The sequence below is a fragment of the Tenrec ecaudatus genome, chromosome 9 (genome assembly GCF_050624435.1).
Source record: "Tenrec ecaudatus isolate mTenEca1 chromosome 9, mTenEca1.hap1, whole genome shotgun sequence".
Taxonomy (NCBI): domain Eukaryota; kingdom Metazoa; phylum Chordata; class Mammalia; order Afrosoricida; family Tenrecidae; genus Tenrec; species Tenrec ecaudatus.
In genome coordinates this window covers 1,209,679-1,331,574 of record NC_134538.1, presented here as the reverse complement: position 1 = coordinate 1,331,574, position 121,896 = coordinate 1,209,679, and the positions used below count along the sequence as shown (strand labels likewise).

At 48.7% G+C, this 121,896-nt stretch overlaps 2 protein-coding genes, 1 non-coding gene and 2 pseudogenes across 5 annotated transcripts; 3 read left to right on the top strand and 2 right to left on the bottom strand.

Moving 5' to 3' along the window:
- Positions 1–3,876: 3,876 nt before the first annotated feature.
- On the top strand, positions 3,877–89,533 carry FANCI (FA complementation group I). 2 transcript variants are annotated; one of them, XM_075557840.1, is made up of 38 exons: positions 3,877–3,961; positions 12,850–12,953; positions 17,615–17,687; positions 19,405–19,535; positions 19,954–20,110; positions 20,192–20,249; positions 21,634–21,675; positions 22,412–22,535; positions 23,027–23,112; positions 26,954–27,080; positions 29,504–29,596; positions 30,801–30,937; positions 35,221–35,401; positions 40,291–40,378; positions 52,033–52,163; positions 52,606–52,676; positions 53,954–54,068; positions 55,657–55,779; positions 57,134–57,202; positions 63,293–63,394; positions 64,264–64,443; positions 64,525–64,646; positions 65,033–65,197; positions 66,345–66,524; positions 77,031–77,197; positions 77,455–77,531; positions 78,150–78,266; positions 80,239–80,290; positions 80,819–80,946; positions 81,049–81,117; positions 81,273–81,366; positions 81,648–81,832; positions 82,991–83,044; positions 83,130–83,189; positions 85,952–86,026; positions 87,787–87,882; positions 88,148–88,255; positions 88,961–89,533. In XM_075557840.1, exons 2-38 carry the CDS (start codon positions 12,870–12,872, stop codon positions 89,033–89,035), a joined length of 3,996 nt encoding a protein of 1,331 aa, XP_075413955.1. In that variant the 5' UTR covers positions 3,877–3,961; positions 12,850–12,869; the 3' UTR covers positions 89,036–89,533. The 2 variants fall into 2 exon arrangements, with proteins under 2 accessions (XP_075413955.1, XP_075413954.1); XM_075557839.1 differs by having other exon boundaries at positions 81,645–81,832.
- Positions 23,657–24,856, top strand: LOC142456947 (developmentally-regulated GTP-binding protein 1 pseudogene; annotated as a pseudogene).
- LOC142456945 (polycomb group RING finger protein 6-like) lies at positions 48,264–51,950 on the bottom strand (annotated as a pseudogene).
- POLG (DNA polymerase gamma, catalytic subunit) lies at positions 88,899–107,763 on the bottom strand. Of its 2 annotated transcripts, none has more exons than XM_075557841.1 (23): positions 107,597–107,763; positions 106,148–106,912; positions 103,510–103,705; positions 101,867–102,031; positions 101,617–101,763; positions 101,389–101,468; positions 100,230–100,412; positions 99,983–100,128; positions 99,720–99,849; positions 98,849–99,085; positions 96,467–96,584; positions 96,288–96,374; positions 95,897–96,004; positions 94,846–95,006; positions 94,119–94,172; positions 93,921–94,038; positions 93,423–93,558; positions 93,087–93,333; positions 91,706–91,828; positions 91,436–91,604; positions 91,076–91,284; positions 89,751–89,911; positions 88,899–89,364 (listed from the first exon to the last, which is right to left on the bottom strand). In XM_075557841.1, the coding sequence occupies exons 2-23, from the start codon at positions 106,750–106,752 to the stop codon at positions 89,306–89,308; spliced, it is 3,639 nt and encodes a 1,212-aa protein (XP_075413956.1). In that variant the 5' UTR covers positions 106,753–106,912; positions 107,597–107,763; the 3' UTR covers positions 88,899–89,305. The 2 variants fall into 2 exon arrangements, with proteins under 2 accessions (XP_075413956.1, XP_075413957.1); XM_075557842.1 differs by having other exon boundaries at positions 99,720–99,846.
- A 234-nt stretch (positions 107,764–107,997) lies between these two features.
- TRNAR-UCG (transfer RNA arginine (anticodon UCG)) lies at positions 107,998–108,070 on the top strand. The gene has a single exon. It is a non-coding gene; the product is annotated as a tRNA-Arg (tRNA).
- The last annotated feature ends 13,826 nt before the right edge of the window (positions 108,071–121,896 follow it).

Here is a 121,896-nt window from a genome sequence, read left to right as displayed (position 1 = left end):
AATGAATGGAAGGAGACCACTGTCAGAGATAGGGCTGGAGCCTGGCCCCTCAGATTGGAAGGCATTCAAAATGTGAGTGGACTGTCCCCATCCCCAGCCAGTCCTGGTGCTTTGGGGCTTGGGTCAAGGGGAGTCCCTCTGGGACATGGGGGTACAGTGAATGGTGTGACCCTTTGCTGGGCATGCCTATACAGTAGGGTATGCTGGGCCCCTGTAGGGTTTCCTGTATGGGCTCCAATAAATTTCTTCCCTTTTGCTTAAAAAAAAATGTGAGTGAAGTGGAATGGGCTGTTTTTGCAACCTAGTCAACCACGGTGACGTGAATGGAGTGAAGCCTGTGGGAGTGGAGCCTTTGGGGTCTTCATGTGCTGGTGGGGCACCACTCCAGTGAGAAGAAACAGCCGCAAACATCAATTCATAATCAGAACTTGGAATGTGTGAAGTATGAAGCTAGGGAAATAGAAGTCATCAAAAAAGGGAATGGACGGCAGAAAGACCTATCCTAGGCATTCGTGAGCTGCAATGGCCTGGTAGTGGCTGCCTTGACTCAGAAAGCTCATCGGCTTCCTCTGCTGAAACGACACAATCAAGAGGAAGGGCATGGCATTCAATGTCAGAAGGACAGTGCGAAATCCATCTCGAAGTACAATGCTGTCTGTGATACAATTATATCTATCCTCCTTCAAGGAAATCCAATCCGTACAACTATTGTTGGAAATCTTGCACCAATCGTGAAAGCCAGTGATGAAGAAATTGAATCCTACCAATGTCTTTGGTCGGAAATTGATGAAACATGCAATCAAGATGCATCAATAATTATTGGTGATTGGAATGCAAAAGTGGGAAACAAAGAGGAAGGAACAGGAGTAGCAAAGGCCAGTGGAAGAAATGATGAAGTCGAAGCACTGACTAGGCTATTGCAAAGTGCAATTCAAGAAGACAAAGTAAAATATTAGAATGAGATGTACAGACCTGGACATCGAAAACCAAAAAGGGAGGACACGCTTAGCATACCTGAAACTGAAAGAACTCACGGGGAAAAAAATCCAAGAATGAAACAGGAGGCATCAACAGAAGATGGGAGGAACACACAGTCACTGAATCAAAAGCAACTAGATGACTCTCCACCATTTCGGGAGGTAGCATCTAAGCAATGGCCAACGGTGCTGAAGGGAGAAGTTCAAGCTGCACTGAAAGCATTGGCCAAAGAAACAAGGCTCCAGGAATTGATGGAACACCCATTGGAATGTTTCACCACGCTACTGAAGCACTGGAAGCACTCTCTCATCTACGCCAGGGAATTTGGAACACAGCTACTTGGGCCAAGGGACTGGAAGTGATTCATATTTGTACCCATTCTGAAGAAAGACGACCCAACAGAAATCTCAAATCATAGGACAATATAATTTGATATCACGCCCTAGTAAAATTTTGCTGAAGATCACCCAATAAGGGTTGCCACGGTACACTGATAGGGAGCTGCCATAGTTTCAGGCAGAATTCAGAAGAGGTTGGGGAACAAGGGATATCATGACTGATGTCATATGGGTCTTGGTCGAAAGCAGAGACCACCAGAAAGATGTCTACTTGAGTTTTATTGACTCTGCCAAGGCACTCAACCGAGTGGATCATAACAAACTATGGATAACCTTGAGAAGAATAGAAATTCCAGAACAATTTGTTGTGCTCATGCAGAACTTCTGCATGGCTCAAGAGGGTGTTATGCCGACAAAACAAGGGGATCGTGCATGGTTTAAAATCAAGAAAGGTGTGCATCAGGACTGTATCCTCTCACCATATTTATCCAATCCGTATGCTGAGCAAATCATCAGAGAAACTGGATTACACGAAGAAGACTGGTATCAGGACTGGAAGAAGGCTTATTAACAGTCTTCAATAGGCAGATGACACAACCTAGCTTGCTGAAAGTGAAGAGAACTTTAAGCATTTCCTGATGCAGATCAAGGATCGCCGTCTTCAGTTTGGACTGTGACTTAAATTAAGAAGACTAAAATCCTCACAACTGGACCCATACATAAAATCATGATAAGTGGAGAAAAAATTGAAATGATCAAGGATCTTATCTTCCTTGAATCACAGTCACTGCTCATGGAAGCAGCAGTCAAGGGGTCAAAAGAGAGGCTGCTTTGGGAAAACCTGCTGCACGAGACCTCTTTAGAGCTTTGAAACTCCCGGGGTCACTCCGAGGACTGAGGTCCTCCTGGAAGAAGCCATGGTGTCGCCTCATCTATGAGAAAGTTGGACGTTGAATAAGGAAGGCCGAAGAGGAATGTAGGCCTTTGAATTCTGGCGCTGGAGAATACTGAATACATATCGAGAATATTGAAGGTACCGTGGACTGCTAGGGACAAAGCTGTCTTGGAAGAAGTATGGCCAGAATTTTGTGCTCATTAGAGGCAAGGAGGGTGAGACTGTCTCACATATTTTTGGACATGTTGTCAGGAGAGACCAGTCCCTGGAGAAGGACATCCTGCTTGGTAAAGTAGAGGGGCAGCACAAAAGAGGAAGGACACGGACGGACATGGTTGCTGCAACAGTGGGATCAGGCATAGGAATGACTGTGAGGCTGAGACTGGCGCAGGCCAGGTGCAGCTCTGTTGTACGCAGGATTGAAACAGGTGGGAATCAATTCAATGGCACCAAAGAACAACACGGGTCAGGGGAGACTGGGATCTAAGTCACTGGGGAGGGGGACCTGGGGAGATGACTTTAAGTAGGTCATTTTTTATCAGTGAAAACAAGGAAGGGGGGAGTGTGGACTGGGGACTCAAAGCCCATCTGTAGGCAACTGGACATCCCCTTACAGAAGGGTCACTGGGAGGAGACGAGCCAGTCAGGGTACAGGGTAGCAATGATGAAACATACAACTTTCCTCTAGTTCCTAAATGCTTCCTCCCCACCACTATCATGATCCCAATTCTACCTTACAAATCTGGCTAGACCAGAGGATGTGCACTGGTACAGATAGGAACTGGAAACACAGGGAATCCAGGACAGATGATCCCTTCAGGACCAGTGGTGAGAGTGGCGATACTGGGAGAGTGGAGGGAAGGTGGGGTAGAAAGGGGAACCGATTACAAGGATCTACATGTGACCTCCTCCCTGGGGGACAGACAACAGAAAAGTGGGTGAAGGGAGACGTCAGACAGTGCAAAATATGACAAAATAATAATTTATAAACTTTGAAGTGTTCATGAGGGAGCAGGGAGCGGGGAGGAGGGGGAAAATGAGGAGCTCATGCCAGGGGCTTAAGAGGAAAGCAAATGTTTTGAGAATGATGAGGGCAATGAATGTACAAATGTGCTTTACACAATTGATGCATGTATGGATTGTGATGAGAGTTGTATGAGCCTCCAATAAAATGATTTTTAAAAAAGAAAACAAGGAAGGTCCGATTTTCAAGTTTTGCCTTGATGTGTTAATTAAAAGCATAACGAGCTTGACTCGTATTTTGGAGTTGATATGATGAAAAGAGTATCCAAAAAGTCTCCGGTGTTTGCTCGGGAGCTTAATTTCATCGTTTGCTTTGCATTATTCTCGGTGAATAAGCCTCTGGATTATTGTCCCACCAGCACAGGTGGAGTAAAACACGCCTCTGCTTTCCCAATAATTCCAATCCCCAAACTGGACTTGGCCCCTGCGGCCCTTTCGCCTTGACTTTCTGCATCAGGGTGAAGCCATGTTGCTTATCCCGCGCCTGCGCACTTTGTGGTCCCTTCAGGGCCCTCCACCAGGTCGCAACTCCCTGCGACTAAATGGGAACGTCCGAAACCTCCCAAGGCTCCCCCCGCCTCACTGGCCTTCGTGGTACAGCCCGCCCGCGGTTGCGCGGGGGCGGAAGTAAGGGCGCGGGGCGGGACCTGTTGCCCCAGGCGACGGAAGTGCCGCGGCGCGCCGGTGAGCGGGCTGTTTGGAAGTTTCCCGAGGCGGTGAGGCGGAGGTGAGGGAGCCCCGGGCCTGGGCGCTGGGCCCCGGGACAGGTCGAGTGTGTGAGAGCGGGCCTGTTCTGGCCCGATGGACGTTCTGGCATGTTCTGCGGGTTGGAAGGGTGGACGTGCCCGCGCCGCGCGCGCCTGGGCTCTCACGGGACCCGCCTTTCCCGGCGGGCCGCTCGCTCAGTTTCCCGCCGCCAGTCTGAGAACTGCCTTTTAACCTCATTTCGCGTGTGTAGCGCGGCCTGGTTTTGAAAGATGAGCGTTATGGTCACTCCCTGCTGCGAGGAAATGTTCGTGTCAGTGCTGTCTGGCTGGCTAGCCTCAGGTTTGGGGTCTTTGGGCGAGTAACCAGCGCCCAGGGACGTCCCCGCAGCCGACGACAAACGGAGCAGACGTCCCTACCGCATTCCCTTCCGCACTGGTCCCCCTTCTGGCTGGCGGCTTTTTTGATCGGCATGCCCCACCCGCACCCCGTGGCCTAGTGGTTACAAATTGGGCTACGATGAGCAAGTTCAGTAGTTCGAGACCTCCGCGGAAGACGGACTGGCTTTCTACTCCCGTAAAGAGTTACAGTCTTGGAAAAGCACAGGGTCAGTTCCACCCTGCCCTTTAGGGTCGCTGTGAGTTGGCATCGACTCGCTGGCAGTGAGAGTGAGTGATGCCCTGTAGGCCACCCCTGCCACTAATATTTACAAGCTTGGAATCTACAGCTGAAAGGACTTGTAGTTCGTGTGTGTGTGTGTGTGTGTGTGTGTGTGTGTGTGTTTCAGTTTTATGTCAGGCTTGACACGTAAAACTTTGATTTTCTTCAACCATCATCATAAATCTGCAAAACTTTCTGTTATTTTTTTTACATTTATTAGGGGCTCATACAACTCATCACAATCCATACATATACATACATCAATTGTATAAAGCACATCCGTACATTTTTTGCCTTAATCATTTTCAAAGCATTTGCTTTCCACTTAAGCCCTTTGCATCAGGTCCTCTTTCCCCCCCCCTCCCCGCTCCCCCTTCCCTCATGAGCCCTTGATAATTTATAGATTGTTATTTTGTCATATCTTGTCCTATCCGGAGTCTCCCTTCCCCCCCTTCTGTGCCATCCATCTCCCAGGGAAGAGGTCACATGTGGATCCTTGTAATCAGTTCCCCCTTTCCAACCCACTCACCCTCCACTCTCCCAGCATCACTCCTCACACCCCTGGTCCTGAAGGTATCGTCCACCCTGGATTCCCTGTGCCTCCAGCCCCCATATGCACCAGTGCACAACCTCTGCCCCATCCAGTCCCACAAGGTAGAATTCGGATCATGGTAGTTGGGGGGAGGAAGCATCCAGGATCTGGGGGAAAGCTGTGTTCTTCATCGGTACTACATCGCACCCTGACTGACCCATCTCCTCTCCTAAACCCCTCTATGAGGGGATCTCCAGTGGCCGACAAATGGGTCCTGGGTCTCCACTCTGCACTTCCCCCTTCATTCACTATGGTGTGTATATATATATATATATGGTGTGTGTATATATATATATATTCTTTTTCTTTTTTTCGCATGATGCCTTATACCTGGTCCCTTTGGCACCTCGTGACCACACAGGCTGGTGTGCTTCTTCCATGTGGGCTTTATTGCTTCTGAGCTAGATGGCCACTTGTTCACCTTCAAGCCTTTAAGACCCCAGACACTATTTCTTTTGATAGGCACCATCAGCTAACTTCTCCACATTTGCTTATACACCGTTTGTCTTCGGCGATCGTATCATGGAGATGCTGCACGACTCTTTTACTTTGTCATTTCTCCTTTTCACTTTAGCTCACTGTCATCTAGTCCATTCTGGTTTATAGCGACCCTATAGGGCAGAGTAGATCTGCCTGCATGGGTTTCTGAGACTAAATCTTTACAGAAGCAGAAAGTGTTGTCTTTCTCCCCCAGAGCTACTGATTGTTTCGAACTGCTCGAAGTCTGCAGCCAAACACATAAGCCACTAAGCCACCAGGGCCTCTATTCTTGAGGTGGTCTCTAAATTCGGGCGGAATAGAGTCAAGGTCATGCTTTAGCTCTCGTGGACAGCAGTGTGTTAACTAAGATTCAGGCTGGAGTCAGAAGGGGATCTGCAACAAGGACTATCCTTGCTGATGTTGGCTGGGGCTTGGCTGAAAGCAGCGACTACCAGAAAAATGCCGGGGTTTATTGACTCTGCCAAGGCTTTCAACTGTGTGGACCATCACACACTGGATAGTCTTGAGACGAATGGGAGTCCCAGAACACTCAGTTGTGCTGCTGTGGAACCTGTACATGGATCAAGAAGCAATTGTTTGAACAGAACAAAGCCATACTGTATGGTTTAAAATCAAGAAAGATGTGCATCAGCGCTGTATCCACTCTATATTCAATTGGTTTGCTGAGCAAATAATCAGAGAAGCTGGGTTATGTGAAGAGGAATGTGTATCAGGATTGGAGGAAGACTTACTGAGATAGTTTATTGTGCCAACCTGGCCAGTAAACGTGGGGTTAATTGAAGGGCAGATCGCTAAATGGCTCAGTGAACCTCGCCTTTCTAGTTCTAGGGTCTCTTGCTTTCTGATGGTCCCACCAGGGTGCAGCTGCCTTAGCCAGTTCCCTGCTCCAGCTGGCAAGGCTCACTTCCTGCAAGACATCCCTGAGGAGAAGCCACATGGACCTACCCCGATGCAGCCCTGGGTGCTGGAGCAGCCGGGTGGAGACCCCTGCCAGCGCCGAGATGCTTATACATTCACTGATTCGGCTTTCCTCCTGCAGTCGGCATCATTGCATCTGTTTTGTGAGATGGAGGAGGACTTTGTGGATTGGTGTTGAACATATGGGCTAATGTTGGACTGTGGGCTTGGGCAGCACTGGGTTGGGATGTTTTCTTGATGTGCACTTAACCTTTATATAAAACTCTCTCCTATACATGAGTTTCTGTGGATTTGTTTCTCTGAAGTACCCAGAGTAACACATTATGGTACCTTGGCAGTGGGGTCCTGGAGAAACAAATCATAGGATGGAGAGTAGATGTTTGTTTGATCTCTCCCTCATGGTACTTTTTCTTTGTCTAGCCAGAGGTCAGGTAAAGCCACACTTTACTCTGTTGTTTTCTGGGGAAAATATAGGAAGTAGGAAAATAGAAAGTTTGTAAGACCACTTAATTTCAGCCATTAAAATAGATCTTTAGATGGGTTTAGGCTATGCCTGCAAAGAAAGCTTTGAAAAGATCTGCCCCACCCAGTGCTTTGGAGTACTCAGGAACCAGTAGTATTTGTCAGAAGCAGGAAAAAATCTGGAACCATGAAGAAAAGTCTCTGGTACTGAATGTTTAAGGGAGTCTGTGAGCAGGCTGAAATACTTGCTAGGTTAGGTGACCACCTGGATCCACTTGTTGAGTGGAAGTGGGAGAAATGCAGCAATAAAGAGACGGGTTGAGTTTGGCCACTGACACCTGTGGACTTGTTTACAGGGGTAAAAAGGGGGGAAGACGAGTGGGTTGACTGGTCTAAAGTTCATGACCTAGCATGAGGTGGCTAGGCTTGTTGAATATTGGTGAGAGGCCATGGTCTAAAGCAGGGGTCCTCAAACTACGGCTTGCGGGCCACATGCGGCCTGCTGAGGCCAGGTGTTTTTGCCCCGTTTTGTTTCTTTACTTTCAAATAAGATGTGCAGTGTGCATAGGAATTTGCTCATAGTTATTTTTTTAACTATAGTCCTACCCTCCAATGGGTCTGAGGTGTGGGAAGCCGCAGCTCTCGCCGCCATTACAAGATGGCGCCGGGCAGTCAGGGCGGTGGCCCAGTTAAGTGGTAAACAACCACTTAGAGCATGCGCACTGCTTAGATGACGTAGTCATAACTCCACCCTGGAGTATGGTAATAAGGGTTCTGGCGAACGCACCAATCAATGCACAGCACGTCCCCATAGAGCGCATATAAGCAGCAGTAGTTTGGGGCTTCGGGGTCTTTTGCCGCATCTGCAAATCGAACCCGCATTAAACGCCTGTGGAAGAATCCTGTTATGGCGCGTCCTTCTTGCTGGCGAGACTGAGCGCGCGACACTGAGGGACAGTGAACTGGCCCCTGTTTAAAAAGTTTGAGGACCCCTGGTCTAAAGGCGAGGCGACCAATGGGCTGAGTGGAGGCAGCCCATATTGAGTTGACCAGAGGCTGAGTGAGGCTGTGGAGGTTGAGTGAGGCAGCCCACATTGAGGACCAGAACCCGACCAGATGGAGATTTTTGAGCCTGTGAACTGGTGCACATTGTTGCTGACTTTATGGATGGTCTGTCCATATTTGACTTTGCTTATGGATGCAGACTTCACAAGGTTCCAACTATTGTCTCTTCAGAGCACTGGGTTGATGTAAGTGGGCAGTATATAAATTGGATAACCCAAATTGGGGGCATAAAGGCATGAAGTGGTTGGCTTACAAACTTTCATAGGTGGGGGAACATATTCACAGGATTATAGGATTAAGGTGTAGGTGGTACTTAATTTCAATGGTGAAGCTAAAGAATTATGTACAGGTACCAGGTTGGCAAGGGGTGGATTGAGGTAGGTAGTTTATTGTGCCCACCTGGCTGATAAACACACATGGGGTTAATTGAAGGGCAGAAGGATAAATGGCTCGGTGAGCCTCGCCTTTCTAGTTCTCAGGTCTCTTGCTTTCTGATGGTTGAACCAGGGTGCAGCTGCCTTAGCCAGTTCTCTGCTTTATCTGGCAAGGCTCACTTCCTGCAAGACACACCTGAAGGTACTAGAGCACCCGTGTGGAGACCCCTGCCAGCGCTGAGATGTTTATACATTCACTGATTCGCCTTTCCCCCTGCAGTCGGCATCATTGCGTCTGTTTTGTGAGATGGAGGAGGACTTTGTAGATTGGTGTTGAACATATGGGTTAATGTTGGACTTGTGGGCTTGGGCAGCACTGGGTTGGGATGTTTTCTTGATGTGCACTTAACCGTTATATAAAACTCTCTCCTATACATGAGTTTCTGTGGATTTGTTTCTCTATTAAGCACCCAGATTAACACACTTAGGAACAGCTTGTGATATGCAGATGACACCTTGCTTGCTGAAAATGAGGAAGACTAGAAGCACTTGCTGATGAAAAGCAATTATAGCCTTCAGTGTGGTTTACAACTCAAGGTGAAGATAAAAACAACCCGTTTAACCTGACAGGATAAACGGAGAGAAGATTGAAGTTGTCAAGGATTTTGTCTTGTTGCATCCACAATCAATGCTCATGAAAGCAACAATCAGAAGATCAAATCTGCTGCAAGAGTTGAAAGCAAAGATGTCACTTTGTGGACAAGGGTGCACTTGACACACAAGACGTGGTATTTTCCATGATCTCGTTTGAATTGAATGTTGGACACTGAAGAAGGCAGATCGAAGAAGAAGGGTTGCCTTTGAGTTGTGCGGGCAAAGGAGATGGAACGGACCACGGACTGCCAGAACAACCAATAAATCCGCCTCGGAAGAAGTGTAGTCAAACGGCTGCTTAGAAGCAAGGATGGCGAGTCTCACATTTTCGCCGTGTTGTCGGGAGAGACCAGTCCCCGGAAAGAGACAGCACGCGTGGTACAGTAACAGGGCAGTGGAAAAGGAAGGCCCTCGATGAGCTGGGTTGACAGTGGCTACAACAGTGGGCTCGCGCACAGCAACCGTTGTGAGGGTGGCACGGGACTGGGCAGTGCTTTGTTCTCCTTGTGCATAGGGTCACTGTGTGTCGGAGCTGACTGACAGCACCTAACAGTAACAGCAGATCTTTATGATTTTACCCTCTTATTTTGTCGTGCTTATTCATTTTCTTGTAGGTTACTCTATTTGTTCATTTCTTCCTACGTTTACAGTAGTGTGTTCTACCTTGGTATCTTTTTTACTTCCTCTCCATTTGAAAGTCCTATGACTACACAACTCCCTCTGTTCACTTTAATTGTCTTTATTACAAATTGATATCTCCGTTTCCCTATTCTCAATCTTGTAGATTGGTTTACTTTGGATAAGCTCGGGATTCTAGAACTGTCCTCTGCATCTGTTTCTCTTGACCTCTGTGCCTTTGTTCTTTGTTGTAGAGGATCTGAATGGCATAACTGCCCAGTTCATGGTCTTTAGGAAAGTCTGCTCTGTACCACTCTAAAGACGTCTTCGGCAGCAGATTTGCCGAGTACAGTCTCTTTCTACTGCTTTTTCCATGAGAGTTTATTGTGGGTCCGAGTAGAATGAGCCTTTGACAATTCAGTCTTTTCTCCATCTATCTTGATGCTGTCTATTGGTCCATTTATGAAGTTTTTGTTTCCTTTACACTGAAGTGTGATCCAGACTCACTGCTGGTAATCTCTGGTTCTCATCAGCAAATGCTTTAAGTCCTCATCCCTTTCAGCCAGCAAGGTTAAGCCATCTGCATATTACAGGTGGTAAGCCTTTCTTCAGTCCTGCTGCTGCATCTTTTTCATATACTTCAGATCTGTTGAGTTTGGTGAAAGGCTACAAGCCTGAATAATACCTTTCCTCGTTTGAACCCAGGTAGTAGCCCCATGTTCTGTTTGAACAGCTACGTCCTGGCCTCTGTACAGGTTCACAGAGCACAATTAAGTTTTCTGGATTTCCATTCTTTGCAATATTATCCATAATTTGTTATTGTCCACAAAGTCAAATACCTTTGCAGAGTGAAAAAAATAAAATTCCACAAATGACCATCTTACTCACGGTTAAGATCCCCCTGACGTCAGCAGTGATTCCACATTCCTTATTCCGCACGCTGGCCTGAATCTAGCATGGATTCCTGCCAGCTTTGCAGCAGCGTCCAGCCACAGCGGATTTTGAATGATCTTCAGCAAAATTTCCCTTCTGTGTGATGTTAATGACATTGCCGATGATTTTCACATTCCATGGGATCACCTTCGTTTGGAATGGGTGCAAATATGGATCTCTTCTAGTTGGCTCATTTCCTAGCCACTGCACAGGAGGAGGAGGAGCCTTTCCACTCCTGTCGAGAGCTCGTCTCAGAAACCCACAGGGGCAGTTCTGTCCTGCAGCGTCGCTCTAAGTCAAAACAGACGCAAACGCAGTAAGTTGGGTTTTTAACCCGCCTAGTTGGTTGGCCAGGTAGCTGTCTTTCAGATGTCGGGCGCAGAGGTGCGTACCTCTGGCGTGGCATCCGTGGTAAACCATTCCCACTGGCATTGCTCTGTGCCAGTGCTTTCAGCGTGACTTGCACCTCTTGTTGCCATCAGCCCTCGATCATGTGTCACTTCTTGAAATGGTTGAATGGGAGGCCGCTCATTTTGGCACATTAACTATTCCTTCCATGTTTTTTCTTGTGCTTCCAGAATCAGTCAGAATTTTGCCCATGGGATTGACAGCTCTCCCACTTTTTAAAAACCTTTCAGCTTGAGAAATGCTGGCCATGCACTTTCCTTTTGGTTTACCAGTCCCAGCTCTTGTGCCTTTCTTTATAACATTTGACTCTCTTCTTCTCAAGCTTCACTTTGAGCCTTTCTGTTTAGCTCTTCGACTTCATCAGTTCCTTCATTCGCTTCAGCTTCTCTATAGTCAAGAGCAAGTCTGAGGGTCTCTTCCTACATCCGTTTTGTTTGTTTTTCTTTCCTGTCTTTTAAATACATTCTGCTCTCGGTGCATGATGCTCTTGGATGTTACTCCTCTGGTCCTTGATAATGTGCAGTGCATCCAATCTGTTGTTGAGGCGGTCTCTGAATTCAGGTGGGATATACCCAGGGTCATATTTTGACTCGTGGATTTGTTTTCATTTCCTTCCCCTTCCCCTAAGACTTGTATGAACAATTCGTGGTCTGTTCCACAGTCAGCCTCTGACCTTGCTTTGGCCAAAGATGCTGAATTTCTCTATCATCTGTTTGCCCAGACACCGTTGATTGAATTCCAGTCGATTTCATCTTGCAAGGTCTATTTAAATAGTCATCATTTTATGTCATTAAAAAAGAATTGCAATCAGGAAGTCTGTAGTATTACAAAGTTATATTGCGTGTCTGCAGCACTGATTGTTTCACTAAGCCCTTATTTTCCAACTACTTATCCTTCCACTTGGTCTCCAACTTTCAGGTTCCAATCAATTTTAGGTTGCAAGAAGTGGTATGACTCTTTAATCTTCATTATTGGCTTTAGTGGTTGGTACATAAAGTTTGGTAATATTAGTGGTTCTTTTCTGTAAGTGATGTTTTGTGCTTTTATCTTATCACAAATAGCTTGATGCTTTGAGATAGCATCTTGAAATGTTCATTTTGATGATGAACGTGACAACATTTCTCTTGAATGTGTCATTCTCGGCGCAGTAAACCACATGACGGGCTGACTCAGAATGGCCAAGATTCATGCTTCGGGTATTGGTCTTTGTGCAATCCACTTCATTTTCATGACTTTCAATTTTCCTAGAGTCATACTTTGCACACTCCCCGTCCTAGTTACTAGTGGATGATTATTTCTGTCTTCTCATTTGGAATCATGCTCCATCAGCCAATGAAGGTAGAAGCTTTACTCTGTCCACATTATTAAGATTGTTTATTAGGAGGAGGCAGCTCAACTCTAGTCATATTTTGAGTGCCTTATAGCCCCAGGTGGGCATCTTCTCCACTTTATCAGACTATGTTCTGCTGCTATCCAGAAGGTTTTCAGTAACTAATTTTTCAGAAGTCTTAGTCTGGAAGCTCTGCTGACACCTGTTCACCTTGAGTGGCCCATCTGGTATTTGAAATACTGGTAGGACGACTTCCAGCATCACAGTAATACATATACAAGATGCCACAGTGTGACAAACTGACAGATGCATGATGGGGTGAACAGCTAGGAGAGGGGATCAAATCAAACTTACTTCTGGGCGTTTCATCCAGCTCTTCACATCTTCCTTTTCAGTTTTCTTGAAATGAGCGACGATGGATGAGAAAATTTTATCCCTAGCAGCAGAAAAATCACCAGACAAACTGCAGGAGTTTCTGCAAAACCTGAAAAAAGATGACGTGAGTATTGGGACAGGCGAGCTCTCTTGCTTACCTGCTTGCCTGGCTGACGCCCCTCCTTGGAAATCCAGAACTGTGGTTCTTGGTCCCATGCCAAACGACTGCATCCGAAATGGGGGCTGAAACCCAGGCATCCGTTTCACAAGTCCTCTGGGTGATTTGAGTGTTGTGTAATCCCAAGTTTCCCCTTGTTCCTGGATGATGGCCCCCCACGACTCACTCCACCCAGTTTATTGCATAAGCCAAACATTTTAGGAGGATTTGTTCTTTTCCTTTATCCCTACCTCCCTTCTCTTCCAAACCAATTGGAAGTCCTATTGATGGCATTTCTCAACTGAACCTTGACTCAACCTTCGTTTCTCCTACTCTCACTTTGGTGACATTGAATCTGTCACTTAATAGGTGTCCCTTTTTCTCTCTAACCCCCTACAACCCGTTCCCTAACAAAAGCTAGGGTGACTTTTAAAACAATGTATCTAACTGCATTGCTCCACAAATTATTAAGTGACATTGTTACTTTTTTTTTTTTTCATTTTCCCCCCCTCCTTTTTAGTGGGCTACCATATGTTACATTTTTTTAAATAAGTCATTTTATTGGGGACTCTTTCTTTTTTCAAGACAAAATTTCATTTATTTGTCATTAGAAATAAATATTTCCACTATATAATTACATATTGTTTTTGTGATTAATCACTATGCTTTAATGTTCAATTTGTCACAATGAAAATACACCCTGCATATCAGATATGTACACGACGATTCATCACAGTAGCAAAATTACAATTATGAAGTAGCAGTGAAAATAATTTTATGGTTGGGGGTCACCACCACATGAGGACCTGTATTAAAGGGTCGTGGCCTTAGGAAGGTTGAGAACCACTGCTTCAAAGAGACCCGGGTCTGTTTCGCCCCCTCATGTTCCTCCTCACCAGCTACCTCAGCAAGCGAGGGTGGGGGTAGAGGAGTACCAACCAGCCTGATCTAGAGGTTAGGATACCTGAGTTCTAATCATTCCAAAGCCACATTTTAACAAAAAATTTTATAGGGGCTCGTACAACTCTTTATCACAATCCATACATACATCTGTTGTGCATCAAGCACATTTGTACATTTGTTGCCATCACCATCCTCAAAACATTTGCTTTCTACTTGAGCCCTTGGTATCAGCTCTTCAGTTTTTTTCCCTACCTCCCCCCTCCTTCATGAACCCTTGATAATTTATAAATTATTATTTTGTCATATCTTAGTGTCCAACGTCTCCCTTCACCCACCTTTTTGTCCATCCCCCAAGGAAGAGGTTATATGTAGATCCTTGCAATTGGTTCTCTCTTTCTATCCCACTTTCCCTCCACCCTCCTGGTATCACCACTCTCAGCACTGGTCCTGAGGGGATCATCTGTCCTGGATTCCCTGTGTTTCTAGTTCCTATCTGTACCAGTGCACATTCTCTGGTCTAGCCAGATTTGTAAAGTAGAATTGGGATCATGATAGTGGGGGTCGGGGAGGAAGCATTTAAGAACTAGAGGAAAGTTGTATATTTCATCATTGCTACACTGCACCCTGACTGGCTCGTCTCCTCCCAGCAACCCTTCTGTAAGGGGATGCTCAGTTGCCTACAGATGGGCTTTGGGTCCCCAACCTGCACTCTCCTTCATTCACAATGAGATGATTTTTTTGTTCTTTGATGCCTGATACCTGATCCCATCAACACCTCTAATCACACAGGCGGATGTGCTTCTTCCATGTGGGCTTTGTTGCTTGTCAGCTAGATGGCCACTTGTTTACCTTCAAACCTTTGACCTTATTGGTCAGACCTTTGACTCTTAACAGCTCTTAAAACAATCCATATGTCAGTTATCAAACACATTTGTACATATGTTGCCATCATCCTTTTCAAAACATTTGTTTTCTACTTGAGCCCTTGGTATCAGCTCCTCATTTTCTCTTCCCGCCCCTACCCTCCCACCCTTTGACACCTTGATAAATTATAAATTATTATTACACCATCTGCTGTCCACCTTCATCTCTGTTACTGTTGTTCATCCTCCTCATGGCGGGGAGGAGCGGGGTGTATGTTATACATCCGTCATTGTGATAGGTTCCCCTTTTCTCCCCGCACCTTCCGCCTACCCTCATGGTATCCCTATTCCCATTATTGTTTTTGAGGGGTTTTTCTGTCCCGGATTCTGTATGTCGAGAACTCTTACCGATACCAATGGACATGCTCCAGTCTAGCCAGATTTGTAAGGTAGAACTGGGGTCATGATTTTGTGTGTGTGTGTGTAGCGTTAAACAAGTAGAGTAATGTATGTTTCGTCAGTGCCATACTGCACCCCAGCTGACTCATCCCTTCTTTGTGACCCTTCATGCGGGGATGTCCAGTTTTCTGCAGATGGGCTTGGGTCTCCACTTCGACTCCCCACCCCCTTGACATTGTTAAATTCTTCACAGTACATGAAAGGTCTTATTATTGATGCTCAGACCGTTTTGTTTACAGACATCTGTTTTTTCCTGTCCCCTTACCTTCTCATCTTTGTTTTAAATTAATTGTTGGCATCTTGGTCTCGTGTAGATGATTTTTAAAGGAGCATTCTTTACTTGGCCCTCTGTACCTGTGAGTTCCACATCCATGTATTCAACAAGCTAGATTGAAAATATTTGCAGGGGGAAATATGGTTCCTAAAAAATAATTGCCGTAAGTAGTCAAAACAGTCCCTCAAAGACTAAGAGGAAGAATAAAATTCTGTTGACATGACATTAGGTATTATAAGTAATGTAAAGATGATTAAAAGAATGCAGTGATTATATACAAAAATTATTGCCATTTTATGCAAGAGATTTGAGCATCTGTGGACCTTGCTATCTTCAGGGGTCCTGGAACCAGTCCCTCTGTGGATACCAAGGGGCAACTGTCCTCATGAGTGATACTTTTTATTTTGTGAGTCATTGTGCTATTTAGCCTGAAAGAGTAAGCTTTACAGGAGTAGAAAGCCTCGTCTGCCTCCCACGGAGTGGTTGGTGGTAAGTTTTAATTGAAAGTTTGAAGAGTTTCTTGAGGCTATAACTTTGGGAAGTTCCCTGATTTCATACCCTCTAAGAAGTCTGTGTATCATATGAACTTGAGGTTGTAGTCTGTGTTTTTTCTTCCTGTCTGTCAGGACCATCTGTTAGGACTTGAACAGAATGGGTGGTGGTGGTAGCCAGGCACCTTCTAGTTCCCCTAGTTTCAGTACATGACACTCATGGTTCGTGTAGACTTTTAGTTGTGTAGTTTTTCTGTGAGTCTTTGCTCTCTGTCTTTCTCTTTCATTCTGAATGAGTAGAGTCTAATAGTTGTACCTTCGATGGCCACTCCCAAACTACTATGTTCCTCTAGTCCTTGCTGCCAACCACATTGGCCTTCCTTTTCAGCCCCTCAAACATGGCACACTTGTTGCCTCCTCTCCTTGCCTTTCATGGGAACTCTGTCTAGAATGTTTTTCTCACTTTTACTAACTAGCTCTCCAAATGTCACTGACCCAGGCCTTCAAAGCAGTCTGTTCTGGTTTGACCCCTAGTGGAGAATTCACTATTCCATCTGAGATATTCTGGATCAGACTCTGTGTCATATATGTGAATACATAAGCATCACCAGGAGATATGTAAGAGTCACTTGAATCACCAGGGCCCCTTCCCCTAAATAGACCAAACCAGATTCTGTGTTTTAGTAAGTTCCCCAGATGTGCATACCTATCTCCAGATGAACTTGTTAAGTTTCTTTTTTTTTTTTTAAGATTTTATTGGGGACTCTTAAAGCTCTTATAACATTCCATACATCAGTTGTATCAAGCATATTTGTACATATGTTACCATAATTATTTTCTAAACATTTACTTTCTATTTGCGCCCATGGTATCAGCTCCTTTGTTCCCTTTTGCGCCATCTTGAGCTCTTGTTGGCCCTACAGCCCTCTCTGTGCCTTAGCAACTCTGTGCAGGGACCTCGTCTCTGGGCTTGGAGTGCAGATATGGGGTCTAGACCCTCACTCTCTTTTTCCGTCTTGGTTTGCTTCCGTGTGGGCGTGGCAGGCCGGCCCCTCTGCCCAACCCATGGGTATAGTGTTGCTCTCTGTAGCACATCCTAGTGAGGGATCAGTTTGGCTCTGATTTGGCCTGGCCCTGTAGCCCACTAAGATTCTGATTCAGTATATTTGGGGTAGAAATGTAATTTCTCAGCACAAAGTTGAACAGAAGCGAACTGATTAGAAGCACTGCACCTACCTCAGGAAGCTCCTCCCAGCTAGTTGACATTTGTCCCCCTCTCCTCAATTAACATCTGTCTCAACCTCTTTCTTGTTTGCTTTGCAAATAGTACTTTTCTGAATTTTTGTTCTATCACCCTTGCCCTTTCTGCCCTGTTTGTAGGCTCTGTTCACTCTGTTAAAAAAAACATAAAGCCCATGTTGAATGAGTGTATACGCTCAAGAAAATAGCACAGTGCCTACTGCTGGTTTAGTACATACTCAATATGGGTTCATCTAAATACATGCTATGCTATTGTATCGGAGTGACACACGAACCTAGCGGATGAATATGCTTCACACTGAGAATTGAGTAGGGTCGTTGGGGAGAGGAGATGGGCCAAGGCCAGAGACTTACAGCTTTTACTTTGTCTGATTGCAGCTCCTTAATCTTCTCCAGAAGCAAACAGTGAAAGGCAAAGCTGCGGGAGCACTCCTAAGAGCCATCTTTAAAGGTAACAGTAACGAATGCTCCCTGGGGTTGCACGGACACTTGCTTACTGTCGGCACATATTGCTACTTTTCTTACTGTTTGAATCCCCAGAGGGAGGGATGCCACAGAATTAGCTAAAGCAGCAATCTCTTGTCTTGTGAACTCAAATAATTTTGCTGATGAATGTGGAAGGGGCTGTCTGAAATTGTGCTGCTGGATTGGGGTGGTAACGGAAACACTTTTCATAAAACCACTTTGGTTTGCTTGTGCTTTAGCTTTAAAAAACGTGGAGAAAGAAGAGCAATGTTTAGTATTTAATTGGTTATATTTCACAACTATCTAGGGAACTGTGGCGTTTAATGAGATGGCCGGTGTTTGGGTCCTGATAGGTTAGCGTTGTTGTTGTTAGGTGCCATCCAGTATATTCCAACTCATAACAGGTTTCATTACCAAGGAGCAAGACACTTCCCGGTCCTGTGCCATCTTCACAATCCTTCTTATGTTTGAACCCATCGTTGCAGCCTCTTGTCCAGGGCCTGCCTCTTTACTTTACCAAGCATGATGTCCTTCTTCAGGGACTGGTCTCTCCTGACAACATGTTCAAACTACATGAGCCAAAAATCCTACCGCCTTCGCCTCTAAGGAGCTAGAGTTGTTAGGTGACCTCCAGTCTGGACAACAGAAGGGAACACTGCCCAGGCCTGTGCCTTCTTCACGGTCATCGTGTTTGAGGCCACTGGAGCCGCCCACCACTGTGTCATTCCAGCTGGTTAAGGGCCTTCCTTTCCCCGGAGCCCCGTGCACAGTCTGAAGCCACCAGCACGGGAGGAAGACGGCCTTTGACTCCTGTAAACAGTCACAGTGTCAGGGGTCACTAAGTCAGCATTGAGTCAACGGAAGCTTATTTGGTTGGTGCTTTACCGACCTTGACCTCTTTTTCTAAAGACTGGTTCCTCATAATATATCCAAAGTACATGAGATGAAATCTCTTTTTTAATTAAACTTTTACTGGGGGCTCTTAACATCTCATCACAATCCATACATTCCTCCAATGAGTCAAGTACATTTGCACATATGCCGCCGCCATCATTTTCAAAGCATTCTCTTCCCACCTGAGCCCCTGATATCAGCTCCCCATTTCGTCCCCTTCCCTCCCCTGCCCACCCTCTGTCTTGAACTCTTGATAAGTTATAGATCTTTCCAGTTCTTACATCATCCTCCGTCCCCTCTCACCCACTTTTCCGTTATTCGTTCCCCTGTGAGGGGGTTCTAGGTTGATCCCTGCAGAGATGAAATCTCAACCATCCTTTTTTGGAAGATGCATTCTACCTGAACAGTATTTTTTGCAGGACAAATGTGTTGGTTCTGGCACTCCCTGCTACTTTCAACATTGTTCACAACACCGCATTCAAAGGCATCCACTATTGCGTAGTCGTCGTATTCATCTTCCAGCGTTTACATGTGTCCGGCATGGGTCAGGCTCGCCTCAGTCCTCAAAGCGACGACGTCTTTGCTCCTCGGTACTTGAAAGCGGTCTTGCGGCAGCGCAGTACGTCTTTTGACTTCTTGACTGCCGCTTCCATGTGCACCGATTATGGATCCAAGTAAAATTGAATCCTTAACAAAAGCTATTTGATGTTCTTTTTTTATGTCGAAGTGGAAAACTGGTCTTTTCCTTAATTGCCCTTTAACCTTGTAAGGTTTCCTTTTTCCCCTTCCTCTCTGTTGAAAACCACCAGGCTCCACCTGCTCGGAGGAAGCTGGAGCTCTTAGGAGACATAAGATATACACATTTTGTATCCAGTTGGTGGAATCGGGGGATTTACAGAAGGAAGTGGCGTCTGAGATCGTAGGACTGCTGATGCTGGAGGTAAGAGAGAAGGTGAAGATTGGGGCAAGCAGATTTCGATAGTTTATACTTCGTGTGAAGGGAAGAAAATTTATATGTGTGAAACCCAGCATAATGCCTATTATGAATACGAGCTCTTATTTAAAAACAAACCTTGATGGGTACACTGTAAACCACTTAGCGAGTTTCTGTTCGAGTCCTGGACTCGTGTATGAGTCTCTAAAGACTGGCATATACGAAGCATTGACGTGTGTGATGATAGAGGATTGCGACCTTTCCCTCCGTGAGGATGATAAACATGTACCAGCCGAATGATTCCGTGAATCCTATAAAGAGCCAGTTTTAAAAGTCAACATCAATCCAGCAAAAGAGCTTATTTCTTGGGAGAAGATATCAGACATCTGGATCTCTGCTTAACACTTTACCCATGACCTTTCAGGCTCACAGTTTTCCAGGACCAATACTGGTTGACTTAACCAATGAATTTATTGATGCCATCAGAGAGGGCAGTCTCAGGAATGGGAAATCTTTGGAATTATTGCCCATTATTCTCACTGCCCTTGGTACCAAAAAAGAAAATCTGACTTATGGAAAAGGTAATTCTCTTAGAGTTTTTGTCTTTTTTTTTCTCTAGTCATGCCATCAAATTCATATCTCAGTTTCTTTTGCTTTCCTAGATGAAGTGAGCGGGGAAGAATGTAAGAAGAAGTTGATTAAAGCTCTCTGTTCTAGCAGGTGAATCATTCTCATTTATGTGTAGAACCTTTCTGAGAACTACAGGTAACTGAATATTGAGCTGCCATTTGTTGCAGGAATGCATGTCTCGGATGATATTTTCTATCTGTTTGTATTGTAAGACCTTTTAATCTATGAGGAGGTGTTTAATAAGAGGGAATTTACGGACATGTACAACCTAACAGTTTCTGTTTAGGTGGTTTGCATCCTTAACAAAGCCGTCTAGCTCTTTAAGTACTGTGGAGTCCCACAATCCTTAACTTCTCAGGGCAGAGAAGCCACCCTGCTATAGCATCTTTTATACATGTAAATAAATAAGTGTATACACTTACTAATCTTTTTTTGTTTTAATTACTGGAGTTTGGTGGTGGATATTCAAGTGAGCTTCTTATCCCTTAACCAGAAATTGTGATCCTGGGAATCTATCCTAAGAAAAAAATGTAAAAGGCTGCATGCATGAACATGTTTAACACAAAAATTTGTAAGCTACTCAAGCACACAGTATAAGTTCTTGTATACAAATTAAAGTAGAGAAACTCCATGAAATTTGTAGCCCTTTGTATATAGAGACATGCATGGCAGATAAAATATGGCTATGACATAATCCATGAAGTAAGAGAACACTGAATTAAAAGTACTGTGGTGATTCTTGAGTTTATTAAAAAGAAGTAGAAAGAAATACCATGAGTTACCTAAGCCAGAGACTTGGGGTTTTTGATATTTCTTCGATCAATAATCCTAGATAAATATCTAGATAAATATGAATATTTATCCATTTATTTGTTTTTATTTGCACAAAAAGGTTTATTCAGTATTCAGTGCACATTGCAGTACACGTAGTATACTTTTAATTTAACACTTCTCTTCAGAAAAGCGACTAAGACTCTGTGTCATTCTTATAATGCGTCGACTGCTGGCTCTGATTTTGCTTGGGTGGTTGTCACGTGCTAGGTACTTAGATTGCGGTCAGGTGTTGCTATTACAGAAACTGTTTGAGTGTACAGCCCGACATATCTAGGTAACTGTAAACCTGTACATAAAATTTGTATCTAATAGTAAGGCTGGCGGGTGGGTGGTTTTGTGCCTTTCTGTAGCGAATAAATATTGCCAGCCTGTCTTTCCAGAAGCGTGACATCAGTATATGTCCTGCGGTGGTAGAGGAAGAACACCTGTTACCTTATACCCTTGCTAGCCTCAGGCATCGCCAGCCTTTCGGATTTGCCGGTCTTATTTTGTTGTTTGAAATGGCAGCTCATTATTTTGGTCCCATTGATGCCAAGTCCATTTCCTGGGTTTTGTTTCTCCTTGATGATTTTACAAAGGAATCTTGAAATAAATGAAAATGAAATAAACGTTCATATTCTTTGTCATTTTCTTTATCCAGATGGGATCAGAAATATGTGATCCAACTCACGTCCATGTTCAAGTAAGATCATCAGCCCTTTTCTCTTTACATGCAGTTCCCCAAACCGCACTCCCTGCCATCAAGTCGGTGAGGACTCAGGCAGACTGAAAGAGCCCTTGCGGGTCTCTGAGAGTGTTCTTCTTAGGAGGGGCTGGTGGCCTCAAACTGCTGAGGGGGCAGCAACCCAACCCGCGCCGCTGTGGTACCAGTGTTCTTCACGCCAGCTTCCTTGTTAGCAACTGAAGCACAGCAAGCTCAGCACCTCTTTCCCACGAGGAAGAGCCTTGCTCCTTGTTTTCTGTGGAGGATGCCTCTCTCCCCTATTTTGGCTTTAAATTTAAAGTATAACTTTGTGATCACTTTATTTAGGTAAGGTTTTTGAGCCTCCGTCAAGGTCCTTGTTAGAAATCGGAAGGGACAGGTGTAATGTGCCAGTAACTCCCTTACTCCTTACTCAACATTCTTATTTCTAACGAAATTTTGACTGTTAGGAATCTCAGATTGCACTTCCGAAAACAGGACCCCTTGCGACTCGGTGTTTAAATCACTCAGCTGCTAACCTAAAGGTGGGCAGTTCAAACCCACCCCCCGCTCTGCGGGCAGACGATCTGGCAGGTTGTTCCCATAAAGATTTACAGGTTTGGCAGCCCTTTGGGACAGTCCTGTCTATCAGCCAGGGTCACTGTGAGTTGGAATTGACTTGATAGCAGCAAGTCTGGGTTAGGTGTTTTGTACCTTCAGCGTCTTTGGTCCACAGGGATGTCCCGCTGACTGCCGAAGAGCTGGAGTTTGTGATGGAAAAGGTGTTGAAGGTCTTCTCCAAATTGAATCTTCAAGAAATACCGCCTCTGGTCTACCAGCTTCTGATTCTCTCCTCAAAGGTACAAATACAAGTGTCTCTTTGTGAGCGTGGACTACAGGTAGGGTCATTGAGCTGATTCAGACTCTCCTGCATCATCTTGTCTCATGTACGGTGAGCTGCTCTAGTAAAAACGCTGTGCTCCTCAGCCAAGGAAACGGGCCCTTGCCCTGTGCCACCACGTGGTCTAGGCACAAGGAAGACAGGCCTCGCAAAGGCGGCACGTAGGCCCCTTGAAGTGTGACCCCAAGATATTTAAAACCCCGTGCTGACATGAATATGTTCTCTACGTTCTGAGCGTGACTCGGGGGGATAGGTGTGTATCTGTTTTAAATTGTACTTGAGAGTCCTTTAAGCTAGAAGTACCAGGGCATTTCAAACAGTTCATGGAGAAAATCCCACTACTTTTCAATTCCATTTTTTCACCAACTTGTTGAAACCCCCTCTCTAAATGTATGTTGGTCCTCCTGCCCTCCTTGGGGAGGTCTTACCTTTATTCCCCCCCCCCCCCAGGGAAGCAAAAAGAGAGCTTTGGAAGGAGTCATAGCGTTCTTCAGTGAGCTGGACAAGCAGCACCGTGAAGAGCAGAGTGGAGATGAGTGAGTAAGACGGCATCGGAGTGAAGGGCGCTTCGGCGATGTTGTCTCAGCATTGCATGCCGTAGTTTCACTGTCTCCCTTTTTACACCTTTCCTCACTGTCACCCAGAGCTTCCCTGATTCTTCCTTACGGGCTGACGTCTGCAGGTGAGAGGGTAGCCTCTTTAATCCGTTCATGTGCTCTTTAACTGTTCTGTACATTGTAAGCACCACGGACGGCTATGGGGCTCTGTTTTTTAATGGCTGCTCTGTGCCAGGAAACTAGTTTGCCTCGGGGAAACCACTCAGACAAGGCCCCTGCTCTCATGAAGTTTTAGCGAGAAGAAAATAGGAAGATAAGTAAGTAAACAGCAAGAAAAGTCTCAGAGGGAAAGTGCCATGCAGCTGGATGATAGGATAGGGTGATAGGGACAGCACAGGACTGAGTGGTCAGGTGAAGCCTCTCTGAGAAGATGCTACTTTAACTGAGACCAAGATGATGAGAAAGAGCCACAGTGCATAGAGAAGAGTGCATAGGAGGGGAGAGAGGAAGCCACTGGCACTTCATGCCCCTGATGCACCACCATAAACAGCCCGTAGCCAAGATCTCATAAATCGAAGCTAAGATGGTTCAAACTCAGAGGAACAGCAAGGCCACAGCACACCGCCTAGGGCTGCTCAAGGCTCACTTGGCTAAGCTTCGCAGAGCGCTCTTCAGAAGGTGGGGCTGGGCGTGGTGTGTGTGCGTGTGCGTGCGTGCGTGCTCGCGCGTGTGCTGGGGTGAGGAGGGAAATGCAAGAGAAGGTTTTTATGTGGCTAAGATGGGTGATGGGAGAATTGGATTTGTGGCTTTTCCGACTGTGGGGATGTCAACACTGCTCAGTAATCTGGCAGGGATAGATTCCGAGGCAACGTCCTCTGAGTTCACTGCCTTGACCATTGTGCCTGGTGTCATCAGATAGAAAGATCCAGCTTCTGAATCTCCCCACTGTCGTTAAGGGTGCCAGGGGTGGCATAGGTAGAAAGCTCCAGAACATTGCAATGGCCCGAACCTGGAACCTGATTCTGGTCGTTCTGAATGTCCCGCAGCCCTTGGGGCAGCCTCAAGGTAATTAAAAAACAAGCTGAAAGGCTGTGGCATTCTTGTGAACAGAAATTCCCCCAGCATTGACTTAAAAAAGGCGGCCACGGGAGGCATGAATCTCACAGCCACTGGCTCTCGGAGTGAGCTGGATGCTGAAACAGTGCCGAACATTCTGGCTAAATGCAAAAGCTCTGATGTTGCTATGACACTGCCAGTGATGCTGCAGTCAGTCGATGACCTTATTGACATGGCGGAAGGAAAAAGTTTACATCCCCTGTCCATCTCTACCGAGGAATTGCATAGAGATTGTCTCTAGGGTGCCTCACTGTGTGCCCATCCTGCTAACCATCACTGAATTCTGACGACTTTCTGGATTAATGGAAACTAATGAGGATGTATGCCAGACCCAATGGTCAGTTACCAGATTGTACATTCCCAGTCGTGCTGCCCAACTCCAGGACCACAGGGAAGGATTTCTGCCTGAAGATTGACAAAAGTCCTATCAAAGAATTTCAGTACTCTCTAGTGTGGGGTCTCTGTGAAACAGAATCCTCAGAAAGTTGGTTAAGATCCCACGTTGGAGGATGAGGATGTCATTCAGATTGTGAAGAAGTGAAACCCTCCCATCGTCCCATTTCCAGGCCAGCGCAGCATCATTGTTCCTTGTGACCGTGTGCCCGGCCCCAGACCCCTGTTGGCTTTGGCAGCCACTGGCCCAGGACTCGGGGGGAGGGGAATGGAAGCTTCCACACTGGACCTCTCGGATCTTATCTTGGTGTCACCTTGTATGTTGACCTGCCTAAAAGGACCTGGTCCACCTGCGAGGAAAGAAAAAAGATGAGAACAGTGTACAGGTAGGACACATCAGAGAAACAAAAAGGTCCGTGTAGCTTGAATGCAGTAGGAGGGAGGGTGGTGAACGAGGACGAAAACCGAAAGACAGGTCAGGCCAGTTCAGCTACAATTCTAAATAAGACTAAAGAGTATGAACTTTGATACCAGTCAGACGGAAAGCAAATCATAGCCTTCATCAGTCTAGGGAAATCTGATTTGGGTTTAAAGACCTCATTGCCTGTTGGATGGCCAGTGGCAAGGTGTGAAAAAGGAAGCTACAGTAAAACTACAGGTAGAGTAGGAGAGGGAGAGCAGTGATAAGCTTATTGTAATCCAAGCTGTCGGTGATGCTGACTTGGATTAGGGTAGCAGTCATAAATGGAGAAAGATGGGTAATTTGGAATAGCTTGGAGGGAGAGACAAGACTGGCTGGTAGTGTGGAATTCGTGTCAGAAGTGTGACTAGGGAAAGTGGGTGAAGGGGGACGTCAGACAGTGTAAAACATGAAAAAATAACTTATAAATTATCAAAGGTTCGTGGGGGGGGTGGGGAGGGAGGGGAAAATGGGCTGATATCATGGGCTCAAGCAGAAAGCAAATGTTTTGAGAATGATGATAGTAACAAATGTACAAATGGGCTCGACACAATGGATGGATGTGTGGATTGTGATAAGAGTTGTAAGAGCCCCCAATAAAATTATTTTAAAAAGAAGAAAAGCTGGGTTTTTTTTTGTTTGTTTTGTTTTTCACAATAAGCCTTTTTTTTGGTCAACATTAAGTCTGAATGTTTAACAGATTCTTGAACTGGTGGCTCATAGCCATCATCTCGTTCCACGTTTGCATCTGTCTCATCTCCAGTAGTTTCTTCAGGACTTCCACCTTCACCGTGAAGCTCTGAGAGTCTTCCCAATTCAAACTTGGGTTTTTTCAGCATCTTTATTTTCCTGACAAATGCATCGTGGAGAGGATAAATAGCCTGGCAAGCCTTTTCTGTGTCTTTCCCAATGCTGTCTGGAATCAGTTTACTGACCCCTTCTTTCAAGTCATTTGTCTGCTCCTCTCGGGTTTGGATTTCCATCATTTTCTTCTGGATTTGGCGGACCTGCTGGTACTGAGCATAAGAGGTCTTCCGAATCTGACACAGAACAGATGAAGCAGACACCCATTGGTAATCTTAATATCAACATGCGCCTCCATCGCAGTCTGCCATGTTTTGACGTGGAGCACACCTTCTCCCACGTAAGATGCATGCCGGGGAAGTTGGTCAGGCTGTGTTTGCCCTGAACTTGGATTTTCTAAAGGCAACCTTGTCATTTTGCAGATCAGCAAGGCTCACTTCAAAAACTCGACCCTGGATGCCATCAGATGCAATTGTGGTTCCTTGAGTCCTGCTGACTAGTGTTTTCCCGATATTATATTGAACATAGCTGCTGCTTTCACATCATATCAATCTTTCTTAGGAAATGGATCGACCACTTTCTTCTTAGCTCCTTTTTTGTACGGCACTTGTTCTTGCCGACTGCAAGGGTGCCGTGCAGAGAGCTAACGGCGCATTTTTTTTCAAACAAACATTGGCAATGTGTTTACTCGTGCCAGGTACTGTTCCAGGCACCTTCAGCCTCACCCCCAGCCCTGCCTCTGTTTTACATATGGAAGAAGAAGTTCCAGGCTGTCGCTATTAGCTCTAGCACCCCTTCCGGCTTCTGGTCTGCACTCACCCCTAGTCACGTGGCTTCAGTAGTTAAGAAGATGGCCCTGTAGTATGAGTTAGGGAAGACGAAGAAAGAGAGTATGTGGGAGGAAGTAGAAATTGTGTCACAGAATGTCGACATTTGCCTGACTTCAGTGAATGTGTGAGTTCAACTTCATTTGGTGCATATGTGCATCTGAGCATCTGCTTTCTCTTGCTGGGACTGTGGTTCATATCTTCTTGTTGACTTGTTTAGGCTCTTGGATCTTGTGACTGTGCCATCAGGTGAACTCCGTCACGTGGAAGGCACCATTATCCTACACATTGTGTTTGCCATCAAATTGGATCGGGACCTAGGCAGAGAACTCCTGAAACACGTAAAGGTAGTAGCATCTTTGTGTGAAATCTGAGCGTGCTATTTGCTACTTAATGACAAGAAAGGGGACTGCTCGGGAGGAACTCAAAATCTTATCTCTGTCACTATCTTATGCGTCCTTGAACATCTATTTCATTTATGGATATTGCCCATTTCTAGTAATGTATCATGGGGTTTTATGAAGCTAAGGCATTCATTGTCAACTAATGAAGTAGATAAAATCATAAGTATTTTGAACTCTTATTTGTTTGTTTTCTCCTTTCTCCCTTTCCTCTTTCCGTCTCCTCTCCCCGCCCTCCGCGCCCCCCCCCCCCCCCGCCCCATTCCCTTGGCCTCCCCAGAACAATGCTTTTGGAGTGAAAACCATTTCTCTTGATCTTTTTCCTTTGTAATGGAGGGCTTATAAAGTACTTGTCTTTATGAGATGGACTGACTTGACTGAGCATAGTGTCTTCCCAGTTTGTCTATGTTGTACGATGTTGGACAGTGCGTCCTTGTTTTCCAGGGATGCACACTCCCATTGTATGTATGTACCAGAATCCACGTCGCCTTTCCTCCACAGACAGGCATTTGTGCTGTTCCCATCTCTTTGCTACTGTTGCTCTGACACTTCGATAAATGGGTGTGCAGGTCTCTGCTCATGTAGAGGTTGCTGGGCCATAGGCGCCTGTTGGCATTTGTTTATAGATGTGCATACTGCCTTCCATAGTGCGGGCACAAATTTCAGCCCCATCCACAGTGTGTGAGGGTTCCCGTCTCTGCACACACGCTCCAGCATTCATGTTCTGTCTCCTTCTTCTGGTGTCGTTTCCAGTAGACCTCAAAGATCTTGTTGGTTTTTGCTTAGTTATATTGAAATTTATGAATCAAAAGGTTCCCCCGTGTTGCGTGTACACGTGAATGATTTTTCGTAAGTGGTCTCTTTCTGCAGCCACCTCCACGATCCAGTTCATACGTTTTCAGCATCCTCATGCCTCGTGCCCTTTACATTTCATCTCTATTTCCATCCCCAAGACCAAACAGCCACCAGTCTAGTTTCTGAAGCAGAATTGTACAACACATGGTCTTTTGCTTATGGCTTATTTTACTTAGCATGATGTTTTTGAGAGATTCAGCTATGTTGTAGTATGTAGTATTTCATCTTTTTTATTGCTGAATAACTTTAAAAAAATTTTTTTTTGCTGAATAACTTCTGTACATCGGTTTTATTTAGTTAGATGCTTAGCATGCAATGGAGTTATTTCCACTTTCTGGCTATTATGAATAACGCTGCCATGAATGTTTACATGCAAGACTTTGTGTGGGTAACTGTTGTCATTTTATTTGGGGAGAGACCTAGGATGGGAATTGCTGGGCCATGTATAAGTTTATTTTTAAAATTCAAAGACAATTCTAAACTTTTCCAAAGTGACCATGTAGTTTTACAATTCCACCAGCAATGTCTGCGTGTTCCGTTTCTCCATAGCCTTGTTCACATTTATTGTCTTCCCTAATTATATCCATCCGTCATGAAAGCCCTGTGGTTGAGTCAATTCTGACTCATGGCGCCCCAATAGAATAGAATAGAACTACCCCTAGGGGTGTAGTAACCCTTATGGAAGAGCTGACAGCCCCATCTCTGCCCTGTGGAGCAGCTGGTGAGCTCCAGCTGCTGACCTTTCAGTGAGCAGCCAAGCTCTGCTGCCAGGGTTCCGTACATCCATCATAAAACTCTGAACCCACTGCCATCGAGTCGATTCTGGCTCAAGCAACCCCACATAGAATTACGAGGCCGTAGATTATTACAGAAGCAGACAACCTTATTTTTCTCCTTTGGAGCAGCAAGTAGGTTTGAACCATCAAGAAACAGTCCAATGCTTACTCAACAGCTTTCGCAGGGCTCCTTATAGCCACTGTAGTAGGGGAGAAGTGGTCTCTCGCTGAGGTTTTACCATATTTCTTTAATGACTAAGGATAATTGAGCTCTCCTCATGTGCTTATTCCTTTGAGTATCTCTTTTTGGTAAAATAGTCTATCGAATTCTTGCCCACTTTTTTATTTCTTTGTTGGTCCGATTATTGAATTGCATTGTAAGAATATTGTGTAGATTCCGTGTACAAATCATTTATTAGGTCTGTAATTAGCATATATATATTTCCAGTCTTTTCCTGGTTTTTCTTTGTTTGCCTGTTTTTGTTTTTCTTTGTCTCTTTTTAAACACAACGATTTTAAAGTTTGATGAGCTCCAGTTTTTTAATTTGTTTCCTCTTGTAGATTGTGCTTTTGGTGTTGTAGCTAAGAAAGCTTTGCCTAACTCATGTTCTGGAAGAGTCTTAACTGTGATTTCTTTTAAAAGTTTTTATTTTTAGCTCTTAGATTTTAGACCTGCTTGTAAGTAAGCTTTATTATACTTTTAATCAGTAAGTAATGGCACTATTTCATCTGCTCCAGACAGGACAGCAGGGCGATCCCAGTAAGAAACTGTGTCCCTTCACCATTGCCCTCCTGCTCTCTGTGTCAAGCATACAAAGATTTGAGGAACAGGTATTTATTAAGATCTTTTCGATCCTTTCTGTAGTTGGTAAAAGAGCGCATGAGCCTGTTGTCGTTACTATTGTGTCTGTAACCATTTCACCCATCCAGCCAGCAGCAAGTTCTGTAGACCCCACACTCTTCCCTGGGGGCTGCGGGAAGACAGCTTCAGGTACTGGATGTACACCTGGATTGCCTTCCCGGTGGTGACCCAGGCAATGTGGTGGAAAGAAGAATGGAATCCCCTCACATACCCCAAGTAGCAAAGATGAGGGTTCAGCTGGATGAGGTTTTGCTAGATAAAAGTATCTGATTTACTGTGATGTCGCTTTTGGGTCAGGTACCGGTTGGGGGACGTTAGGAAAAGCCAGCCTGCCTTTATGGGACCAAGACGGCTAGATTCAAAATGCCCCACAACAATGAGCCATCTCCTCAGTATCAGGCAGAATAACCAAGGCACCACCTTAAACCTCGGAATTTTATGGATGGAGATGGCTTAAAGCCCCTGCAGCTGCAACTCCTACCCCCTTCCTCGTTTGCCCACCTGCAGCTTCTACCCATACCCCCTGTTTGCCCTCCTGACCAGCTTAAAAACTTGTCTCCATCACAGATAAGCGTAACTTCTCAGGGCCCCCACTGGTCTGGGGCCCGTGGAGCTCGCCCAGGAGTTCAGGGATCCGTCTCTCTCTCTCTCCTCTCCTCTCTCTCCCGGGCAGCGTGACTTCACTGACTCCTTGTTGGAGCCTGTGAATGTCGCCCGGAAGCGCAGAATAAACTCCTTTTCCTTCTCTCTGGCCTGGCCTCAGTTTATCTTTGCATCGAAGCTAATAGTAGCTATTTAGAAAATTATCCCTGACCAAGTTGAAACCAATTAACGAGAATAGGTTAGTTACAAGGATAAACACAAAAAAACCCTTGACTCTTTTTTCTTGTATATGAAGGGCTTCAAAAAGTTCATGCAAAAAATGGTATTAGAGGGTAATGGAATTTTTCCACATACTTCTTGAAGCCCCTTCAGCCCTTTTCTCTCGTATGCTAGCGTTATCACAGGTGCGAAGTTCTCACTGCAGTTGTTATTTTTGCAGCACACGCATCTGGTGAAAGAGTTGTCATAAGGTTATGACTGAGGCAATGAGTGAGAGTGAGCAGCTGCAGAGTTAAAATCCATGCACGGGCTATCGCTTTTGCTTCAGTTTCCAACTTCTGTACTTCGTAGGTGCTTGACCTGTTAAAGACTTGCGTTGTGAAGAGCTTTAAGGATATCCAACTTCTCCAAGGTTCAAAATTTCTTCAGAATCTAGTTTGTCAAAAATCCTGTGTTTCGACCATGATCCTAGAAGTGGTAAAAAACAGGTGAGTTGGTGAACCATACCCCTAGAGATAGATAAGGTGTTTTACTGTTAGAAAATATAGTGGGCTTTATGTCCATCATGGATTGAATTATGTCCCCAAATATGTGTTGTAAACCCTAACCTCTCCACGTGCAGCTGTAGTCCCACTTGGGAACACACTGTCGGCGCTACGTTAATGAGACAGAATTCGTGTCGGGGGTCTCTTGAGTCGGTCTCCTTTGAAATAAAAAAAACATTAGGACCAGCAAGCAAATAGTAACGAGGGCCTAGAGAATCCAAGTCACGTGAAGATTGCCCAGGAGTAGAAGCTCAGGAAAGACAAGGACTTTTCCCCACAACTGATGGGGAAGAGAAAGCATTTCCCGAGAGCCAACACTTTGAATGTGGACTCGGGTGTCCTAGACTGGAAAAGATGTATGTGTGAAAGCCAGAAATACCTGTGGTATTTCTCTTATTGCAGCTCTAGCTCACTAAGATGTGGCCCTTCTGAGAAAACATGATTACAAACGTTGGCCTCACATACCAAGACTTACCTCCTTCACAACTGGTGGACAGGCAACCTTTTTTTTTTTAATTTTAAGAAATCATTTTATTTAGAGGCTTTCACAGCTCTTATAACAATTTGTATCCATCAAGTAAATGTATCAAGCACATTTGTACATATGTTGCCATCATCATCTCCAAAACATTTTCTTTCTACTAAGCAAGTTTTTTATGTATGGAAAGATCTTTGAAACTTCGGGACTGGTTTCTCAGTCACCTTAATAACAAGATGAGAAAACTGAAGCAGAGAATGTTGGTCCTCTCATGATATGCCAACTCGTGATTGACCTGGGTAACTGGCATTGTTTAGGTGAGTAAGACACTGATGCCTCACTAGTAGAGTTTAGGCCCAACTATTTGGTCAACAGTTATAGGCACACACTCCTTATATTTGTATTTGGGATAAATCCAATTATAGCCACATGAAAAAGGCTGGTAACCAGCCGTATTTCAGGATACATATTAGCTGTTGTAACACTCTTTCCTCTGTAGTATTTTCCTTGTCTGTGGATTAAACATGAGGAGCCCTGGTAGTGAAATGGGTACATGTTAGGCTGCGGTCCAAAAGGTCAGCAGTTTGAAACCAGCGGCTGCCCTGCAGAAGAAGGTGGGATTTTTTACTCCCGTGAAGGGTACAGTCTCGGAAACCCCCAGGGGCAGATCTGCCCTGTCTGACAGGGTCCCTGTGGGCTCACGTCGACTTGATAGCAGTGAATGAGTGAGTGGGGTACGGGTATGCTGCTGTGTTCTAGTGTAAGCCATCACTGAAGGTGGATCCATTTCAGTCTGCGGATTCGTGATTGAATATGAATTGACATGATCTTGCACATACAGCACATTTGAGGTTAAAAATTGTACTTTGAGTTTCTTACCCAGGAATAGGCCTTAGAGACCCTTGGTCTTCCTGTCTGGCTATTTACTGTTCTGTTTTCTGAAGGCAGTAAGGGGTTATTGAGGTTGCTGGATTACGGAGACCGGGCCAAAATGTGAACTGACTATGTCGCTGCAACAGCGGGCTCAAACGGCAGCAATCTGAAGGATGGATCTGCACCAGGCAGTTTCATTTTGTGGTAAATGGGGTCACTGTGAATTGAAACCAAATCTGCAGCACCTAGCAACAACAGGACAAATGCACAGCAGTGCTAGTGTGGCCCAAACCACAAAGAAGACCATGGTATCATGAGCAGTGCTCTTTGTCTGCATTCAGCTGTGACATGCTTTGAGTTTACCTGCAGGTGTTTGGAGGGATAAAACACTAATGTTCCCCCCAAAATCATATCATTGTGAGTAAGGGGGAGTGCAGATTGGAGACCCAAAGCCCATCTATAGGCAACTGGACATCCCCTTACAGAAGGGTCGCAGGGAGGAGATGAGCCAGTCAGGGTGCGATGTAGCAACGATAAAACATACAACTTTCCTCTAGTTCTTAAATGCTTCCTCCCACCCACTATCATGATCCCAATTCTACCTTACACATCTGGCGTGACCAGAGGATGTACACTGGTACAGATAGGAACTGGAAACACAGGGAATCCAGGACAGGTGATCCCTTCAGGACCAGTGCTGAGTGGCGATACCGGAAAGGTGGAGGGATGGTGGGGTAGAAAGCGGAAACCGATTACAAGGATCTACATATAACCTCCCTGGGGGAGGGACAGCAGAAATAATTTATAAATTACCAAGTGTTCATGAGGGAGGGGAAAGCGGGAACGGAGGGGGAAAAATTAGCTTATACCAAGGGCTGAAGTAGAAAGCAAATGATTTGAGAATGATGAGGGCAACAAATGTGCTTTACACAGTGGATGGATGTATGGATTGTGATAAGAGTTGTAGGATCCCCCAATAAAATGATTTTAAAAAAAACGAAAACACTAGTGTTCCTGAAAAATAGCACTTGTGAATAAATACATCTTCCGAGTTATGATGACTTCGTGTCTGTGCCCTTTCCTGTCGCAGATCAACGTTTCCATTGTATAGCCATTCACATTTTCCCTTCTCCAAGACTAGGACCGTTGCACCCAATTAGAAGAGTTCTTTTCCTTTGTGCCACCGTCCTTGCTAAGATTAACAGACAGCACTTACTTAGATGTCATAATAAATTGTTTTTCTTAAAAAGAAGTTAACAACAATAGTCATTCTCTCTGAATAGTTGGTGGGTAGTAAATTCTGTCTTTTCCATATTAAAAGGGTTTTTATTTTGCCCTTTCACCTGAGTAATAGTTTGACTAGATATAGCTTCTGTATGTATCGTCTCTTTTCTCCCTCACCTCTGTTGCCTTTTGCATCTAGAATTGTTAGTGGAAAGTCCCATGAGTTCCTGTTAACTTGCATCATGGCAAATCATCTGTTATTTTCTCCTAGAGACTTTCCCAAGTGCACTTTATCCTCGGTGCTGTGACTCTCAGAGCTCACATCTGCTCTTTGTGTCCATGTTGTTCGTAGGCAATCCATTGAGTTTTGCATTTCAGCAACCAAGCTTTCCATTTCCTGAATTTCTACGGGTTCTTCTTTTATAACAAAAGTTTGTTTTTAGTTCATGTTTTAATATGTGAGTCCTCTAATAGTAGTCACCAGACATTTAAAATTACCTTATGTTTGTTCCATCAGTACTTTTCCTCGAGTGTGTATTGAGCTGCATCTACGTAGATTGTGTGTTTACCACCATGAGATGCATACTTAATTTGACCTACCTATGTGTGTATTTCCCGATACATGCCTGAAAATGCATGTGTTCATCCTCTGTCATTTGGAGGTGGTTGGGTTGAAAGAAGGAAGCAAGTACTGGATGCAGTGTCTTGGTCATCACTTTCCAGAGCACATTGTTTAAAAGATGCCACAATGTTACGAGAATCCACTCACGGTTCTGTTCACAACTCTCCCCATTCTTTAGTGCTACGTTGTAGCTTGGTGTGTTTGGAACGAAGTGTTGTAAAAGTTATTATGAGCCTATTCCACATTTTTGTTAGGTGCCGTTGAGCCAGATCCAACCCATAGTAACCCCTGTACACAGATCGAAATATTGCCAGATCCTCACAGTAGTCACTGCGCCAGTCAGTGTTGCTAAGAATCTTCCTCTGTTTTTGACCCTCTACTTGACCAAGCATAATATCCTTGGCCTTGTTCTGACTGATGATATTGATCCTTCTCCGTCATCTTTCTCAGTAGATGTAGTCAACTTGATTCCTGTGTATCCACTAAGTGGGTAACAGTGATCAAACATTCTCTGGGTTTCTCCTGCTGACCAGTTTACTGGTAGCCTTAGCTCATGTTGTTGGAACCAGATCTTTTATCCATGTGTGCTGTAAATAGGTACTGGTGCCCTGTGTAGTGCTATATGGATAAAAACCTGACTTCTGGTCTACCCTTTGGAATCTAGGACGGGAGGCAAACCACACAATGTAAGTATGCTGGGAGAACAGAAGAAACAATTAGCATATAATGATGACGTCTTGAGGGGAAACCTCGAATGGTTATTCTGTGTCTGTTTTTTAATTGTCTAGTTTCTGAGATTTTCTGTCTATGGAGACTACTTGAGTACTATTCTAAATTTACTACCCATCTTGAAACTTAGAATTCTGTTAGAGAAAGATGTAAGGAAAGAAGAGGTGGGAAGAGCGTGTTGGTTATCCAGGTCAAGTTTGGGAAATATGTAACACTGAACGCGCCGAATCCAAAGGTAAGGTTCCTTACTGAGGTTTTCTGTCTTTCTAAACTGCTCATGTAAACTTGGCTTTCTTGCAGTGTCCATAGTTGGGATCATGTTACTCAGGGGCTGGTAGAATTCGGTTTCATTTTAATGGATTCATACGGACCAAAGAAGATCCTGGAAGGAAAAGCTATTGAAACCTGCTCCGGTCTTTCTAGAGCGCCAGTCCGTCAAGCATGTAAGCTGGGAGCTAATATCTTATTGGAAACCTTTAAGGTAAGACTCTAGTTCAGCAGCTGCTGTCTAATTTTGTGGAATCACACCTGTAAATTCATTACCATTTGTCTGAGTTTCCAGACAAGGCCATCTGACTAACCATGGTACTGGGACAGCGGCAGGAATGATATTGAAACACAGACTCATCTGACTTGGTGCCGAGCTCGCTTGTCCTATCTTTATGCATTTTAACTCATTTCACTAACTCTTAATCGTTTTGGTCACGTCTTTAAAAGCACACCAGCCGGTGCGATCACGAGGTGCCAAAGGGACCAGGTATAAGGCATCATGCAAAAAAAAAAAAAGAATATATATGTGTGTGTATACGTATATATATACCATAGTGAATGAAGGGGGAAGTGCAGAGTGGAGACCCAAGGCCCAAATGTCAACCACTGGAGATCCCCTCATAGAGGGGTTTAGGAGAGGAGACGGGTCAGTCAGGGTGCGATGTAGTACCGATGAAGAACACAGATTTCCCCCAGATCCTGGATGCTTCCTCCCCCCAACTACCATGATCCGAATTCTACCTTGCAGGCCTGGATAGGGCAGAGATTGTACACTGGTGCATATGGAAGCTGGAGGCACAGGGAATCCAGGGTGGATGATACCTTCAGGACCAGGGGTGTGAGGGACGATGCTGTGAGAGTGGAGGGTGAGTGGGTTGGAAAGGGGGAACTGATTACAAGGATCCACATGTGACCTCCTCCCTGGGAGATGGATGGCAGAGAAGGGGGGAAGGGAGACTCCGGATAGGGCAAGATAGGACAAAATAACAATCTATGGATTATCAAGGGCTCATGAGGGACGGGGGAGCGGGGAGGGAGGGGAAACAAAAAAGAGGACCTGATGCAGAGGGCTTAAGTGGAGAGCAAATGCTTTGAGAGTGATGAGGGCAAAGGATGTACGGATGTGCTTTATACAATTGATGTATGTATATGTGTGGATTATAATAAGAGTTGTATGAGCCCCTAATAAAATGTGAAAAAAGAAAGAAAAAAAACAGTTTGAAGAGAAGATGGCTTTTCTGTGGTTTTTCTCTTCTACCAGCATTTAATTATTTCCGGATTTTTAAAAATGCTACTCCTATCTTTTAGATCACTGGAGAACAGCATAACTTGAAGAGTTCTTAACTGGATTACATGATATAAGTGACCCTTTCTATCAGCAATTTGATAAAAATTCCTAGGATAAATCTTAGAGAGGCCCCGATTTCATGTAGGCTTTGTAAGGCACCCATATTATTGTCAGATACCATCAACTGGCTCCAATTAATAGCAGCCGCATGCGCAATAGAACAAACCCAGGCATGCACGCCGCCCAGTCCTTTTCCACGCTCACAGTGGCTGTGTTGGAGCCCACTGCTGCCGTCCGTCACGGTGTCAATCCTTTCTGTTGCCAATCTTCCTCCACCAAGCATGCTGTTGGTTTGCAGGGACTGCTCTCTCCTGATAACACGTGAAGCATGTGAGACAGTCCTCGCTTCGAAGGAGAATTTTGGCTGTCCTTCTTCCAAGACAAACCTGTGTATTCATTCGGTAGCCCAGGGCATGTTCAGTATTTTTTACCAACACCAATCCAAATGCATCCTTATTTATTGTCTAGGCTTGCTTGGGTCAGGTGCACCGTAGGCCTCGCAGTGACCGCTTTTCTCCTTAAACACTTTGAAGAAACTTTGCCCAGTGCAAAATTATGGTTCAATTTCTTTTTTAATAACATATTATTGGATTCTATTTACCGTGTGTGTGTGTGTGTGTGTGTGTGTGTAACTTTGCACACCCTCGGCCTGTGGTCCGAGGGCCACTTCCCTGGGCTTCTAAGGCTGGCGGTCTGCAGGAGCAGAGGCGTTCATCTTTAGCCTTGGCATGGCTGGCGGTTTCAAAGCACGGGCACCGTAGTTAGCAGTGCTTGACCCCTTTTAAACTAAAACAGCTTTAAAATGTATCCAAAGGGAGGTGGAATGGTAAGATATTACACTTTAGCCTATGTCAGCCACGACCAACTTTACAATGCTCTGTCTGATAGCAAGGCTGCTCACATCCCTCCACTCTGAGGGGACTCAATAGAGGCGTAACCCATGTGGGGACCCCGCAAATGGACTTGGGGCTTCCACTGCCATCCCTAGCCTTCTGCAAATTGTATTCATAATTTAAGCCCTGATAACATTCCCTTCTTCAGATTTGGGTTTTATTATTTACAACTCTCAGATCACACAGACTGGTGTCAGACATATATTTACTTTCCGTACATGTAATTTCTTTGCTGCTCCTGTTTCCGTGAGTATCGATTATAGATCCAAGTAAATTGAAAGCCTTGAAAACCTCAGTCTTCTCCATTAACCGCGATGTTCTCTAGTGGTCCAATGGTGATGACTTTGGTCTTCTTCATACTGCATCGTAATCCATACTAAAGGCTGCAGTTTTTAACTTTCATCAGGAAGTACCCAGTCCTCCTCGATTTCAGTAAGCAAGCTTGTGTCCTGTCGAAGGTTATTGGTGAGCTTTCCTCCAATCGTGGTGCTGCTTGTTCCCCATAGAGGCCAGCTTCTCAGGTTATGTGCCCTGAACACCGATTGCCTTTCCTGAGTTGAAGCCCTCCCTCCGGATCCTGCTGTTCTGTTCAGATGACTGCCGCTGGATCTGTGTACAAGTTGTTCCGTTCTTTGCACTGTTGTCCATCGTCACCGTCCACACAGTGGGAGGTCTTTGCAGTCAGGAGACCACAAGTCAACATGTTTATCTTTCTAGTATTTGCTTTTCAGCCAGAATCATCTGATGGTAGCAGTGATATCCTGCATTCCCCCACCCTCTTCTGAATCCAGCTTGAATTTCTGGCAATTCCCTGTCAGTTCGCCTCAATAAAATTTAACGTGCACGTGGCATTAATGATATTGTTTGATCATTTTCACGTGCATTTGGGTTTCTTCTAAGTAGCTGCCTTCCAAGTTCGTGGCATTGTCGAGTGAGTGCTTCTGGTGCTGCGTCAGCTTGCTGAAACATTTCAGTTGGTCTTCCATCAGTTCCTGCACCGTTGTTTTCTGCTGATGCCATCGGTGCCCCTCGGGCTTCTGCCTTCAGGACCATCCGTTCTTGCTGCCTCTTACGATGCTCCAACATTGACCAGTTGTATTGGGTGCAGTGACTATACTTTCTGTCTCCCCTTGGTGTTTCCTGTGCTGTTGACTCTTCGGCTGGCCATCAATATTGCAGGTCCAGAATTGAGCTTATTCTGCACTTCTCTCGGCTTGGATGCCCTAAGCGTGTTCTTCCTTTTTAGCTTTCTGACTCCACGTCTTTTCCCGTTTCAGTAGAGTCCTTTGTCTCCTTGAGCTGCCTTTTGAGTGTCCTGCTCAGCTCTTTGACTCCATCAGGGCTTCCATTTGCAGTAGCAGTTACGGGCACGTTTCAGAGTCTGTTCTGACATCCACTTTCATCTTTTCTCTCCTCGGCTTCTATCGATCTTTCGCTTTTGTGTATGATGGTTGCATCTCCTAGCGCTCCAGGTCTTTTGTCATTCGTGTTCGGTGAGTGAAATCTCTCCTTAAGATCTTCACTAGATTCAGCGGGAGATACTCAAAGCCGTATGTTGGTTCTCTTGCACACTCAGCCCCTGGCTTTGTTTGGATAATGACAGTGAGCTTGTGCACCATCTCCTTCCACAGTGTAGTCGATTTGACTCCGTGTCATCAGTCTGGTGAGGGGCATGCATGTAACTGTCACGGATGGTGTTTAAAAAAGATTTTTGCAATGAGGAAATCATTAGTCTTACAAAGTTCTATTCGATCTCTCACTTCATATCTATCACTCGTGCTATTCTTTTCAACTACTGGTCCTTCCTATTGGTTTCCAGCGTTTACATTCCAAACACCAATAATTATCCATGCATCCCGATCGCTGCTTGTTTGATCGATTTCAGACTGAAACTGTAGAACTCTTCATTTTCTTCCTCCCTAATTCTAGTGGTTGGCACGTAAATTTGAATAATAATTGTATTAAGGGATAGTATCCTGTCCCAGACAGCAGTGTATTCAAGATCCCGAGGTGTTGTTGATGACGGGGACAGCGTTCCTCTGGAATTTGTCATTCCTGGCACAGTAGCTGTCTGCTTGCCGGGCTCGGAGCGGCCAGCCCGTTTCCGCTCACTGGTGCCTGGGATAGCAGTCTTTATGCATTCCATTCATTCTTGGTCCGTGCCTCCAGTTTCCAGCGTCTTCATACTTTCACTTCCCGTTATTGATGGATGCTGATGCTGACTTCCCCTCTTTTGATTTGTGCCCACCGCCCACTGGACCTTCTCTTCGTGGCGGGAAGGTTGCCTCTACTTCCAGGGGGCAGCTCCTCCCAGCCTTCCAACCTGAAGGGCTCACCTTCCGGCACTGGGTCTGATGAGGTGTCACTGCTGCTCATAAAGCATCCAGTGGCTAACCCTTCTGAAAGTTGTCGTTTTTATTTCAAGTGCACATACTTCAAAACCTGAAAGAACATGTCACTCACATACTAAGCTAACGATCGGTCTAAGTCTGAAATATATTAGCCTGTAACTCAAAATAATCAAGTACAAGTAAGGTTTTAACTAAAATTTACACAAAAATTTAGAACTGGACTCTTCCTAGGTCACTGCGCTGCCACTAGAAACTGAGGTCGAAGTTGGTGAAGATTTTTTTAGGTTTTGAGGCGTGTCTGAGCGTCCAGACTTCAGTGTGTAAGATGAAGGTTATTTGTGCGGTCAGCAGATGGACACCTAAGTAGAGTTACGCCCAATGTGACACTGGTCTCCTCAGGCTAATACACAGTTTTACCCATAGCCAACCTGGCTGCTTTCTGACTAACATGCATTGAATCACCACGAAGGGTTCCATTCATCTTTTTTCTCGGGCCTTTTCCTTTTAGATCCATGAGACGATCAGACAAGACATTCTGGAGCAGGTCCTCAACAGGGTTGTGACCAAGGCTTCCTCGCCCATCAGTCATTTCTTAGGTAAGCATGCTAAGATAAAGTCCCGAGAAACGTTTTCATTGAAGTCACATAGTGACTTGGTCAGAGTTTAATGAAACACCTTAGATTCCAATGCCAAGAACACCTAGGTCTGCTCGTGTGATCTGTGGTTTCCGGCAGACACCCCTGGTCAGGCTGGTAAGGAGCACTGGAGGGTGACCACTAAGCGCAACTTCCAGGTTTTAGCAACTCTCTCCTTTATGTCTTCGGCTTCTCCTCCTTGGCTTCCCACACTCCTGTCGCCAGATAGTGGGGTGTTAGCGCCTGTTTTCTGTAGTGGCTTCTCCATTGACTGTTTTACAACATATCTCCCAGTCTGTAAATCCACTGACCTTTCTTTAGGCTTCAGGTTACTTAATTTCTCAACAGAATTCACCACTGCTTACCACTCCTCTATCACTTTCTGTGGCAGGTTCTCTGGTGACGTTTGCCCTTTTGTATCCTACTGACGACCAGTGTTCTTCATTTGCCGTTACCTTCAAATGTCATGATACCCCCCCCCCAACATCCCCATTTCACTCTGTGATAATTTACTGTACTTCTGCTTTTGTTCTTCGCAGCCCTGTGCATGTATAATGGAAGTACACATTTAAAGTACAATAATTTGATGAGACACGTTTTCTCTATCTGTGAAACTATTAGCCTAGCCGAGATAATGAGCATAGCCATTGTCCACAAACACTTTGGGTGCCCCATTGTAGTTCACACTGCTGCGCCCAGGCCTAGTCTCATCTGCTTTCTGTCATGTAAATTCAATGACGCACTCTTTTTTTTTTTTGTCAACTTATTTCACTCAGTAATTCTTTATCCATGAATGTTGTATACTGAGTTAGTTATTTTTTTATTGGTAGTAGTATTCCATGATACTGGTAAGTACTAACAGTTGGTTTTCCACTCACTGGTGGATAGTTGTAGGTAGTTTCTTGCTTTTAGCTTTTGCAAATAAAGCTGCTGTGGACATTCATGTGTAAATCTTTGGGCAGATATATGCTCTTATACTTCCCTTGAGAAATCACCTAAGAGTGGATTAGGTAGATTATATGGCAGATATATCTTTAATATTTTAAGAATTGCTACGCTGTTTTAAAAGTGATTGTACTATTTCAAATTCCCACCAGCAGTGTTTTCAGTGTCTCTACATGGTCACCAAGACTTGGTATGGTCAGTCTTTTTCCTTTTAGACATTTTAATAGGTGTGCGGTGTAGCTCATCGTACTTCAGTGTGTATTTCTCTAATTATGTTGAACATTTTCTAGGTGCTTATGTCTTTTTTACTCGCTGCCATCTAGCCCATTTTGGAAATTGGGTCATTAAGAGGTTTTTTGTTGTTGTTGTTTAATCATTTTCTTAGGAGCTCTTACAGATATTATAACAATTCATAATTCAATTAGATCAAGCATAGTTGTACAGTTGCTGCCATCGTCATTTTCAAAACATTTTCTTTCTGCTTGAACTATTTGGTGTCAGCTCCCCTAAGAGTTTTTTATGTTCTAAATTTGTTACATATATCTCTGCAAATGTTTTTTCCCAGTCTGTGGTTTGCTTTATAATTTTTGTTATGTCTTTTGAAGAGCAAACATTTTTAACTGGGTAATATCCAATATATTCAATTTCTCTGTATATCTTGAATTTTATGTCATATAAGGGGCTTCAAAAAGTAAATTGAAAATTGTATTATTTTTAATTCCATTGTAGATGGGTTTTTTGAAGCCCCTTGTCCATAAGAAACTTTTGCCAAATCTAAGATCATTAATAATTTCTCCTAGAAGCTTTAAAGTTTTAGCTCTGACAATTAGGCCTATGACCCATTATATTAAGTTTTGTGTAGGACATCTAGTTAGAGACAAGACTCTGTTTTTTTTTCTCTTGTTTTTTTTTTTTTTTGCATGTGGCTATCCAATTGATAAAGCACAATTTGTTAAAAATATTTCCCTTTTTTCACCAAGTTATCGTGGTTTTATTTGACTTGGAAATATGAATACATTATGTGCTCTCTCTAGACAGTGCTGCTTCCTTCATGTAGTTTTAATTTTTATATTCATATTTCTTAAAAATCATTTTATTGGGGGCACGTACAGCTCTTACACAATCTATATATCCATTCATTGTGTCAAGTGCATTTGTACATTTGTTGCCGTCATCATTCTCAAACATTTTCTATTTAAACCCTTGGTATCAGCTCCTCATTTTTTTTCATCCCTTCCCCTCCCTCCCTCCCTCATGAGCCCTTGATAATTTATAAACTTTTTTTCTTCATGTCTTACACTGACTGATGTCTCTCTTCACCCACTCTTCTGTTGTCTGTCCCCCTGGGAGGGAATTATACTCATATTTTTAAAAAGCTCAAGAATTCTAGTTATATTGACCATAGGAAAAATGTATATTGCTGTATAAATTTATATTGGTTGAAATTAATTAGCTTTATTTTGAGTCTGTTTTAAGATTTTATTTTATTCATATAATCTGTATATGTCTTTTAAGACTAAACATGCAGCAATTTAACCTACATATTTCTACCAGTCCAGTATTCCAAAAATAAGATACTAACTATCGACTGTATCGTTCAAACACTGATATTCTTTAATTTCTACCCGGGCACTACAGGTCCTCGGCAGTTTAATCCTAACCTGCTCTTCCCAACATTACGTTTAATTACTTATTTCTATGAATCTCTTATCCTAGCTCCAGGGATTTTTTTTTAATCATCTTATTGGGGGCTCTTTACAGCTCTTATCACAGTCCATACATCCATTATGTCGAGCACATTTGTACATACGTTGCCATCATCACCTTCAAAACATTTTCTTTCTACTTGAGACCTTGATATGAGCTCCTCAACCCTCTGCCCCATGAGCCCTTGATAATTTATAAAATTTTTCTTTTTTTCTCCCCCTCGTGTCGTACACTGACTGCTGTCTCCCTTCACCTACTTTTCTGTTGTCCATCCCCTAGGAAGGGGTTATATGTAGATCATTGTGATAGGTTGCACCTTTCTCCTCCCACCTTACCCTTACCCTCCTGGTATCTCTGTTCCCATTATTGGTCCTGAAGGGTTTATCTGTCCTGGGTTCCCTGTGTTATGAGCTCTTATCTGTAGCAGCGTATGTGCTCTGGTCTGGTCAGATTTGTAAGGTAGAATTGGGGTCATGATAGTGGAGGAGAGGAAGCATTAAAGAACCCGAGGAAAGTTGTATGTTTCATTTGTCTCTTCCTTGTGACCCTTCTGTAAGAGGATGTCCAATTGTCTACACATAAAGCTTTGAATTTCTACAGATGAGCTTTGAATTTCTGCCCCTCATTCACATTGATATAATTTTTTGTTCAGGTCTTTGATGCCTGATACTTGATCCCATTGACACCTCATGATCACACAGGCTGGTGTGCTTCTTCCATGTGACTTGTTGCTTCTGAGCTAGATGGCTGCTTGTTTACCTTCCAGCCTTTAAGACCCCAGATGCTATATCTTTTGATAGCTGGGCACCATCAGCTTTCTTCACCACACTTGCTTATGCACCCATTTTGTCATCAGCCATCGTGTTGGGAAGGTGAGCATCACAGAATGCCGGATTATTAGAATAAAGTGTTCTTGCGTTGAGGGAGTACTTGAGTCCAGGCCCAATGTACATCTGCTACCTTAATATTTAACATATAAATATATGGACATAGATCTATTTCCCTATCATTATATATAAACATGTTTACATATGTACATGCCTGTATGTAGACCTCTATAAATGCCCATTTGCCTCCTAGTTCTTTCCTCTATTTCCTTTTACTTTCCTCTTGTCCCACTGTCATGTTTCACCTTCATTCGGGTTTCAGTAATTCCTTGTGGGTACATTGCCCTTGATTAAACCCCACTAGGAATCTTACGCCCTTTTCTCCATCGCTCTTAGTTCACTTGTTCCCTTGTCCCTGGGTTGGTTGACACCCCTCTTCCTTTCTCCTACCTCCTCCTCTCCCAAGTTCCCCTGGAACCATTGGTCCTGTTGCTTTCTGCTCCAGATTGTTTATCCCGCCTATCTTATCTAAATAGACATAAAAAGATAATAATAAGCGCAAAAACAAGACAAAGCTAAACAAGACAACAAAGGAAAACAAAACCAATGACAAAAAAGGAAAAGCCTATAAATAGTTCCCAGTCTGTTTTTTTGACCTTTAGGAGTGTTTTGGAGTTGAGTCTGATGGGGTACCACACTCTGCTCCTAACGTCTATTTTTGGTATTCCCTGGGGACTTCATGGTTTAGCTCCCCTTGCTGCTCTGTTGCACGCCCTTTTAGTGTTTTGTCCCAGTGCGATGGGGTCAGCTTGGGCACAATTTCCACACTGTGTCTCCAGTGTTGTCCCCTGTAGCGCTATGGGGCAGTGAGGGACATTGTGTCTCTGGTGGAGCTGGCCCTATGGCTCTCTCTGTGCATTTGCTGCTCTGAACAGGATATCGTTCTCAGGGCTTGGTGGGCCAGGATGTGTTCCACTCTCTCTCCTTCCCTCTTCATTTGCTCATGTGCACAATGATCAAAGTGCTGTGCTCTGTAGTGCAGTCTTCTGGGGAGGAGGTCCACGTAGTTGGGATTGGTGCCGGCCTCATAGACCTCTCTATTGGTTCCCTGCTCCATGCCGGTATGTTGCATTCTCGTCGTGGCTCACCGGCTTGAAGTCTGGTCTCTCTCTCTCTCGCTCTCCTGTGGAGATAGAAACAATACCCTTCCCTTGGGTGGGTTGGTGTCCTGCTCCACCACCCCCTGTACCCATGTCATTTTTTCCCCCCTTTTCCCCTCCTATTTAGTTGGCTGCCTTATGTATCCCTGGATTGGGTTTTGCCCCTGCCATAGTACCTGGTCCTCACCCTAGGAATGTATGTATATAGTAGCTTTTCCCCTATGTCCCTTTTGCGTTTTTTTAACCTTACTTCAGTGGACTCATGCACTTGTCCTTTTGTGCTTGGCTTACTTCGCTTAGCATCATTTCCCCCAGTTCATCCCATGGGCAATGCGCGTCATGCGTTCATCCCTTTTTTAAGGATTGGTAGTACTCCATTGTACATGTGTACTAGTTTTAAATCCATTCATCCGTTGATGGAAATTTGGGTTGTTTCCAACTCCTTGAGATTATGAACTGTGCCACAATGAACATTGGGGCACAGATGTTTGGCCATGGTTTGTTTCTTGCCTCATCTGGGCATATTGGGTTGTATGGTAGCTCAATCTCCATCTGTTTTAGAAATTGCTAAATCAATTTCCATTATGACTGCACATACCTTCAAGTCCACCAGCAGTGGGTGAGAGCTCCTATCTCCCCTCAGCCCTTCCAACACTTGTTGCTTTCTGGTTTTTTGAATTGGGCTATCAGAGGGTGTCAGGTAGTGTTTCATGGTTGTTTTAGTTTGCATTTCTCTCATGGCACATGATTGGGAACATTTTCTCATATGTTCATTGGCCATTCAGATTTCTGCCCTTGTGAAACTTCTGTTCAGGTCCTTTGCCTGCCCCTTCAGTGGGCAATCAGTTTTTTCTTTCTTTTTGGAAGCTAACAGAGTACTGTAGAGTTTAATAAGAAGGCCTTTGTGTGATGTGTCATTGCTAAAGATGTTTTCTTACTCCGCAGGCTCTCGGTGAATTCTTTCGATGTACACAGGTGTTTTATCTCCAGTGTATCCCACTTGTCAATTTGTGCTTCCTCTGTATTTGTATCCTTCCCTATTTCCAATAGTCTATTTATTCCCTGCGCCAAAGTTCTCAGGTTGGTCCCAATTTCCTCATTGATGGCCCTAATAGTTTGGGGTTTTACCTCAAGGTTTGTGACCCGCCTTGAGTTTATTTTTATGGATGGAGTGAAGTAAGAGTCTTGCTTCAGTTTTCTCCAAGTAGACAACCATTTTTCCAGCACCACTTACTGAACAGGGCATCTGCTTTCTGTTTCTTGTAATAGTGTTCTGTAGTTTTCCTCGTACAGATCTTTTGGTTTTTTTAATCAAGTATATCCGTAGATATTTCAGTTTGTGCTTGGCTATTGTGAAGGGTACTACTACCTTTTTGATTCCCTCTTCTGTGGTCTCGTCTGATGTGTATAGCAGTCCGCTAGACTTCTGTTTGTTGAGCTTGTATCCTGCCACTCTGCCGTGTTCCCTTATTGCTTCCAACACTCCACTTGTGGAGGTTTCAGAATTTTCCATATAGAAACTCATATCATCTGAAAATTACAACAGTTTCACATCTTTCTTCTCAAGGTGAATACCTTTGATGTTTTTTCTTTGCCTTATGTTGTTAGCTAGGACCTCCAGTACGATGTTAAATAGGAGTGGAGACAAGGGGCATCCTTGTCTGGTCCCCTTTTTCAGTGGGATTGTTTTCGTCCTTTTTCCGTTGACTGCCACATTGGCTGTTGGTCTTTCATATATAGCTTGTATTATATTGAGGAACTATCTTTTTGAGTGTCTTAAGCAGGAATTGGTGGTGGCTGTTGTCGAATGCTCTTTCCTCATCTACCGATATTATCCTGTGATTCTCATCGTTTTCATGTCAATATGGGGAATAATACTAATGGTCTTAAGTATGTTGAACCATCCTTGTTTCCCTGGTATGACTCCCACTTAGTGATGGTGAATTACTTGTTTTATATACTTTTGTATTCGATTGGCCAGTATTTTGTTAAGGGTTTTGCTTCAGTGTTCACTGGGATATTGGTCTGCAGTTCTCAATTCCTTTGGGATCCTTGCCCCCTTAGGTATCAGAGTTAGACTAGCTTCATAGAAAGTTTGGGAGTTTGCTTTCTTTTTCTATGTTCTGGAGGAGTTCGTGTAGGATTGGTGTCGGTTCTTCCCTGAATGCTTGGTAGAATTCCCCTGTGAAACCATCTGGTCCAGGGATTTGTTTTGTTGGTAATCCCTTGATCACCTTGTCTAGTTCTTCTGTGGCTATGGATCTGTTGAGATTCTTGACATCCATAGGGGATAGTCTGGGAGAGATTGTTTTTCGAAGTATCTGTCCATGTCTTCCATGCTGTTGAATTCATCGGAGTACAGGCCTTTGTAGTACTGTGTAATTATCCTTTTGATTTCATTAGGGTCCGTTGTAATGTCCCCTGTTTGATCCCTCATCCTTGCTATTGAAACTTGTTCCCTCCTTTCTTTGGTTAGGTTTGCCAGCAGTCTGCCAATTCTATTAATCCTGTCAAAGAACCAACTTTTAGATGCATTACTTTTTTTCCCGTTTTCTTGTCCCTCTCATGAATCTCGGCCCTGATTTTTATTATTTCTTTTCTTTACCATTTGCTAGGTAATGCATCAGGTTTGGAATTATTAGAGAATCTGATTCTTCTATTTACGCCGACGTCTCTAAAATAAAGCAAGCAGACTTCAGGGTACAAATCTTGTCTTTCGTGCCATTAGGGACATTTCTTCCAACAAATCCTCAACAGTTTTATTTGTGCTTTTTTAATATCTCTTCCTGTTTGGGGATTCCAGTCACACTGTTGTGATCGTTGGCTGCCTGTGTGTGCTTAGTGCAGTCCTGGGTGAGCTGGCCCCTGCCCTAGTAGAAAAGCTACATTAATTCAAAATGACTGTCGGATGCTGGGTATTTGGGCAGTTCACTGCTTCACAGGTCTCCTCATTTATTGTTTTCATTCCGTTTCTTCCTCAAATTGATATTTAACTACTTTCTTATTCTTTCCTTTGAAGCTTAGCGTGTAGAATTAGTTTTCATTCGTTATCTATTTCATATGTTTCCCTGGGCTTTTGTGGTAGAGGGTTTGGGTAGCATACCTGGCTAGTTCTCCATCTTGCTGGAAGTCTGCAGTTATTAAAATCATTTTTTGACTTTTTATTGTGTATGAGGCCAAGGTTTACAGAAGAAATCCATTTTCCATTCACCGTTGTATACACATTTTAACGTCACTGATTATAATCCCTGAGATGTAGCATCCTTGATCTCCCTTCCTGTGTTTCCCATCTCCACTCAGCCAGCCTTCTTTCCTAACCCTTTCTGCTTTCTGAACTCCAGCCTTGGGCAAAGGCTGCCCTTTGGCCCTTTGGATCTGGAATGATTGTTTAAAGGAGTGGGTGCCTCCTTCGTGTTAGTGTTAACTTGACAGACTTGTCAGTTGTTTGGCTAAAAATTGGACCATGAGTGTGTTAGTCCTAGTAGACTAAGAAACAAATAAATCCAGGGAGACTCACATATGTACATGAAAAAACTTTATGTCAACAAGTAATTATATACTGAGAAACCGTCCCAGTCCAGATCAAATCCATAAGTCTGATAATGGCCCATATGCTCAATACCAGTCTATATATTCCTCCTCAGACTCATGGCATGACAGTGAGTGAAGGAAGATCACAGGCCTCTTCACTTTGTTCCCCTCCTCAACGGCCTTCTAGTAGTTTCCGGGTATTTTCAGAGGAGAAACCAAAGAACATGACGATGGGCAAGCCGACCTCCTGCATTGCCGCATCACCTATTGCACGTCAGATTTCTCTCCGAGTTTGATTCTGCTCCCTCCGACAGGTGGTCACCACAGAGGGTATCTACCTCACAAGCTGGATCGAGACCTGTTTTTCTTCTGAGGAATTTTTCTGCATGGCCAATAGTGGCTTCTCCTGAAATTGGGACAAACTGCTTTTTCAGTGGCTTAAAATGTCCCATGTCTTCATTAGCACCAGTGAACTCCCGTGGCAAAGACCTGCGAGTTGCGGCGGCATCCGAGACACTGGCTCCAGGACTTGTTTAGATGTGCCTTCGCTTGAAGGGACTGCTTGTGGAACAGCAGGCTTAGGCACTGAGGAAGCATGGGTTTCCCTTTGCTCTACATCAGCGCTGTCAAGCTCAATTAGATTCACGCGGGCCACATCACATTGACAAAGCTTGTTAAATTTATATTTTGAAGTGAGGATTGAGGAATATGGATAGGATAATTAAACACTGTATAATTGCTTTTATTTAAACATTTGTTTTATTTAATGTATTTATGAAACCAAAATTAATTCTTTTTTTACCTGAAACTTGCCAGCACTTTCCTCCTACTAGTTTGCACTTATCTCTTATGTTGTGACCGGAAAATATAGCAAAGTAACTAATAAAAACACAACATGTTGGACAGCTGACAAACGTGATACACAATCGTAATGACTTCCCTCTACAAATGTTCACTAGCGCTGCTGCTAGCTATGACTCATAACAGCACAACCCAGAGTGCTCTTTTTAACCTTTTCACTATTGGGATCTGTTTACATTACGTGAGACTGAGAGTGGCAGACATATCGCTTCCAAGCATCGTGGAACTGAGTCAGTGCGTTTATACACGTCCACAGGTCCCCGGGAAAGGCACTGGGCCACGTGTATACTCGTTGTCAGTAGTTAAAGGGTTGATGAGGGAATTGTGTGTACGGTATTACCTCCATCTCCCCTAAGTGCTATTTTCTTCATAAGATTTTTTTCTATTTTCATTTTATTTCAGAGCATTGCGGGCCACAAAAAACTACCTTGGGGGTCACGTGCAGCCAGCAGGCCACCGGTTTGACCGCCCCCCTCTAGATCAATCACTGATTTGAGTCCTGTTACACAGAGGCGGTGTTTGATGTATTACCTTGTTGCATTTTGGACATCCGTTGCTGTAGTAAAACTGTCTCACCATGGAGCTTTTCCAAAAGCATAAAGATACTTCGTAATGGTAGCTCCATCTGTTGAGTCACCTTTGTACAGGGGGTCAGCTCAGAGAGGTTACTCAGGCCCTCCTCCTCATCCTCTCTGACTCTGGCCGACCTCAGCGAGAAGTGACTCAACTATTCTTCTTTCTCTTCCTCCTCCGCTGCTGGCTGGCGCACTCCTCGTGAGCGGCAGGGACCCGTGGGAGGGGGGAGGCAGGGGTGGCGACTCGGCTCCCAGGCGGCCTGCCTGCTGCAAGCCCTGCCATGTCCCAGGCCGAGGCAAGCAGGCTTTTCTTTTTTGGTGTTCTTGTTTGGTTTTGTATGTCTTATCTAGATAAAATAGGCAGGATAAACCATTCTGAGGAGAAAACAACCAGTGGGACTGACAATTGGGAAGCGGGGAAAGGAACAACATGGAGGGGGAGTAGGAGGAAGGGGGGGGATCCAACAAACGCAGGGACAAGGGAACAATAAATGATCTAAAATTGATTGGTGAGGAAGGCGTCAGATGCCTGCTGGGGCTTGATCTAGTGCAGTGTAGCCAAGAGGAATTAATGGAAGTTGAATGAAGGCTGAGCATGATAGTGGGACACGAGGAAAGTGAAAGGAAATAGAGGAAAGAACTAGGAGGCAAAGGGCATTTATAGAGGTCTAAATACAGGCATGTAAACATGTAAATCTATTTACAAATAATGATAGTGACAGGTTTTTGTACATTTATATGTATATGTTATATAGCATGTTAAATATTAAGGTAGCAGATGGCCTCTACTCAAGTCCTCCCTCAACACAAGAACACTTTGTTCTAATAACCTGGCATTCTGTGATGCTCACTTTCCCAACATGATCACTGAAGACAGAATGGGTGCATAAGCCAATATGGTGAAGAAAGCTGATCGTGTCTGGGGACTTAAAGATATAGTGTCAAAAAAAAAAGATAATAGTGTCTGGGGACTTAAAGGCTTGAAGATCAATAAGCAGCCATCTAGCAGAGAAGCACACCAGCCTGCGTGCTCCTGAGGTGCCAATGTGATCAGAAGACCCAGAATAAGCAATCCTCATGCAAACAAGGGGGAGGGCGGAGTGGAGACCCAAAGCCACCTGTAGACAACTGCACATCCCTCACGGAAGGGTCACAAGGAAGGGATGAGCAAGCCAGGGTGCAGTATAGCACTGATGAAACACACAACATTCCTCTAGTTCCTTAATGCTTCCTCCCCCCACTATCATGACCCCAATTCTACCTTACACATCTGACTAGACCAGAGCATGTACACTGGTACAGATAAGACCTCTCAACACAGAGAATCCAGGACACATAAACCCCTCAGGACCAATGAGAGTAGCGATACTATGAGGGTAAGGGTTAGGTGTGGTTAGAAAGGGGGAACCAATCACAATGATTAATTTATAACTGCCGCCCCCCCCCTCCCCAGGGCAACGAACAATAGAAAAGTGGATGAAGGGAGACAGCGGTCGGTGTAAGATATGAAAATAATTTGTAAATTATTACAGGTTTGCGGGGAAAATGAGCTGGGATCAAGTGCTCAAGGAGAAAATGTTTTGAAAAGGATGATGGCAACGTGTACAAAATGTGCTTGACACAATGGATGTATGAATTGTTGTAAGAGCCCCCAATAAAATGATTCAAAAAAATAAAAATCCTGGTTATATTGACCACTGGAAAAACTTACATTGCTGTGTATGGAAGTAGAAATGTATATTGCTGTCTATGGAAGGAGCCCTAGTAGCTCTGTAGGGTCAGTGGGCGCTGCTGATTAATGGTGGCTGTTCACACCTACCACCAACTCCTGCTCCCAGAAATCTTTCCAATCGGTGGCCGAGACTGGCTGCTTTTTATTGTTGTGGTTCTATTTACTCGAGAAAGGAAACAGAATGCATTTTGCCATTCTTGCACCATATTTATTTTCCTCGTATTTGAAATATCTTTAATTATTTGAGATCACTGATTCAAGATTTTTCCCCCCCTAGACTTGCTTACAAGTATCGTCACGTATGCACCCTTAGTTCTTCAGAGTTGTTCTTCCAAAATCACAGAGACCTTTGACTACTTGTCCTTTCTGCCCCTTCCAACCGTGCAGGGTCTACTCAAAGCAGTGCAGGTAAGTCTGCTCGCTCCCAAGTCACCTGCCCAAACAGGTTTCACTCTTGGAGTGAAGTCTGATGCCGTTCCTTACAAATCTGTGTCTGAGAAATCCTGTCTGTCTGGAGTTGGAGGCAAACACTTTGTGGTAAAGGGCTGGTGCACCACACTCGGCCGTTTCCTAGTGCCTTCCTCAGCGTGTCGAGCTCTCTCTCCTTCGACTGGTCCCCATCAGTGAAGTGATTGAAGACTATTGAGATGAGTAGGTTTACAAAGATGCTCACAACTAGTTTCAGTACAGTGTTTCTAAGAATGCTTCTCTCCGGACTACGGAGAACAGTAAATACAGAAGCCTGTCTATAACGCCTTACATAAGCCAAGTGGTAGCAGTATTGAGTAGAAATGAGCTAAGGCGAATGGACTTGTTCTGTTTTTTCATACACCGATTCTTTCTCTTTCAGCCCCTTCTCAAAGTCAGCATGTCAATGAGAGACTCCCTGATACTGGTCCTTCGGAAAGCTATGTTTTCCAGGTATGTGGCACCCTTTGAAGTCAGAGGAACTGGGGGCCGCCTTCTGATGCCGGGGCTGATGTGCACGGCAGCCATGCATCTCCATCCAACCCACCCGGCATTGTGCTAATGGCCAGTGTGATCTCATTTTATCCTGAGAGCGGCCCTGGGAAGTGAGCGCTGTTACAGTTGTTGTCTACAGACAAGGCGATACGGGCCTCGAGAAGGTAGTGCCTTTCCTAAGGTGCAGAACCAGGATCTGGACACAGGTCCAACATCAGGACTTAGGGCCTCAGGTACTCTGCCTGCAGTACCACTGCTAGAACGATCATCACAATGAAACTGCCGTGCCACAGACTGCCCCTGAGCTGGCCATTCACGAAACAGCTCAGCGGACTTTGGTATTACGGTCTCCTGGTTAGTAGGATGATAAATTGTTAAGGGACCCAAGTTCTGTTTGAGCTTCAACCAATGCCTCCTGACCTCTCTTCCTTTATTTCTTAGTATATAAGACACATCATAATACTGCCTCCTAAACATTGTACCGACTTAAGATGCCCAGTCAGTATCACAGAGGACTTGGTATAATGCACCCAAGGGAATCCCGAGGAACAACTCAAAGTAGTTGCTCTAGAATTGCCGGTTTGTTACTGCTGACGTCACGGCCACGGGCTGAGGCCAGTATAGACATACCTAGATAGCGTGACATCTGTAACTTGAACTAAGCCGTGTGCCTGAGTGAGAAGATGGTGTAACCCTCCATTTCTGGATGGAGGGTTACCGAGCACCGAGCACTGCCCTCTTCTGTGAAGAGACGGAACTCAGGAGAGGAAGCCCTCTGAGGAGTCCAATAAAAGTCCGCGTTGTCTTGGCGATGCGGCACTTACCATTGCATTTGTGGCAGTCTCGACACTCTTACGCACAACCCCTCAGAGACATGTGCACAGCATAGAAGCAAGTCCAGGCAGTGTCCCGAGGTTAAGGAGGTGACAACGGAGCCCCAGTGGTCCTGTGGTTATGCGCTTGCCTGTGCACCAAGAGGTCAGTGGTTTGTACCCACCAGCTGCTCAGTGGAGCAAGATAGGAAATATCAGCTGCCTTCCTGTAATGCTAATTGCTTCCAACAGCGGACGGATGCCTTATTTTGAAGTATGCAAATTGAGTTAGGTTTGCTCTGTGTTTCCTGGCTTATACACATGCCTTGTTGGTGTGGAACTAACTGAATTATTCTGACCCACAAACCTAGTCCTCTGAAATCAGAACTGCTTGTTCATTTCCTCTCTCTCTCTCTGAGCCAGCCAGCTCACTGCCCGAAAATCTGCCGTGGCCGGGTTTTTGCTGCTCCTGAAGAACTTTAAAGTCCTGGGCAGCTTGTCATCCTCCCAGTGCAGTCAGTCTATCGGCGTCAGTCAGGTAAGATGGCGCGCACGACCTTGTCCCCGGTGTCGGTGCAAGGTTGGCGAGGTGCCAGCTGTTGGCTTCCGCTCCTGCTCTGGTTATAAAAACAGGTGGCTTGGGTTCTCAAAGATGGTACCTGTTGGCCTGGTATGGCTCTGGACTCGACACTTAATGGAAATGTGGTTATTCTGAACTGAGTTATAGCCCAACTGCAAAATGTGCACTGGAGCTTGAAAACTTTATATGAAATAAAAGACTGTGATGTCTTACTAATCTCTTTGAGATGATCACATGTTAAACGATGATACGAGATTTCAGATATGTTGGATTATCTAAAACGGGTCCGCAAACTACGGCCCGCAGGCCACATGAGGCCCGCCAGGTGTTTTTGCCCATTTGTTTTTCTACTTCAAAATAAGAGGTGTGCATAGGAATTTTTTCATATTTTTTTAACTATAGTCTGGCCCTCAAACTAGTGTGAGGGACAGTGAACTGGCCCCCTGTTTAAAAAGATTGAGGACTCCTGATCTAAAATATATTTTTTAATTAATTCATCTGTTTCTTTGTACTTTCCTTTAATGTAACCACTAGAAAACTTTAAGTTGTATATGTGGCTTGTATCTTACTTCTCTATTTTTCATAATATTTTCTGTTGGGCAATAATGTGCTAGATGCGATGCAAAGTGCTTTCCATTAATTGTTTCATTGAGTCTTCACAGTAATCATCAGAAGATACTGTTACTATCTTCATTTTAAAGATGAGGACACTGAGACTGCGAGAAGTTAAATAACTTGCCTCAGGTCTTAGAACTACTGAGTGACAGCGTGATAGCGAATGAGAACTTAACCCCGAGCAGTTGGCTGGCATAGTGGCTAGAGTGTTCACCCAAAGGGCAGCAGTTCAAACTCACCAGCCACTCCATGGGAGAAAGATGGGACCGTCTGCTTCTATAAAGATTCAACGCCTTGGACACCCTGGGAGGGGGTTTTACTCTGCCCTGTATGGTCCATGCAAGTTGGAATCAATGGATAACTGTAGGTTTGGGCTTTGTTCTGTTTGTTTAGTCCCACCTACCTCGTTACACTGGAGTTAGGAATTGATGATCTTTTTAAGAAAATCAGACCGGGGATGACAGTTCTTTAACATGTCCATTTCTAAGTTAAAAACTCCAAGCCTACCTACTTTCTAAACCTCTCAGGAATCAGTAGAAGCTTATGTTTTTTTATGAAGCCAGATTCTTCTAGTTGCTGCAGACACGTAAGTCTTCCCGGCCTTTTTAGTAAAACTCGGCATACTGTGGCTCCAGGATTCAGGTGGCACCAACTAATCAGTGTGTCTCCCCGGCTGGGGCTGCCATTGGGGAAGGGTTAATCTCGCCAGCGTGCTTGTAAGTTCCCTTAATTCCAAAGCAGGATGAGAGCCACACTTGTCACAGCATGGGGATGATGGCAAGGCTGCCTCAATTGTGGGAAAAACTAAATCTATGTGTCTTTGATCACGGACCTCCTCGAGTTGCCTCTTTAATGGATGCTAGTTTGGTAAGGTAGACACGAACCAGCCTCTCTCTCTCTCTCTCTCTCTCTCTCTCTCTCTCTCTCTCAGGTCCACGTAGACGTTCATAACCGCTACCATTCTGTTGCCAATGAAACGTTTTGCCTCGAGATCCTGGATAGTTTGAGGAGGTGCCTGGGCCAGCAGGCTGATGTTCGAATCATGCTTTATGAGGTGAGTCAGCGGAGAGGCTGGAGCATAGGAACCCCCGGCAGCCCTGTTTTCTCTTCACGATGATAAAGGATAGTAGAAATATTCTTATTTGATGCAGTTGGGACCAGCAGACAATAGTGGTTAGCCAGAATTGTTTAAGGTTGGGAATTATAAAGAAGAGTTAAAACATCTAAAATGTTTTACTTTAAAATTTGTGCCAGGCCAAGTTTTTTTATTATTTTATATTTATAAAAAGTTTTAGTACCGGAAAGAAATCATCTCTCCTTGTTCCATTTCTTAATTTTAAAAAAGTTTTGGCTGTGCTTATTTGTTTTTTTGGGTTTTGAGTTTTTTTCTCTCAAAGACAAAGTTGTACAGTATCTTTCCTGAGATTCAAAAAGAAAAATCGCCATAGGAATTTTGACCTGGTCTTTAAGACTGGAAGGAACATTTCAGACGGATAGATTGTCGGGTGGTGCTTCCCGTTTGGCTGCATAGACACAGGGTGTGCTTTTGAAAGCACTGGCAACGAGGTGGAGAGACTATTCTAAAGGAAAGGCTGCTGACAGGGGAAGAGAGAAGAGAAGGAACCCAAGACACCCCTGACTGGGAAGAGGGGGGATTGTGACTGGGTGGTTAGTCTCGCGCTCAGTGAGCACAGATCGTTTTTGCTTAGGCCAGTGGCTCTCAACCTTCCTAATGCCGCGACCCTTTCATACGGCTGCTCAGGTTGTGGTGACCCCCAACCATACAATTATTTTTGTTGTTACTTCATCACTGTAGTTTTGCTGCTGTTATGAATCTTCATGTAAATATTTGATATGCAGGATGTATTTTCATTGTTACAAATTGAACATAAAGCATAGTGATTAATAAAAAATATGTAATTATATCTTGTGAAATATTTATTTCTAATTACAAATAAATAAAATTGTGTCTTGAAGCATGATGTAGCATGGGTAACAGTCTTCACACCTGGGTACTTGTATGTGGGCGTATGTGCGTGTGGACGAACCCGCCTGGAGACAGATAGAGGAACGGTGTCTCAGTTTCTAAGACCTTTGGAAATAATGTGTTTTCTTTTTTTTTTTTTAATAATATGTTTTATGATGGTCTTAGGCAACCCCTGTGAAAGGGTCGTTCAACCCCCAAGGGGTTGTGACCCACAGGTTGACAACCGCTGGCTTAAGCAAATAACCTCAACTTTCTCAGTTGTTCCTTCTGGCAAATATTATTGTCTCTCTCTCTATTTCTCGCTCTCGTTTTTTTTTTTTCAAAGCCCTAAGAATAGGGTGAAGAATATTGTATGATTTTCCACGTTATGAATGTCCAAGTCACCAATAGTCTTGATTGCTTTCTGTTTTGTTCCTCCCAGGGGTTCTACGATGTCCTTCGCAGGAACTCGCAGCTGGCTCACTCAGTCATGCAGACTCTGCTCTTCCAGGTAGAGGGATGACGGGCCAAGGGAAAGCAAGTAGAGGGCCGCTGAGACACAACCTGTCTCCACCCTTTGAAAGCTGTAGTCACTCCCACTGGCTTCCTGCTGCGCTGTGACCACACCTGGCACAGCGCTTGTTTAATCACCATTTATCTGCCCGCCATATTGACATCCGCTGTGACAGTCCCTCTGGCCTGTCTCCGGAGCCAAAAAGCTTTTTGAGGAATGGTTCTAGAAGGGCCGTCGGAAGCTGTGTGTAGCTGTTAGAGTTCTGATTGGTGAAAGAGGAAGCAAGTGACGGACGTCTGTTAAATCTGAGTAACAGCTTCCAGGGTGTCTGCTGTGAACTCTTCAGTGTTGAGTAATGTTTCTAAGTTAAGGACTATCTCAAAGCCCCGTGTGGGCTAGAGAATGCAAGTGGGGAATATCTTTTACACCCAACATTCTTTCATTAAGCATCCGTTTGAGCCCTTTCTCGTGGCAGCAGCTCTACTGAGATAGACATGACATGCATTGCGCATTGCAACACTGTGCGCCTCCACTGCAGTACAAGAACTCTCACAGAGAGACGCCGCCCCGCCCCCCCGCCCCAGCCCCCAGTCTGTTGTCACCTCAGAAGGAGACCCACCGCGCTTAGCCAGCATGTCCAAATTCCCCGTCGGCCCCAGGTGCCCGCCCTATGCAATTGCTAATCTACTTTCTGTCTCTATTTGTCTATTTGGACAACTTCGTGTAAATAGTATCATATGTGTGGTTGATTTTTACTACTTTCACGTACCATATACATTTAACTTTCATTCCTATTGTAGCATATATCAGTCCTTACCGATTTTTATGGCTGACGAATGTATCCTTGTATAAGATTTGAGTGTTTTTTATACATTAAGCAAGTTCCTGATGCTGTTCTTACTAATAGTACTCGCAACAATAGCTAATGTTTCATGTTGCTTGAGGGCCAACCATCCTATGAGCGAGCTTCAGAAAGTTTGTCGAAAATCCCCTTGCCCTCAGATTGCCTTTTTTCATGAACGTCTGTAAATCCCCTCGTGGAATTATATGAGGCTGGGTTTTCTAGGGAAACAAAACCAGTGACACGTGTATGTCTACACACAGAGAGAAGCTTAGTGCTCCCGGAATTAGGGAAGCCAGCAATAGTCCAGACGTGACTCTAGGTGATCCTCCTGCAATGCACCGCTGCCTAGGGCTGGGCTGGGGGTTCACAGGCCAGTGGGGGGAGAGACGGATTAGCAAGGCAGATGTGAGGCGGGCCTTGGAGAGCTTCCAGGCTGAGCGGGTACTGTCACGTGCCTGGCACATTTCCCAAGAGACCAGATGCAGGATCCATGCCTGTGGGAAGGAAAGCAGGTGAATTCTGCAGAGCTTCTCTGTGTAGATATCAGATAGGCCACACCCTCAAGAAGACACCTGCAGGCTGTGTGACCCACACCTTGTTGGGGAGGGCTTACCGACAAACCGCCAAGAATCCCAGCCAGGACACAAAACTTGACCATCACAAGCAGAAAGTGTTATGAGGCATTTTGGTGGATAATACCATTTAATCATCACAGCCATTCTGTGGAACAATTGACCTCTGTTTTTCAGGTTTATATTGTAAGCCTCTGAGAAGTTAAGAAATGTAGCTTGCCCAAGATCACACAGTAAATAAGTGACAGGGCTGGAATCGGAGCCTTGGTCTTTCTGACTCAGGAGCCCAGGCTTAACCATGTGGGCACTGACTGCCCTGAAAGCTTCCCGTGCAGACAGAGCACTGAAGTAAATGCAAGAAGAGCTGGCCTCTCGGTGGCCCTCCACGGACTCACCCAGTAACCTGGGCAACTAATTACTTTCTCATGATCTCCGTTTAGCTACATGAAATCAGTGGAAGGAGGACATTTTTAAGACCTCTTCCACTTTTTAGCATACTGTGAGCTTCCATGACCTAAGGTGATTCTCAAACACTAGACCTGCCCTTCCTGTGGACTGCTTTCCTGACGCAGAGCCCATGTTGAATTTTGACTCTGCGGAGTTTGATTCAGAAAGCCCGCTGATTACCCACTGCCTGGGGATGCACAGCGACAGCTATCTTGACTCAGTTGATGCAACTTGGTTTCCTCTGCAATTTTGAAATTAGCCTGAGAGAGTATAATGATTCCTAGAAGAGGGCTCTTTTAAAATAATTACTTCCAAAAAATCAGAATACAAGGGGGATGAACAACAGAAACACTGGTGAAGGGAGGCGGCGCTTGGTGTAAGATATGAAAATAATAATTTTATAATTTTTCAAGGGGCCCAGGGTGGGAGAGGGGGGAGGGAGGGAAAAAAGAGCAACTGATACCAAGGGCTCAAATAGAAAGTAAATGTTTAGAAAATGACGATGGCAACATATATACAAATATGCTTGATTAAATTGGTGTATGGATTGTTATGAGTGGTAAGAACCCCCAATAAATTGATCTTAAAAAATCAGAATGAAAATAACCTCTCTCAAACCTTAGAATTGTTATCCAGATAGAGAAGTTTAGAAATTTCTCCATGTTTTCATTATCAGACACATTGACCGCTGGTCAAATTTCACAAGCTTTTGTTTGCATGTTTCTTTTTTAGCGCCTTCTTTTTATGCAGTACAAAGTATTTTGGATATGTGTGTGATATATGCATGGCATCTAGTTTAAGACATTGAAGATTACCAACATCCCTCCGGCCCCCTGTAGGCCTCTCTGTGTTCCTTGTATACCAGGACCCATTACAGCATGGGTCAAAATATCCAACAAGGAAAAGCAACCCAGCTGCCCATTACCAGAGGAACGAGCACGTTAACAAAACAAAAATGTGGCCTTTTAATACACGCCGCATGGGTCAGCGTTGGAATGCGGTACTAGATGACAGCAGTCAGAGGAGCGGTAGGCAGCATCGTTCGCTTCCCGCCCACCTTGTCAGGGAGCTGAGGGCCTTGGGGAGGAGACTTGCTGGCAGAGTAGGATGCTTCTGGGCACTTAACTTTGCAGCCATAAAGCTCTACCAGACACCAGGCTGAGGGACCAAGGGCGAGAGAGAGGTTTGCCTGCAGCCACCACTGAGCAGAAGCTGTCCTGACCAGGAAAAGACTGTATCCTGCGTCCTCGCTGATCCTGACTTGTAAGCTGTTACGGCCTTCATAAACGGCATGGTCATGAGTATTACCTGATGGTTCTGTGTGGCCAGTGCAGGGAATTGACAACCGCAGCAGAGCAATACAGTCAGAATTGCTGAAAGGTTGGAGGGAAGACAAAGTCTTCCCTGTCCCTCCTAGGAGTCCAAGGTGGACGGTGGGTCTGGATTCTCCTTTCCCCTTAGGGAGTTAGACAGGTGATGTGCTTGTCCGGTGGGGAGTGTCCCCTGTGTGAAATGTGGAATTGTTACTTCTCTTATTTCGTTTTCCCCCGGATTTGTTGGGATGTTGCATGCAATCTAAGCTAAAATTTAACATTACTATTTTGGTTTGAGAAACCAAACCACGCCCATGGAGTTAATTCTGGCCCCTAGTGACCCCCCACAGGGAGCTCGGAGACTGGGTCTTGACTGGCACAGCCAGCTCCACCTTTGTCCAGCTGACCGCTGCTTGGAACCAGTGATCTTGCCGTTAGCAGTTCAGTGCTGGGACCACTGAGCCACCAGGGCTCCCTGCAGAAATAGTTTATCAGTGGTACTCCCAGCCGTTGGCCGTGAGACACTCTCCGGGAGCGTGTCTCCTCTCCCACCCGACCCCACTTACCCACAGCCCCCCTAGAATAAAGATGTCTCAAAACAGACAAACTCACTGCCAGCTAGCTGGTTCCGATTCATTGTGACCCTGTGTGATGGGGTAGGAAAGCCTCTTAGTTTCTAAGACTGGAAACCCTTATGGGAGTAAACAGCCTCACCTTTTCCTGAGGGAGGCTGTGGTTTCGAACTTCTGACCTCGTAGACATTTGATTTCCCTTTAGGAGATCCACCTGTCTGTGCGGTTCTGGCACATCCTTCGCTTTCAGTTCCGTGAGCCTCTCCAGCTGCAGCCTCTGACTGGCAGGTGCTGTCAGTGCGAACACTCAGTCCAGGGCTTCCTTTGCCGGGTTCATGCTTTCTCACTTTTTCCCACATACCCAGGCCTCTGAGGCGGTCTTTACCTTCCCGTCATCTTAGTTATCTATTTGAGTAAACATATCTGTATCTATCAATCAGTGTGCATTTTTTAATCATTTTATTGGTGGCTCATACAACTCTTATCACAATCCATACATACATCAGTTGTGTAAAGCACATTAGTACATTCATTGCGCTCAGCATTCTCAAAACATTTGCTCTCCACTTAAGCCCCTGGCATCGGCTCCTCATTTTCCCCCCTCCCTCCCTACTCCCCCCTCCCTCATGAACCCTTCATAATTTATAGATTATTATTTTGTCAGATCTTGCACTGTCCGACGTCTGCCTTCACCCACTTTTCTGTTGTCCGTCCCCCAGGGAGGAGGTCACATGCAGATCCCTATAATTGGTTCCCCCTTTCCAACCCACCTTCCTGGTATCGCCACTCTCACCACTGGTCCTGAAGGGATCATCCGTCCTGGATTCCCCGTCGGTGTGCATTTTAAATCTGTTGTTGTTCCTTACTAACAGGGTTTCTCAAGCCAGCGTCCGCCTGTTTGGAAAGGAAGCACAGTTTACTCTTTTTAAAGAATGTCATGTTTTGTGATAACTCAGCTGACGAAGCCACAGTTAAAATCAAGGTCTCGACTCCACCTGACAGTGACCCTGGGAGCAGTGATCCTGTGCTAGTCATCAAAAGCTTTCTACTGGGCCTTGAGCCCGATTCCGTACAAAATTACCGTAGACACATGAGCAGAAGCCGAGTTTTTCAGCACATTTTTTATGCCGTCTTGTGGTAAACTTAGGTGCTTGGCGGATATTTGGGTGGGCTTATACTTGCATATGTGCGGTATATCGTAATCCCTGGGCTGGCTTTGGGTGTGACAGACCCACCATCTACTCTGTGGGTGGAAGAGGAAGCTGTCAGTCCCTGTAGTGATTTACAGTCTCAGGAACTAGGGTTGCTTTGCTTTGAAAGTGACCTCATAGCATTGGGTTTTTCTTAGTTATGTTGTACCTTTGAAACAATGATGCTGACCAACCCGTCCACATTTGCACATTAACACTAGTAGAAAGTTATGGTTGAAGAACTAGAGCAATGCTTTCTCATTCAAGTTAATATAAGGACTAGAGGCACAAACCGGTATCATCGCTTTTCTACTGGGTTGACAGTTCAAAACTGGAGACCTCTCAGAAGACCTGGTGAACTGCTTCCAAAAGGCCCCAGCCTTAAAACCCCCGTGGGCACGCCTGCTCTGCACACATGGGGTCGATGGGAGTTGAAACCGACTCAGCGGCAACTGATGGCGACAACAACAAAATTCTTCCGAGTCCAAGATGGGAACGGAGGAAAATAGGAACTGATGTCTTCTCCGGCTCTGTTACTGCCAGTTAGTAACAGAAGCACGTTACATGGTAGTGCTGAATCCTTAAACGCGACCGTGAACTTGCATTTTAGTCATACCCTCATACTACAGCCGAGGAACCGGAACCTGGACGCCCGCTGTGGCCGTGGCACAGAGGAGAAGTGCTCCAGGGAGCTCGCAAGGCTGTCGTGCAATAGAAGCAGGCTCCCAGGGAGCAGTTGGGTCAGCCATCAAGGGCTCAGCGTGCCACCAGGCTCCCTTAAAGCATGATCGCGGTACCAAAATGTACAGTCAGTGGTGGTGCTAGGATTTGGGGCCCAGTCTTTCTCTCCTCGAGCCTATGCTCTGAGCCCCCATGCGGGCTGCCTTTGCCGTCTAGGACTTGATGAGGGGGTGGGAGCTTTCTGAGAGAGGCAGCCGGGTGGACTGGGACAGCGGATCCCTTCAGTGCGTTGCCTAGAGTCCTGGCAAAGGCTGAGGGCTGGCCAAAGCTGCAAAAACAGCGCTACACTGCTTGCGACAGTTGGGAGATGTAGCTTCGAAGGTATTGTACATTAAGCAGTGCCGTTACCTTGACCGGTTAAAAGAGTGAAGTACATTTTGCAATGTCTGTGTTCTTTCTGATCCACAGTTAAAACAGTTCTATGAGCCCAAATCTGATCTGCTGCCTCCTCTGAAACTGGAAGCCTGTATTGTGACCCAAGGGGACCAGAGCTTTCTACAAGAACCACTGGTGAGCCTCTCCCTCTTCCACGGTTGTTCTGGCTGTGGGTTAGGCTCAATCTTCGGGAAGAGAGACTTTCCTTTTCCCTGTGGAGCTGCCTTCGTGGTCCTCCCTGTGAATTTTTTGCTTTTAAATCTCCCTGCATCTTCCCAGGCCCATCACCACCTTGGGTCTCTGGGTAAGAAATTTCCACATCAGCCCTTAATCTTTGAGTAGGTATACGAAACCTATGTGCTTTAGAGGTCTCTGTGTGGTGGGGGGCGGGGGGGCGGTTTGCCGTCCAGAATAGGTGACCCAGGGAGTGTGCTGGGCTGTTGACTCTGAGGGATGGGAAAGCACAGGGTGGTTTTCTGGTCTCATGACCTGACCTCCAAAAGAGAGGACAGAAACAGAACCGCCTCACCTCAGGTGACTAACACTCTGGGCACGGGAGCTGGGCAGTCTTTCTGCCGGTCTATCCTGCCTTCACATGAGCCTCCTATGCCACGAGAGGTCCACAGTCTCAGGACAGAACACGCCCCTGGCCTTCTGGAATTCCCTTGGCACAAACCCTTAGCCTCAGAGTAGTCCTTAAGACTCAAAGGGGGGAAAAAAAAAGACTCAAAGGGAGGAGCGCGTATTTAACTCCACAGTCTGACTGACTACCAGGCCCAAGAGCCCTTAACTGGTGTACAGTCTGAGGCATCAGCCACTCGTAAGGCTGCTTTGGTGAAAGCTCAGAAAGCCATGCCTTCCATTCCTTTTTCCCATTTTTATTCAGTCAGCTTGAGTTCGTTTGTTATGCTAATGTGTAGACAAGAACTTGCTCGTTCTGTACAAACTGCTTCGTGGAGCTCCCTTAGCTCTGGAACTTCACAACTCCCTGCTGTCTTCTTCAGGCCCAGCTGCTGTGTTGCATTCACCACTGTCTGGCCTGGTACAAGAGTAAAGTGGTGCCCCTGCAGCAGCAGCAGCAGGAGGAGGAGGAGGAGGAGGAGGGATTCTACCGAGCCTTGGATGATATGCTGGAGTCCATCACAAACAGAATGGTTAAGAGTGAGCTGGAAGATTTCGAGCTGGTAATTGTCAGGTCCTCAGCGGCATTGGCTCCTAGGAGTCTTTAAGTAGAAGCTCATGAATTTCTGCCTTGTGTCTTTTAGGATAAATCATCAGATTTTTCTCAGACTTCTGATACTGGCATCAGAAACCACTTCAGTGCTCTTCTTGTAATGGGTGTTTGTGAGGTTTTGATAGAATACAATTTTTCCATAAGTAATTTCAGGTAAGGTTTGGTGACAGTTCTATGTGATGGCTGGATGGTGGTGGTGGTGGTGGTAGAACTCTAGCAAGGTGTTGAACGGACCACGACATTACTGCTTAGATGGACAGTCTGTTCTAAGACCAGACTGTTCTTTCCACCAGAGAACATCGGTCACAGAACTGAGAATGTTAACCAGCCAGCAGGCCGTTGCTCACAGTTTCCCAGGCCCTAACCTCAGTGTGCTATCATTTCACTGGAGGGATTTTGACTGATGGTGTTCTGAGTGGACTGGTACAAATGAGAGGGGGGACGAAAAGGGGAGAACGGTGCTGTGTTGCGCGGCCTATGTTAATAAGGATCCCAAAATATGACAGCTTATGCAGTGGTCTCTCTTTATTTTTATACAGTAAGAATAAATTTGAGGATATGCTAAGTTTGTTCCTGTGTTACAAGAAAGTCTCTGACATCCTTAAAGAGAAAGCTGGTAAAGGAAAAACTAAAGTAGCCATCAAAACAAACGACAGTCTTTTGTCCATGAAGTTTGTGTCAGATCTCCTCTCCGCACTGTTCAGGTAAGATTCAAACACATTGCTTATAGAACTCCTATCCAGATTCACATTTGGATGTATGTCCAAACAGAAGGTGTGTACTGTCCTTGAAATGAAAGCTAGGTAGGCATTTTGAAGAGATACCTCAAATTAACGAAAAGAAAATCAGAAAGCATGGAATAATGCATGAAAAGATAGTAAAGAATTCTAATAAGTTTGTGTTAGTCTGGGTAGACTAGAGAACCAAATCCATGGACACACATATGTATATAAGAAAGAGATTTATATACAAGAGCAATTGAACATTGAGAAAACATCCCAGCCCAGTCCAGATCAAGTCCCTAAGTTGGATATTAGCTCATATGTCCGACACCAATCTATAAAATCCTCTTCACACTCATGAAACACATTGGGTAGAAAGTCATTGGATCCAGTGTCATTGGAAACGTCTCAACGCTGGCAGGGGTCTCTGCATCAGGGTGGGTCCATATGTCTTGTCAGCTGCTATGTCTCCCAGGGAGTGAGCAGAGAGTCTTCCACCAGCAAAAAGGAAATGCCACATATCCCAGAATTCTCAGGAGAATGCCATGCCCACACAGAAGCCTCATTGGCTGTGATCTGAAGGACAGACTAGACTCCACCCCTTCACTCATATCCTCTCAAATTGACAATTACATAACTACCACAAAGGTATTGTAAGAAAATCTACCTAGGCAGCATGAATGTAAGGATTACACGGGTTAAACTGCTCAGCTGCTGCCCCAAATGGTTGGAGGTTGGAGGTTCAGATCCCTAGCTGCCCTTCTGTAAAGGTGGCAGCTGTGGAAACCCCAGGGGGGGGGGCAGTTCTGCTCTTCCTGTAGTGCTGTAATTGCTTGTATTCCCATGAGCATGGAACAGATTAAAAAGGGAAGAAAGGATTTTTAAAAGACAAAGTAACAAAAACTAGAGAAAGACTAAGTCTAGCATTGAACTTTTATGAAACTCAAAGGGTAGAGAGGAGAAAATGAGACAAGACAGAGGGTGATGATCATAAGATGGTAACCATGACAGTGACCCTGCCGTGAACTGGCAGGAGAGGCTGCTGTCGGCGGTTGCTGATCTGCTGAGGACTTTCAGGAGCCTTGCTCCGGATCCCAGTAGCACGGGGCACATCTCTTTCTCTCTCTAGGGATAGTACCCAAGGCCATGAAGAAAGCCTATCTGTTCTGAGGGCCAGCAGTGATTTTATGCGGTTCTCAGTCAGCGTGGCCCTGCAGAAGGTGCAGCAGCTAAAGGAAACGGGGCATGTGAGTGGCCCCGACGGCCAGAACCCAGACAAGGTCTTCCAGAACCTCTGTGACATAACACGGTAAGCCACGCCAGCCCTCCGAGCATGGTTCCTCTTGTAGCACATTCTCCAGGAGGGGAAATCGGGGAGAGATAAAGTGCAGTCACTACTTCTGGGTCTTTCTTTTAATTTAGTCACCTAGAAACTATTCGTATCAATCATCAAAGGAGTCTGTGAGTGCAGGTAGCATTGCTGAGTGTGTATGCCTCTAAAAAGGATGTTCCAAAATACTCGAAGTAAAAGCTAGCAGAACCCAATCGAGAAACAGACAAAGCCTCAGTTCTCATTGCAGACACCTGTCCCTCTCTCAGTAATCAGTAGAACTGGTTACCTGAGTGCACTCTGACTCCCCGGAGGGTTCCCTAGGCTGGCATAACCTTGACAAGAAGAGCCCTGGGGCACGGTGCTTGAGTGCTTGTCTACTCACCTAAAGGCAGGACCGACCAGAACTCTATGCGAGAAGATGTGGCCATCTGTTCCCACAGAGATTTAGCCCCTTGGCGACCCCATGGGGAAGTTTTACTCTGACCTACAGGGCCACTATAATGAAAAGCAAGAAAGATGCCCAATTGTCTGAGCTACCAAGCCTTAAGGAACTGGAAAGGAAGGACAAGTCAGTTAGCCAGAGGAAGTAAAAGCAGAACTCCACAAAAACAGAAAACAGTAAAGAAGATTACTGAGAAGGTCAGTAAATGGAATATTTAATCAGACTGACTATGGAAAGAGACGTAAACTACAAGTATCAGTAATGAAGCCAGGGACTTCACTACGGATCCCGCAGACATTTCCATATTTTTTCTTTGTTTATTTGTAATCATCTTATTGGGGGTTCGTACAACTCTGATCACAATCCACACATCCATCCATTGTGTCGAGCACATTTGTATATTTGTTACCATCAAAACATTTGCTTTCTGCTTGAGCCCTTGGTATCAGCTCCTCATTTTCACCCTCCCCCCTCCCTCATGAACTCTTGATAATTTTGTCATATCTTACCCACTCCCTTCACCCACTTTTCTGTTGTCCGTCCTCCAGGGAGGAGGTTATATGTAGATCCTTGTAATTTGTTCCCCCTTTCCATCCCACCTTCCCTCCACGCATTTCAATATTGATAATGATATATAAACAACTTTATACAAGTAAATTTTATAAATAGACAATTAAGCTCACACAACAAGAAATGGATAACCCAAGTAATCTTATGTCTGCTAAAGAAATGGAGTTCATAGTTCAGAATTTTCCCTTAAGGGCAGCTTCATTGGCGAATCCTGCCACACACGTAAGGAGGTAGTGCCAGTTCCATTGTAAACTCTTCCAGCATTACCGTAACATCGAACCGAAAACACTAAACCCCTCCAAAAATGTTTTTCTTTTTCAGAGTAAAAAATGGCATTTTCTTATTAGCTGTGTTGCTAATTGACCCTCAAAACCCGAGCCTACTAAACGGGTGAATGTAGTGTCTAGGCCAGCCCCTGCACACCTTCTCCATGCAGGCATGTGTGCCAAGCAGGGCCGTGAGCTGGCCCCGATGTTTTACAATTGAATGCTGCAAATTTAATTTAAACATTTATAAGTTGAGAATATAACCTGATAAAGTAGCATTTTTTTCCCAGGAACGCAAGGTTGGCTCAAAACTTAAAATTCATGTTATCAGCAGAATGAGAAAACCTGATCTCAGTAGATGTCGAAAATAAAAGTTAACTACATTCACGGTTGTTTAAAACTCTTAAACCAGTAATAAAATAATTTTGTCATCCAATAAGGAAAATACAACAAAAAGAAAAGGTGTTGAAATCGATGGTGGCAGCAATTGTACAATTATGCTTGATCTAATTGAATTATTAGATTGTTAAAATATCTGTAGTACTCCCAATAAAAAGTAATTTAATTAAAATTTTTAAATAATTTTAAAAAAAGAAAAAATCTACAAAAATACCTACAATAACTTTTTACTTAATAATGAAATACTGAATACTTTCCTCTCCACCTGCTACTATTACCTTTACTATTACTATTAGGCATCGGACTGGAGTTCATAGTCAGTGTAATAGGGCAGGAAAAAGCAATAAAAGGCATCTAGTACTGAAAAGAAAAAATAACACTGCGTGTGTGTGTGTGTGTGTGTGTGTGTGAAATATATATGTAACAAGCATTGATTATTTCAAAACTCTTCACATGTACCCTTCTGTAAATTCCAACGGTTAAAGAAAAAACAAATATACTAGATCAGTTAAGTAACTTTAGCAAGGTTACAGCCTTCATTGATACAAGGCCAATATTTTAAAATGAGGTATATTGTTATTTCCATTCTAGCAGTGAACAGTTAAAAGTTAAATTAAAAACACTACTTACATTTACCATAGTCCTAGAAGACATGAAAACTGCTTAGAGGTAAATCTCAACTACACGTACAAGATTTGTGTGATTAAACACTATAAAACATTAAGGAAGAGAAACCAAAGAAGACTCGTTATTGTTAAGATGTGTCTTCTTCCCAGATCAGTCCCATAGATTCAACACAATCTAATTAAAAGTCATTACAGGGGGTTTTGTAGAAACTGACGAGCTGATTCTAAAATGTCTGGGGGCGGGGGAAGAGCTGACACCAAGGGCTCGACAGAAAGTGTTTAGAAAATAATGATCTGCAGCGTATGTGCAAATGTGCTTGATACGGTTGATGTGTGGGTTGCTGTAAGAGCCCCCAGTCAAATGCATGGCAAAGCAAAAAGATCTAGAATGTTGTGAATAACAAATTAAAAGAACAGAACAAAGCTATTAGATTCACATGACCTCACTTATCTCTGAGATAAGTTATTTGGAAGGATTGGATTGCGCTGGGCAGTAACAGAAGCGGGCAGGCATGGGCTGCTAAGCATGCATTGGAAGCCGCCGGCTGCGCCTGGGGAAGACATGGCGCTTTCACTGCGGTGAAGGCTCGGTCATGGCCGTGCTCCCCTGGCCCTCCGAGTGGGCGCGGACCCCACAGCAGTGACGTGCAAGAAGCAGAACCGCTGGGAGCATGCCTTGCGCACACATTGTAGATAAAAATGGAACACCTAAACAGAACTTTCAGGAAAAAATATTAAAAACTTGTGATTTCACGTGAAAGAAGGAAATTTTTAGCACAATCCATGAAAGAAAAGATTTAAAACTGTTCTTTAAAAACACTCCTAAGAAAATGAGAGGACAAGCCGTAGATTTGGAGAAAATATGTGTGAAACACATGTCTGACAAAAGACTGGTAATCCTGGTACAAGGCTAAGTCCAACAGTTGGCTCCTAAAGTCTGTTCAGACGTGTGTAAACTTATTCCAAACGAAACATGTATAAGCCACGCCTGCAGTCAGTGACTGTTACAGGCGAGTTATCTCAGTAATACACCCATCTTAGTCTGCGGAGGGGGCCTTCCAAAACAGGTCTAATCAAAACCACTTCCAAGGACATGTGCTGGGCCCATTAAACTATTAGGCAGCATCCCCGTGGATTAACCAGGGTAGGCTTTCTCAAAGGATGCAGGGCGATCGCAGGAGCTAATGAAGAAGTTTTGAGAAAGTTGTAAACTGCATTGGTGAGGAAAAGGCCCGGAAAGTTGAACTGAGGAGTTTTTTCCATCCCAACAGCGCACCAGCTCATTCCTCAAGGGTCGCCAGGGAGGTCCTAAGAGAATTCCGTTGGGAAGCCTTACCCCAACCACTCCACAGCCCCGAGCCTGCCCCTGCAGGCCGCCTTTCGCTCCCCAGCTCCAAGAACGTCACAAAGACACAGGATGCGAGCCCCTCGAGCATGTCAGACTGCTGCTTTAACATGTCAATCAAAGAGCACCAGATTTGGGGAGGATTAAGAGATGGAAACGGTGTGTACTGGCCTGATGGGAGGATAGATCACGACACTACCTTCACATTGGGATATTTTTGTTTAATGAAGGTTTCTGTGGCTTTATAGCAGTATTTTTACTTAGCCTCATATATGAAGAACTGTCAAGAACTTAGTAAGAGAGCAAACATGGGGGTGGGGGGCAGCTTCAAAAACCTAGAAGCATTCCATTGTCTTCATTCAGTTTCCTGACTTTTGAAACCCCATCGTCGGTTTGCTAAAGCCATGAAACTCGAATAAAACTTGAAGATTTCATTTTTGGACATGGATCTCTTTTTTGTTTTCCTTAATCATTTTATTGGGGCTCACACAGCTCTTATCACAATCCATGCATCCATCCATTGTCTCAAGCACATCTGTACATTTGTTGTCATCATCGTGTTCAAAGTATTTGCCTTATATTTGAGCCCTTGCTATCAGCTCCTCATTTTTCCCTGCCTTCCCCACCCTCCCTCATGAACCCTTAATAATTTAGAAATCATTATTAATTTTTCATGTCTTACACTGACTGATGCCTCCCTTCACCCACTTTCCTGTTGTCCGTCCCCCTGGGAGGGGGATATAGGTAGGTCCTTGTGATGGGTTCCCCCTTTCTCCCCCCACCTTCCCCTTCCCCTCATGGTATCACTACTCTCATTGTTGGTCCAGAGGGGTTATCTGTCCTGCATTCCCTGTTTCCAGTTCTTATCTGTACCTGTGTACATGCTCTTGTCTAGCCGGATTTGTAACTTAGAATTGGGGTCATGATAGTGGGGGGAAGGAAGCATTAAAGAACTAGAGGATTGTTGTATTTTTCATCGGTGCTATACTACACCCTGACTGACTTGTCTCATCCTTATGACCCTTCTGCAAGGAGATGTTGTCTACAGTCGGGCTTTGGGTCTCCACTCCACACTCCCCCTCAGGCACGTTTGATAGGATTTTTTGTTCTGGGTCTTTGGTACCTGATACCTGATCCCATCTACACCTCATGATCACATACACAGGCTGGTGTGTTCTTCCATGTGGACTTTGTTGCTTCTCAGTTAGATGGCCGCTTGCTTATCTTGAAGCCTTTAAGACTCCAGATGCTATATCTTTTGATAGCTGGGCATTATTTACTTTCTTTCCCCGAATTTGCTTATGCACCCATTTTGTATTCAGTGATCTTGTCAGAAAGCTGAGCGTCAGGGAACGCCAGGTTATTAAAACAAAATGTTCTTGCGTTGAGGGAGTACTTGAATAGAGGCCCTATGTCTGTCCACTACCTTAATATTTAACATAAATATATGTACATAGATCTTTTTCCTTGTTGTTATATAAAATATATTTATATATGTACATGCCTGTATGTAGACCTCTATATAAATGCCCATTTGCCTCCTAGTTCTTTCCTCTATTTCCTTTTACTTTACTCTTGTCCCACTATCATGTATGGCCTTCATTCCAGTTTCAGTAATTCCTCGTGGTTACATTGCCCTTGATTAAGCCCCCCGTAGGCATCATATGTCCTTCTCTCCATTGACTTTAGATCATTTGTTGTCCCCTTGTCCCTGGGTTGGTTAACACCCCCCTTCCTTTCTGCCTCCCCTCTCCCATGACCACCCCCTGGAACTGTCAGTTTCATTGTTTTCTCCTCCAGATTGTTTATCCCACCTATTTTATCTAGATAGACGTGAAGAGACAATAATAAGTGCAAAAACAAGACAAAGCCAAACAAGACAACAAAGGAAGGCAAAACAAAATAACAACAAAAAGGAAAAGCTTATAAATAGTTCCCGGTCTGTTTTTTTTACCTTTAGGAGTGTTTTGGAGTCGAGTCTGATGGGGTGCCACACTCTGCTCCTAAAGTCTATTTTTGGTATTCCCCGGGGACTTCATGGCTTAGCTCCCCTTGTTCTGTTGCACGCCCTTTTAGTGTTTTGTCCCACTGCGATGGGGTCAGCTTGGGCACAATTCCCACACTGTGTCACCAGTGTTGTCCCCCGTAGCGCTATGGGGCAGTGAGGGACATTGTGTCTCTGGTGGAGCTGGCCCTGTGGTCCTCTCTGTGCATTTGCTGCTCTGAGCAGGATATCGTTCTCAGGGCTTGGTGGGCCAGGATAAGCTCCGTTCTCTCTCCTTCCTTTGTATGCTCCCGTCCCCCTCTCCCTGAGCTGTAGCTTCAGTGCTGTCCTCTGAAGTGCATTTTTCTGCGGGGAGGGAGGGAGTGTCCATGTAGTTGGGTTTGGGGCCAGCCCTGCAGACCTCTCTATTGATTCCCTGCTCCATGCCGGTGTGTTGTATTTATGTCTTGGCTCACCGGGTTGAAGCCTGGTCTCTCTCCCTCTCCTGGGGAGATAGAAACAATACTCTCCCCTTGGGTAGGTGTTAGTGCCCTGCTCGAACCTCTCCCCGCCCCCCCCCATCTCTTTTTTTTCTCTTTTCCCCTCCTATTTAGTTGGCTGCCATATGTATCCCTGGATTGGGTCTGGCCCTGCCATAGTACCTGGACCTCACCCCAGGAATGTATGTCCACAGCAGCCCCCTTTTGCATTTTGACGCTTACCTCAGCGGGCTTAAGTTGTACTTGCCCTTTTTGTGCTTGGCTTACTTCACTTAGCAAAATTTCCTCCGGTTCTTCCCATGCGGCAATGTACTTCATGTGCTCATCACTGCTTTTTAGGGGTGCGTGGTACTCCATGGTATGTATGTACTACAGTGTTTTATTCATTCATCTGTTGAGGGAAATGGGTTGTTTCCAACTCCTTGCAGTTGTAAACTGTGCCGCAATGAACATTGGAGCACGGATGTCTGACCGTGGTTTGTTTCTTGCCTCTTTTGGGTATGTGCCCAGTAGGAGGACTGCTGGGTCGTGTGATCGCTCAATGTCCATCTGTTTTATATCGCCCAATTAATTTCCATAATGGCTGTCATACCTACAGGTCCACCAGCAGTGGATGAGGGTTCCCGTCTCGCCGCAGCCCCTCCATCACTTGTTACTTGCTGATCTTTCTAATTGGGTGATCTTTGAGGGTGTCACGTGGTATCTCGTTTCTCTTATGATTAATGACCGGGAACATTTTCTCTTATGTTTATTGGGCATTCGGATTTCTGGCCTTGTGAAACTTCTGTTCACGTACTTTGCCCACCTCCTCAGTGGGCAATTTTTCTTTCTTTTTGGAAGGTAGCAGAGTACTGTAGAGTTTAGTAATAAGGCCTTTGATGTGTATTTGCTAAATATGTTTTCCCAGGCCGTGGGCTCACTTATTACTCTCTTGGTGAATTATTTCAATGTACACAGGTGTTTTATCTTCAGTATGTCCCACTTGTCAATTTGTGCCTCCTCTGTGTGTGTGTCCTTCCCTATATCTGAGAGCCTGTGTATTCCTTGTGTCAAAGTTCTCAGGTTTGTCCCATTTTCCTCACTGATGGCCCTTATAGTTTGGGGTTTAACTTCAAGGTCTGTGATCCACCTTGAGTTTATTCTTGTGCATGGAGTGAGATAGGGTCTTGTTTCATTTCTCTGCAGGTAGATATCCATTTTTTCCAGCACCACTTGTTAAAGAGGGCATCTGCTTCCCATTTGATATTTTAGGACCCTTATCAAAGATCAGTTGTCTGAAGGCTGATGATTTTATTTCTGCGTTTTTAGTTCTTTCCATTGGTCTGAGTATCAATCATTATACCAATACCATGCGATTTTGACAACTGTGGCTGTATAGTATGTGCTAAAGTCAAGTAAAGCAAGCCCTCCCACTGGGTCCTTCTTGAGGAGTTCTCTAATAATTCTGGGCTTCTATCTTCTCCATCTGAAGTTGGTAATCAGTTTTTCAAGTTCTTTGAAGTAAGATGAGGGTAGTTGTATTGGGAAAGCATTAAATATAGTGCCTTGAGCAGTACTGGCATCTTTATTACATTAGGTCTTCCGATCCATGTGCATGGGATATCCTTCCATTTGATGAGGTCACTCTTGGTTTCTTGTAATAGTGTTCCGAAGTTTTCCTCGTACAAATCTTTTTTTGGGGGGGATCAGGTATATCCCTAGATATTTTAATATGTACTTGGCTATTGTGAAGGGCACTACCTTTCTTATCCCCTCTTCGAGCAGTCTGATAGACTTCTGTTTGTTAATCTTGTATCCTGCCACTCTGCCTTATTCTTCTATTGCTTCCAGTACTCCCTGTGTGGAGCTTCTGGGATTTTCCATATATAAAATCCTGTCATCTGCGAATAATGATAGTTTCATGTCTTCTTTTCCCAGACGACCACCTTTGATGTCTCTTCTTTTGCCTTATGCTGTTAGCTGGTACCTCCAGTTGATGTTAGATAGCGTGGGGGCAGGGGCCATCCAGTCCCCTTTTCAGTGGGATTGTTTCATCTTTTCTCCATTGACTACCACGTTGGCTGCTGAACTTTCATGTGTAGGTTGTATTATATAGAGGGACTATCTTTGTGAGTGTCTTAAAAAGGACTGGTATTGGATGTTGTCTTTTCCGTATCTATCAATATTATCACGTGGTTCTTAAAAGTTTTTCATGTCAATGTGGCGAATGATACTATTGCTCTTTTGTATGTTGAACCATCCCTGCATCTTTGGTATGAATCCCACTTGGTCATGGTGAATTGTTTGTTTTATATACTTTGTATTCTGCTGGCCAGTATTTTGTTAAGGAGTTTTGCATCTGTGTTCACTGGGATATTGGTCTGTAGTTCTCGATTCTTGTGGGATCCTTGCCTGCTTTAGGTATCAGAGTTATACTAGCTTCTAGAAAGAGTTTGGGAGTTTGCTGTCTTTTTCTATGTTCTGGAGGAGTTCGTGTAGGATTGGTGTTAGTTCTTCCCTAAATGCTTGGTAGAATTCTCCTGTGAAGCCATCTGGTCCAGGGGATTTTTTTGTTGATAATCCCTTGATCACCTTGTCTATTTCTTCTATTGGTATGAGTCTGTTGCTCTGAGATTCTTGATGTGCATGGGGGATAGTCTTGGGAGGGATTGTTTTTCCAGGTATCTGTCCATGTCTTCCATGTTGTTGAAGTCATTGGAGTACAGGCCTTCATAGTATTGTGTAATTATCCTTGTGGTTTCATTAGAGTCCGTTGTAATTGGACATGGATTCTTAGATATGATACACAAAGCATGAGTAATCAAAGAAAAATCGGGTAAATTAGACGTCATCAATATTTTAAAATTTTGTGCATCAAGAAACTGAAAGGCAGTGTCCAGAATGGGAGAAAATACTTGGAAACCATGTAGCAAATAATACTTTACTACCCAGAATAAACAAAGATGTTCTACAATAAAAAGACGACCTACTTTAAAAACGGCAAATAACTTGGATAGATGTGTTTCCACAGATGATACACAAATACCCAATACAGCCCTGAAAAGATATGATGCTTAGCATCCCCGGTCATTAAGCAAAAACTAACCTCAGCTGCCATGGAGTAGATGGTAGCCCTGTCCCAGGAAGCTGCTAGAGTGGACCTTGAAGGTCTCCGCCCTCTGCGTACCCACCGCGCGCCACCAGACCTCCTCCTGCCAGTCATTGCAGACCAGACTCACTGCCCTCGAGTCAGGGCTGACACACAGGGGCCCTCTGAGTTTCTGAGACTGTGATGCTTGCAGGAGTCGAAAGCTGCGTCTTTGTCCCGCGCAACTGCCGGGGGTTCCAAAGAGGCAAATGCGAATGAAAACCTCAGTGAGAGCCTAGTTCACACTCGGGGCAACAGCCATGATTAGAAAATAGCGAGTGTGAGGAGGATGTGGAGAATCTGGGACACTTTGCTGACGGTGGTGGGAATGTCAAATGGCGCAGCCGCTCTAGAAACTGCGTTAGTTCCTGCAGAGGTGAGAGGGCTACCGTGAGGCGAGGGCAGGGACTTGTCCACCAGTGGGTGTGGCAGCACTGTCGACCATTAACCAAGTGGCAGATGCTTACACTCTGTCGCTATCGCTGCATCAGATCAGCTCCAACCCAGTGGCCCAACAGGACAGGACAGAAGAGCCCCTGAGGCTGCCCGAGGTTGCTTGCAGTGCTATATTCCTCCGCCATAAAGGGCAGTGAAGGTGCGGTCTGTGTTTTGCAGACCTGGATGAACCTTAAAAACATACCCAGTGAAGTAAGCCTGACACAGTACACAAAGGACAGGTGCCGCATGACCCCGCTTTATGAGCTACCTAGAATAGGCGGGAGGATCCCGTTTTATGAGCTATCTAGAATAGGCGGGAGGACCCCGTTTTATGAGCTACCTAGAATAGGCGGGAGGACCCCGTTTTATGAGCTATCTAGAATAGGTGGGAGAACCCCGTTTTATGAGCTACCTAGAATAGGCGGGAGGACCCCGTTTTATGAGCTACCTAGAATAGGCGGGAGGATCCCGTTTTATGAGCTATCTAGAATAGGCGGGAGGGCCCTGGTGGCGAGTGGTTACATTCTCGGCTTCGAACTGAAGAGTCACTCGTTTGCACCCCTCGGTGCTATGTAGGCAAAGGTGGTGGTCTGCTTCAGTAAACCCGCAGGGCACTCTCTTCTCCCCTACAGAGGCTCCAGGAGTTGGAATAGACTATATGCCAACTTGTGGGGGGATGCATAGCAACAGGAACCGATTAGCAGTTACCAAGGGCTGGGTGGCAGGGAGACTGTAGAGTTAAAAAGAACCAGACTGTGTAGTAAAATCACTTTGGTCATTTCCAGGGTCTTGCTGTGGAGATACACTTCAATTCCTACCTCGGTGGAAGAGTCAGGGAAGAAAGAGAAAGGAAAGAGCATCTCCCTGCTGTGCCTGGAGGGCTTGCAGAAGATCCTGGATGCCATGCAGCAGTTCTACCATCCCCGGATCGGGCACTTCCTCAGGGCTCTGGGTAGGGACTGGACTACCCGCAGGTGGGCTGCCGTCGGCTTTCTCCTGCCTTCCCAGCAAGGGCTGCGAAGGAGTGACATCGAGTGGATTCCCTGTCAGTCCTCCTTGGACGACACGCAGCCACCCAGGGAGGCTGGAAACTGGCCCTTCCTGTTAAGAAAGTAGAGGCGCGGATGTATTTAAATGCTCTCTAGCCATGTTAACTGTTAGGTCAAAGACCGCCTGAGCTCATTAAAAAGTGGCCATTTCCTTCCCCAGACGTCACAGAGAATGGTGGAGAAGAGGCAGAAGTTAGCGTCACTCAGAGAGCAATCTTCCAGATCCGGCAGTTCCAGGTGAGACGCATGGCACAGGAATCCCTTTCTGGGTCATCACCCGAGCTACAGGATGTCGCTCTTAGCATAGAAAGCTGTGTATTTAGGAGGATTTGGGCTCAGTTACCCAGCCAGCCGGACGCACTACCTCCAACCATGCTGGCTTTTGGATTTGCCCGTCAAATTGTTTCCAAAACAGCAGCATCTTATATCGCAGAGAATGTCCTTGATTTTCTCATTCCTAAGACGTGCCTGAAGATGTAGCGGGAAAGGAGCAAGCAGAGCTAAGGCAATGTGATGAGGAGTGGTGTGGAGGAAGGTACATCAGGGAAGCTGTGTAGGCAGTGCTGGGGGTCAGCGCCAGGCCCACCAGAGATACTGGGCGCACGGTGTTTTCCTAATGAATGTCGGCCCGAGGAGGGTGGAGGACGACGAGTCCATTGTTCTTCCCAGAGAATGAATGCTCAGAGAGCTTTTGGGTTGAAAGTGGGTTAAGAAACCACTCATCAATCCAGATGCATTTTTATGTTTTATCCTCGTAAAATTGGTCAGCTCTGACTTCTTCCCATGGCTGTCCTGGGCTCTCTTCTCCCGGAGCAGTGTCTGCTAACGTGTCTGCGTGTGCTTTTCCTTCCACAGAGGGCTTTGTTGAATTTACTTAGCAGCCCAGAAGAAGACTTCAATAGCAAAGAAGCCCTCCTTCTGATCAGTGTTCTCTCCAACCTGTCCAAGCTCCTGGAGCCCTCCTCCCCACAGGTCAGCACCGCTCAGCCAACCCCATTTAGCATCCCAAAGAAAAGGCAAGGCTGCCTGCATCTTAAAGGTATTCATCTCAAGGTCATCTTCAAGTGCAGCTTACCACATATACTCCAGTGTAAGCCGACCCAAATATCAGCCCAGGCACCTAATTTTACCACAAACACTGCAGGGAAAATGTGCTGGAAAAACTCGGCTTATGCACGAGTATATGCAGTACTTAAAATAATACACGTGATTATCCTCCTGAGTTAACAGAAGACCTGTGAGGCGTATTCTTTCCTACCTAGACTTTCTGCCGTGGCATACTTGATCAGCCACCCTAGGGCAAACACATAGTGCTACTTTTTTGGCCAGCGTTAAATTGATCTTGGCTGCCGTCAGCCTAGTTCTCGGCTCTCCGCCCCCCCCCCCCCACCACCACCACCGGGCTGCTTCCCTGCCTTCCCAGGGGACTGGGTAGCACCTTCGTCATGAAGCAAGCAGCTGACACATGCAGCCCTTGGCTCCCTCTGCAAGGTTACCTGGTGCTGAGATGCGGAGCAGCCGCTCCACAGAGAAAGATGAAATTGCCCAGGGCAGGACAGTTCCAGGGCCGAAAGAAGTGGCACGTGCAGGGGTGCACACATACCTGTAGACTTGGCACACGAGTGTTTGTTCATGCTCCACGCACTCAGAAGAATAAGAGCCAGGCCACAGTATGTGGCTCTGTGGCATTCAAGAGCCAGTTGGCTGTGGAATGATCAGTGCATTCCTGAGAGCCCAGGACTCGGGGTTCCTGCAGCCCCTCCCTCCAGATCTGCGGCGGGGAAGACAAGGCTGCTTCTGGCACAGAGTGCATCAAGACAAGATGGGCTGGTCCCTGTTGCCCCAGCCCCAGGATGCCCAGAGAACTCCCCATCGTTGCTCGTTTCACCACAGCTCCCAGCAGTGCGCCCTCCTCGCTGTCTGCTTCGTCCTTTCATCCTGCTGCTGGCCTGCAAGGAAGAAACGGGAACTGCCGCAGGAGGTGCATTTGGAGGAAAAGAAATGGATTTAGAAAGGCTAATCCTGGAGAGCCAGAACGCTCGGTTCTTAAGCCACCCTTCCCCACCCCACCCCCAGTAACTTTAGAATTTCTTTAACATATTTTTACTTCATTTTTTAATGTTAATGAGTCATAAGGCATAGGGTTTGAAAAACAGACATTATAAAAAGATGTATAGTAAATATCCTCTATCTCCTCAATTTCTCCTCCCCAAATAAGTAATCATGCTTTTTAGTTTCTTCCATATCCTTCCAGAGTTCTTTATTCCTGTACAAGCAAATCTGACAGTCTTCTCCCTGCTGCTCGGCACAGACCAGCCCATTGTCCTGCAGCTTGCTTAGTTCATGTTACACGGCATCCTGGAGATCCATTAGATCACTTCCTAGAGAGCTGTGAGCCAGCCTCTTAAATTACCTTTTTCCCAGCACATCAAACACGAATGTCATTGGTCATTTTGCACATACGTGTAACTGCATCCCGGTGCCTGTGGCTATAGCAGAAAGCCAGTCCCATAGCACTGCCGAGACAGGAAGCAGACTGCCTGGAAAGCTAGTCTTTCTTTCTGCCACTCTCACGTCTCGATTCCGCCCTCTGTTGGTCTCTGGGCTTCCGTAGGCAATTCTCTCCTCTCTAGAGGCAAGACCTTGCTCTGCCCCACCTTTCCTTTAGATGGGTGAGGGTGTGGGGGGAGGGGGAGGAGTGCTGAGCCCTAGCCAGGGGCCTGGGGGGAAGGGGGAAGACATAGGTGGCGAGGACCCTGGTCCCTGGGCCTTAGGCCCGACTTGAGGCCGCAGGGGTGAGAAGGGAAGCAGGTGCTGTGGGGAACCCTGTCTCCTCGCTGGAGATCTAGGGCCAGGTTTGGGCAGGGGACTCTCTTAGACTTGGAAAGATGGACGGTGTTTCTGTTCTGGCAACGTGTTTCATTAATGTCCAAACAATCTTCAGTTTTTGCAGATGTTATCCTGGACGTCTAAGATTTGCAAGGAAAACAGCCTGGGTAAGTGAGGTTGGTTCCGACCGTGTTTCCCATTTGCCAGGAAGACGCACAGCACCAGTTCCAAGTGCAGGCAGGGGAGCTGTGGGAGCCCACACTCCCTGCAGGGGGTGCTGGGAAGTGGCTTGACCACTGGAAAACTGCAACAAGATCAAGGCGCAATTGTGCTCCCAATAGAAAGGCATGGAAGAATTCTCCTAGCAACACCACTTTAAAAGAAACCCCCCCTGTCCGTCAGCAATAGGAGTGATGTGTCCCCCGCCGGGGCACCGTGCAGCAGCGGGACTAGACAACATGGAGACATCGGGGTAGCAGTGTGGCTTGGGGCAGGGGGATGACAAGGGGCTTTCAGGTGCTGGGAGTGTTTGATGTTTGCATCTGGGGATGAAATGCCTCCTTTCCTCGGTTGTCAAGTGCATAAAGGCCCCTATGCGGGGTTTGTGTAGCAGTGGGATGTGGCAAGCTGTGTTAGCGCCCCATCTATCGCCCACAAAGGGCCCGCGTGTTCACTGTCTCTCCTCCTGCTCCTAGAGGATGCCTCCGTGTGTAAAGGCCTGCTGAGTTTGTACTTCAGCCTCCATGTTTTATGCAAGAGCCCTGTCTCCCTGCTGCGTGACTTGTCCCAGGATATCCACGGGCAACTGGGAGACATCGACCAGGTACTGCAGGCAGCCTAAGCTAGGCATCCTGAAACCTGGGGGACTGGGGCTCAGGGAAGCAGCCTTCCTGCCCTCAGGGCTCCCCTCTCTCTCCCGGCCCAGGACGTAGAGGTGGAGAAAACAAACCACTTTGCGCTGGTGACTTTGAGAACAGCTGCTCCCACTGTCTGTGTGAGTGTTGATCTGGGGCTGGGGGGGGGAGGGGCGGGGAGGCGTCATTCCTTCGATTCTACTCCCTGTGACGAGGAAATCGCAGGGATTGTCGCGGCTGGGTCACCCTGCAGCTGTGTGCACGGAGCCAAGCCAGGCGTTCTTTTACTTCACAGTTGCTTGTTCTGAGTCAGGCTGAGAAGGTCCTGGAAGAAGTAGACTGGCTGATCACCAAGCTTAAGGGACAAGTGAGCCAAGAAATCCTATCAGGTAGGAGGAGTTCAGGATGGGCTTCCAAGAAACGCGGTGGCCGCAGAGACCCCCCTCAGTCCACATTGCACTACTGTATCGAAGGCGAGCCCTGAACTGCATCTCAGGTGTGGCTGAGAAAATGGGGCTCACGAGGCGTCGAGCCGCCGTCACCGCAGGATGGATTACATCCTCGCTTTCCCCACAGAGTTCCTCGTTAATGATTTTCTATTCCCTTTGCTCTTAACTGGAAAATAAGGCCAATTGAGCTTGAGTGGACCAATTTTGTTTCCCTTCAGAAGAAGCCTCTTCACAGGCAGCCCCAGGAAGTCACCCCCTTGAGAAAGCCATCATCGTCCAACTGGGCACTCTGCTGACATTCTTCCACGAGCTGGTGCAGACGGCCCTGCCAGCAGGCAGCTGTGTGGACGCCTTGCTAAAGGACTTGTGCAAAATGTACACCATTCTTACGGCACTGGTCAAATATGTGAGTATCTGGGAGCTGGTCAGCCCACCGCCGCCGCCACTCCATGCCAGCCAGACAGTGCCCACGGGGCTGCGTTTCCCTGGGACCAGTCACGGCTTGGTTCTGATTTGTCACTAAGTGGCAGGCTCTTCAGAGGCCAGAGAGCATGGTTAGTCTGAAACTGCTTCTCTGCGCCCTTGTTTCCCTGAGCATTCGATTAAGAGCGAATGCATCTTTCACACACTGTCGCGACAGACTAAACTCTGATTCCATATGATCCCCGAAAAGCAGACTATTCCAACCACTGTCGGCACTGAAGTACTGCGTGGTCCTTCTTCCGTTCTGTTAAGAAAACAGGCTGCCGCCAAGGCAGTTCTGACTCAGGCAGCCGGGGGTGCGTGTTGAATTGCGCTCTACAGGGTTTTCAGTGGCGGTTTGGGAAGGAAATCACCAGGTCTTTCTGCCAAGGAGACTAGAGCCCACCGTTCTGTTGGCCTCCTAGCATGTGAACTGGTTTGCCCTGCCGGGGACTCCCTGTCTGTAACATGCCGGATCTAGCCCTAGGGTAGAGAGGGTGATTGTTATGCTAAAAATACTAGACACACGTTTTGCCTTGTTGAACGCTTCTTAATATTTCTTAACAAGAAACTTTTCTTGCACTTGGAATGTTTTGGACCCCAACAGGCTTTCTGAGTCTTGGGTTGTGTGGAGAGTCTGGGACGTGGAGTTCTGAGTCTAGCAATGACCCATATTACAGACTTAGGAAGGGATGATTGACCGAAGCAAGACACCAGCCTCCACAGTGAACCCTAAAAGCACCTTCACCCTAATAGTCCTGTGGCCTCTGCTGAAGCTTCACAGTAAACTGCAGAGCAACCCTCCCCTTGGGCATTTCTTAAAGGGAGCGTGGCTGAGTCATTCGTTTCTGTAGATGCTTGGACTGTGGCGAGCTGGAAGGACTTTTAAAGCAGAGAGTCCCGCCAGTCGGAAACAGGCCCTCCAGCTGCGTGTTGCCTGGGGGAGGACTGCAGGAGGGTGCAGCCTGGGGCCTGAGAGTCTCTGGCTCTGGTCGCTTGCTTGCGTCTCCACAGGCCATAAGCTCCCACAAAGAGCTGGCTGTGGTTTTCCGGGACGTTTATATAGGGTGGCATACTGACCTGTGACTCTTTTGTCTGTTAGCATCTCCAGGTGTGTGGGAGCTCCAGGGGAATTCCCTTGAACATGGAAAAGCTGGTGAGTGGGGAGCACCTGTCCAAAGGTCGGGCACGGGCTGGCTTGGTTCTTGCGGTGACATTGGCATCCTCCCCGTGTGCTGCAGGTGAAGCTGTCTGGGTCCCACCTGACCCCACTGTGTTACTCGTTCATTTCCTACGTGCAGGTAAGTGATCCCCATTCGACACCAACAATAGCCCTCCAAGCCAGAAAGGACTTCCTGCCTCACAGCAGGTTGCTTGGCCATCTGAGCCGAGTGCAGCAAGCCTCCTCTGCCAAAGCCCGAGGTGCCCAGAGGTGGCGGAGTCATTGCCTGGTCCCTGCAGAGGCTTCACATGCGCAGAGACAAAGCCTCAGTGTGCTTGCGTTGAGCTAGGGAGAGCAGCGTGCTGGGGCTCAACGACTTTAGTTCTGGGTGGTCCCCCTGCAGCCAGGGGCCCTTCCTTTGGGAGTGGACGGGCAGCGGCGAGCTTGGGAGGAAAGGCCAAGAGCTGACGGCAAAGTGCATGTAACAGCACAACACTCCCAGCCAGGCAGAGGCAATCGGGCTTTTTCTGTCATCTGCCCAGAACTCTTCACCTCTGCCTTTCAGTGACTGTCCTAACAGGGCCTGAAGAGATTTTAAATGTCCTTTGATTGCAATTGCCAGCAAATTCTCTTTGTGAGACCAGGATTTCTAAACCACAGCACTGTTGGCAGGTGAGACCAGTCTTCGGATTGGGGGCTTGACCTGGGTATTGCAGGCTATCTGCATCATCCCAGAAACCAACAGCCACTCCCAGCTGTGACAACCAAAATTGTCACCAGACATTCCTAAAGGTCCCCGAGGGGCACAACCACCCACGACTGAGAACCGCTGGCTTAACCACATGAAGCCCTGGGAAGCCGCCGGGCTTCTAAGGCCACTAGTTGCCGAGGCAGACGGTTTACAGAGCTGTTACTTGATTTCTGAAGAATCAACGAGACAGGCCCCACCAAGGATCCGTCCGGGCCCAGAGCCCAGAACCAGGAGCACAGCAATGTGTTGGACGCCCCCCACCGTGGGGGTGCTACACCTGCTCTCCCCTCGAGCATCAGCGACCGGCTGGCCGTCACCTGGTGTTAGCCGGAGGCACTCACTAATGGCCGGTTGGAGCTGCTTTGTGATTGGGTTGAGGATGCATCTGTGTTGTGTGCCAGGCTCGTGCAGCTGGGCTCTTCTTTTCACCCACCCAGATGCTCGCAGGCGCGCGCGCTCACAGGTGCCCATGTGGGGGCTCGCCGCTCTCTCTCCGTTTGGGGTTTGAGCTCCATTATCTCCAAGGCCACATGTCAGAAAGTATCCTTTGTAGACAGATACACGCAAACCAAACCAAACTCACAGCCATCAAGTCCATGCCAACTCACAGCGACCCTGTAGGGCAGGGCACGACCGCCCTGTGAGTCTCAGCCTGTGCCTCCTCACGGGAGGAGAGAGCCTGGTCTTCCTCTCGCAGAGCAGCTGGTGGTTTCGAACTGCCGCTTTCCTTGCAGTTAGCTGCTCCCCACCCCATTCCCAGGCCTTTTCTTCTGTGACTCACCAGGCACCTCCAAGACGAGTCTGCTTTCCACAGGTGCTTCCTCTTCACAGGAGCCAGTCACGTGCATTCCTTAGTCCTCCTTCCCCTTCTTCGCCTGTTTGACTTAAGAACCTACCGGCAAGTCCACCGACCCCCAGCAAACCATCTCTCTGCCAGATGTGCCTGATGAGCCAGCAGCCCGAGGTCCTGAGCTCCAGCTCCTCCCTAGAAATCACAGCTGCTTCCCTCTGATCACTTCTCTGGTTCCCCGCAGCCTCACTTCTTAATGTGAAGCGTCGGCAAAAACACTGCATCCAGCCCCAATTCTGCCTCCTCACTGCGTGCCCTTAAGAGACAGTTCTCAAAAAAAAAAAAGAGACAGTTCTCTCCGTTAGTGCTGTGTTTGTAGGCCTGCCTGCAGCGGTTGGTGATGGGCAGTAGAGGGGTTGATTTAGGGTGCACTGATTGAGGGAGACATCCACACTCCCTACTTGTCCCTGGTGCCTGCTCGACAGCTGCTGCCAGCCCCTCCCACAGTAAGGCTCTCTATTACCCTGATCCTGCCTTCTGGGGCCAAGAACACATTCCTCCATACCAGGCCGTCTGGAACACCCCCATCCCTCCTGTCTTCCTGTCTCTCTCCAGTGTCATTGCCTGCCTTTCCTTCCGACCGTCCCATGGGGCACTGTTTTCCATTCCCAGAAGGCGTGGCTCCGACTCCAGGCAAAAGCGTTGTCCCCTAGGAGTACGTTCAGTCTCTGCCGACTTCCCAGCCAGCTATGGCACCGGGAAGTGTTCCTAAGCCCATTGGAAGTCCTCCTCCAACAGGCTGACCAGACTGCACAGCTGGAGATTGCCTCGGGTGACCCCTAGGCCAGCCAGCTCAGCTTCCTCTTCCTAATGGAGCCCTTTTGGCCAGCTTCCCAACTTAGAAATGCCATTTTCTTGTTGCTTCCCGTTTTCACCACCCGTTGGACCTCAGTGGTCACTGGGCTAGCCTGAGTGATTCTTCTCTCGTTGTGGGTTTCCCACTGGGCTGCTGACCACAGCTCTGTGCCTTGACACCACCAGGTGCTCCTCAGCTGGCAGGTGAGGCCACACTCCTGGCAAAAGTCAAAGCCTGGGAAGCAGAGGGAAGTTCTCTGTCCAGCAGGGTCGCTGTAGTCGGGATCGCCTGGGTGGCAGGGAGCACAGATTGGAAACCTCCCAAGAACAAAGAGGCAGGACGGTACCTGAAGATTCATCCTCCACCTGCCAGCACTTCTGCGCAGATGAGCCTGTTCACCCAAATGTGCACCCTTAGAATTCCCCTTCTCGGTTGCAGTAATTCCCACTGGCCTGTGGCTTTGGGGGAAAATCTCTGGGAATGACTGAGTGTGTGTGTCTTTAGAATAAGAAGAGTAAGAGCCTGAAGCCTGCGGGAGAGAAGAGAAAGGAGAAGGCTGCTGCTGTTGCCACAGCCATGGTAAGCCGCCGATGCCAGGCTCTTCCCCTGGACGATGCCATGCTAAGTGAGAGGGTCCAGCCCCCAGTGACCGGATGATCCCACCGACATGCAGTGTCGACGGCGACAGGTCTAGGGGCAAGAAAGCTGCTGGGATGGCGCCTTGGTTGCATAGTTGTTTTTTTTTTATGCATTGGGGACTGCGAACGAGGTCAGCAGTTCAAAGCCACTCTTCAGGAGAAAGATGAGGCTTTCTGCTCCCAATAAGTTAATTTAGAAGGACACCGACAGGAATAGTTCTGCTGTCCTGGCTGGTCGCTGTGGGGAGGCTGGAGGGTGCCTACGAACACATACAGGATTCCTTAGGGGGCAATGAAAATGCTTTACATCAAGTACAGAGACAGCTGCAGTATCGGTAACATGCAAATGAGTGAATTGTAGGACACGTTAATTGCAGCTCAAAAAAGCCATCTGCCAGGCATACAAGGGGGCTTTAAGTTTTGAGGGGAAATGGAATTAAAAGATAATGGAATTTTTACAGGAATTTTTGAAGCACGTTGGGGGGTGGGGCTGCATTTCAACTCAGTTTTTATATTCCGATGGACCATTTTCATTTCCTGTGAACTAGAAAACATTTTACCCCGGAAGCACCAGAAAATCCCTCTCGCGCTTTCTTTGTACTTAGCTTATGATGCCAACAAGGGAAGACTTATATACAGGGAAAGCTGGTGAACACTAGAGGAGTTTTCTCTACACAACATTCACGTGGGGAGGGCGCGGGGAAACTGGCACTCGGCATCGTTCCTAAAAGCACACTTGCCTCCATCAAGTCGGATCCACTCACCACCGCCTGGAGGGCAGGGCAGAGCGGGAGCGGGCCTCTCTCGGGGAGCGGCTTAGCAAGGGTGAAGGCTAGTCCAACTTCTCCACAGGCCACTTGTCAATAGCGATGGAGCCTGTGGATGCTCCTGAGGCAGCAGTCCCACTTTTAGGGAACAGAAATCGTGTAAAGACAATAGTTTGTGCAAGTTAAATATTAAATACAAACAATTAAGTGCACTAGCGCACTATAGACTACTGGGATGCAGGCGTGCAAACACTGATGCAAACAGAAATGTGTAGTTTGGATATTGGGAGGGGGGTGCAAACTAGTGTCCCCACTTGGGAGTTTCCTAAAACGCGTAAACATGCTTTGCATGAGCAATGTTTGCAAGAGTGTAGGTGTACTTCGCCACCTGAGTTCCCGTGCAGACAGGAAATGGAGCTGGCTGCCACACTGTTCGGACGAAGTCAAGAGCCAATCAGACTTGTGCTAACGAGTCGACCCTCACTTAGTCTCTAAATAACAAACGCCTGGGGATTGTGGGTGGAAGGTTCAGCCCGCGCACTTCTGGAATGCAGGCCCCCCGAGATGGGACTGCCGAACAAACATTTACCACACTGACAGGTGCCCGCAAGTCACCGTTGCCGCCTGTGGACCCCAGACCAAGCCCCATAGGGTTTCCTAGGCTGTGGTCCACCGGGGCATGCCCGCACAGAGCCAGCCATTGGGTGGGTTTGAACCACCAACTTCTCAGTTTGCAGCAGAGCACTACCACGCCGCCTGGAATGCGAGATTAGTGACCTGTAAGTGAAAGTGCATGTGTTTAGACCAGTGTCTTCCCTGCCCACCCACCGTGAAGCACCAACACCTCGTCATTCTCTGGTGACAGTTCGAGGGCTGCACACCTTAAAAGCACCCTTGCCGTGAGATTGAGGTGCAATTCTCTTTTGTCCTGTAGGCCAAAGTCCTCCGAGAGTTGAAGCCAATTCCCAACCTCATCTTTGCCATTGAACAGTATGAAAAATTTCTCATTCACCTTTCTAAGAAATCCAAGGTGAGCTGTTTTCTATCGTGTTGACCTTGTTGAGAGAACCTGACACTGAAGCAATCCTCCTGGGGGCGGGGGGGATAGCAAACACTGGAATTTTCTATTCCTCTGCTCTCTGTGGTCTGGTGGCTTGAGTCCAAGCACCATGGGAGAGCAGATCAAGCCTGTGTGTGGCTGCTGAAGGTAGGAATTGAAGGTCTGGGCAGCAGACCCGGGCAGGACAAGGAACCAGCAGTAGGAGAAGATCCTCACCACCCCAATCCTGTCACAGGTAAACCTGATGCAGCACATGAAGCTCAGCACCTCCCGGGACTTCAAGATCAAAGAGCACATCCTGGACACGGTGCTTCAGGACCAGGAGGAGCAGGGAACTGAAGAGGTAAGTCAGTGCCTGCCTCTGCCCGGCAGAGCAGCAAGCGCCACCTCCCTTCCAAAGCCATGGTGCGCGGGCTAGCCAGCAGCAGCCGCTGTGACGAGCAAAAGGGCAAGAGCTGTAAAGTCCCAGGCAGAGGCAAAGCCTGTGAAATGCTGAGCCCGGTGTACACTTTGCCCACACCTGTGTACACTTCTGGTGAACATCTCCAGGGTCAGGACGGTGGCAGACCAGACCTTTCTCTTGGGCACATCCAGCCACTGCACTTGACTCTGAAACCATCTTGTCTGCCTCACAGTGGGGCAGGCCCCTAGTTGGTAAGCTCAGGAAGGCTTCCTAGCCCTCCCATCCCTGCACGTAGTCCCTCCTGGCAGCTCTCCCTGCTCCGTCTCCCACACCGCCCTTGCAGCGTCTTTAGGACAGAGCTGGCCTCCCTCCAGCACTTAGAACGCTTCTGTGAGCTCGTCTGAATAGTACCAGCGATGGGTGATGACCCACGCTTATTTCAAAATGGGCTATTTACACAAGCCCATCTACTCCTCCTGGTCTGCGGGGGGGGGGCGGGGGGGGGGAGCAGGCCTCGCCCTCCCTCCCTCAGCAGTCTCCCCTTCCCAGGAGTGGGGCAAGGGAAAGCAGTGCAGGCACAGGCTCCGACGAGAAGGTAAAGGGGTTTATTATTTCCACCGCACATCGCTGCTCTCCCCTCCCCAGGGCTCCGAATCCGAGCACGGGGGACCGAACGAAGAACCGGCCCAGAAGAAAAGGAAGCAGAAAGAAAGTGCCTGAGTTAACGAGTCCTCCGGGGCCGCGGGGCTCTTCCTGCCCAATAGGCAACAGTGCCCCTTGTCCTGCAGCCGGCTCCAGTTCTGGCTTTTGGTTCCGAACCCATTGAGCTCCACTGCGGCCGTCAGTCCATCCTTCTTGGCAGGTCCTGTTACTGAGAGACTGGTCTGAGGCAAGCGGCCGCTGCCCCAAAGCACAGCTGAAAAGCCTGAGTTCCACAGGAGCTCCACGGGAGCAACGCCTAGCCTCGGGCAGCCCCGGTCCAGGCAGCCTTCACCTGCCCAGGGAGCCCTTGGTGCGTTCGATTATCTGGTAGATGTCCAGTGCCTCACCTGAAAGAGGACAGTGCGCACTGGTTAGCAGGGGGCCACAGGTGCAAAGAGCAGCGGCCAGCAGCAGTCACACCCACACTCATGAGGATACTTTCTTTACGTCCTCTCTACCTAAGAATGCACTTTGATTTTGCATAATAAACGTTCTCCAAACAACGTTGCTGTGACTAGCAAGGGGACGGGATATACATGAAGTGCTGGGCACTCTGGGTCTTCGTTTCCTGGGCGCAGCGTTTGAGAAACAAGCAGCCATCCCTCTGTGGTTTGGACAGGACGCCCGAAACACAGCCCCAGTAGGCAGGGTTTGTTGCCCTGGGGACAAGCTTCCCTGGCCACGGTCCCATTCCAGTTCGACACCCAACAAAGAACAAAGACCTCGTGCTCACCCTGGGGAATCCCGTATCTCTGTTCCATCCCGGTGGGGTTGGAAGGGGTTTTACAATCCATGGTCACTTCCTTCCTGAGGCACTGGTCAATGTCGACTGTACTGAAAAAGGCGACTGACTGGGGCAGGTCGTTCAGCCCCAGCTTGTAGGCAAACATGCACCTGAAAGAGACCCAAGCTCCTCTCACAGGCATGTCCCTGCTCCGGGCAGAGCCTCGTCCCGCCCGCCAGGAGACATGGCCACGTGGCCCTGAGCAGCGGAGGCCGTGAGGGGACCCAGCGCCGCCCACCCAGAGACAGAAATGCAATTACACACCACACACAGTTTGGTTCATTTTGATGTAAAACATGCTTTCCAAATATTGGGTCACTGCTTGGCATTAAGAAAGTTTCTTGTTAGCTCAGGTCAGTGTCGCCCCCGGCAGTGATTTGGGAGGTTGAACGGTGCTGTTACTTCTCTCGGAAAAGGCTGGAGCCAGGTTCCTACATGGAAGTGGCCTGTCATTTAATTCAACCGAATGGACTAGAAATCGTACCTTTAGAAGATACAGAAACATGCTCACACTGCATTTGTGTCTCCTGCACAAGGAGTAGACGTTCACTGGATTGGGGAGCCCTGTGTCGCTTGCTTTCCAAGCAGGAAGGGGGGGGTGGCTCCCTTTAAAAAGCACAGCTGGAAACCACTCTGAACAAGCCCTCGCCGGTGACCAAGTCTTAGCAAATGTTACTTTCAAACCCAAAAACCCTTTTCAAAGTCCAGGTTTTGTTGGAACTTGACAGTTTCATTTCTAACCAATAGATTAAAAAGTGGGAATGCCCACTGTCATGATCCCAATTCTACCTTACATCTCCGGCTGGACCGGAAGATGCTTCACTGGCACAGGTAGAAACTGGAAACACAGGGAATTCGGGACAGATGAACCCCTCAGGACCAGTGGAGAGAGTGGCGACATGGGAAGGGTGAGGGAAGGTTAGGGAGAGGGGGAACAGATTACAAGGTCTACATATAACCTCCTGCCTGGGGGACAGACGGCAGGGAAGCGGATGAGGGAGGCGTTGTTGGATGGCTTGAGATGACAAAATAATAAATTATCGGGGGCTCAGGGGGCGGGAGGGGAAATGAGCTGATGCCCAGGGCCCAAGTAGAAAGCAGGTGTTTTGAGAATGATGATGGCAACGTATGTACGAATGTGCTGGGCACGATCGATGTCTTTATGAATTGTGATAAGTACGTAGGGACTGTGGTAAAATGATTGAAGAGAAGTGGAAATGTGATCATACAGAGGGGCTGCTCAGGTGGGCCCTGGCTGCGGCCGCCGAGCATACCTGGTCAGCAGGTTGGTGATCTGCAGGGCCAGGGCAGCACGGTAGCGGTCCTCCTCCCGCACCAGGTAGCGGACCTCATCGTGGATGCTGATGCAGAATCGCCCATCAATGGCAAACTCCTCCAACAGCCACTTCATGGCCACCAGCATGAGGTGAAGGTAGTCCACCGCGGAGCTCTGCACCACCCAGTTCACCCGGCTGGTCATAAACTGCGGAGGGAGGGGGCTGTCACCCACACCAGCAGAGGAAGGGACCTGCCCGCAGGAAAGCTCTGCTCTGCCCGACACCCCCACCCCCACCTGCTGTGATGTCCAGAGGGAGCCCCCCACACACCCCCTGTGCCCCGAGAGCAGCAGGTACCTCCCCCCGGACAGCAGAGGGCTCCAGGGCCCGGCTGACGCGGCAGCCCAGCACTGGGGTGCGCGGCGCGTCGGACATGGCGATGCTCTCCAGCTTATTGAACATCTCTGACTCAGTGCCCCCCATCCACGCCCGCTCAGCAACCACCTCCCACTTCTTCCAGCGCGACCTGGGAGACAGGAGTAAACAACGGGAAAGCTGTCTTTGGGCATCTCAGCCCCACCCTCTGGGTCAGCCGCCGCCATGGCACCCCCAACAGAAGGTTCTCACTTCCGTAAAGCTTCTCTTTTGATCTTTCGTAGATCCTCAAGGGAAACCCAGCCATCCTCAGTTCTGTCCACGGGCAGGTCCAGCTCCCTCACCAGCCACTCGCCCTCCTCTGACAGCCGATACCTGGGGGCAGTGTCACCCCGTCATTCACTCCCCAGCGAGCCTTCCCAGTGCCCAGCCCTAGGCAGGAAGCTCTCACCCCTAGCCCCAGCCTGCACCCACTGGGCTGTGCTGCAGGAAGGCGAGAGGACTCCGTGGGGGTCACGCAGCTAAGAAGAGTCAGCCCAGACAGGAACTGAGGCCTTTCTGGCTCCAAGTCCAGGCTACACCATGACGGCTGATTAGGAGAGACGTGTCCAAGAATGGCCCTTCCTCTCCCAGCCCACCCTCGCTCGCAGCCTCAGTCCAGCCTGCAGACCGGCACCAGGTTCTGCCTCAGTACTCCAGCCCCTACCCACTCACCCCTCAAGTGTACCAGTGCCCCACTGCCAGCCCCGCCAGTCCAGACTGCACTATGAGCCCGACAGAGTCGACAACTAGGGCCCTGTGCCTCCACCCGTCACGCCACCAGCCATGTCTGACAAACTCATATTCTCAGGAGGCCCGTTTCCAGGGGCAGTAAACGAAATGTGGTCTCTGCTCACATTACCTAAGGGCCCCCCCTAAGGCCTGCCACTGCCCAAGCACACACCACAAGCCTGGGACACTGCTCCGAGGCCCAAACCAGTTTACAAGCCCTGCCCTGCGAGGGTTCCCACACTGCTGTTTAGGCCAGGCCTTCCAACTGGGTCAGTCACGGCCAATGTGGAAAAACAGGGCAGGCGCTCTGTGTGAACCTAAGTGTGCCCAGAATGAAAACCAAAGGGGGATATTAGGCGTGAAAGCCCGGGACAGGGACGAGCAGTCTTTTCAGGAGGCTGCCCTGTGGCCAAGCCTGTAGAGACTGACACGCTGGACAGCCACCTTTGGACACGGCACGGCTTTTGAACGCAATGGCGAAGAGATCTGGTAGCTATGCCACGCTCACACCGTCCTGTTTCCTAAGAGGGAGGGTACGTTTCCAACAGGTTTTTCACCTTGGTCTGTGGGTCACTGGTCTGCCCGCTACACACTAGGCCTGCTCCGGGTTGGCTCCGTCAGCCATGGCCGAGCCAGACTGAAGGCCTGCTCTGTAAGGCGGACCCAGAGCTGCCGCCGACCCATTGCCTGGAGACAGGCTACGAAAAGCACGGCTTTAGCCCTTGGAGTTCAGGGCTCATCAAGAAACCAAGGGACATCACAACGGCGAGGACAGACTGGCCGCGTCATAGGCCTGGGGGCCGGGAAGAGGAAGGAAAGGGGCCTCAGCCCCAGCGTTGACAAGGGCGGGAAGGGACCTCACCGGCGGAGGCCCTTGGTGACAGCATACATCTGCTGGGCCTTCGCAGCAGCCTCTTGCTGTGTGAGCCGGTGGTTGAACTGCAGCAGGAGGCGCTCGGCAAAGGGCTGCCCCGCCCCGTAGATGCGGCCGTAGTTGAAGACCTTGGCGTGCTCCCGGCTGATGCCCACAGTGGTAGCTGTCTTGCTGTGCAGATCCGTGCCCCTGCTCTTCCTGCCCTGCAGCGTCATCCACCCGAAGGCCGTGCTGCCTGCGGGGCGGGGCGGGGGTGAGAAAGGTTGAGGGCACAGTCTTCTCACCCACCGGGACTCCACCAGGCCCTGCCAGGTCCCCACTTACCGTGCATGCCAGCAAAGTGGGCATCCCCCAGCACAGCCGCGATCCACAGCTCCTGGGAGTCCACGTCGGCACCCACAAAGACGTAGCCGGGTGGGGCCTGCACCATGGCCTTCAACTCACTGCCCACTCGGTCAGGCTGCAGGGGACAAGAAGAGCCGCTTTCCACGCTGGCCTGGAGCCCGCACTGACGGAGGGGACGCCAGGGCCTCCCCCAGGGGGACCACTTCTGGGCATGCCAGATTCCACAGCTCCAGGACGACCACTCTCTTACCCATGGGGATGACAGCGAAGCCAGCACCCCAAAGCCTTCTTGCCACAAAGGCCGTGGCTGGTGCACCAGGGAGAGCCCAGGGAGAGGGGTGTCCAGAGCAAGAGTCGTGATTGGAATTTGCTCTGGGGTCCTCCCTAAATCCCAACTCCCTCCATCCCTACTGAGCTCCCAGCTTGCAGAGCCAGGTGAGGGGGGTCCACAGGGCCAGCTAGGCAGCGGTCACATACCCGGGCATTGCTGGCTGTGAGCCACGTGGGCTCCACAGCACGGCGGGTGATGGTGCCTGCGGTCACCACTTGGGGCAGGATGGCTCCGTAGCGAGCTTCCTCCTCATAGGCTGGGTGCCTGCCGGCGGGAGTAGACCCATCAGCATCTGGCTGCGGCCCCTGGACCCTACCCCACCCTGACCACTCAACAGGCCATACCTGGTCACAGTCCGCGGCAGAACTGACCTGGGAAGCCACACCACCATCTGGGAGCTGGAGGGGAGGGACACCTGGGCTGAGGCTCAGCATGGCCATGGGGAGCAGGCTCCACCCCGCCACCCACCATGGCCCTCACCTGCCCAGCTTCAGGGCTGCTGTGCCCCCTCCTTGCCCGGCCTCAACCCTCTTCCTACTGACTTGCCTCTGGGTGGGCCCTGGCTCAGCCAAGGCCTGGGGCCCTAGAATACACCAACCAGAGCATCAGAGATCTGGGCACAGACCAGGCGGCCAAGGCAGCTTCTCCCCACCCCTGGGTGTCCACCATCAGCCACTGCCCCCACTGCCCTTCCCACACCTGGGCAACTGCCTTCTCCAATGATGGGCAAATAACCACAGCCTTGGAACCAACTTTCAAGATGAATCCATTGGCCATTCCCAACCTGCAGGACCCGCCCTCTAGTGCTGGGGCTCACGTAAAAGCTGGGAGGGCCTGGCCAGGCCCTCAAGAACAACTCCTCTTGCATAAACAGGGGGACTGAAGCCAGAGACAAACTGCCCCCCAAGGTCACGCAGCACCAGGACAAGCAGCCAGGTCCCTGGCTGTGAGGCCATTCCCTGTGGGGCTGCGCAGGTTGACAGGGGCCCCTGGGTGAGAGACGGGAGTGGGGGGCGGGGAAAGGTAGTCCCAAGGCTGCAAGCCTGTCTCTGCCCTCCCAAGGGGGCCCACCTGATACGTTTATGGGCATTTCTCCAGAAAGAGATCATCTTGTTGATTTCCAGGGCACGGGGCCCACTGGCACCTCCTGGGCCAGCCTGCAGGGTGCCATCTTCCATCTTGGGCAGAAAGTCCTTGGCAAAGGGGCTTCCCACGTTACAGCTGTTACCATCCTAGAGAACAAGTCAACCGGTGCTGGAGGCAGGTGGCAGACCGCCAGCTGGGGAGTCACCGGGCCCCTTCCATCCCCTGGCCCAGACAGTAGCCATCTGGAGCCTCTCCCCATGACCACGGGAGATCACACCCCCCACCCAAGATCAGGAGGTATCACACCCCTGGGACCAGGAGGGACGGCATCCCACCCAAGGGACCAGGAGGGACAGCACGCCCACCCGAGGGACCAGGAAGGTCAACAGCCCACCTGAGGGACCAGGAGGGACAGCATCCCACCCAAGGGACCAGGAGGGACATCGGCACCCCATCCTGGGACCAGGAGGGACAGCATCCCACCCAAGGACCAGGAGAGACGTCGGCACCTCACCCCAGGACCAGGAGGGACAGCACCCCACCCCAGGACCAGGAGGGACGTCGGCATCCCACCCCGGGACCAGGAGGGACAGCACCCCACCCCGGGACCAGGAGGGATGTCGACATCCCACACCTGGACCAGGAGGGACAGCACCCCACCCCCTGGGACCAGGAGGGACAGCATCCCACCCTGGGACCAGGAGGGGCAGCACCCTACCCCGGGACCAGGAGGGACGTCGGCACCCCACCCCGGGACCAGGAAGGACAGCATCCCACCCCGGGACTAGGCAGGCAGTGAAAGTCACAGGACAGCAGGCTCCCTACAGCAACAGCTATCGGTCAAAGGAGCCTGCCACACACCCTGCCCTTATCTGCAATTTCCTGATGGAAAGCCAGAGTTTGAAAAGGTTGAGGTATTTGCCCAGACCGCTTCTGAAGAGGGGCCCCACTGCTGGATGTGGGCCCTCAGCAGGCTGGCTGTGGCCTGTGAGCACGAGGACAGCACAGGGCAGGGGGTGGGTCCCGGGAGACACACCTTGTGAGGCAGCTTGAAGAACCAGCAGCCAGGGATATCCACATCATTGTAGGGCCCGTTGCCATGGTGATAGGAGGGCTGGCTGGCTTTGGAGTCAGCAGGGGCAGGCTGTGGAGGGGAACACACCTACATCAGGCACTGGTCCAGCACCTGTATTTGGCGAGGGCCATGGGGTACGGGGTGGGAGATGGGCCTGAAACTGAGACCAGCTGAGCCAGGAGGTGGCAGGATGGCCACGAGGTCTCCAGCCCTTCCTTGGCCTCCAACCGGTGTGGCCCACCCAAGGGCAAGGTCACAGCTCCAAATCCAAGACCTCGGGACCTCTCCAGTAGGAGGGGCAGGCCCGGAAGCCCTGCCCACCCAGAGGGCCCCAGAGTTGACGCCCGCTCACCAAAGCCAGAGGGGGACCTGGCAGGACTGCTCGAAAGTTTTCCATTTTGGCTTCGGCCTCCAGTTCTAAGCAGCCCAGTTCTTCCACCTGTACAAGCCAGGGGGCCCAGAGTGATGCGGGGCACACCAGAGCCTGCCCCTCCGCCCAAGGCCACCCCGGGGCGGGAGAGCCCGCCTCACCGCCTGCCACACGGTGCTGTCGGAAAGCAAGAGCTCCTCCGCCAGGCCTGCCCCCTGGGGCTGCAGCTGGGGCCTCCCCTGGTGCAGGCAGTGCTCCCTGTACAGGGACTCGATGGCTCTGTGCAGAGAAGAGTGGCAGCTGCTGGGGACCCTGGGCGCCTTTGTCTGAGCCTCAGCTCCAAGGCAGCCCCACCCACCTTTTAGACCAGGATGGACAAACGCACAGTGACACAGCACTCTGGAGGTCAGCAGGGGTCCACAGCCGGTCTGATCAAATCAAGCTCCTTGAATCAGAACCCCACCGAGCTGCCGCCTGCCCAAAAGCAGCTTTGAAAGGAGTGGTGGGCAAGCCAAGGACCAGGCTGGTCCAGGCTGCCCACCCACCGACCCTCTGGCTCAAGGTCCAGGACCTCCTCAGAGCCTTTCATCCAAAGCCCACCCAAGTGTCGCAGGCTGTCCTGCAGAGCCAAGACGCCTGAATCTCGGCCATTTTGGGTCCAGAATCCTGGTTTCTCCCCACCACAGTTTGGGTGGGGGCTCAGGGTGCAAGATCTCAGATGGACGAATTGACGACCTTATCAGATGTAAACAGGCACCCAACCCACCTTGTGAGGCTGCTTAAGGAACAAACAAGGCAAGCCTGCAGGATGCATATGTGTGCAGGGAGGGCCTGGCACATAAGAAATGCTCACTAAAATTACACGAAAGAAAAATAAACACTGAAACCCAGGTGGGGACTGAGCATGACAGTGGGACAGGGGGAAAGTCAAAGGAAACAGAGGAAGGAGCTGGGAGGCAAAGGGCATTTATAGAGGTCTAGATAAAGACATGTACATATGCAAATATATTTATGTATGAGGATGGGGAAATAGATCTACGTGCATATAAGTTTAGTATTACGGTAGCAAATGGACATTGGCCCTTCACTCAAGTAGTCCCTCAATGCAAGAATACTTTCTTCTATTAAATTGGTATTCTATGACGCTCACCTTCAGGACATAACCGCCGAAGACAAAGCGGGTGAATAGGTAAATGTGGTGAAAAAAGCTGATGGTTCCCGGCCATCAAAGGATATAGCATCTGGGGTCTTAAAGGCTTGAAGGTAAACAAGCGGCCATCTAGCTCAGAAGCAACAAAGCCCACATGGAAGAAGCACACCAGCCTGTGTGATCACGAGGTGCTGAAGGGATCAGGTATCAGTCATCAAAGAACAAAAAAATTATAACATAGTGTGCTCACCTCCATGATATGATCACTGAAGGCAAATGGGTGCATAAGCAAATGTGGTGAAGAAAGTTGATGGTGCCTATCAAAAGATATAGCATCTGGGGTCTTAAAGGCTTGAAGGTGAACAAGCGGCCATCTAGCTCAGAAGCAACAAAGCCCACATGGAAGAAGCACACCATTCTGTGTGATCACGAGGTGCTGAAGGGATCAGGTATAAGGCATCAGAACAAAAAAAATCTTACCATAGTGAATGGGGGGTGGGGTGCAGAGTGGAGACCTAAAGCCCATTTGTAGGTCACTGGAGATCCCCTTGCAGAGGGGTCTCAGGGAGGAGACAAGCAAGTCAGGGTGCAACATAGCAACGATGAAACATACAACTTTCCTCTAGTTCCTAAATGCTTCCTCCCTCCCCAATATCATGATACCAATTCTACCTTGCAAGTCTGGCTAAACCAGAGGATGTACACTGGTGCCGATAGGAACTGGAAAGGCAGGGAATCCAGGGCGGATGCTCCCTTCAGGACCAGTGGTGTGAGTGGCGATACTGGGAGGGTGGAGGGAGGTTGGGTTGGAAAGGGGGAACCGATTACAAAAATCTACATGTGACCTCCTCCCTGGAGGACAGACAACAGAAAAGTGGGTGAAGGGAAATGTTGGACAGGGCAAGATATGACAAAATATTAATTTACAAATTAGCAAGGGTTCATGAGGGAAGGGGGAACAGGGAGGGAGGGGGAAAATGAGCTGATGCCAGGGGCTTAGGTAGACAGGAAATATTTTGAGAATGATGACGGCAATGAATACACAATTGTGCTTTACACAATTGATGTATGTATGGATTTGTGATAAGAGTTGTATGAGCCCCTAATAAAATGTTTTAAAAAAGAAAATATTTATAATTGATTACACAATTCTGTGAATATACATATGAATTTTATGTCAGTAAAGCTGTTATTTAAAAAAATTAAAAGAAAAACAAACCCAAAGCAAAAGCCAGCCCAGGTTCACATGGAGGGGCCTGGAAACGCGGCTGTGCCCAGGCCTGCGGAAGGGCTGCCAGGCAGAGGATGAGGCCCCTGACTTCTGGCCATCAGCCCACGCCAGCCTTGGCCTCTCCAGCTGGGAGAAGGGGTCCCAGGCTCCCCCAAACCTTACCTGTGAGGGCAGGCCACCCCAGGTGACGCTAGAGTGGTGCCCACTGGCACCTTAGCTAGGTTGTCCCGCCGCCCGGGCACCAGGTAGCCCCAGCCATGCTGCTCCGCGTAGTGCAGTGGGAATCCGTCCCAGGTCAGGGCCATGAGTTTGGGCGTGACCCGCATCTGCAGGCTGAGGAGGCTGGGGCCTGGGTCCCACTCGGGGTCGTCTAGCCGAGGGCACAGCTTCCGGTACCACCTACACCCACCCAGAAGCAAGGCATGGGTGACCGCAAAGAAGGGTGTCTCCCACCGCAAGCCCCACACCCACTTCTGTGGTCACAGGCCCCGTCTCTGGTGTGCTTTGGCCTGGAGCCCCGGGGATTCCCACAGAGGTATTACAAATGATCTCTAAAGGAAGGACCCACAGGTCTAAGGGCAGGGCACTGGGTCACAGCTGCACTGCCCCCTGCTGGCAAGAGGCCGCCAGGACTCTCGGCGCTCCCCCTGGACACTCAGCAGGCTGGGGCACCTGTTCTAAGGACTCATGCTCTCTCTGGCTCCAAGTGCCAAGGTCAGCACCTCCGGTTCACCCCACTGCCCTTCATGTCCTCACCTGCCCTCTCTCCACAGCTTCAGTGGATGGGCACCTCCTCAAGGACCTCCCCCGCACCCCCCACCCCGGGTTCCCCAGGCAGCGCTAGGCGCGGCCCCACACCGTGCAGGTGGTTCGCCCATATCTCCCGGCACCCCCGCACAGAGCCAGGGCTCAGAGCTCTGCTGCTGAGGAAAGGCAGAGTGCCGGGGGGGGGGGGGGGGGGCGAACACACACACAGATGCAGGAAGCCTCCCAGGGAGGTGCACATGAGGGGGGACCCTGACCAGGAGCTCACCCAGGGTGTCCGGGAAGGTGCTGCAGCCGCTTGGGCAGGAACTCTGTGGTAGCTTGCAGCTGTCGCAGGCGGGCCTGTGAGGTGGCGGCTCGGTGTAACTCCTCCTCCTCACTGGGGGGGCCGGGGTCTGCTGGGGCCGGAGGACAGTCAGGAAGAGAGGCAGGGGCTCTCCCAGAGCCCCGCCCCAGCCTGCTCATCTCCAGAAGAATGAAGTGACCCTCTGCAGTGGCACCTTGGGCCCACCGGCTACCCCTGTTCCCCACCTTCCTGATCCTCGGGGGCCATGGCCCCCTGGATGGGCAACTGGCTGCCTTCGGCTGGCTCCTTCTGCTTCACCTTCTTTGCTTTCTTCTGCTTAAATTCTTGCAGGTCCCACTCCAGGTCCCAGAGCCAGGGGTCCTCCTTGTACCTGCAGAGCCAGGGCACCGGGCAGGGCTCAGAGTGAGCGGGGCCAGGCCTCCTGGCCCCCACTGTAGGCCTAGCCCCCAGCGGGGACCCCCGGGCTGCTACCTCTCTCCGACAAGCAGCTGGCACGCATCATTGGCCAGGTCCATCAGCGACTTCTTCATCTCCCGCTGGAGCTCCTCATAGGTGCTGTGGGCCTCCACCAAGTACCGCTCCCAGTTCTGGTTGACGGGCAGGTAGGAGACGCCCATCTCCAGCATGCCAGCCAGGGTTACTGGGTGGGGACACCTGGGGGCAAACCCCAGGGGCTGCTGTCAACGGTCACAGGAGGCGAAGCTCTGGCCCAATCACTGAGCGGGCTGAGCAAGCACCCCCACACAACACACAACTGCACGACAACACAGCCCCACAGCCAGGCAGGAGAGTTAGGTCCCAGCCCCACGCTCTCAGGCAGACCCCAAGCAAGAGATGCCCGTCGTTTCTCTAGGCCTCAGCTGTCCCATCTATGGAGCACGAGAATGCCACGCCTACTCCCTGCCTACTGCAAATTGCTAACTTAAACAAGCCAGAAATGCATCTGCTCCGTTGAGGGGCTAAGAGTCTGAACTCTGGGGGTTCTGGCGGGGGCCGGGAGAGCCTGGCCTCGGTATTGCTACTGTTCACCTCCAGGAACACCCATCCTCCCTCCACGTACTCTGCACCTACCTGGCGAGGCTCCTTGGCCTGACAAAACCTTTATCCAAGGGGACTGCTTCCTGGGTGCACGGCTAGCAGCTGGGGGACACACTTCAACCCCCAGCCCTGCACTGAGGGCACCGAGAGAATTACCTTGGTAAGGACACACAGGGCTGCCGCGTGCTCAGTCACAACTACAATAATGTGCAGGCCCTGTGCTTATAAGCCCGTGGACACACAAAAGATCCCAACAGGGTAGAAACACTAGCCTGCGTCAGGGACAAGACATGAAGATGCAGAGAAAGCAGGTAACGTGTCCAAGGCCCAGTCAGTGGGACACAACAGAGGCAGGGCCTGGAGCCTGCTGACTGGCAGACCCTTCTGCCTGAGCCCTCAGGGGATGGCTCACCGAGCAGCGCCAAGGGGCGGCTGCGAAGCCCTGGGCTCAGCATCTGGATACAGACAGCGTGCTTAACCAAGCAGGCCCAGCACGCCGCCCCGTGGACACCTCTGGACAGGACAAAGTGGCTCCACTTTGGGGCTCAAAGAAGCTAAGGTGCCCAGGCACGGGGAACCTGCTGATCCGCACCTCTCCAAGAAGAGTGGAAGCTGCTGCTGGAAAACCTCATAGGTGGCCCACACGTCCTGGGCACAGTACTGCATCAGGGCCTGGCACGGGGGGACAGAAAGGCGCTGGGTGGGCCGCCATCCCACTACCACCGCCGGGTCTCGGGGTCAGGCCTGGCAGCCGTTGCCCCCCCAGTTCAGCTCAGGTCTGCCGCAGCCCACCTCCCACAGCCCTGCCCGTGTACTGTACCTGGAAGCTCTCCCGGACGTCCTTCATAGTGCCCTTGACAAACAGTTCTCTGGGCTCCTTCTCGAGGGGGGGCCCCCCGACATAGAGGCTGTGCACGTCCGCCAGGTTGTTAATGCTGCTGATGTCCAGCCAATCCCAGGAGGAAATCTGTGGCCAGAGCAAGCGGTTGAGCCATGGCTTGGTCTCAGAGCAGGCAGGCAGGTGGGCGACGGGAGGGAGGAGGTGAGGAGGGTCCTGAGGGTGCTCTCACCGCTGGGCCTCGGGCTTTGTGCTGGGACTTGGGGCTTCTCTGCGGGGGAGGCCGGACCTTGTGCCTGCCCTGCTTGGCCGCCATCCACAGGCTGCGCTGGAAGCCGCTCAGCCCCGCGATGGCCATGTGCATGCTCATGGTGTCCAGGAAGCGCATGCGGGAGCCCTGAGCACGAGGAGGAGGAAGAGGAAGAGGAGGAGGGAGGCAGCAGCTCAGCACAGCCTGCCACTGCTGCAGCGATGGGGTCCACAGCAGCCCCAGTCCAGCTCCTCACCCAGCCGTCCAGCACCAAGTCTGGAGCTGGCCTGCTGGCACAAGCTTATCCCGCAACCTGGGGGGCCTGCCCTCCCCAACCCCAGCACCCCTGGAGAGGCGGGCCCAGCTCCATTCCCAGGCACATGTGCACCCTGGCGTCAGCCCACCAGCAAGGCCAGCAGAGCCTCAGGCTAAGGAGCTGTTGCCTGCCCGACACAATGAGAAAGCGCCACCAGACATGAGACGCAGCTCTGCGGACGGCACACAGGGACTGTCTTCAAGTCCTGACCCTCCTAAGGGTGGCTTCTGCTACTGACCGCTTTTCGCCAATGAAAAAGTTAAGCAATCACCTTGCAGCCCCCCAGTATCTGATACGCAACTGACACATGGGCAGGGAGGCCGGCGGATCAGAGGAGAACTGGGTATTTATTCCCAGTTCTGGCACTGCCAGACGCACACACAAATCCGCCCTGCAGGAGGCGCGGCCAGAGTGCCCCAGAGGCGAAGATGGCGAGACTTCATCTTACAGACTCCGACGTGCTGTCAGAGGCCCAACCCCAGTGGTCAGCCCAACGAGGAAGACCCTCAACAGGATGGGGTGTGAGCTTGGCTACCATGGAAACAGGACAGAGCAGGGCCGGGCTGCTAAGAGTCGGAGTGGGCCCGATGGTGCCCACCAACAAAGAAGGGAAACTCAGGCTCTGGGAGGAGCCCTGGTGGAGGATGGGTTGGTTACCCACTGGGCTGCAGTATCCACAGTTCAAAACCACCTGCCGTTCCTCGGGAGAAAGATGGGGCGTTCGACTCCCGTAAGAAGCTATAGCCTCAGAAACTGATAGGACCCGTTCTACCCTGTCCGTACGGTCACTGTGGGTTGGCACCGACCCCATGGTAGGGAGAAGGCGCTGGAGCAGTGGTCCTCCGCCTTCCTCATGCCGAGACCCTTTCACACAGCTCCTCATGTGGTGACCCCCCCCCAACCATACAACTATTTTCGTGGCTACTTCCTGTCATTTTGCTACTGTTATGAATCAGGCGACCGCTGTGAAAGGGTCATTCAACCCCCAAAGGGGTCGTGACCCACAGGCTGAGAACCGCTACTCTGTCCTATCTGGGTGTTCACCCTGCTTGTTAGTGGCTGGAGAGGGAGGGGGCTCAGACGACATGGCTCAGAGCCTCTGAGAGCTACATGAAGCTTTAAAAGGACACTCAAACATAATGGCCATCACTACCCTGGGGCAACTCAGTCTCCTGTGCTCTGGGGCCTCGGGACCAGAGGCAAGCCTGGCCAACAGGGGCCTACAACTGCTGCAAAGGGGTGGTACACCGACCAGAAAAAGCAATGCTTCCCGGCCGCTGAGCTCAGGGCTCTGAGCCAGGAGCCTTACCTGGATCAGATACTGCTCCCTGATGTGGGCGCGGTCAAAGGACACGTTGTGCCCCACCACCAGCTGCTCTTGCCCACCCTTCGGGGTGGGGCCGCCGCCGCGGGCAGGGATCTCCAGGGGAATGAGGTCAGCCGGCGACAGCTGGCTGGTCCAAGAGTAACGCTCTGCCACCAGCCGCCGGCTGCACCAAGAATACCTGAGAGATGGGAGGGAGGCAGGTTCACCGTGGAGGCACTCAACTTCCACTTCACAATGCCCCCCTAGACACACCTACCCCAGGGCCGACACTAGCAGCTGGGGACCCAGGTGAGGCCTACACTAGCCCAGGGCCTACACTAGCAGCTGGGGACCCAGGTGAGGCCTACACTAGCAGCCCAGGGCCTACACTAGCAGCTGGGGACCCAGGGCCTACACTAGCAGCTGGGGACCCAGGGCCTACACTAGCAGCTGGGGACCCAGGTGAGGCCAGGGGACTCCATGACTGTGCGGAGTAGTTGGGGAGAAGTTTCTGCACTTTCAAGCTTCTACCAAGACAGTGGGCACTCACTGGCCTGGTGTTGGGGCTCCCAGGCGGGCTAACGAGCCTGGGCAGCAGAGGGTGCACTGGGCGCTGTTCCCCCAGCCGCACTCGGCTCCAGGATCTTTCAGAACATTACCAACTCCTCCCATCCGGCAGCCCCTCACAGCTCATCTTCAAAGTCCTAGTAAAGAGCTAGGCTGCTATGGGAGAACCCAACATAGAGAATTTTTCCCCTTTCAAAAATTAAAGTGGAAAAACGAAATGGCCAATGCTGCACACATGTACAAGATGAGTCATCTGACACCACGCGAGAAGATCGTGAAGGACAAAAACCAAGTCGCACACCGTCAGAAGGCGCTGTGCCTCTCTGAGCAGGCAGGCGCTGAGTGAGAGACCATGGGAAGTGCCAAGATGGAGACAATGCGGAAATGTGCTAGCTGTGGGGGGTGGGGGTGCTGCCACCCATGGCCCACTGAGGGGAGGCCCTGCTGCAAGCCCCACACTGTTGTAAAGATGAGGACCCACTGGGTATATATGGGTGAGGAGCGCTCCCTGCGGTCTTTGTGGAGGGGGTGCGGGGTGGGCACAGACAGGTCCAGCTGCCACAACACAGTTCCAATCAAACAAGCAACCAACCACTTTCTTTCAGCAAAAAAAGAATTCTAACTCATATTCCAACTCGGGAATACGCCCAGGGACTGGAGCTAAGACCTCCTTCCCCCACACTTAATCCAGTAGGTCAAAGTCCAAAGTCATTAAAAACAACTAAGTCAAAAACAAAAGGCAGAGGAATACCAAATATTTGCAGACTGAGGAGGGGCGGGGTCTTCGTTGCTACACACAAGCGTGCTGGGGGAAAACTGGGGTCTGCAGGGGTGCTCAATGCTGCCTGAAGACAAACCTATTCTGGAGGAAAAGAGGAAAGCCAAAATGCACACGCCTCGGGGGCTGATGTCAGACCACTAGGAAACAGTGCCAGGAGTACCTGCAGCTCTGTGGGTCTGAGACAATGCCCATGGCCCAAAGACCAAAAGCACTCACCAACAGCTTAAGGTTCCGGCCCTCCGTGCAGGAAAGGGCGGCCCGGTTGGGTACCTAGAGCTGTGCTCCAGAGGAGGGACCCGAACAGAGCTGCTGTCTCAAAAGTGACCGCAGCCACCAGGCCAGCTAAGCGAGGCCCGAGCCCCACTGGCCAGGATGGAATGAGAATGATGAGTGGGAAGGATGGGGGGAGAAGGGCCAGGGAGGTCACGAGAGGAACGAAAAGAAACTGGGACTTCAGGAAAAGTGGTCAAACATAACCAACGGGGCAAAAAGCAAGTCTTTCTTTGTGACGGGGCTCTTCGGTTTCTTGCCTTATTTTCCCTCCTCAAACAGTGGCCAGTGTCCCCTTGACCCTGACCACCAGGACACACCCTACATTCTGTGACTCTCCTGGCAACTGGAGCGGAATCAACGAGGCAAGCATATCGCTTGGCTCTTCCCAGCCATCCGTGCCTTACTCAGCCATGTTTTCATCACTTTGAACTGCGTGTTTAACATTGCACAGCTTTCTGTACAAAGGTGTGGCTTCCCGTAGGAATAAAAACACTGCCATGCCTGAAAGCATTAAGGATGAATATAGTGTTTTAGGCCTGGAATGGAAAATAAAAAAGGGGGAGAGACGGTTTAGGGCTCTGTGGACACCGGGTCTTAATTGCATTTATCCTACTGCAGGGGGCCGTGGTGCAGGCAGGGTGTGATGAAGAAACCTGGGCAGCACTGAGAGGGTCACCTCACAATCGGAGCAAGAGATTGGCTGATTTTCTGTTCCGGAACAAAGTAACCAGTTAAGAGGCTGTAGGAGGAAGCAACTGTTTCTCTTTGGAAACGTTGAAGGATTCAGGGGTGAAGCCATGGCTGCCAACTACATGCCTTGTGTTGTCAGGGGAAGTACCACAAAGCGATTTCTCCCACCCGAACATAACCCACAGCAAACCCAAAGAGAAACTTGGCACTCTGCAGAGCAACTTTTCATGACGCTCCTGAGGAGGGGCTAAAGGCACCAAATCCTTATGCTCTCAAGTGACCCCAGCGATTGATTACAGGGTCCCCACTGTGCCCCCCGCCCCCACTCACCAGGCCGAGGGGGATATGGCCACCGCCAATGTGGGGCAAGTACCCTCTGCCAAGCAGACCTCGACGTCGAACACCAGGGCCCGCTCCTCGGGGATGGCCACGGGTTCGGCCTCCCCCTCGGGGCCGTAGCGGGTCCAGCCCTCCGCCCAGGCCCAGCTCCGGGGCCGCGGCGGCAGCTGGGCCTGCAACAGGGAGTCGGCCGCCTCCAGGTAGGGCAGGCTCTGCTTCTGGGCCAGGAGGCGGAAGTGCTGGTCCAGGTCGCCCCCGTAGAGGGGCGGCAGGCACAGCTCCACGTCGGGCAAGGGCACGGCGGGCTGCCCCCAGAGGCCGTGCCTCTGCAGGTGCTCGACGCTGCGGCGCACCGCGGCCTCGCCGGGCATCTCCGCGGTGCGCCCGAAGATCTGCGCGTGCAGCCCGCTGGAGAGCATCTGGATGTGCAGTGGGCTGTACCGCGGCTGCGCGCCCTCGGAGGATGGCACTGGCGGCGGCGGCGGCCCGTCGCTGGGGCCGGAGCCGGGGCCGGAGCTGGAGACCCAGCGCCCTGGGGCTGGAACCGGCCCGGGTGCCATGGCGCCGGCCACCTTCTTCCAGAGCAGGCGACTCATGATTGGTGCAGGGAGCCCCCCGCTGGGCGTCAGGGCACCTGGCTTTAGGCTCCAGCTTGGCTGCTTTTACTGGCTGAATGCCTGGGCAAGGGGCACTTCCCGTCTCGGTGTTCCTGCCACTGAAATGGGTCTGACCATGCCTGCCGCCAGCCCCCAGCTCCTAAAGGCGACAGATAAGAGTTATTTATTACAGGCGCACTTTGCGTTAGAATAATCGCCACCTCTCCCCGGGCTTCCAGTCCATTTCCTTCATTTCCAACAACCTTGGGACGCAGGAGTATCTCCTGGGGAAACTGAGGTCCGGGGAGGTTGTTACTGAACTTGGGAAAGCTGGACGCGCTGGTTCCGAGCCGGCTCTGGAGTAGGGGGCATGGGCTTTGCAGCGCGGCTCTGGCTCAGACACACTGCGTGACCTTGGGCACGCTCTTTAAGGCCCCGATTTCCTAGCCTGTAAAATGGGGGTGCGGAGTCTACTCGTCATCTAGGCTGCTGTTTGCACGATACGGGGCGGGCCTGTCGCGGGGCCCGGCCAGCGGCGAGCGCTCGACGAGACTGCGACCCCAGCAGCCCAAGGGGCTAACACCGCCGGGTGCCGGCGCCCGGACTCGAACCCGCGGCGCAATGGCTCCATCCCCAGGGCCGTTGCTCAGCGGGCCCAGGGCGCCAGCAACGGGAGTCAGCGGCAGCCGCACCGCCCACCCACCCGCCCGCGCCCGGTGGCGGCGCCGCCCGGGGCGCCCGGGGACGCGCCGCCGCCCTGCCCGGGGCCCGCTGCCCGCCGGGAGGGAGTGACCGCGCCGCCGCTCCGAGCCGCGGCCTCCCCCACGCCGACCCCGCCGGACACCTGGGTTCGCCCGTTGCTTGCTTGCCAGGCTGCGCCTCTCCCGATCCCGGGGACCCGGTGCCCCCTCCGCGCGGCGGCCTACGCAGCCTCGGGGTGGTGCGTGGCCTCCACGCGACCCGCGCTCCCAGCTGGCGGCCGCAACTTCCCGTCGGCACCCCGCGAGGTCCCGCGGCTCCCCCGAGACGCAGGCGGGAGCCTCCCGGCGAAGCCAATAGCAAGGCCGCAAATGGACCGATCCGCCCGCGGGGGGAGAAAGGAGACTTCCGGGTGAGCCCTCCTTGCGGTACGCGGGACCCGAGGTCCAACCTCCCCTGTTCCGAAAGTCAGTGGGTTAGCCCAGAGCAAGCCGGTGGGCGGTGCCAGTGCTTTTTAGGTTGGCCAAAGAAAAGCTGTTGCCGTGCGGCCGCGTGGCCTAATGGATAAGGCGTCTGACTTCGGATCAGAAGATTGCAGGTTCGAGTCCTGCCGCGGTCGTTGAAGGGTTCACGAAAACTTTTAGTTTATTTCCTAGGAGGGTAATATCAGCTACCTGCTTGTCGTCGCCACTATCGACCATACATCCCATGATACCTGGGAACGGCCAACCTGCGGAACAAAAGGTCTGGCGCGTCCAGAAAGAGCCCCATGACCCTCTGACAAGTCTCTGCTACCGTACAGGTACACGGGTGCCTCCACAAGTATTAGCTGCCTCTTCTCTGTGGGTGGAAGAGGATGGAGAAACCTGGGCAACCTCTCCTTAATTGCCAGCAATTTTGACCAATGAAAATATTGCCTTTGGTTGAGACTGAGATTGCCTACCGTCCAAACACCCATCCCTTTGGGCTACTCGGATCTACCCTGCATCTGTGTCTAGTAGTACCTCCAGTGGAACTGTCAGGATCAAGTGTCCTGTACACTAAAGCCTCAGTGAATAATGGAGAGCCCGGGGGTGGGGGTAGGGGTGGGGATAGGGGTGGAGCCTGCAAACCCAGCTGCACCCTGAGGAAAGGGTAGCCCAGAATGGAACCGGACCTGAGGCCATACAGCAGATAAGGCATGAAAATCAACCCAGGACAGAAAGCCCCCTGATGGGAACTGAACTGAGAAGCTGAATTCAGTAGTTTCCAGAAGTGGAGTGAAGAGAGAGCACGTTTCCCCATCCTGAGGGCAGACGAGAATAACCCCAGGTTAAGGGTTGGTCTGTAGCACTGAGCATTGGTTTTTCCATGCCTTTTCTATCGCTTTCTTTTTAAAGCAAAATGTTTCCTACCTTTTTCTAGGTGTATTTTGTACACACACACACACACACACACACACCACTACTGTGGTTTAGTTTGTTTGTTTGTTTGCTTGTGTATTCGAGCTTAAATTCTAAGCACGTGGGTTGCAAAGGGCTATGGATGGCAGGGACAGCCTCACATCCATATGCAGTCCTCACATAGATTTAGCCTCTACTGAATTCTTTCCGATCGTTAACCTAGAATGTAGATAAGCGTGCCCCACACAGAACGTCTTGGAAAGTAGGTTACCTCCACGCTGCTCAAGCCAGTCCTGGAAGGGGCAGTCTCTCTTAGAGGCTTGTCTAGGAGTGTAGTTGATGGAGATCACCTATTGGGAACACAAGGGGTGGATATGTGTTAGACTGTTAATCACGAAGTCAGCAGTTCAAAACCACCAGCCACTCTGTGAGAGAAAAATTATCATCTTTCTACTCCCGTAAGAGTTACGGTCTCAGAAACTCACAGGGGCAGTTCTACCCTGTCCTATAGGGTCACTAGGATCAAAATCGACTCAATGGCAGTGAGTTTTAAAGGGGGATCTTATAGTCAAGAGTCGTGGGCCTATCAATCTGCCACCAACCATGCTTTTGTGAGTTTCCTTTGCCCCCCCCCCCATGCCCTTTTTAAAGCTTTGTATCTCAACAAACCTGTGGACACCATTTTTCAAAAAATCATTTTATTGGGGCCTCATACAACTCTTATCACAATCCATCCATACATACATTGTGTCAAGCACATTTGTTGTCATCATCATCCTCAAAACGTTTGCTTTCTACTTGAGCCCTTGGTATCAGCTCCTTGCTTTTTCCCCTCCCTCCCTGCCCACCCCCACCCACCTTCATGAACCCTTGATAATTTATAAATTATTATTATTTTGTCATATCTTACACTGTTTGATGTCTCCCTTCACCCACCTTTCTGTTGTCGGTTCCCCAAGGAGGGGTTTATATCTAGATCCTTGTGATCGGTTCCCCGTTTCTCCCCACCTGCCCTCCACCCTCCGTGGACACCATTTTGACCTTATGCTAATGGCTTCTTTCATCTGGCTGATATGTCTCTCATCAGACTTAATGAATGTTCTTCTCAAACTATACAAAAGAGTGGGATCTCTCTCCTTTGTACCTTAAAATACTAGTTTGTGTAAAAATAGAATCCACTCAAGTTGCACATTTTATAACCCGTGTTTCTCACTTAGCCATGTACCGTCCACATTTTAAAACATTTCTTCATCAAAGAACAAAAAATCATATCATTGTAAATGAGGGGGAGTGCAGAGTGGAGACCCAAAGCCCATCTGTAGGTAACGGGACACCCTTTACAAAAGGGTTGTGGGGTGCAGTGCAGCAACAATGAAACACATAACTTTCCTCTAATTCTTAAATGTTTCCTCCCCTCCACTATCATGATCCCAATTCTACCTTACAAATCCAGCTAGACCAGAGGATGTACACTGGTACAGATAGGAACTGGAAACACAGGGAATCCAGAGCATATGATGCCTTCAGGACCAGTGTGAGAGTGGAGATACTGGAGGGTGGAGGGAAGGTGGGGTAGAAAGGGGGAACACCTTTCGTGAACACCTGTGAGTTGACTGTGAGTTATCCCTGACTCTGTGGCTGACGGGGGTTCCTTAGTAAGCAGTCCTGGTGGCTTCGTGACTTACAAGTCCGGCTGCTAGCCACTAGCTGCTTTGTGTGTGAGGGGAAACCAGGCTCTCTGCTTCGGTAAGGACTTTCAGCCTCCGAAACCCACGGGGAAGTTCGGCGATGCCCTAGAGCAGGGGTCCTCAACCTGTGGGTCGAGACCCCTTTGGGGGGTCAAACTACCCTTTTACAGGGGTCGCCTAAGACCATCAGAAAACACATATTTCCAATGATCTTAGGAACCAAGACACCGGGTGCGGGTCCGCCCACACGCACATACACCCACATATGCGTATTACCCATGCTACACCAAACTTCAAGACAAAATTTCATGTATTTGTCATTAGAAATAAATATTTTGCAATCTATATTTACATATTGTTTTGTGATTAATCACTGTGCTTTAGTGATGTTCTATTTGTAACAATGAAAATACATCCTACACATCGAATATTTCCATGGCGATTCCTAACAATAGCAAAACGACAGTGATGAAGTAGCAACGGCAATAATTTGGTGGTTGAGGGGTGGACCACCACATCAGGAGCTGTCTGAAAGGGTCTCAGCATGGGGAAGGGGAGAACCACTCCCCTAGAGGGTCGCCAGGAGTCGGGGACCCCTGAAAGTGAGAAGTGCTCTACTGCACCCTCTCTCTCAATCCTCTCAGTAGCCCCCTGAGGCCAGCCCTCCGGTTCTACAGAGGACAGCAAAATCAAAACTCTCCCCAAGAATGGAAAACCCAAACCGCACACCCATCCTGGGCCTGGATTTGAACCTAAGCACTCGCTCACTCCAAAGCCACCAGAAACATCCACAAGCCCACATCAGACTCTACAAGAAAGCAAGGTTGGGGAGACAGAAAGTCAACCTTGATGAGTTTGTTTGTGACTGATCTACTCCGAGTAGTCAGCATAGACCCCAGGCACACATGGTGGGGTTCCCCTCCGGTAAATGGGCCAACACCAGCGCGCAAGGTCGTTCCTTTAAAAAAAATTATATATGAGACTTTCTCCTCTGAGTTTGATGCGTGGATCCAAACATGATCATTCGCTTGCTCGTGTGTAAAGCAGGGCGATGGTAACATCAACCTCGTGGAGTTGCTCTGTAGGGTACATGAGTTCTGTGTGTAAAGCAATTAGAGCAGCTCCTGACATTGAACTCCTTAAAAAAAAATAATAAAAGACCTACTAACTCACCTGTCTCTTTCAACTCCTAGGCCCCTCTAGGGCAGAGGAGACCTGGCCCCTTGACATTTTTGAGAGCGTGAATGTACCTCAGCAGGGAGCTGCATCTTTCTCCTGAGGTGGATGTGAACCACTGACCTTGCAGTCAGCAGTCTAACCCTTAAGCCTGTGTGCAGGGGGTTAGGATTCACGGTGCATACTTGTGAGGCACACATCCAGTCCATGACAGCACCTCGAAGACATCTGTCCTTGAAGTGACTAGATCGGCCCTGATGCCCATCAGAAGCCCTGGTGCCTCTGGCGTGGCTTCAGACAAAAACACCTGAGAAGGGTGTGTGTGTGTGTGTGTGTGTGTGTGTGTGTGTGTGTGTGTGTGTGTGTGCTCTCCTGGTCTCCAGGCAGAGGACGAAACTGGGGTGCGGGCTCTTCATCTGCGTGTGAAATTCGGGATGAAAGGTATATGCCATTTCCAAACCACGTCTCATGTGGCAGGGGATCATTTCTCTATCAAGCCTGTGTCATTTAAGGACAGGTCAGAGGAAAATGAGTGGGAATCCAGGTCATTTTGGGTCGCTGGGAGACTTCCTGATGAGAAGAGCCCGTTGCCCAGCCAGTTTGTGCTCCTAGCGTGGAGCCTGGCACACAGAGGTGGACATTTGTCATTCTTGTCGTCAAGCCAATATCGTCTCCTCGGGGCTACTGGCCAGGGCCTGGAGTCTCAGCCCCTGGAGTCAGACGGGGCTTGGTGAGCCCACTGGGGTCTCCACTTCTGAGAGCCTTCTTCCTTCCATCCCACTAAATAGCCAGTCGAGGCCCGACTTTCCACTGGCAAGAGAGCCTTTTTGCCTCTGACTGACTTGGCTTAAGTGTTACATGCCCCCCTAAAGTGAGCGTTTGTTCTAGATGTGCTGAACAAATGAATGCTTTCTTTCTAAAGTTCTACATGGCTCCCTTACACTGAAGTGGGGTTCGGGGGCCTTTCGTGATCACTTCACATGCATTTGGGAGGGGACACTGAAAGAGAAGCCAGAATGCATTGCAGGGACGATGATGCCTCGTGGGAAAAACCAGGAACTGCCAGCAAAGCGAACAGCTCAGTCTTAGAAGAAATGCAGCCAGAATGGGCCTTAGAAGAGAGATTTCCTCTCGCTTTCCAACAGCTAGGAAAGGACAGCCTGCTGGCAATCAGCTCCCACACGGACTCAGACATGATTGAAGATGGCAAAGGACCACGCAACGTGTCATTCTGTTATACAGAAGGTCACCACGGATTTGAGCTGACTCAAAAGCAGCTGATATCCCTGAATTGATGTTAAACCTAAAAAACCCACTGCCATCAACTTGACTACCCCCCCCCAAATAAGTGACCCTTTAAGACCAGATAGAACACCCCCTTGGGGTTTCTGAGACTGTCACTCTTTACAAAAGTAGAAAATCTCTTCTTTCTCCCATGGAATGGCTGGCTGGTTCTTGAACTGCTGACCTTGCGGTTAGCAGCCCAACGTGTTCCTGCTATGCCAGCAGGGCTGCTAGTTGGCATATACGGATACCCATCTACCGTCGAGTGAAACAATGGCTGGTCCTGCCTTCCTCACAAGTGTTAGGTTTGAGCCCACTCTTGCAGCCACGGGGTCATTCCATCTCTCTGAGGGGCTTCCTCTCTCTCGCTGCCCCCTCCACTTTACCAAGCATGATGTCCTTTTCCGGGGGCTGGTCTCTCTCCTGACCACACGTCCAAAGTCTGTGAGACAGCGTCTCGCTTATAAAAGACACATCCCTCACTTCTAAGGAGCTTTCAAGCTGTACTTCTTCCAAGACAGATTTGGGTCAGACTGGAACCCCCAAATTTGAGTGGAAGCAGGTCATGGGGGGTGGAGCCCAGCATGCAGAAAGGCATCCTGCTGGGGGGACAGGGGAGGCCCGGGCCCCCAGGAGCAGGAGCTCCGAGGGCCAGATGGAATGACCTCTCATGGCCTCAGCCTGTGACCTCTCCCAGAAACATGAGTAGCTTCCAGACCTTTCTCTTAATTCCTTTATGACCTTTGAACTGGAGCCACATTAACTAGCTACCTGTTCAAAACCATATGTTAAAACTAAAGTGTAAGGAAAAAAGCCGGTGTTTGCTAAGGTATTTCAGTGGCTGAACACACTAAAAATGATCTGACAGCTAAGCCCCACCTAGTTCACAACAAAAAGTTTTTTAAAAGGCAATGAAATCCCATGCTCCTCCCCAGATATCAACTTCCACAGTGGACTGTTGAGAGGGGGAAACTACAGTGTGACTCCTCTGGTGGCCGTGTCTGTGTTGTTGCTCTCTCTCTCTCACACACACACGCCCATGCGGACATAACACACACATGCCCACACAGACACATGCACAGATACATACACATGCATAGCCACAGATAGAGATGCACACATGCAGAAAGGCACACAGCCACCTCCACAAACAACACACACAGGCAGATATAAACACATGCACAGCCACAGACAGCACACACACTCCCTGCCCCCTCTTCTCCCCCCCCCCCCCCCCCCCGTGTCAGGAGCAAAGCTACAAGCGCCCTGGGACCACAGGGTTAGGGGGAGGGGTGCCCCAGCAGGGCCCGTCGAGTGCTTTGGGCTCCTGTTCTAAACTGTAGGTGGTCAAAGGCCCAGCCAGGCCGGGCAGATGGTGCGTAGAACCAGATGGCTCTTGGAGTCCTGGCAGCACGGCCCTAAAGCATGGAGACACCCAGCCGAGGGGACTGAGATGACCTGCAGGAAGGGGGGGGTGGGGAGGAGATGATGTCAGGTGTCCCTTTCTGTCCTGTGCTGGGCTGTGGAAGCCAATAAACTCCCTCTATCTACCAAAAGAGCTTCCAGTAGGTTCTAAGGCTTGTGGCCAAAAGAATCCTAAGAGAAAGGTCTTCCCCTGGGTAAAAGAAGGGGCGAGACGGCTGGCCTGTGGGGCCTGGCATCTCAAAGTTCTTGGCCTGTGCCCTGGGAGGAGCCGGGTCTGGCTGGGTTGTCTGTTCTGCTCAGGAGTTGAGAGCCAGCCACAGGGGTCAACCTCCTCCTGTCACAACCCTTCATCCCCGAAGCTGAGTCCAATGAAGAGCAGGCACTTGGCTTCTGTGGCCCCATCCAGCCATACCTGACCCGCTGCCGAGCAGATCCAGCAGAGGGAGGCGGGCACACAGCCAAAGCCAAAACTGAGCCCCGGACCATCCATCCTGTGCACATTTTACAGGGGAGGACACGGGAGCGCCAGGAGTCGAGTTTCCTTCAAAGGCCAGTCGGCTGTACGGCAGACTCAGCTGCTTTCTCAGGAGCTCCTGGCTCCCACCTGCAAGGGGGCCTGGCCACCAGGGACCCCAAAGCCATCGATGAAGCCTCACGGCCAGCGACCTGGGCTACATCGAAGGGGTCTCCCACAGCTCCACCTCCAGCCCAGTGTGGCTCCGGCGGGCATCCTCCGGTCCTCCGTTTCCAGGTCTGAAAAATGGACATAAAAATGCCTCCCTTGCCTTCTCAGGCAGTCCCCAAAGTGTGAGGATAGGCCCTTGCCTGAGCGTGGGACTCTGGGGGAAGAGCCAGCCACCCCCCCCCCCACCCGGCCTGGGCTCAGAGCCCCTGCTAAGGGCCGCCTCTGGGGACCAGCTGAAGTGCTGCCACTTGACCCCCAGAAAGAGGACCCAGGACTGAAGGTCATCAGGCTCAACAGCCCCTCTGCACCCCCTGATAGTTTTAGTAACTGAGAGCTTCTTTTTCTGATTACCCAAAGCAACCAGATTGTCTATAGACAATTTAGAATCTGGACACGTGAATCTGCAGCGATGCCCAGGAGGTTCAGTTGAATAAAAGTCAGAGGTTACAGTGGGCTACGTCTAGAATGGTCCAAGCCCCGCCCATGCACCCAATGTTTGTGTCTGTGGGCACTTGGAGAAGTGTGGACAAATTCAGAAGGGCTTTCCCGGGGGGAGGGGGCCAGGAGAGTAGGGAGGGGATCGAGTTCTTTCTTTATAAATTGCCTGCTTGGTTTGTTATGAGAGGCGTGTGTCGCTTCTGTCATTTCCTGTGGACTAGGAAATTGCTAGGTCACCAGTTCAAATCCGCCAGCCATTCCTCAGAACAAAATAGATTTAGCTCAGATTCTAATTTAGCTCAGGGTTCATTCAAATGGTTACAGACACCTGGTCCCTTGTAGAGACTCTATGGAAGTGAGCTATTGTTATTGTTGTGATTGAAGTATTTATATACTTCCATAAAGTTCCCAAAGCTTGATATCAAAATAGACTTCTGACCCCACCCCACCCCAGTCCTATCAGTTTACAAGATTAACCCAGTTTATGTGGGTCTCCCTCAAACACAAGCCGGATACCCTCTCCCCTTCCCCACAATCAGCAAAAAGAATTGAATTCAAATCTCCCATAAGCCCCCCCCCCCTGCCCGCCCCCTGCCCAGAGCTCACCCCTGCTAGCATTTTGGTGTGTGCACTCAGGCTACTGATCTATTCGTTATCCTCGGTTGGCAGAGCTGGCCTCACCCACCTGTCTTTTTCACCTAACTCTGAGGTGGCTACTTTTCTGTGGCAGCCACGGCACGCTTTACAAGACCGCGATGAGGGCTGCCTGGACATTTGGGTCACGGCCAGTTTATTGTTTGCTTCACAGGCCTTTCTCGCTGCAGACGGTGCATATGGAGTCCATGCAAAGTCGGTGACTGATGGGCGAGCAGGGCCGGGCGCCTCCGCTGTGTGCCAAAGCGAGGTATCGCTGACTTCATATTTAGCCCAGACATGGACACCCACCAACAAACACCACAAGAGCATGACCCTCCTGGGCAAGAGTCACCCTGAACAAAGAGGCTTTGGCCAGGGGACAGCAGGGATGACCTGATGGCCCACTCCTACCAAGAGTGAGATGGTGCCCACCCTCGGCCCTGGCTGGCTGGGGCAGTTACAGAATCTGTCAACTTGCAAAAGGGTGGAGTCTAGCCTGTCAATCAGGTCAGAGGCAATGAGGCCTTCTTCTGAGGATTCTGGGAGCTCCTGTCTTCCTCCCTGGAGGTGGGACACACACTCTCTCTGCTTTGTTTTTCTGGACAAGCCACTTGGAGCTAGGCTGATGGAACCAGAGCCCTGGAGCTGGAGGAGCCACGTAGAGACCCACACCAGTGCTGAGATGCTTCTGTAAGATCTCTCTCCGGGCTAGAGTTACACCTTGGTCCTTGACTGCGCAAGAGAAAGAATTCATGCCGAAGCCTAGCTTGTGATCCAAGTGAGTTTAATGATAGTTAAAAGAAGTTTCAGGTTTTACGCGACACCCATAGGATTCCTCCTGACCATGCAGCCTGGCAGAGACTGCTCGGCGTCCCGCAAAGATCTCTCTCCCAAGTTTTCCTCCAAAAGACCTCTTCCAAGTTCCTTACAAAGTTCTCTCCCCAGTTCCTCCTCCCTCCCCCTAGCTCCTGCCTTTTCAAGGATTCCAGGGGGAGGCGTGGTGGACGACCCCAGACCGACCCCATTGGCCTGATTGAATTCACCAGACCCAGGTGGGCTAATCCAGGATTAGCGCCCACCCATGCCCACCTGTGGGAAACCTGGGCCTTTGAGCATGTGCAGTATGCTGCCCTTTGTTTTTGTGCTTGGCTCTCTTGGGCATGCGTCAATATACATCCCATCCCTGCCTATCTGCCTAGCACTTCCACCACACTGGATCCACAAGACTTCCCCCCACTGGCCTGTGATCTTCCTGCACTCAGCATCACTGCATGGCCATGTGACTCTAAAGGGGAATTTATGGACTAGTATCGACGTATCGGGTAACATCAAACTTATGGACTTGATCTGGACTGGACTGAGATGTTTTCTTAACGTGCAATTGCTCTTTGATATAAAGTTCTCTCTTGTGGGGGGAAGTCAGATGCTTATAGACATCCTCCCTGAAGGCAGTTAGTTGCCAGACAATAAGGTAGGCCCCACTCCCTGCTGTTCAAGGACAATGGACAGGCCCATTTGGTTCCTGTAGGTGGAGTTCACACCCTACTGATGATGGTCTCTATCAGGTGAGCCAGGGAACAGGTCAAGCCAGCTCTGTGACATCCAAAATTAGGCTGCCATCCTGTATCTGGGATCCACCCATCTTGCCACATGTATACCCCTAATCCCTCCTCTTCCTATTGCGTGGATACCCCTAGATCACCCCTCCCATTACTGTATTCCCAATAGCACAGCCCCTCCCTGTGACGTGTAAATTAGGGGGCTTGCATGTCCCCAGAGAATATAAAAGCCTTTGCTAGCATTAAATATCTCTCTCCACGTGGACCTCCAAGTGGGGCTGAGGTGAGCATGCTACTATGAATTGTGTCTGACTCCTTTATTTCTCTCTCTTCCAGCTCCCATGCTCTCTATGACTTTGCTAAAAATCTTTACTTATTATCGCTGTACAATTGTGCCTACTGGACCCGTGATGATGTGTTAGGGGCTGGCTTCCCCTGGCGCTCTCTCACACACGTGTGAGTGTCCCTGGATATGTTTCTCTGGTCAACCCAGACTGACACACACACACACACACACACACACACTGGGTTGAGCAGGGACAGGATGGGTTGCTAGGTAATGGCTTGGGTGAGACTGAGAGTGGAGGTCCTAACAAGGTAGGAGAGGGGACAGAATCTAGGCCTGGGGACTGATGAATAGTATGACCTGTGGAATGCAGAGGTGATGGTCTAAAATGCAGACCCTGCCTAATTCACAACAAAAGTGTAATTTCAGAAAGCATTCGAAAAGGATGGTCAGTCTGTATTCAGAGCCTGGGACAGCCTGGGGCAGGCTTTATTCTTGAGATAAGCGCGAGACTTATTGGCTTTCATTGGCCACTGAGTCAATTCCAACTCACGGTGACCACATGAGTGTCTGCATAGAACCGGGCTTGCCCCACAGAGTTTTCAATGACTGACTTCTCAGAAGTTGGTCATCAGGCCTTCTGAGGTGCTTCTGGGTGGACTGGGACTCTAACCTTTCGGTACGTAGCCGAGCTAAGTGGCAAGTGTTTGTCCCACCCAGGGACTAATGGCAGATTCCTGAGTGGGCCTGAGCTCAGGACAGGGTGTGTGGGTCTCTCAGGGAGTGAGGGGCTGGCCAAGCTGCTGGGTGAGGGCAAGAGCACCCTGGGGACCCCAGTGACCCGGTGGGTCAGGTCTGGGGGCCTGGACCACGCACACACTGAGATTACGTTCTGATAAGCCCTGTATGGTCAAACGTTGGCCCCAGTGGCCTGGCGCTCACGGCCATGACGGGAAGTGGGTCGGGTTGCTGAATCCTGCTCTCTTAGACTGTGGGATGTGGACCTGAGTGGAGAATTGTCAGATTGGGGGTGAGGCTGATAGGTATGCTCACTGGTTCAACACAGCTTTACCAAGTGCCAAGAACTGTGCCAGGCAGGGAGGGCACAGGTGAGCAAGCTGACTTAAAGGAAACATTCAGACCACCAGCAACAGCGGGAAGGGACTGTCCCCTCCTTTAAGTTGGACCCAATTAGTCATCGTCACCCACCCTCGGGTTCCCTCCCCACTACTGCTGGGTGACCTTCTCTGTCTAACTCCTGAGCTGCTCAGTGCTCACCATGGGTGTCGGCCCCTACGGGACACTCAGAGGTGCCAACCAGGGAGGCTTGCCCACCCACTCTTGGGGTCAGTCTTTCACTGTGGACTGGGTGAAGGTACACAGAGAGAATCCTGACTGTCCGTTCAATAAGCCATGCACGTCTGTCCCAGCTCGCCCACCACCACTGCCCCTGGTCCCGCTCCCATTGCGCCTTCTTTCCCAACCTGCAAAGCTTGGTCCTGGGGAAATGCTGCGCTTCCGATCGGTAAAAGTAATGAGAGTTTTGAGTGTGAATTAGGTGGAGGGGTTGCATTTCAGACTCTGGTCCACCTCCCTTCCACCCTGGTTTCGCTCCTCCCTCCTCTGAAGCTCCTCCCTCCTATGAAGCCCCTCCCTCCTATGAAGCTCCTCCCTCCTATGAAGCTCCACCCTCCCTGTCACCCATCAGTCCCTGTCGGTCTTCCAGTGGCTTGCTTCATCTTCCCAGCCTGGCCCACACTACCTTCGGACACTGCAGAGTCTGTTCCCGTTGGCCTTCAAATCTTGCCTCAGTTTTTATCCATATACAACGACTGTCACACAATGGTTGTCCTTTTGCGATGGACTGACTTCCCTCGCGGCACAATGATCTCCAGGCCCATCCATGTCATGAGGTGCTTTGTGGTTTCGTCATTTTTTTTTAGCGATGTAATTGTTTTCCATAGGGTATTTATACCAGACTCTTTGTCCTTCCTCCTACTGCATGACTGGGGGGCTGTTTCTAACTTCTTGCTATTGTGAGCATTTGCTGTTATGGGTCTTACTTCTTTAGGGTATGTGTTAGTCTGGGTAGACTAGAGAAACAAATTCATGACACTCATGTGTGTATAGAAAAGTGCATTATAGAAAGAGTCACTGAACATTAAGAAAACATCTCAGCTCAGTCCAGATTAAGTCCGTAAGTCCAATATTGGCCCATATGTCCAGTACCAGTCTACAAATTCCTCTTCAGTCTCACAGAACACATGCAATGATGCTGAGTGCAGGAAGAGCACAGGCCAGTGGGTGGAAAGTCTTTTGGATCCAGTGGTGGTGGAAGCATCTTAGTACCCATGTGGGTCTCCACGTGGCTTCTTCAGCTCCAAGGCTCTGGCTGCCATCAGCATAGCTCCATGTGGCTTGTCAACAGGAATGTCTCACAGTGAGTGAGTGGCCTGCCCTCAGTGAGTGAGCTATTTATCTCCTTAGCACCTCCAAATAAGGTCATCAAGCTGGGCCCTGATTGATAAGCTAAACTCCACCCCTTCACTCTTAATAGTCTCAAGTTGACAACAGACTATGTAACCACCGCAGGGTGTATGCTCCTCAGATAGATTCTTGGGTCATAATGGGATTTCCCTTCCCAGTTATTTGCAGTTGTGGCATATCACTTTCCACAATGTTGTATACCTTTCGCTCTTCAATGGTTGATTAATCTAACATGGTGGGGAGGTCAACTCCAGATCTGAAGCATAGTTATGGGCCATCATCTTGGCGGCTCCATCAACCTTTACCAAACCCGTAAGTCTAGTCTCTTTCATGATTTAGAGTTCTGTCTCACATTTTTTTCTCCCAGCCCTTCCAGAACTTTCTTTTTTGTTATTTTTTATTGCTCAATTCTTTTTTTTTTAATATGTTTACTGGGAGCTCTTACCTCTCTTATCACAATCCATACATGCATCCACTGTGTCTAGCATTTGATGTGATCCTGTTCAGAGAAACTGACGGTGGATGCTCAGCACTGTCTCGTTCTTCTCGTCTCGGGTTTGTGGAAACTGATGTTTGTGGTTACTGATTAGTCCATTGGACAAATTGTTTCCATATGTCCTCCCATTTCCAGTGCGAGTCTTTCCTCTGGATGAGGAGATGGCCTTCGATGGCTGCTCGTGAGTTTTTAAGACCTCAGGCGCTACTCTTCCAAGTAGGATGCAGACCATTATCTTTGAAAACTAGGTTATGTCGATAGGCCTTACTGTTCTCTGAGACTGTGATGCTGCTCTCCAAGGCCCAGAGACCCATTCCCTCAAGGGGTTTGGTTATGTCTAAGAACTTTCTGTAACCTTGCCCCCTTTATGCTCCACTGCATTCACGGATACATCTGCCACTAAGGTAAATTCATCTACACATATAGCACCCGCCAACACTACGTATGTGCATGGGCATGCTTCTGCTTTCCTTCCCACACCTGTTCAGCCTTTGTATCTACCCAAACTTGTGCTGCTAGAGCGTCCCTGTGGCAGGATTCTGGGATGGGACCACAGCCCTGGAGAGCCCTCCAGGATTCACCTCTGTCGCCTTCAACTCTTGCAAAGCTCCCGGTGTCTTCCTCTGCCCCCATCATTTTTGGCAAGCCTCCTCCTGATTGTACATTCCCCTCCCTTTCACCCAGGTTAGCATGTGTCCGCCCTTTGGCCACAATTCATGGTAGTGCGGGAGAAGAATCTTCCAAGTACCGTGGACTGCTGAAAGGGAACACGGATCTGTTTTGGAAGAATGATGGCCAGAGTTCTCCTTACAGGCAGGATGGCACTCCTTCCTCTTACGTCATTTGGACATGTCAGGAGAGACAAGTCCCTGGAGAAGGATGTCATGTTTGGTAGCGAAGGAG

Excerpts from the sequence above, each read along its gene's own strand:
- FANCI (XM_075557839.1), top strand. The coding sequence starts at position 12,870 with ATGGATGAGAAAATTTTATCCCTAGCAGCAGAAAAATCACCAGACAAA. Across the intron at positions 20,250-21,633 it reads AAAGCTCTCTGTTCTAGCAG|ATGGGATCAGAAATATGTGA; the intron begins GTGAATCATTCT and ends TTCTTTATCCAG. Across the intron at positions 64,444-64,524 it reads AGCTGGAAGATTTCGAGCTG|GATAAATCATCAGATTTTTC; the intron begins GTAATTGTCAGG and ends TGTGTCTTTTAG.
- POLG (XM_075557841.1), bottom strand. The coding sequence starts at position 106,752 with ATGAGTCGCCTGCTCTGGAAGAAGGTGGCCGGCGCCATGGCACCCGGG. Across the intron at positions 101,764-101,866 it reads ACAAAGCCCGAGGCCCAGCG|ATTTCCTCCTGGGATTGGCT; the intron begins GTGAGAGCACCC and ends CTCTGGCCACAG. Across the intron at positions 91,605-91,705 it reads AAAAGAGAAGCTTTACGGAA|GTCGCGCTGGAAGAAGTGGG; the intron begins GTGAGAACCTTC and ends CCTGTCTCCCAG.